The sequence below is a fragment of the Hyaena hyaena genome, unplaced genomic scaffold (genome assembly GCF_003009895.1).
Source record: "Hyaena hyaena isolate Hyena2069 unplaced genomic scaffold, ASM300989v1 scaffold_281, whole genome shotgun sequence".
NCBI lineage: Eukaryota > Metazoa > Chordata > Mammalia > Carnivora > Hyaenidae > Hyaena > Hyaena hyaena.
This window is the reverse complement of record NW_024080914.1, coordinates 897,358-1,035,596: the sequence shown is the minus strand read 5'-3', so window position 1 is coordinate 1,035,596 and position 138,239 is coordinate 897,358. Positions and strand designations below refer to the sequence as shown.

Genomic DNA, 138,239 nt, shown 5'->3' with positions numbered 1-138,239 from the left:
ACACACATTCGTGAATGAGACAGCCCCTCCCTGCCCTTCACACTTACATGGGCTTCTCTGCATCCCTGGAGAAGCCTAGTCCTGGGAACTCCCCATGATTTCCCCCACCCCTTCCCTTTCCCAGGACACTGGAGGCGGGGGGGTTGGGAAGAAGGTCTTCTGCCATTCCCACACCCAGTCACAAAGGTGGCACCGAGGGCCCACCTGAAGGGCAGCTGGCCCTCCCAGGCTGGGAGAGGGGCAGGCCCCTCAAAGCTTTCTCCTTCCCAGCTCTACCTGGGTGTGGTGCTGGCGGCCGTGGTCATCGTCACTGGCTGCTTCTCCTACTACCAGGAGGCCAAGAGCTCCAAGATCATGGACTCCTTCAAGAACATGGTGCCTCAGGTGGGCAGCCGGATGGGGCTCCGAGCCAGGCAGCGATGTTTCTGGGAGCCTCCAGCTCCCCCCGCTCAGCTCCCTGTGCTCTGAGACGGAGCCTTGGGCAGAAACATCCCTCCCGCTCTCCAAGCCAGGACCTAGTTTTACTGCTAAGGGTGCAGGTGCCTTCTAGAGGGGTGGAGGGGAGGGGGAGGCCAGCAGCAGAGGAAGGTGCTTCGTGAGATGTCTGGGGTCTCCCCCTCGCCCCCTGCAGCAAGCCCTGGTGGTGCGGGAAGGAGAGAAGATGCAGATCAACGCGGAGGAGGTGGTGGTAGGAGACCTGGTGGAGGTGAAGGGCGGAGACCGCGTGCCCGCGGACCTCAGGATTATCTCTTCTCACGGCTGCAAGGTGCGGAGGCTGTGCCAGAGCGGCTGGCCGGCCCAAAGGAGCAGGCTGTGCAGAGCTGGGGAGACTATACAGTTCTGGGGGGGCTATACAGAGCTGGGGAAGCTGTACAGAGCTGGGGGTGTGCTGTACAGAGCTAGGGGGGGCTGTACAGAGCTGGGGGGACTGTACAGATCTAGGGGGCTGTATAGAGCTGGGGGTGTNTAGGGGGGGCTGTACAGAGCTGGGGGGACTGTACAGATCTAGGGGGCTGTATAGAGCTGGGGGTGTGCTATACAGAGTGGGGGGGCTTCTGTACAGAGCTGGGGAGACTGTACAGAGCTGGGGGGCACCCAGTTAGAAGCTGCAAGTTTGGGAGACCCAAGTCCAGTGTCAACACCTGCTCCTGCCACCCAGCTGAGCCCTGTCTCCCACAGAGTGTTTGTGAATTATCTCCTCCTGTCTGTGTGCCTCGCATTGGCGCCCAAGGCGTTTTTCTGATACCCACTTTATAGCAACTGTGTTGTGGGCATTATTATGTGTCAGATGTTTTACATGCATCCACATATGCTATTTTAAATATTTTTAAGTTTTATTTATTTATCTTGAGAGAGAGAGAGAACATGAGCAAGGGAGGGGCAGAGAGAGAGGGAGAGAGATACAGAGAGAGAGAGAGAGAGAATCCCAAGCAGGTTCCACATAGTCAGTGCAGAGCCCGATGTGATGCGTGGCTCGAACTCACAAAAGGTGAGATCATGACCTGAGCTGAAATCCAGAGTCAGACGCTCAACCGGCTGAGCCATGCAGGTGCCCCACCGCATCTGCTACTTTAACTCTGCAAGGAGAGTGAAATCATGCAGGGCTGTCGCATGTGGCCACGAATGCAGCCCTGCGTGACCCTAGGCGGCTCCGTTTTCCTAGACTGTGATGTTCGAGGCGCCCCCTGTAGTTATATAATGTGAAGACTCTGGTTACATCCCCATATTACAGATGGGTAAATGGAGGAGGTTTTGTTGGTTAGGTACCCAGCCCAAGGTCACTTAAGAAGTGAGAGCCAGGATTTCAAAGCGGAGCAGGGACAGATACATACATGATGAGGGTAGTTTGCCCGTGACGTCCCAGAGGTCGGTGTGGTTGGAGTCAGGAGACCGCTGCGTGTGCACACGTGTGTCCGCCTGCCTCTGGACCACACTCCTGCTTCCTCCTCAGGTGGACAACTCCTCTCTGACGGGCGAGTCAGAGCCCCAGACCCGCTCCCCGGAGTTCACCCATGAGAACCCCCTGGAGACTCGAAATATCTGTTTCTTCTCTACCAACTGCGTGGAAGGTGAGGAGTTGGCCCGCGGGAGCTCCCCCTCCCAGCACCGACGGACAGGAGGGTCCAAACCCTGAACCCCCGGGCCGGCCTGGGGGCTGTGGTCTTACTTAGTTCTCGAAAGTCCTGTCTCGGGCAGGGGGAGTGGGTTGAGGGCTCAGGGAGCCTTGAATAACAGGAGTCCGTTCTAGAACAGTCCTTTCCACACACAAGACACAAAACACACCACACATATGTGCACACACACCATACATAACACACACACACAAAACAAACACACTATACACAGCACATAAAATACATACAACATACACACACAACACACAAAACACACGCAATACACCACACAGAACACACGCACAGACACAAACACACAATTCACAACACACACCACACCCCAAACCAGCCTCGACTCCTAGAAGTCTTTGGTTGGGCTGATTCGTTCCGTTTCTCCTGATTCTGGGACTAGTCACTTCCCTGTCTCACCCTTGCTTAGCACCCAGGCTGGGGAGGCTCAGGCCAGGTGAACACGGGACCCCCCCCTCAGCCTGCCCAGAGCACCCCATCTCCGTTCTGGGTTCTGGACATGAATCAGGGCCAACAGGATCTTCCCGAGCTGCTGCCATGTAAAGGCAGGAGACCACGCCCACTGGAACCCCCTGTCCTCTGCGACCATGCCCCCTCGGAGAGAGGCCGATGGCCCAAGCTGGTGGGGACAAAGGCCTGGCTAGACCTGGGCCTGGGACAAGGGCCGGAGGAGGCCTCCCTTCCTGATCCTCATTTCTCCTCAGGGTATTATGTCTCTCTGAGCTTCTCCTCTCCTTTAGCAAACTGGAATGATAATGAACACCACCACACATTAAATGTCTTAAATTTTTAATGTACTGAGATTCTGAAATTTGCTCCACATTGGCCACAATTGGTAAAAATGCCTGGTAAAATATTCTCATTGCTTACTCTGAAATGGGCTTTAGAGAGAGGGCAAGAAATGAATGAAGCTGACATTTGTTGAAGGCCTACTATGTGCCAGCGCCTGGTCAGGTGCGACGCGGCACAGCCCCATTTCATGATTAAGGCAACCACAGGGCCGGAATTCAAACAAGAGTGCAAACCCGGGCTTGGCTGGCTCCTACCCGCGTGCACTTTTCTCATACCACACTTGCTCCCCTGAAGCCCCCGTGGGGTCTACATAAAGGTCAGGGACCGCCTGGCCCCTCCTGGGCAGTCTCAGCCCCGACGCTGAGAAAGAAAATCTTAAGACCACACGGAAAACCCACAACAAGTGCTTTACTCTGTGTTCATTGTACACTTTCGGATCATAACAAGTCGGAGATTGATTTTACTGAGATCCCTCTGGCTGTATTTTTATTTCATTTAGTACATCTCCTCCATGTGAATTCTGAGTTTACTTGCCAGGTCTCTCCTCAGGCCCAAGTGTAAAAGGAAATGAGTTATGGTTGGTGGAGGCTGGGACTGGCAGTCGGTGTGGCGGGGTGGGGGTGGGGGGGAGGCGGCCACGGTGGGGGAGGGGTGGGTACAGTCTCCCCAGGGTGACTTGCAGGACCAGAGTCTGAGGCTCGTTCCTTCTCCAGCCCCGGGCATCCCTCTCTGTTGCAGGCACCGCCAGGGGCATCGTGATCGCCACAGGCGACCGGACAGTGATGGGCCGCATAGCCACACTGGCCTCTGGCCTGGAGGTGGGGCGGACGCCCATAGCCATGGAGATTGAGCACTTCATCCAGCTGATCACAGGGGTGGCTGTGTTCCTGGGGGTCTCCTTCTTCGTGCTGTCCCTTATCCTGGGCTACAGCTGGCTGGAGGCTGTCATCTTCCTCATCGGCATCATCGTGGCCAATGTGCCTGAGGGGCTGCTGGCCACCGTCACTGTGAGTGCGCCAAGCTGAGTACCCCATGGGGAGGGACTTGCTACCCCTTTTCCTCAAGAGGCTTATTGTTTCTCAGCAACTTTTTCACTTCCAGCCCCTAAAATCACTTATGAGATTCTCGTTTAATGGATGGCTTGGAGTTTGAGCCTGAAAAATCTCAGGTGGGGCTGCGCCTCGGCTCGCGGTCTCTCTCTGGGGGTGCGTCATGACCACTGTGCTCACCCCCGATGCACCATCCGCTGCGGTCTGTAGCTCACCCCGGCCAACTGTGCTGCGAAGCTCCCTCAAAGGTCACCAATGACTGACTGGCAAGCCCAGTGACCTTTCCTCAGCTCCCTTCCTTGACTGCTGCGGAAACAGACACTGCTGTCCATCCCCTAGAAATCTGGTTCTCCTCTGTCCCCTGCACGGTCTCCTCTTCGTCCCCGCACCCTGATTCTCAGGCCTCAGGCTCTGCTCTCCACCCCCATCCTCCGGGAGTGAGCCTACCTCCACACCCCATTCTGTGTGAGCAGCTCACACACCCCTTTGCCCAGCTCTACACTCGCCTTCTCTGGACTCCGGCCATGTACCCTCAATACACCACATGATCTCAGTCCGACATGTCCAAAATCGAACCCATTCACCACCCACATGTAGACCCCAGCTGGTGGTTGCGGAGTGGGACCCCCGGTCCGTCCGGGGTGAAGTCACAACATTCCCAGTTCCAGGCTCAGCCCTTCTTACTCTCCTCCCTCTCGCAGGTGTGTCTGACCCTGACGGCCAAACGCATGGCGCGCAAGAACTGCCTGGTGAAGAATCTGGAGGCGGTGGAGACGCTGGGCTCCACCTCCACCATCTGCTCGGACAAGACGGGCACACTCACCCAGAACCGCATGACCGTCGCCCACATGTGGTTCGACAACCAGATCCACGAGGCGGACACCACCGAGGACCAGTCTGGTGATTGGGCGCTCCGAGGGGAGAGGGGCTGGAGGGCACCAGGGCTCCGGTGGCACAGGATCAGGGGCAGTGTAGACAAGGGCTCTGAGGGGGCCCGTGCTCCTGCTTCTCCCTCACTGCCTCCCAGGGGCCACGTTTGACAAGCGATCGCCCACATGGACAGCCCTTTCCCGGATTGCTGGTCTTTGCAACCGTGCTGTCTTCAAGGCTGGGCAGGAGAACATCTCTGTGTCGAAGGTAGGGCACCCCCTCCCCCACCGGCCCGCCCACCTTGCTGACGCCCAGCTCCCCCTCTCGCACCCTCTGGCAGCCTCGGGGGCATGGCTCGTGTGACCTCCTCCCTCGGGCCCCTGTGACCCTGAATTCTCCCCCTGCAGCGGGACACGGCCGGTGATGCCTCCGAGTCAGCTCTGCTCAAGTGCATCGAGCTGTCCTGCGGCTCTGTGAGGAAGATGAGGGATAGAAACCCCAAGGTGGCCGAGATTCCCTTCAATTCCACCAACAAGTACCAGGTCTGGTTGGGCGCCAGGACACGGGCGGGGGGCGTGCGCACAAAACCTAGGAAGAGTGGGAGCATCTGAGGGTCACGTCCTTCATGCCGGCCTCGTCCCCCACGAAAACTGGGGTGACTACATGCCTGATTGCAATGACCTCCCTAACTTCCAAACTTCCATTCCTTGCTACAGCCCGTCACCCTCCCAGCTCTAGCCCTAGCCTCCCAACCCCCCTAGCCACACCCCTGAAATTGTCTAAGGGTACCCCTCGGGCCGCAGGCAACTGTTAAATGCCAAGAACCCCTGTGTGAGCACACCGAGGCCAGCATGGGGGTGGTGCTGGCCAGAGGGCCGCCCCCCACCCTAGCACAGTGCCTGTGTTAACTGGTCTTGGCAAATATTTGTTAAGTGAATGAATGTTCTATGGGACCGTGATGCTCAGGCTACAGGGCTGGGACTATGAGGCCCAAACTCCCCTTCACACGCAGAGGGTCTCCTTCTGTTGACAATGGTTGATGGATCAAGGGTTATCTTATTGGGAGAGGTGTCCTTAGCAGCCTCTGCTGTCCCCGGCCCCAGGACAAGTACGGCCCCCTCTGTAACTGCCTGTCCTCCACCCAGCTATCCATCCACGAGCGGGAAGACAGCCCCCAGAGCCACGTGCTGGTGATGAAGGGGGCCCCGGAGCGCATCCTGGACCGGTGCTCCACCATCCTGGTGCAGGGCAAGGAAATTCCGCTAGACAAGGAGATGCAAGACGCCTTCCAGAACGCCTACATGGAGCTAGGCGGGCTGGGGGAACGCGTGCTGGGTGAGAGGCTGGCACAGGGAGCGGGGCCCCCTGGGGCTGGGGGGCTTTGGGGACACCCAGCAGCCACCTCGCTGCACTCACTTTTCCCTCCTGCCCCACTTCAGGGTTTTGTCAACTGAACCTGCCCTCTGGGAAGTTCCCTCGCGGCTTCAAATTTGACACAGATGAGCTGAACTTTCCCACGGAGAAGCTCTGCTTTGTGGGGCTCATGTCCATGATCGACCCTCCCCGGGCTGCTGTGCCGGACGCCGTGGGCAAGTGCCGCAGTGCGGGCATCAAGGTACGGCCTCCCTTCCCTCCCATCCTCCAACGCCAAAGGTCAAAGGACCTTGCAGACACCCAGGCCATGGGTGGCTGCCTTCCTACTGACCCAGAGGAGAAGTTGTCCTTCTGCCTGGAGCTCTCGCTCTGGTCCCTTTCAGTCAAGGTGACTTTGCACATCCTCTCCCCCCTCATCTATTCTGATTTTGATCCCATCTCATGTCTTTGAGAACTGGCTATCCAACTTCCCAACTAATGTTCACTCTCTCTAGCATTTGGCGTGGGATTCGCAGGCTCTCAGGGGCGCCCATTCCCTCCCCACACCCCCATCGACTGGCTCTGGTCCTCGTCCCCCAAACACACCTCTCCTGGGCTCTTGTGTCCAGCTGCAAGTGCTTCCCAGGGGCCACTCCTTCCTCTGTGCCTCGTTTATTCTTTATTCTCCAAATATTTATGGTTTACCCCCTGCGAGCCAGGCACTGTTCAAGGTGCCCAGGTTCAACAAACAAACGTAAATCCTTCCCAACTTGGAGCCTACTTTTCTGTCTCCAAGACATTGTCCTCACCATCCCCGTGACCCATCTCTTTCACCAGTCCCGCTGCCATGGCTTGTTATTCTCTGTCCAGCATCCCCACTAACACCAGAGCCGTTCAAGCTGCCCGTGCACTGAGGGAGATGAAGGAGACATGGAGCCTGGCCTCTGGCACTCATGGGCCCTCGGGGGAAATAAATGCCCCTACAATTAATCACAGAACAATCTGAAAGCTTGGGTCAAGAGCACCTACCATGGGCCAGGTACTCTTATAATACAAACAGCCAGTCGTGTGAATCAGGCACTATTCTCAGCGCTTAACCTGTATGATCTCATTTCAATTCCACAAGAACCTGATGAGTAAGCACTGGTATTTTTCTTTCTTTAAAAAAAAATTTTTTTTTAATGTTTGTGTATTTTTGAGAGAGACAGAGAAAGTACTAGCAGGGGTGGGAGGGGGTGGGCAGAGAGAGATGGACACAGAATCCGAAGCTTGCTCCAGGCTCTGAGCTGTCAGCACAGAGCCCGACGCGGGGCTTGAACCCACGAGCCCCCACGAGCTATGAGATCATAACCTGAGCTGAAGTCGAATGTTCAACCAACTAAGTCACCCAGGCGCCCCTGGTATTTTCCTTTCTAACCGAAGAGCGAAGCCGAGGCACAAAGGAACGTGCTCATAAGTGGTAGAGCCAGGATTTGAACTAAGGCAGCCCACCATTTCCTAATGATCACACTTACGCACTTGTATGTATATGTGTGTATAGAAGGGACTTCTCAGCCCCGGAACTGCTCTGTCTCTGAGGCAGGCGTCATTATCCCCATTTAAAAATAAAACAAGCTGAGGCCCAGAGTGGGTAAGTCGCCTTCCCAAAATAAATCTGCCTGTAAGGGGCGGATCAGGTATGTGAAGCATGGTCCATGGTCTGGAAAGCCACTCTCCTGCTGGTGAGGCTTCCTCTGGCCACGATCAGAGCCATCACGGAGGCCTGGGGACAGATCCCCCAGGGAGCTCAGAGCAGGGAGCAGTTAATTCTGCTTCAGAGAATTGGACAATGTTTCACAGAGCGTACGACATTTGATCGGGGCCTCGAAGGCTGGAGTGTTTTGTAAGGCAGGGAGAGGAAGACTGTCAAGGTCAGGGACAGTGCGTGCCCCGACGCTGTGAGCCTGCACGTGGGGTGCAGGTGTGGGGGGGGTGGCGAGCAGCACAGGAGACTGGGAGGTTGGGCCAAGGCCAGTTGGAAGGACTTTGCCTAAATGCCCGACTTGGGCTTCGTCCCGCGGTCCCCAGAGTCACAGGTGTCCCAGCAGATCAAGCTGTCAGGAGGCTCCCGGGTGGAGGAGGGCCTCATCTGGGGGAGGACGGGAGGCAAGGAAGCAGGGAGAGAGGCCGCTGCCATCGTACAGGCCTAGAGTGATGACCTGCACCAGGGTGGTGACAAAGGGCTGGAGACGAGAAGCCACGTGAGAGACATGCTTTGAGAACACGGTGACCAAGCTGGACACAGTCAGGGAGGACGATGTAGGGACAAAGGGCCAGAATGCACAGACAGGACCGTATCCAGACAGGGGCAGAGAGCAGCCGTGGTGCGCTGCGGGGAGTGCGCCATGAGCTCACTTTCAACCTTCAGTCGGAAGCGTCCGTTAGACACCCAGGGAGAGACATCCCGTGGGGCGGTGGGTAGGGCTGGAGCCCAGGACAGAGGGTCAGGCCCGGAGAGCGAGGCTCACCAGCACACGGGCGCAGCTGAAGACCGGCCAGTTCCCTGCATCCCTCTGGCCGGGAAGAGCACGGGGTCCGGGGAGGGACAAGGATGGAACCGGGACCACCTGTCTCGAGGCAGGTAGAGAGAGAGGAGCCAGCGAAGGAGGGAAGAGGGGGACGTCCCAGCTCACACGTGCTGAGTGCCCACCTCTCGCCATTTATTCTTCACGACAACTTTGGAAGGTGGGACTCTTCCCCTCCTTGGGCAGAGACTCAGTGAAAAGACTGGGCCCAGGTGCGACCATGGGGGCGGGGCCAGCGTTCTAAGCTCAGTGTGCCATCTGCCTCCTCAGCCGCTTCCACCCCAGTTGGCGGCTGCCCCGAGGAGGCAGGGAAGAGGGGAAGAGAAGCGGGGAGGGCGACCGGGAACAACGGAGTCCGTGCAGAGGAGCAGGTCTCAGGGACGTGGTGGCCAGTGCCACACGCTTGTTGGAGTCACACAGGTTAAGGACCGGAAAGATGTCTTCAACTGGGAGGCCCACGTGGCCTTCAGGGAAGTTCAAGGGCTAGCGGAGGCACAAGAGAAGGCAGGGGCTTCCTCCTCGGGGCCTGCGACGTTTGTCCACAGACCCACAGGTGCAAATGCTTGTTCATCCGGCTCCAATCCGCTCATGCTCATGACTGAGAGCCTTGTCATCGGCCTCTCAGATGCCAGCCCCTCTCCCCAGTGATGCCATCCATTCTGCAAGCATCCCCTCCTCCCCGTGGAGAAGGGGTGTCAGCGGCAGGTGTACAGGGGACGAGGGCCGGGAGGAGGGGGGCTGTGTCCCCTCCACCTCTCCTCTGCCCTGCTGGATGGCCTGCAGCAACTGAGTGGACACTAAGAAAACCATCTCTGACTCCTGGCTCGCAGGAACCTTGAGTCACAGGCCCTTTGTCCCTCACTGGTAGATGAGGGGACTTCCAGCTCTGACAGCCTCGTACTCCATGAAATCCAAACTCCTAAACAGTCTCTGAGGCTTCTCTTCCGAAAGACCCTGCACCCTGGCAAAGTATTTGGGACCTCTTACGTACAACTTGTCACCCCCCCAAACACACACACACACACACACACACACACACACACAGTTGCACCGTTTGGGCTGGGATCTACCTGTCCCACCATCTAGTGGTCTGGCCTTTTTTGACTTTGGAGAGGAATGAGTTGGGAGGGGGTCTGAACATTACTTTTATTTTCTCTTTTCTACTTCCTCCCAGGTGATCATGGTGACCGGGGACCACCCGATCACAGCCAAGGCCATTGCCAAAGGTGTGGGCATTATATCAGAGGGCAATGAGACCGTGGAGGACATCGCAGCCCGGCTCAACATTCCCGTCAGCCAGGTCAACCCCAGGTGAGGCGTTCCCAGGGCCCCATCCCCCATCAACCCATCCTGTCCCACAGAACCCTCGAGTGTCCCCGAGGGCATTTGGATAGCTTCTCGGGGACTTTGCAGGCCTTACCTGTGACACCTCAGTGAGCGCTCCTCAGTCCTGAATGTGTCCAGGCTGTGCCACTGACTGTGTAACGTCGGAGGTGTCACTCTACTGTCCTGAGCCTCCATTCCCTCAACTACAAAGTTAGGGTGCTGTCTACACTGTAGGGTGGCCACGGGGGTGAGACAGTAAGAAAACCAGCGTTGCCTAGCAACGACTGTGCTTGGTGAGGATGCCGCCTCACTTCCTCAAAGAGATGGGACAAGGAGGCCATGCGTGGAGACGGGGGAGGAGGACCACAGCCCTGGGCGGGGGTGGGTGGGGGGAAGGGAGGGGGACTCAGCGGGGACCCTGTGGCCCTGCGGTGGGGGCGGGGGCGGAGGCAGAGGGCTGGCGGGGATGCAGGGCCTCAGGGGAGTCAGCCGCCTCCACCCCCACCGTCCAGAGAAGCCAAGGCGTGCGTGGTGCATGGCTCGGACCTGAAGGACATGACATCGGAGCAGCTGGACGAGATCCTCAAGAACCACACAGAGATCGTGTTCGCGCGGACGTCCCCACAGCAGAAGCTCATCATTGTGGAGGGCTGTCAGAGACAGGTGAGCAGGGCGCGCGCGCAGGGACAGGCCGGGAAGGGGCCAGGCCAGATGGGCTTGCTGCTCAGCTATGGCTGTGCTTTGCCCAGGGGGCCATCGTGGCGGTGACGGGGGACGGCGTGAATGACTCCCCCGCGCTGAAGAAGGCTGACATCGGCATCGCCATGGGCATCTCGGGCTCCGATGTGTCGAAGCAGGCCGCCGACATGATCCTGCTGGACGACAACTTCGCCTCCATCGTCACGGGCGTGGAGGAAGGTGAGGGCCCACGCGGGCTGGGGTGGCATCAGGGACGCTAAGCCAGCACTCGCTTCCCAGGCCTTTACCCCAACGCAAAGCCAACTTGGGATCCCAGGCACCCGCATGCCACCTTGCCCTCCCTCAAACACACATTCCCCTTCTCCGAGGAAAACAGGCAGCCACGCTTTAGGGCCCTGGACTGGGGAGGGGGCCCTCCTATACCCCTGACGCCCTCAGAACCCCCCCAGGCCGCCTCATCTTTGACAACCTGAAGAAATCCATCGCGTATACCCTGACCAGCAACATCCCCGAGATCACCCCCTTCCTGCTCTTCATCATTGCCAACATCCCCCTGCCTCTGGGCACCGTGACCATCCTCTGCATCGACCTGGGCACAGACATGGTGAGGCCGGGGGTCGGAGTGGCCACGGGCGAGGCGAATGCGGACACAGGGGGTGGAGGTGGGGCGGCCAGGGCACGTGGCCAGGCTCTGATGGTTCAGGGAACAGAAGCCAGAGACCTGGACCATAACAGCGTCTTAATAATGCTTGCTGAACTGGATCCAAGATTCTTCCTCACTGACGGTCCCGCGCTCCTGTCGGCTCCCTTCCGCTGCCCCCCTCCCCCCGCTGGCCCCTCACACAGGTCCCGGCCATCTCTTTGGCCTACGAGGCAGCTGAGAGTGACATCATGAAGCGGCAGCCCAGGAACCCTCAGACCGACAAGCTGGTGAACGAGAGGCTCATCAGCATGGCATATGGACAGATTGGTGCGGAGGGGCCCTGGGGTCTCGGTGGGGGAGGTAGGGAAATGACGCCCAAGACAAGTCTCTGCCCAGTCGTTGGAGGGATGAGCCCCCATGGAATCCCAGGTCAGGGGCCAGCACCCCCCCCCGGGGGCCCAGGATGTCCATCTCTGGCCTGAGCGGCTGGTCCCACCCTGCTTCCTCCCCTGACCCTGGGCCTGTCTTTGCCCACTCCCCACAGGGATGATCCAGGCACTGGGTGGCTTCTTCACCTACTTCGTCATCCTGGCCGAGAACGGCTTCCTGCCGTCACGGCTGCTGGGAATCCGTCTGGACTGGGATGACCGGTCCATGAATGACCTGGAGGACAGCTACGGGCAGGAGTGGGTGAGTGGGGCCACAAGTGTGGACGCCCTGGCCCGAGAGGGTGACTCCATGCCCACGGGAGTGGTCCACGTGGCCAGTGGGGGCTGGGGGCTAAGGGCGCCTGGTGCCCAGGGCTGACGGAACGCCACAAGCACACTGCCCTGGGCACCTGCCCTCGCCTCTCACGCCTCTCTGTCTGCTCGCCCCCACCCCCAGACCTACGAGCAGCGGAAGGTGGTGGAGTTCACGTGCCACACGGCCTTTTTTGCCAGCATCGTGGTCGTGCAGTGGGCTGACCTCATCATCTGCAAGACCCGGCGTAACTCCGTCTTCCAGCAGGGCATGAAGTAAGCACCCCCGGACCCCCACACCCCGCCCCACCCAGGGCAGAATGTGCTCTCTTCCATCCCTCCCTCTCCTCCTTCCTTCCCATCACTCCTCCCTTCCTCCCTCTCTGGGGTGCTTCCTCCCTCCTTCCCTCCTTCATCTCACACTCCAGCGACACCCACCTCCCCCCGCCCAGCCCTGTGCTCCCCTAAATGCAGGTGCCTGTGCTCCCCCGCCATGTCCGGGTAGCTTTAGTTTATAGCACCCGCCCTGTGGAGGTGTGTTATCCTCACGGGGGCTCGGAGCTGCTCAGAGTCAGGTTCTTAGAGTGTGAGTTATCATGTGCCCACCATCGTGCTGTGATTCAAACACATTGTTTAACCTCACAATAGCTCAGTGAGATAGGTGCTATTTTCATTTGATGGACCAGAGAACCCAAAAGGTTGCATGACGTGCCTGAGGTCACCCAGGCAGTAAGGGTTCACCCAGGTCTGCTTCTAATGCCCAAGCTCTTGGCTACTGCACTGGGTGGCCTGTCTGTCAGTCTAGCACCTGTTCGGTTCTCAGTAATTACTCTGTGACTTTAGCGTGAATGGTGGTTCGTTGTGAAGGCATCGTTGCCGTTCTCTTCTGTGAAGAGTGGACACAATTCCCCAACTGAGTGTTGACATAATTTGTTAGCGTGGGGGGAATAAAAGCAAGATGCCAAAAGCCTCATGAGGTTAATAGCACTTAAGATCCCAGGGAGAGGAAAGTGGAAAGTCCATTAGCTAAAGCAAGGTCACATGACGAAAGGAGAGTCTACTGGCTGGACGGTGCAGTCAGGGGAGACCAGGAGCAGAAAGTCCAAGACACAGGGTCCCGCCATGGGGCTCACATGCCGTGCTGCACACAGGTGACACACAGGAAGATGGGAACACACCGCCCGGCTGACTCCAGCCCCCGAGAGCAAATGGAAAGGTGGAGAGGGGCTGATGATATAAACAGCCACTGTCCAGGGGCTGCCCCACCTGGGGTTCAGCGCCCTGGGGTCCTCAGTGATGCTGATTGCAAGATTTCAAAGCTTTGTGGAAACCATCCACCTACGAGAGGGCTGCTGGGCTGACTAAAGTTTCACTCTTCAGCAGAATCATAGGTGTGAAGGACCATCCATGATCTCGCGCTAACACACAGCTCTGTTTGGAAAGCGTGTGTGTTTCTGATTTTAAACGGGGAAGTGGTATTCATTACTTATTAACACATGTGGCTTGAGAGACAACAGTCCGTTAAAATGTGGTCAAAGAAGAATGGGAAGGATCCTTTAGTGAGTGGAAAGTTTGGGAAGCACAGGCATCAGTGGTAAAGACGTGCGGTGCATGAGGCTTTAACAGGTTGGCTAATATCGTGACCGTGCGCCGTGCACTTTCCGGAGCTTTCGACTGCGTCTCCTGACTATTCCCAGCAACTCCATGACACCCAGGTAATATCCCATTTCCCAGGGAAGGAACAGGAGGCACAAGACTCTGCCTGTCTGACTCCAGAAACTGCTCTCAGAACCTTACTGTCCCCTGCTTTTCGGTTCCCAGACAGCTGACATATTTCCAGCACTTGCTTTCCAGCGATCGGATAGTTTCCTCTTTGCTTAGTGCTTTACAGACCTTCTTCTCTGTATGAAATATCGACAACCAACAACTCCCAGGGCCGGGGAGGCACTGAGAATATGTAAGACATACACGGGCCCTGGAGCAAAGGAGCTTTCAAAGCACCGTGCTGGGCAGACGCATGACGCAGGCGTGTGCTTGTCTGGTCCTGATAAGGCCATGCACCACGTGACGGCAGGAGGAAGCTTGTATTGACCACAGCATCTCGAGCATAGAGCACATCAGCCGACACACTGGAAACGTTTATTTAATGGATGAATATATGTGTTAAGCGCAAAAATCGGAGGCGAGATCAGAAGGCAGAAAATGTAAAGGAAACGTAAAGGAAAACTACTTTGGTTTTGTGCAGCATGAGAAGGGGGTGCTTGAAGACAGAGGGCATAGGGTGACGTCTCTGATGGGTCCCAGGCAGTTCTCAGTGCCTCTGCGCCGTCACCACCAAGGGTCTCCCTGGGTCTTGGCCCACATCCCCCCACCTTCCACCACTACCTCCTCTCTTTGCCTTGCCAGGAACAAGATTCTGATTTTTGGGCTCCTGGAGGAGACGGCGCTGGCGGCCTTCCTGTCCTACTGCCCGGGCATGGGTGTGGCCCTCCGCATGTACCCGCTCAAGTGAGTGTGTCGGCAGCAGGGCCCCGCGAGGTTCTGGTCTCCGAATCCTACTTTCCGTGACCACCAGGGATGCCCCCTGACACCCCCCCTCCCCCGCCTCTGTTTTCCTGCAGGGTCACTTGGTGGTTCTGCGCCTTCCCCTACAGCCTCCTCATCTTCATCTACGATGAGGTCCGGAAGCTCATCTTGCGGCGGTATCCTGGCGGTAAGCCCCTCCCCCTCCTGGCCCCCGCACCCCGCCAGGGCACCCCAGTGCTAGCCACCCCACCCCGGGCTCCACGCCCAGGCCATTCCTACTGCGGATGCTTGCACCCTTTCCTCATGTCCCCCAGACCCTGCTGAGCCCCTTCCTCCCAGACCTGGGCCCACCAGACACACAGGGGTCCTCAGGCCACTCCTCCCACACCGACCACAGAGCAAGGAGTTAGGAGGGCCCCTCCAGGTCACCTCGGATGGGCTACAAGACAAATATGACCCACGGATATTGTCTGATTTGGTCTGCCCTTTACTTGGGTGGGTGTGTTTTTTAATCGGCCCAATGATGAAAATGTAGGGGCTTTTACATAAAATCCAAATTTCTGACTTCTGGAAAACCATGAGCAGGCAGCCCCAGGCCACATCCCTGCACAGCCTCAATGGGCGCTTGCCCCCTTCGAAACTCATTTGTCACCCCCATAGCCCCTAAATCTTTACCCCCAGCCCACCCTGTGTCCACCCTGCACTGTGCTAAAAACAGGTGTCTCCTCTTCCCCTAACCCGGGGTCCCAGCTCCCTGATTTCTTCCCCTCCCTTTTCACTCTCCTCGAGACTTCCCTGGGCCCCTGCACCTGGCCTGTGCTGCACGTGGCCGCAAGTCCCTGAGCCCGTGGAGACAGACCTCTCTGCCCCCCACCCCTCACACCGCGCCCTCCATCTCTCTCACAGGCTGGGTGGAGAAGGAGACATACTACTGAGCCGTCTGGAGGAGGACCAGGGTCGGGGGGCACCTGGAGGTGGTTGGGGGGGGTGCAGAGAAGACTGGGGAGCGCTGGGGGAGGATCCGGGAGGGAGAATGGGGCCACTCAGCAGGCTACACTGGGGGGAATGGGCAAATAAGCTCAGGGTGATGGCCTTGCAGACCTACGAACAGCCGGTTAGACACCACACATTAGGGTCCCTCCCAGATCCTGCTCCACACGCTCTGCTCTGTTGCCCACTTTTTCCGAGGAATTAACGGTCACCCACTAGCCCCGTTCTGTCCCTGCACACCCACTTCCCACTAGAACAGATCAACACCCAAAGGCAGGGATCTGTCTGAGCCGGGGGAGGGGACTGTCTCAGATCACCAATGTCTCTCCGGCCCACCCACTGTCCACCCCACCGGCCCTCTGCTTCCTGCCAGACGCTGCCTCCTTGCGCCCCCTTGGGATCAGACACAGTTCCTCCTGGTGAGTGCCAGGTGCAGGGCTGGAAAAGGAAGCTGGTTGCAGAAGCCACCCATCCCCAGGCCAGGCTGGTTAGGAACCTGTAGGGGAGAGCTGGGCAGGGGTGGGGGGTGGGACACGGATGGAGACACAGTAAAGGGAGCCGGGGAAGAGAGTGCCAAGGACCGGACAGCCGATGTGTGGCACCTCCAGCCCCGTGTCCTGACCTTTTATAGCTTCCCGCCGGCAAAGCAGACTCAGAGGTCATCAGAGTAGTGGCAAAGGCAGGCCAGCGAGGCCCGTGAGCTCCCCTGGGATCCCACACCCAAGCACCACGCAGTCCCCGCCGACGCTGGCTTGTGTCGTCTGGGCCTCGGGGCCTGGCTGTGCCAGATGCTCCAGCGCTATCAGTCCCTTGCGCCTCTGACGCCCTGCCCTCCGTGCTGTTCCCAGAGGGACAGCCACCAGCTCATTCCCTGCCCCAGCCGCCCCCTTCCCCTTTGTACCCATCCTCATGACCCAGCTTCATTCCAGGAATTCCCTGGCCATCAGCGGGAACCAGGGTGGAGAAGTTCCCAGAACTTTCCTGTCTTCCGGGGACATGCAGAATCAGCTTAGGGGGTGAGCATGGTCAGAAGCTCTGGACAGCACGGGAACACACGTTAGGAGGGCCGCTCCTCCCAGGCAGGCAAACGCCCTCCCGCTAGCGATCCTTTCGCCCACTTTCCAAGATGGGGAGTTAGTTTCAGGTCCCTACGGGAGGTCCTTTTCCTTCCCTTACCGCCCCCCAACTCCCCACCGAACAGATTTGCTCTGCAGGCAGTTCTACACCTTCTCTAAGCCTGGCCTAGTAGGCACTGGGAGGTTCCTGTAGACAGACACGCATATGAACCGAGCAAGAGACACCCCAGGGGAATGGAAGACCTAAGGCAGAAACGAAGGAGGCCCAGAGTCAGTCTCCCCAGGGGTGCTCACTTCACAACACTGGAATTTCACTTGTTCAGAAGAATCTTGGAATAAGTGAGTCACTGCTTCGGGCTCGGAAAACCAAGCGGGAAGCCATATTCATCTGGGTCTGATTAACCCGAGATTTGTTGACGGTGCACAAACCTTCTCTTTGCACAGTCAACAACGATGGCACTTGCCTAGCAAAGTAAGAGTGTAAACCACATTGCGAGGGGTGGCTTGCTTAGTCTACCTAAGACAATGCCTTTGAAGCACTTTAGGAATATCTGCGTAGAGGTAGCGTGTGCATATGGGCTAACGATCATCATTTCTCATGCGTTTGTTAAAAAAACGTTTGCAAGACCCTTACCTGGTGACCTTTTGTAAGACATTAGTTTGAGGTACTACATGTGTACTTGAAAAGAATAAAGTTGCATTTCTTTATGAGAAAGAAATCCCTTCCATAATTCAGATTTCTGGACTGAGGACTTGCCTCCCCCCACGCTGTGGTATTGAAAGGTGCACAGGACGCGGTCTGTGCCACGTGGAAGTGGTAGAGAGCGGGTAGGAGGTGGAGACAGGAAGGGAAAACAGTCTGGGGGCAGACGGTGTCAGCTGAGAGGGCCAGAGAGGAAGAAGCCAGCCTGCGAAATGATCTAGAAGAAAACACAGTAGGGGCCTCCTTCCTCGTGGCTGAACGTACTCTGAGGGCCACAAAGATTTGTCCAGAACAGGGAAGGACCTATGAGTCTATGTGGATTCAGATCCTCAAGGCCACTTCTGCTTCCTCTGTTCTAGACCAAAAGAGGCCACTGTCAAGCTGAGGGGTGGGGGAAGGAGACGCCGGGCTGAGCTCCCCACCCTTGAAGGTCAACATCAATGAAGAGTATATACTATAGGCAGAGGCCTGGTATGGGTGATGTTTAGGGGACGGAGGGAAAAGTAGCTGCAATCTTTGAAATTCACCTAAGTAGCAGACTCTGGAAGCCTCCATGGGCAGTGCGATGGGCAGTCGGGAGGGGCACCTGTGTGCTGCACACGCAACCGTGGTTGGGTGCTGTGCATCCCTCCCCCGGGGTCCCCGGGGAATGGGACGGGGAAGGACACCAGCACTTACAACTTTATGCCGGGATCTGGGACTCGGAGTCGGAAGTCCGTGCCTGTCACCTTCAGCTCTGCCGGTGTGGTGACGGTGACAGTGATCATAGCAGTAGCTGTAGGAGTATTACCCACAGCTCACTCTGTCCCCTCTATCTTTGTTTGTAGAGTCTTGTTTAATTCTCCCTCCGGTTCCCCCCTCCTGATAGTCCCGCTGCCAGGAACGCGCTTCCAGCCATTCAACGCCTGGCTTCCTCACCCCTTTCAGGCGGCCCCCAAAACATTCCCTCCTCAGAACCCCTGCACGGAGCACCCCAATAAAATAACACGTCCGGCAGCCCTTTCCCCATTCTCTTTGCTTTATTCATACCTGCTTACTACCTCCGATTTAGGGAGCTGACGCATAGAAATGCACACGTACAATTCCAATATACGTACACTTGGTTTGTTTGCCCGACTCCTTCTGCACGCACTCGGGGATTTTTTCTCTTTTGTCCACCACCTTGATCTTCAGCACCGAAACCCATCCCTGGAACATATTGGGCAATGAATAAAGGTTGGCCGGATGACTCAAAGAGTCCTTAGAATCCAGTACTGTGGACACTGCTGTTATCTTTAATTTACAGATGAGAACATTGGAAGCCCTGGAAAGGTTAAATTGTGTCTTCAAAGTTTCCAGGACCGCGTTTCGGAATCAGGATCTGACTCTCCATCAGCCTGGCCCCCGGGGCCAGCCCTGTGAGCCGCCACACCCACCCGCTGCAGCCCGGAGGGGGCCTGCTCAGCCCAGTGGTTTAGGAAACCTTGGAGGCTTTGGAAGGAGCCAGGGATTTGTGGGACATGCACAGTAGGGGCTGGGCAGAGAGAGCCAGGCAAAGGGAGAGGGAAGACTCGGTCAAGATGCCCTAAGGGGTTGAGAAAAAAAGATGCCGAGATTCCACCCTCCGCTAGAGGATTTAGCCCAAGGTGAGCAAATCCACTGGAGGTACTTAGTGCCAGAGGTTAATGCCAACTCCGATCCAGGCAGAAAAGCTTTCCACGGTATTTCCTTTCTATCTACAGAAAAGGAAATGTGATGACTCACGCAGCAGAGACAGACGACAAGCTACATATTCATACTGCTAAGAATGCAGCAGAAAAAAAAAAAGGAAAAAATGAGTAGATCAATATCAAAGGAAGACACCTAATACAAAATGAGTCTTTCAAAAACATCCTCCGCTCCAGTGTGAGTTAGTGGAGAATTTTTTTCCAAATTCCTCAGAGAACATCCTTACATTATTTCAACTGAACTAGGATATAGGAACAAAATGGGTATTGCCAAGACTATTTTATGAGAAAAATACAGTTTTGACAGATTTTAATAAAATGTATCTTTGTTGAGTACCAGCAAATCACAGAATGCAAGCATGTTATATGTTAAACTAATAACTAACATACACTAACCAAAATGATTAAATAATCAGCTCAAAAAATGTTGAGAAAGTTATCAGATTCACCATCTATTCTGGATTAAAGTGTTGGAGGGACAAGCATGTAGACTAGTCACGGGGCACCTCGGTGGCTGTCTGTTAAGCATCCGACTTCAGCTCAGGTCATGATCTTGCAGTTTGTGGGTTTGAGCCCCGTGTCAGGCTCTGTGCTGATAGCTAGCTCGGAGCCTGGAGCCTGCTTCGGAGTCTGTGTCTCCCTCTCTCTCTGACCCTCCCCTGCTCATGCTGTCTCCATCTCTCTCAAAAAAAAAAAAAAAAAAAAAGAATAGCCACACTCAGAGCTAAGACAGGAAGGGACACAGTAAAAGTCTGGAAAACTCTAATCATAGCAACTATAACAAAAGCAATAGTAACATTTGAAATCCTGAATTAGGAGTTTATATTGAAGTTGTCTAAATATAGAGACCAACTAGATGAAATAAAAACTTATTTCAACACAAAGCAGCAGCAGCAAAAATCACAAAAATCTTAGAAGCAATGAGTTCAAAGTTACAGGGTACTAGATATCGATTTTTTTAAAAATCGCACGTATCCCTAAAATTAGTGAGATAGAAAATACAGTACAAACAGATTCCATTTACAACAGACTCAAAGCCAGTTACCCTATAGATCCCATGTGTGGGGGGCACCTGGGTGGCTCAGCTGGTTAAGCGTCTTTGACTTGGGCTCAGGTCATGATCTCCCAGTTCATGAGTTTGAGTCCCAATTCGGGCTCTATGCTGACAGCTCAGAGCCTGGAGCCTGCTTCAGATTCTGTGTCTCCCTCTCTCTCTGCTCCTCCCCTGCTTGGGCTCAGTCTCTCCCTGTCTCTTAAAAATAAGTAAACATTAAAAAAAAAAAAAGATTCCACATGGGTGACATATGGCACTTATTAAAGAAACTTTAAAAGCACAATGAAAGTAACAAAGACAGACATGAACACGGCTTGCTAATCCTCACTGCTGTCTGGGAGACAGAACGCAGTAAAGAGAAACAGAAGTTGCTATGAAGAATCAATCCAATATCAAAATCCTGTCTGTATTTTTACAAAACATGACAAATTGGTTGTGACATTCAGCGCAAACGAGGTCAAGCAAGAACGTCAGAGGTTTTTTTATAAGTAATTACGAAGCCAAGAAGCTGACAGCTGTGATGACCCGAGTAGACCGAAGTGACGATTATCAAAACCTTGTAACATCGAGATCAAACCTCAAAGTCCATCGTTCATTCAACATATTTTAGGAACTATTTGTGGAGCAGCCTCTCTGTGCTATTCTGGGAACTGGGTATACAACCAGACTAGGGAAAGGTCACGGTCATGGTCACAGAGAAACAGACAATCAACAAGTCAGCAGATAAGAGGGCAGGATGGTCTCAAGGGTGGAAAGGGTGGTGAAGGCCACAGGGAAGGACTGTGGGCTGCACGTGTGGTGCCCCAGCTCTTTTGGATTTGACAACCAGAAGGCCTCTCTGAAGACGTAGCCTTTTGAGCTAAGATGTGTGGAACAGAATGGGCTTCCAAAAATAATTTCAATTGATTATATGTCAATCAAGTTGCTTTGGTGGGGGTTACCCTCCCATGTGCAAGGCTGGACTGGGGGCTGTGCTCACATAGAGGGTGCATAGGTGACCCTGGCAATTTTAACTAATTCGATCCTTGCTCTCAAATGTCTTATGATCCACATGACACACACAGACTGGGCTAGACTATTTGTAACAAGTATTCCAAAGGGCTCCTACAAATCCATAAGAAAGAAGAAACCGTGGAAAATGGGGAGAAGTCCAGAATAGTTCACAAAAAGACACAGGAAATCCAGAAAGCCAATAACTATAGGGGAAAAAATGCTCACAATAACGCAATGCAAATTAAACTATAAGATACCAAATTGCACCAATTATAATGGTGAAGAGGAAAAGGATGGAGGCCACCCAGTGTCATCCCATACCTGCCCGTCATTGCTGGGACATAGAGAGGAAGAGCCCTTTTCGAGAGCAATCTGGCAGAGCTTCTAAGATTTTAGATGAGAGGATCTGATCCTGTGACTCAGCAACAAAAATCGATGCTACAGAAATTGAAGCTTGGGGGCCTACAGGTAACTATATATAAGGATGATACAGCAGCCATGTTTCTAATGATGAAGAAGAAAAGGAAATTGTCTTATAAATCCACAAGTAGTGGGAATGATCGGATAGACCATGGTCAATACAGAACACGAAATGCACCATCAGCATTAAAGACGGAGTTCCAGGGGCACCTGGGTGGCTCAGTCGGTTAAACGTCCGACTTTGGCTCAGGTCATGATCTCGCAGTTCATGGGTTCGAGCCCTACATCAGGCTCTGTGCTGACAGCTCAGAGCCTGGAGCCTGTTTCAGATTCTGTGGCTTCTTCTCTCTCTCTCCCTGCTCCTCCCCTGCTCATGCTCTGTCTCCCTGTCTCAAAAATAAATAAACTATTAAAAATAAAAAATAAAAAAAGACAGAGTTCCCATACACAACAGATGAGCAACCACAGGGGACTTGAAGGGCTCCATAAAAACTGAGAATGCAACTCCTTCGAGATTCTATTTGTATAAACAGAAAAGACTGGAAGGGTTGCACACACTGTCAGCAGCAGTAACACCACCAGTGGGCAATCTAAGTTTGGAGGCAGGGCAAGGGGAGGGCGTGTGGGTTTTATTTGGTCCATTTTTACCAGAGGACACAAACCCAATCCAATCTAGTAAAGAAGCCGACCATCACTGTCCCAGTGGGAAGGGGAAATCTCTCTGAATCTTGAAGGAGGACTGTGTCAGCACCAAGACGATGTTTTCTGACGCAGTCATGCTTTTACAAAGGATGCCAAACGAAAATGCAGTGCAATAAATATCAGACAATAGAAAGGGGAAATGTTTGTGGCATGCATCCCCGAGAAAATCTATAAGTGATAGAAATATACAGCCGCTCCAGACCCTTTTGGGAAGGAGGTATTTACACATAAAACATAGATAAGATTAATGTAGTCAGAGCACTTACCGAGATGTCAAAGAAGAAGGGAAAAGCCTGTTAAAATGAAGAAGTACAGTGTTGCCGTGTGGAAAAGCTTAGTTTTACTCTAAGAAGAACTGCACACTGAGCCACAAATAAAACTAATAGTAGTTCATTGAAGGTATTTCTTCAGCACATACTACGTATGTCAGACAGGGTGGTTTAAACAGAGCACCTCACTTTAATCCTTACTTTTGCCACCTTAGATGATATCTCCCTTACAGATGAGGAAAGAGAGGTGCAGAGTGGTTAGGTAACCTGCCCAAAGCCACACAGCTGGTAAGCAGAGAAGCCAGAATTCAAACCCAGGACTGATTCAAAAAGCCCAAGATCTGACCTATTCTGCTTTGACCTCCTAAAACTAAAAGCTCAAGGTCAAGGGTGGTGGAGAAGGGGGCCTCAGTAAGTGCAGGCTCACAAGCAGGGCCTGCTTTGGTTTTCTGTCAGCTGCCTGCTGAGGGTCCCCAGGGCCGCGGAAGCCCATAGGCCCTGAGGGGGTCCCCCAGTCTTGCCCTCACATGGAAACTCTCACTGTGGCCACATCTGCTCTCGTCACCCTCAAGCCTGGAGACAAGACTTCTGGGCTCTGGGACAGAACTTTGCTGAGGCCGTTGTGACCACAGACCTGGGTGTTGCCACGGCGCCCACAAGGCCTGGGCGGTGGGGGAGCCTCCCCAACCTGACCCACCTGCTGGGCACCCTCAGGGCCTGCACCCCCTCACTGAGGCACGGGGCTGCCCCCACCCTTGTCTCTGGCCCCGCTGACCGGCCTGGCCTGTCACCTGCTGGGCCTCCCCCTCCCTGGTGCCAAACCTCTGGCCTCTGTACCCCCACCCCCACCCCCGCAGGGTTTCTGCCTCGTGCTCTCCCCTCACTCCCCTGGCCCTTCCTGTCCTTGCTGGCTGAACTTCTCTCTGCGCCCCCCAATTTCTTCTCCTCCCTCTGGGCTTCCTTCCCACGAGTTGGGCTGGGTCAGCCAGATCCAAGGAGGACTATGGGGCGCAGAAGGAAAAAAGGGACTGTGACCCCTCAAGAGCAGAACCCAAGCCCAAGACTTAAAAGGAGGCCTAAATCGAGGAAGAGAAGAAAAATGAAGAGGAAAAAAAAGAACGCAGATATAGAGGATCTGAAGAAGGAAGTGGTCATGGTGAGCTGAGAAGGAAGAGCTCCCCCAGCTCTCAGATCTCAGCTCCCAGCCCCCAACCCTCAGCCCCCAGCCCTCAACCCTCAGATCTCAGCCCCAGCCCCCAACCCTCAGCCCTCAGTCTCCAGTCCCCAACCCTCAGATCTCAGCCCCCAGCCCCATAGCCTCTAGCCTCCAGTCCTCAGCCCCCAAACCCCAGACCTCAACTCAGTCTCCAGCCCCCAGACCTCAGCCTTCAGCCCTCAGCCTATTAACTTCCTGCCCTGAGACCACCTCCCAGCAGGCCAGGACCACCCGTCTTCCTCAAGTGCCTCTCCCCCTCCCCTGGAAATGATCCAGGTCACCACCTGTCCCCAGTAACTCCACTGTCCCTTCAGGATGATCACAAATTAACCTTGGAAGAGCTGAGCAGCAAGTACTCTGTGGACCTGACGATGGTGAGCGAAGGAAGCCCCTGAGGGAGGCCCCCCCCCTGCCCTGCCCCGCCCCTCAGGACAGTGGAGCTGGGGGTTGGGGCCCTAACTTCCAGGTCAATGTTCCTAACCCTCCCCTCCACCCAGCGAGTTCGGGGGGAAAGGGCGAGCAGAGCACATCGATGCTCTAAGGAGTTCAGGGTCAGATGAGAGGAAGGAGGAAGGGGTGGGCAACGTCTCTCCAAACTGTGTCCCGGGTCCCCTCCCCTCTTACAAACTGTCAAGACCTCAACGAACTTTTGTGTGCATGACTTACATCTAGCGATATGAAAACTTCTTAATTCGTTGAAAAACAAGAGTAAGTCCATTATATATTAGTACAAACAATATTTTTATGACAAATCAGCTTCCCAAACAAACAGCGTTTTACATTTTTGCAAACATCTTTAATATCTAGCTTTTTCACCGAAGGCAGCTGGATGCCCCTATATTTTCGGCATTAAATCTGTTGTGATACGTGCCGTGTAGCCTTTGGGAAAGTACACTCGAGAACAGGAGTGGAAACGGTGAACCATGACTTAGCATTATTGTGAAAATCATTTGACCTTGTGGACCCCCTAAAAGGGTCTCGGGCCCCCAGGGGTCCCCAGACCACCCTTTGAGAACGAATAGTTCAACAGTAAAACCATATATTCTGACTATTCCCATTACATTCACTGTTGCTGTTACCACTAATATGAGGGCCACAAATAAAACCCTAAAAGCCCTCAAGACAGAAGCCCTTCTCCGTTCTAGAATGTCTTCACCGAAGGGATTTCATCTGGTAACCAGGGTGGAGTGCGGGAGATTTGTCCTGTTTTCATTCAAGTTGTCTGTTTTTCCGGAGAAGTTGGGGAGTGGCCGGTGGGGATTAAGGAGAGTTTGTTTTTTAATCCTCTGGTGGGTTCTACTATTGTTTTCAGTTAGAGGAAAAGCCACACCAGCTCACGCCCAGCCTCCAGCGAGAACCGATTCTTTCATGTGTTTGCTATCTTTTCCCCATTTCTAAGTTAGAGAGTCAAAGCGTGAATGTCCAAGCCTTATGGACATACAATGTTGTACCTCATCGTTGCATTAGCCTTGCATGTTCTATCATGAACAGTGAATAGTTACCTCCTCCTGGAGATGGCGTTTCATAAGGTGGGGACCCTTCTGACTTCTATCGCTGTGCCAGCCCAGGATAGGAGTTCAAAAGTTTTGTGAATCAACCCATCAACTGAAAGTCCTCCCTATGTAAACGTGCTGATGGGAGAGCGGGGTGGGGGTGGGGGTATCAGTTGTTTAAGCATCTGAGGTCATGATCTCAGATTTCATGAGTTTGAGCCCCACATCAGGCTCTGCGCTGACAGCCTGGAGCCTGCTTGGTATTCTCTCTCTTTTCCCCTTCTCTCTCTCTGCCCCTCCTCTTCATGCTGTCTCTGTCTCTCTCAAAATAAAGTTAAAAAAAAAAAAAAGAGCAAAACCCTGTGAGACTTTAAACATGCTAGAGGGGATCCTTTCTACCATGCAAATTTCAAAATCCCACCTTATCTAGAAGAGATTCCAGGGTGGCCTTCAGGGAGCTTCTTCTAGACCCACCGTGGGGCTACACATGGCACATCTGAGCCTTGCCCTAGCTGCTTCTCTGTTCATGGCCCTCCATCTTTTCCTCTTCCCCTCTCTCCACAGGGCCTTAGCCCTGAGAAGGCGCAGGAAATCTTGAACCGAGATGGACCCAATGTGCTTACCCCGCCCCCCACCAGTCCGGAATGGATCAAGTTCTGTAAACAACTGTTCGGTGGCTTCTCTATCTTACTGTGGATTGGTGCCATTCTCTGCTTCGTGGCCTATGGCATCCAGATTCATTTCAAGGAGGATGTTACCAAAGATAATGTGAGTCTGTCCACCAGCAACCCGCCAGCCCCGCTGCTCAGCCCTAACGCTCCCCTGCTCAGCAGCCTTGCATTCCTGAAGGCTTCAGTCCCGAATTCCTGGTACTGCCAGGATTTTCTGAGGGAGCCCTTGGTCCCCCCAGTTTCCTTTGGCTTTTATCTAGAAAGCTACCCACACCGCTCCCTGAGAGGCCTGGTTTCACCCAGAAACTTGCTCTCCTTTGATTATCTTCCTCAGTCATCATCGAAGCACTCTGCAGCCCCTTTCTCTTCGCCAGAGAATCTCTTCATCCCCTTCCTCCTGGTCTCCCTCCCTTACCTGCCCTCTAGGCCAAGCATAGCCCTCCTGGGTTTCTCCTGGGTCCTGTTGGCCTTCACTGTAGCTCAGGGTGAGCTACCTGCCTCAGGTTCTCCCTTAGCCCCTCCCTGGCCATTACGCTTGATTTTCTGAGGACAAAGAAGAGAAAGAAGAGCTACTGATATGCCCTGTGGTTCCCCATCCCCAGCTGTACTTGGGCATCGTACTCGCTGTCGTGGTCATCATCACCGGCTGCTTCTCCTACTACCAGGAGGCCAAGAGCTCCAAGATCATGGAGTCCTTCAAGAACATGGTGCCTCAGGTAGGATTGGTGTGGGCGGATCTAGTGAGAACGGCGTAGAATGTGACCAAACACGCAATTTTTAAGTCCCCGGAAAGTTATATCCTATGACGCGTGAGCTGAGTGAGGCTGGTGATAGGGATGCAGGTCACTCAGATTTTATTCTATCAGGCCTTACAAGTACCCTGAGAAAGACACAGCATCACCTGCGAAGCAGCTGGGTCTAGAAGGCATGACCTGCATACAATGAGCATAATCTGAAACCCTGACATTCTGTTAAAAGGGGGAGGGGGAGGTGCAAAGGAGGTTGGAGAGGCTGGATTCTTCAAATGTCGATGATCTTAAAGATAAAGAACAGCTTGGGAGTGTTCCAGATTACAGACACGACAACTGAATGCAATACCTGACCGAGACCAAGTCCTGAGCAGAAGGAGAAAATGACGCGGCTGATGTACTGGGTCATGACAAATACCGACAGTAGATTAAAGTATGGTGTCAAAGTGAAACTTACTGAAATCGCCAACCGTATCGTGGTTATTTAACATACGAATTCTTGAGCTGTGCCCACTGAAAGGTGTAGGATAGAAGATCATGATGTATGTAACTTAATCTCAGATGGTTCCGGAAAAGAAGTGCTCACACCCACACCTCGGTAGACACAGTGACCAAATACCAAGCAAGTGAGGTAAAATGTTAGCAGGTGAATCTGGGTAAATGTTTTGCAGGCATTCTTGGTACCATTTGTAGGCTTGCCACTTTTCTGATAGTTTACATAATTAAAAAAATATTTGTAAGCATCTGGAAATACTGTCACAGCAGAAAGAGGTTTCTAGGCATAGAGGTGGAAACTTGGAAAGGAACAGGGGCCAGAACTTCCCAATAGCACCAGCACGTTCTGGTGCCCTAGTGCAGGATTGCTTCCCTTTGGTGTCTATGTAAATTAATTCCTCCCTCAGGTAAGACTGCAGGGAACTATGTTTTGGTAGAACAAAGTAGGAGTTTGGAGACCATCAGTTTGCTTCTGCTGCCTAACAAGTCACCCCGAACTTAGAGGCTCAAAACAAGAAACACGGCACTTCCCACCCTCCTGTGGCGGGGCTGTTGTGATCTGGGGCGAGCCGAGCAGGGCTGGACAGTCTCAGATGACCTCATCCCCATGTCTGGGGATGGCTGATGGCGGTGACAGCTGGGACCTTTCTCCTCTGACCTCTCTTTCTCCAGGAGGCTAGTGCAGGCTTGTTCAATATGGTGACAGAGGGGTTCCTAGCAGCAGAAGGTCAAGCGCCCACGTGCAAGCACTCTTTTAAGCCTCTGCTTGCATTATGTTTCTAATGTCTTAGGAGCCGAAGCCAGCCGTATAGGCAAGCCTAAGTGTAGGGCTGGAGAAATAGACTCTATCTCTTAGGGACAGGGTCGTCAAAGTCACGTGGCAAAGGACAGACAGAGATGGTAAGAATTTGGAATCTGCCAGAGACCTTCAAGGGTGATGTGGCGAGTGATAGTGTAAGAAAGGGAGTCAGGAGGAAGGAGCCCAGGGCCAGGAGCAAGATGAGGGAAGCAGAAAGTTTTGGAAATGACCCAGCGCCACCCTCCCACAGCAAGCTATGGTGATTCGAAATGGAGAGAAGATACAGATCAGTGTAGAGAACGTGGTGGTAGGAGACCTGGTGGAGGTGAAGGGCGGAGACCGAATCCCTGCGGACCTCCGGCTCATCTCTTCACACGGATGTAAGGTGAGGAGACGGGGGAAGCTAAGGGAGGGTGCCCTGCATGGTCTTAGGGTGACCTTAGGTAGTGGCCTGGACTCGGTTAAAGAAAGCATGATCTTATCATTCAGAACCTCGAGAAGTTACAGGTGCAAATTTGAGGTTGAAGACAATAGGTGCTGGTGCGTAAATTTGTTTCTCTCTGCAAGCCAATAATGATGGTGTGGGTGGCAGATAAAGACATGTCATCTTTACAAGGGAATCTGTCTTGTCACTTTATGACCCTCCTCCCTCCCATCCCAGGTGGACAACTCCTCCTTGACTGGAGAGTCAGAGCCCCAGTCTCGCTCCCCTGACTTCACCCACGAGGACCCTCTGGAGACTCGTAACATCTGCTTCTTCTCCACCAACTGCGTGGAAGGTGAGCATCACATCATAAATTGCTTAGACTCAAATTGCTTAAACTGAAATAAAGATTTCAAGAGCCCTCTATCTTCTAAAGGCAGGCAGTAGGGTAGGTAAGAGCTGGTAAACAGGCAAGGTTCTCCATCACTCATGAGCTGTATGACCTTGGGGAAAGGTCAAAGCCATCGTCTCCACATTTTGCACCACGATGATACTGAGTCGCTATCTCATAGATGTGTATGTGAATTCAATGCAATAATGCCCAGAAAATGTTTAGCATGAAGCCTAATACGTTGGAAGTGCCCTGCAGTCATCAGCTAGTGCTATCGTAGCTGGTGAATGGACTGTGCTCTCTAAGCCGAAAATAGCATCGAAGGGCAGAAAACTGTTCAGCTCTGCAAGGTCAGTCTTCTCATGAGTTGAGTTAGCTAACATGTCACTATTCCAGCAAGGAATGGACATTGGAGATCTGAGTTACCAGATGTGCCGCTCACACTTTGTCTCTGCTCCGAGAATCTAAGACACCTTGCGCTGGGAGGCAGTTCTGGCCAAGGGTGGTAACAACAGACTCAGTATCACTGTGTCAACCTCCCCCTTCAGGGAGGCCTATGAGACTCTCAGGAACACATATGAAAGCCATTATTCGTGCTCAAGAATAAATGTTTGGGTATCTGAGAAATAGCTATTTTTTAATTGAACGCCTCAGATGTGCCAAGCGCTGCAGATGCCTCTGACTCTCACAATACTTGCACGACGGATACTATCTCTATTTTACACCTGAGAAGCTCAGGGAAATTAAATGCAGTTGCCAACAGCACAAGTCAATAGGAAAGAGGAAAATCAAGGATCTGCTATAGGTCTGTCTCCCAAAGCCCATGCTCTTTTCACAGACCCTTTTCTGGGACAAAGCTGGCTAATGACCTCTCTGTTAGGAAATTATTTATTTCAAAAATAGTTTGGGGGCATCTGGCTGGCTCAGTCAGTGGAGCATGCAACTCTTAATCTTTAGGTCGTGAGTTCAAGCCCCACATGGGGCATGGAGCCTACAAAATAAAATAAAATAAAAAGATTACAATACAATACAATAAGGGGTGCCTAGAGGGCTCAGACGGTTAAGCATCCGACTCTTGATTTTGGCTCAGGTCATGATCTCACGGTTTTGTGAGTTTGAACCGCACGTCGGACTCTGCACGGACAGTGCGGAGCCTGCTTGGGATTCTCTGTCTCTCTCTCTCTCTGCCCCTACCACACTCACGCTGTCTCTGTTTCTCTTAAATAAACTTAAAAAATATTTTTAGATTTAATTTAATTTAATTTAAATGTAAACAGAGAAAATACTATAACAGATGAGAGTAATAATAAAACTAAATAAGAATCCAACCAGAAAATAAAATCGAACGATTTTTAAATTTGGATTGGACAGAAAGAGGCAGGTGAGCAAGCTTCCTTCAAAAACACTGGATTTCTATTATTAAATTTTAGGAAAAACTTTTGCTCAGATTCGTCTTTCCAAAGTAGGTGTTTCATCAGCAAAGTGTGTGCCTCGGATGAGGGCAAAAGTGGGTGGTGGCATTCCACCCAGGAAAGAAAGTTCCAGCCGGAATGGAATAAACCACAGGGACCCAAGTTGTAGCCAAGACGGTGGAGCTAGGTCTCAGAAGCTCCTGACCGTTAAGCTGAGGGATGTCCATGCAGTTTGCAAACTAGTAGCATACCTTCAACCTTGATCCCAGACCCTCACCTCCCTACATTCACGGCCATGGCCCTGACGGGGCTGCAGGTACAGACATTTGACTCTGGGCTCTCACGCGTCTCCAAGGGGCCTGAGCTGTCTCCCTGGCAATGTGCGGGGATACGGAGGAGTTGGTCTGGCCTGGGATACAGGGGCTTGCCCATGGTCAGCCTTCACTAGGTTGGCATCAACCCATCCTGTCTCCAGACACGTGGGGTTCATTACTAAATCCTGCCTCTACATATAGAGAAACCCATAAAGGAAGAAGTGCAAAAGGAGAATGAGACCAAACTCTGGCACAAAACAGATGTAGGTAGTACCAAAGTCTACCCCTGCCCTCAAACGCAAGACCCTCTCAGTGCCCCTCAGTCATATTAGTGTCTTCTTTGACAAGGCTCAGTGGGTGCCGCTTGTGGGCAGCCAGCCAGTGTGGAGCCCGTGTGCAGAGAGCCTTGGACTGAGCCAGCCTTCCCGAGAACATGGCCCCACCAGCAGCCCTCAGGGCTGGAACCTGCTCTCTCGCCCACTCAGCTGAGGGTGACCTTGAAAATGGGCCAGCCGCTCTGAGCCACAGTGTTCATGGAGCTGTCAGAGTAGACCCACCTCTACTAAGTCACATGTGTGATTTTACATCGGTCCTTCTTAAGACCAAATTCGTCTCGATGAAGAAAAGACGGAGGCGAATATCTGTGCGCTGACTGCACCCGATCCTGTTGTAGGCCCTTTTAGTAACATCTCATCCTCACGGCCTTGTAGATGCTCTTGGCCCATTTTAAGGCCGAGAAAACCTGAGCCTCAGAAAGTGTAAGGAGCTAACTCTCCGGGTAAACAGCTACCGCGTTGCAAAGTTGAACTTCTGGCCTGAGCCCTTCGGGTTCTAAAATAAGTGCTATTTCTAGAACATGCTGCTTTTCTGGGTGATTCTGTAACTTTAGTGGTGGGGATTCCAGCCATTCTGGAAACAATTCAGGAAAAATTGTTTTGAGCAATGAACAGGGCCTTCATTTCGAGCCATGTAGGCGAGGGGCCCGCATCCCATGTGATGTCCAGGTAGGTCCCCCTTCTGAGTCATGGAGAGAAAAGCGCGGAAGCCCCTCTGTTATGACACCTCCTCTCCAGCAGAGGTCAGGCTGGCTCCAGCCAGCAGATCAGGGAGGGGCTCCGCAGAGCTCAGTTTCTCAACCTCCACACTATGGTCACTGGGGCAGGATAATTCTTCCTTGTAGGCGGAGAGGGGGATCTCCCGTCCATTGCAGGATGTAGCAGCATCCCTCCCCTCCATGCAGCAACCCCAGATGTGACAGCCAAGATGCCTCCAGACATTGCCCAACGTCTCCTGGGGGCCAACTGCCACCAACAGAGAAGCCACTAGTTTAGGGGAGAGCCAATGTCAGAGGGTAGGGCTCTAGGAGAAAGGGACCACTATTCCTGGGGATCTAGAAACTCTTCAGCTGCGGAGGGCAAGAGAAGAAACATACGGGGAACAGAAGATATTCAGATGCAGCGTTACAAAGACCCTCTTGACGCGGAAGGCAATGAAGCGATGAAATTGAAGGACTGTGAAGTCCGAGATTTTTCGGGCAAGGAGACCCTTCCTTGTATAAACAAACTGTGAGGAGAATACAACACAGCAGCCTCTCAGAGGGTCTTGAGAGTCCACCTTGCTCCTGACCACTCAGCTTTCTCCTTGTGAGAACCAAAGGCAGCAGCTTTCCCGCCTCAGACTTCCCCGTTTCTCTGCAGGAACAGCGCGGGGCATTGTGATAGCAACGGGAGACTCCACGGTGATGGGCCGCATCGCCTCTCTGACGACGGGCCTGGTGATGGGCAAGACACCCATCGCCGCGGAGATCGAACACTTCATCCACCTGATCACGGCACTGGCCATCTTCCTCGGTGTCTCTTTCTTCGGGCTCTCGCTTGGCCTGGGCTACGGCTGGCTGGAGGCTGTCATCTTTCTTATTGGCATCATTGTGGCCAATGTGCCTGAGGGGCTGCTGGCCACTGTCACTGTGAGTAGCCAAGGTGGAGGGTGGCCTCTGGGCAGACAAACCACCCCAGGGGATGAAATCGTTAGTATCTCTTTTGCTGTTGAATCTCTCAAGGGCAGGGTTCCCCTGGTGTGTATAAAGGTACCAAGCACTTTGCTCTCAAATGGCATTCACTTCCTCCGCCCACGTTTGCTGGTGCCTTCTTTTTTCTCCGTGAGTTGTGATGCAGAAGACATTAGATTCTAAGTTGTCAGCAGTGAGTTCCAATCTTGGATGTACCGGGTGGTGAACTTGGCCAAATCACTGAACATCCCCAGGCCTCAATTTAATCATCAGTTTCTAGAGGAAGGTGAACGTGGATGTAGAATCTTGTTGGAAGGGACTTCAAAGCCCATAGAGATCCAACCTTTCAACCGATGCTCAATATCCGGTGTATACCATCATCCATGAGAGATGATGAGGTGATTTCTAGTCGTGGGAAGCCCGCCCCATTTGGTCTCTGCTCATTTCAAGCCTGGGATACTGTGGCTGGATTTCATTGTGTTGAGCAGAAATATGATTTCCTGTTTGGTCCCAGTTTTCCCATCTGAAGAAACACAAAACAAGTCAATTCTCTCCCTCCTACAAACTACGCTTTCAATTGATGGTACCCACTGTGTCTCCTCAAACTCTCCGGTGGTAGGTGGAATAATCCCTTTTCCCTTAGCTGTTCTTTGCATAACATGGTCTTCAGGCCCCTGGCTTGCTGATCACCCATTTGGGAAATGCCCTAGTTTATCAATATCCTTCTTAATGTAGAAATGAGAATAAAACTCAGGGTGTGGTTGGTAGCACAAAACCTCAGGACTAGGTTTTGTCCTAGCTCATAACCCCATGATGAGAATTCTGTACTGATATAGCCATGGCCTAAGAACATATTCGGGGTTTTTTAATTTTTTTTTAATTTTTTAAATGTTTTTTATTTATATCTGAGAGAGAGAGAGAGAGAGAGAGAGAGAGAAAGACAGCATGAGCAGGGGAGGATCAGAGAGAGAGACGGAGACCCAGAATCTGAAACAGCCTCCAGGCTCTGAGCTGTCAGCACAGAGCCCGACATGGGGCTCGAACCCATGAACCTTGAGATCATGACCCGAGCCAAAGTCGGACGCGTAACTCAGCCACTCAGGCACCCCGAACATATTCGTTTTTAAAACAACCTCGATACATGCCCAACTTTCATTGAATTTGTGGTCCACATAATTAATGTCAACAAAAACCTGGTTTGGATGATTTCTCAAGTCCTTCCCAAGATGGCAATATTCCTTTTCAGTTTCATGATTCGCTCCTTGTTCTTTTTTTCTAACTACTGATCCAACCCCCTGCACATACAGCATCTCATACCACAGTGAACCATTAGCTCTTGAGGTGGTCCCCGGGACGACCGGACTTGAGAGAGCCAGGGGTGCCTCAAGTCGATTTGGAGCAGGGGCTGCTGAATAGAAAAGACAAAAGGATCCTGGGAGAGGAGAATATTCCGGGGGATAAGGTCATCTTCTATGTTACCCTGGTAAAGGAAGACACTCTTTTTCCAAAGCACTGCCAACAAAATCACTTTCCTGGTTTCCTTTATCATGGCCCCAGATGGAAATCCTGAAGACTGGGTGGGAACGAAAGGGAAAGAAGTACAAAGAATCTACAACAGCATACAAACCACCAGATTTCCCAGACACACACCCAGACAAGTAGCCGATCGCTTGTCTCCATTTATCCTCTGCCCTCCCTGTGGCCTTAGGTGTGTCTGACCCTGACCGCCAAGCGCATGGCACGCAAGAACTGCCTGGTGAAGAATCTGGAGGCGGTGGAGACGCTGGGCTCCACCTCCACCATCTGCTCGGACAAGACGGGCACGCTCACCCAGAACCGCATGACCGTCGCCCACATGTGGTTCGACAAGACCATCTACGAGGCGGACACCACCGAGGACCAGTCGGGTGATGAGTGGCCCACGGATGTGGGCCAGGAGTGCGGGACAGGGGGAGGCGAGTGGGCTGCGGGAATCTGACACAGAGAAGGTGGCTGGGCCCCAAGTGGAAAGAAGAAGCAGGCGAGGAGGAAAGGGGTGTCTCCGCTAAGTACTGGGGCGCAGAGCAGGATGGGGCTAAATCCCTGCTTTACACCCCCGCCCGCTGCTCACGAACCTCTCCCTCCTCCCCGTTCTCCCCAGGGAAAACATTTGCCAAGGGCTCAGCTACTTGGTTCATCCTGGCCCGAATCGCTGGCCTCTGCAACCGAGCTGACTTCAAGGCTAACCAGGAGACTGTTCCCATTGTCAAGGTATCGGGCCTGTGGGGAGAGGGGATGCCTCCGTGTCCAGGGCGTGCCCCGTGCCCTCCCCAGAAATCCCTTATCAGTGCTTCCCCCCAGGGTCTCCCCATCGCAGCCCTGTCCCTGTGCCACACCCTTCGGGCTTACAAACACACCCCATCCCAACAGCGGGCAACAACAGGGGATGCTTCCGAGTCAGCCCTCCTCAAGTTCATCGAGCAGTCATACAGCTCCGTGAAGGAGATGAGAGAGAAAAACCCCAAGGTGGCCGAGATTCCCTTTAATTCCACCAACAAGTACCAGGTACGCAACCCACGAAGGTAGAAGGCAGTGGGGGTGGGCTCATCGTTTAGGGAATGTCTTCGTCTTCAACCTCGTCTCTGAACAGTAGAATGGAGAGCTTGGATAACCTGCACCCTCATTCAGAGGAAGGCTGGGGGCGCCTGGTGGCTCAGTCCGTTAAGCGTCTGACTCGGGTCATGATTGTGAGGTTTGTGAGTTCGAGCCCTGCATCAGGCTCTGCATTGCCTGCATGGAGCCTGCTTGGGATTCTCTCACTCCCTCTCTCTGTCTCTGCCCCTCCCTGCCTTGCTCTCTCTCTCAAAAAATATAAATATAAAAAAATTAAAATTAAAAAAAAAAAGGAGATGGCTCACCGCAAGAGAAAATGACAAACAGGTAAAGGAAGAAGCAGGTGGTAAAGGAAGAGGTACACTGGGTCCCAAGCAGAGCAGGAGACTTAGGCGCTTGTGGAGAGAGCAGGTCGCACGTGTCCCACAGGTAGGAAAGCTGGCGGGTGACAGTCCCGGCCCAGCCTCGTGCAGCTCGCGGAGGCGTCTCCGTGGCTCCCGCCGGGCTTGCCACTATAGAATAAGGCTGGTTTGCAAGGCGCCCCCAGAAGAGCCTATTTCATTCCCGGCCTGTGGCGAGGAGGACGGGCAGACTCGGCAAGGGTGATATTTGAAAGTTACTGGGAAGGCAGATCCTAAAAGTTTTCCTCACAAGGGAAAAAAAATATGACTAAAAAAATAATAATAAAATAACCAAAGCCATATGGAGTCTGGACTTCTTAAAAACCCAATTCCCCGTCTTTTCACGTTGAACATTGAGCACGTGGGCGTTCAAGAAAGAGACCCAGAGGGTTTTGTCTCAACGGGCTTTCAGTCAGCGTAGTGAGATAGGCCTCCTGAGCCCAAACTGCAGCCTTATTTCTACTTTATCTGACGTTCAGTGGCCTCACCACCCAGACAAGAGTTGTGGGCTTGTCAGGGCCGGATTCAAGCCTCTCACTGCAGAGGTAGACCCCTTCCCCCGCACGAGTCAAAATCAAGGCAAAACAGGGGAGTCTGGGAAGCTCAGTCAGTTAAGCATCCCACTTTGGCTCGGGTCGTGATCTCACGGTTCGTGGGTTCGAGCTGAACCCTTCAGCATCGGGCTCGGTGCTGAACCCTTGCTCAGAGCCTGGAGCCTGCTTCGGATTCTGTGTCTCCTTCTCTCTCTGCCCCTCCCCTGCTCACGTTCTGTCTCTCAAAAATAAATGACTGTAAAAAATAATTTTTTAAGAAATTGAAGCAAAACACACCCATGATGTTTGTTGGGACGCCCCACAAAATAGCGACTTTCCCCAAAACCACCAGGTTAGCGCCTGTTCCGAGCTATCACGGGCAAACAGCACACTCTTCCTCAGTGGTTCCCAAGCTGGGGGTGGCCCGGCCAGCCAAGCGGCCGCCCCAACTGGGGTGCCCCGACTCCAGCTCTGAGAGCTCCGTTTCTTCCTCGCTCTCGGATTAAAAGGGAAGGAAGCTTCTCGGTTCTGATATTTCCAGAATTCTTCCACCTTTTGATCGTCATTTTCTATCAAGATGTGACTTTTTCATGACCAAGGGATGAGTTTATAAGTAGGTCATGCCATCACCTCCAATAATCTCCATAAATACTGAACAAATGCGTATTAAGCCTTCAGAAAACCAAGCTTTTTAAACCGCTTACAGCTTTCTGTTTAGACAAGTTAAGGTTTTCCCTCTTAACTGCTTAAGCAGACTTTGACTATAACTGAAAGCAATATGAAATATTTGAACGTTTCTAATGGGATGGTTTTTTTTTCTTTAATGTTTTATTTATTTCTAGGAGAGAGAGAGAGAGACAGCGTGAGCAGGGGAGGGTCAGAGAGAGAGGGAGTCACAGACTGAAACAGGCTCCAGGCTCTGAGCTGGCAGTCAGCACAGAGCCCGACGCGGGGCTCGAACCCACCAACCGCAAGATCATGACCTAAGCGGAAGTCGGACGCTTAACCGACTAAGCCACCCAGGCGCCCCTCTAATGGGATGGGTTTTTTAAGAATTTATAGTTATTTATTTTTTTAAATGCTTATTTTTGAGAGAGCAAGAAAGAGAGCACAAGCAGAGGAGGGACAGAGAGGTTGGGGGGTGACGAGGGACAGAGGATCTGAAGCAGGCCTCGCGCTGACAGCAGCGAGCCCAACACAGGGCTCGGACCCACGAACTGCGAGATCATGACCTGAGCCAAAGTCACTCACTCAACCGACTGAGCCACCCAGGCGCCCTCTAATGGGATGGTTTTAGTGGCATTTTACACACAGGCTTCCCACCGCTTGTCCTCTGGAGGGTGTAGTCCGGCTTCCTCCACACCAGTTCCAAATCCTGCTTTGTGACCTGACAGGCCACTAATAGGGACCTCCTGGCTCGTAAGAGGGGATCCATCACAGTTCTCGCTCACAGATCAGAGATCAAGGGCAAATCCAAAACCAACATGCATCTTATTTCTTTCTCCTCCTGACATGCTGTCTCCCCAGAGTCACTCCCGAATACGCCCTTGCCTGCCCCGAGCCCACCTCACTGTCCCCGACCCCAAGCTTCCTCTAGGCCCTGGGGCTTCTCAGCTACAGGGAGAGCCGCAAGGCCATTACAGTGAGCAACCTACTTCTGGGTGGTGCGTCGTGAATTTCAAAGTGCTTTGTACAAATAATTTGACCCTCGGGGGCACCTGGGTGGCGCAGTCAGTTAAGCATCCGACTCTTGATCTCGGTTCAGGCAGGTCATGATCCCACAGTTTGTGAGTTCGAGTCCCGCATCGGGCTCTGCCTTGATGGTGGGCACGGATCCTGCTTGGGATTCTCTCTCTCCTTCTCTCAGCCCCTCCCTGGCTTATGCTTTCCCTCTCTCTCTCTCAGATAAGTAAACTTAAAAAAAATAAAAACGATCTGACCTTCGAACAGCAGGTGTGAACTGCGTGGATCCACTTAAACATCGACGGTTTTCGATAATCACAGCACAGTATTGTCAGTGCATTTTCACTTGTGATTTTGTTAACACTGTCTTTTCTCACGCTCACTCTTCTGTAGGAATACAGTGTGTCGTACGTATAACAGAGAATATGTGCCAATTGACTGTTTATGTTATTGGTGAGGTTCTGGGTCAACAGCAGCCCATATTAGTAGCTAAGTTTTGGGGGAGTCCAAAGTTATATGTGGATTTTTGACGGTATGGTCTCTCCTAAAAACCCAATGAAGTCGGCAACACAGAATTGTTTTGCTTTTTAGCAAAGGAACTAAGGTTAGAGAGGTTGAATGGACTGACCTGAGGTCATAAAGCACCCCCACCGACCCCGGGACCCAGGGCTGCGGACCCTACATTTTCTTTTCCTGTCCACTCTGCTGCCTCTGCCCTGAGTGCAGAGCAGAAGCAGAGAAAGTGAGAGTCCCGGTCCAGCCCTCAGCCCCTAGTGACTAAGAAGACGGCAGATTTGTTCTAGGCTAGATTCCTGGAAAGGACGCGGGGCGGGCTCAGAAGTGGGGAGAGGGAGGGTCCGAAACAGGCTGCCTGTCGCCCTAACCTCAGAAGCTTTTCTCCCCATCCCTTGCTCCCGCCTCCTGTTGCAAGGATTCTCTCTCTCTCCTCCCCAGATGTCCATTCACCTCTGGGAGGAGGACTCCCAGACCCACGTACTCATGATGAAGGGGGCCCCTGAGAGGATCCTAGACTTTTGCTCCACTTACCTTCTGAATGGCAAGGAGTACCCCATGGATGAGAAGATGAAGAGTGACTTCCAGGACGCCTATCTGGAGCTGGGGGGCCTGGGGGAGCGCGTGCTTGGTGAGGGGCTGGGGATGAAGCCGGGAAGGGATGGCCCCACCTGGTTGAGATCTGTGGGGTGGAAAACTGAAGGTGCTGGGGTGAGCGCCGGCCAGAGACGTGGGGGCCGCTGAAGGACTGCTGTTCCCTCTGTCTCTCTCCAGGCTTCTGCTTCTTGAAACTGCCCCCCACTTTCCCCAAGGGATTCAAGTTTGATACAGAAGAAATCAACTTCCCCATGGAGGACCTTTGTTTTGTGGGGCTCATATCCATGATTGACCCTCCCCGGGCCGCAGTGCCTGACGCCGTGGGCAAGTGTCGTAGTGCAGGAATTAAGGTAAACCTCTGTCACAACTGGGAGCAACACTAGAAAGCTCTGCAGACACTAGGTTGTTCATATTCTTGCTTTAATTGAATTGATTTGTTTCCTTGAGCTTATGCTTTTTAGTCTTAAGAGATAACCTAGTAGTAAGTAAACAGGAAGTTTCTTCCGTAGTTATAACCCTATCTTGCATTGAACATTAGAATCACCAGGGCAGCTTTAAAACTGTGATGCCTGGGGGCACCTGGCTGGCTCAGTCGGTAGAGCATGTGACCCTTGATCTTGGGGTTGTGAGTTCAAGCTGCACGTTGGGTATAGAGATTACTTAAATAAATAAATAAATAAAAATCTGATAACTAGGCCATACCTTGGACCCACTAAATTGGAAACTCTCAGGGTGGGGCTCAGGCAGGCAACTGTATTTCTTTTTTAATATTTATTGTTTTTGAGAGAGAGAGAGACAGGTGTGAGTGGGGGAGGGGCAGCGAGAGGGGGAGACAGAAGCCAAAGCAGGCTCCAGGCTCTGAGCTGTCAGCACAGAGCCTGACGTGGGGCTCGAACCCAGGGACCATGAGAACATGACCGAGCCAAAGTCAGACGCTCACCTGACCAAGCCACCCAGGCACCCCTAGGCATCTGTATTTTTTAAAATATTCATGGGGATTTCCGAATGCAGGTAAGTTTGAGGACCAGCATCCTGGGACACTATGGTTCACGTGACCATCTGGGGCTTTTGTTGGAACCTGAGTCTTGGTTCAGTAGGTCTAAGTCACCCTGCCGCGAGGGGGCTGGGGGCTGGAGCAGGTGACAGCGAGAATGAGGTCAGGAGAGCCGGGCCCTCGATGTCCCTGACTCGGGGGAACGGCCGCACTAACAGGTACACAGCTGGAGTGCAAAAGCTAGAAACCAAAATGAATCGGTCGGAGAGTGAGACACGGCCCGCCAGGCAGTGGGGAGTGTGGAGGTGGGGAGTGCTCGCTGGTCAGGGGGTGCTCGGGCTTCAGCGGGGAGCTACAGAGTTACTCTGTCCTGAGACGTTCTATACCCCGCCTCCACGCCAAATTCTAAGACTGACCTACGTCCTTGGAGATTAGAGATTGACACCTTTCCCGCTCATACCTGATATTCTGGATCCCAGACTTGGGAGAGGGCAGGTGAGAGGGCGAGGTGGGGTGGGGGGGTCTCTAGGGAGGACGAGATGCTATCTGTAGAGCTGGCTTCATCTTAGACCTTTGGCTGCGGGCAGTCTGTCAGAGAGCAGCTGGGCCATGCCAAGTTCAATGATTCGTCGCCGAGAACCCAAGGATGGATGTAGGAACTATTTTGAGTGAGTTCCCTAATGACTACACGCTGCTTGCACAGGACAGTTCTCTGTAGCCACAGCTTCCTGGCAGCGCATCTGTGGCAGACGGCCGCACTGTCCTGAGCTCCCCCTGCCCTCTGAGCTCCCGCACCGCGCAGGGGGAGGCATGCGGAGAAGGGCCCGTTAGACGTTCCTGAGCTTTGAGGGGAATCACATGCGATGTTAAATGCATCTGGGAATCTGTGGGTCCCTTTAGCAAGAAGTCACAATTGCACCGGCAGGTGGGGGAGGCCTGAATAGGGGAGGGGTGGCGACAAGGGGCTGATGGCGCCTGGGTGTGTCACAGCCTGAGGCAGGTGAGCCTGAGCATGGGGAGGCTGGGGCCTTGCCGCTTTCTGGGCCAGCCAGTGTTCCGGGCACAGGTTTGCACTTCTCATCATCATTTCTCACTTCTTCTGGACCCTAAGCTGCCGGAATTTTGGCAGACTTGGTGAGAAACGTTGAGTCATCCCTTTCCCCATCGGGAAGTGTAAGACGCGCACACGATGCCACCCTCCAAGCAGGACAAAATGTAAAACGGACAAGAGGTTCCCCGAAGGTGGACCCTTTGAGGGTCAATTCCAACACGGCGCTGATGCCGAGCGGATCGATGTGACCCGGCGGCTAACAGGGATCGGATGGCGGTCCCAGGGGCCTGCGAAGTTCTCAGGAGGAAATGATGGCAAGATGGAAACTTCCCCGGGCAGAGCCATGTGCTCAGGCCTTGGGACTAAACGTGATTTAAAACACTAAAATATCCCCATCATAGCTGCCACTCGCTGAGGCTCTTGGTGCGCCGGGCTGGCCTCCTGCAAGAACATGGGGCAGGTAGAAAGGCCTTCTGTCACCAACACCGGACGACGTCACTCAGATGGCCCGGTGCGGGGGGAGGAGGGACGAGAGGCCAGTCTGCAGGAAGGAGGGACGTGGGAGCCTCGGAGGATCAGTTGGCATCAGCAAGTGGGACATGAAATGCCTCAGTCCTTGACGACACAGAAAGCGTACGTACCGTGAAGGGCGCCGTGCCCCACAGGTCCGCATCTGTCCCCCGTGTGACTTGGCGCTCTGGCAAGTTGCGTCCCAGGAACTCGCTCCAGGGACACCTGACGCTGTGCTTCTATTCCTGCGGCCTGGTGTGGAGGTGGGGCCGCCGGGCGCTACCGCAGAACAGCCCCTTGAGCAGCCAGATGGGGCCAGGAGCTGAGGGCGTCAGGATGGCCGCACACCTGTCCTACAGGGTCACCACAGGGGGCCCCTGGGAAGCCACGGGGGCCCTGTGAGCCTGAACGGTGGCCATGATGGTTTCCACGTCACCACCTGCCCCCAGGAAGCCGGGTGTGGAGACGTGCCACTCTCATGCCTACCTGCAACGAGGAGGCTCTGGAAGGCTTACAGGCTGACCTTTCCGGGGCCTCTGCTCCCGCCAGCGGCTGCATCACTCAGCCTTCTCCCTCCAGCGGAGCCTGGAAGATCGTGCGCCTGGAGGGCACCCGGGAGCCGTGGTTCCCAGGACGTGGTCTTCTTCCCCCTCATCTGATGGCTGTTTGTGGAATGATGGCTGTGTGCCAGGCTTTGCGCAAGGACAAAACTTCACAAGGGGTCACGGACACGGCCCTCCCCCGCAGAGCTCTCGGTCCCACGCAGAGAGGCGGGCACTCCCCCTGGGGAGGAGGCTAAGTGCTGACATACAGAAGGAACAGAATGCCAGACAGCTCAGGCGCCAGACCTTTGGGGAGGGAAGGGGACAGGGCTGGGGCTGGTCCCAGGCGCCCGTGAAGGGCTGGACCCGGTGAGGGGGCGTGCTATGAAGAAAGAGGCAGAGAGAGGAAGAGTGGGGATCAGCGTGCACCTGGGCCTATGTGGTGTTTTGCTGGGGCAGACGGATCATTCCAGACGTTCCTTTATTACCATTTGTTCTCTGTGTAGGTGTTTGTCTTTTGAGCTTAAAGAAGCCGGCTAGCTTCTGGAGCAAATCCAGTGAAATTCTGAATAGAGTAATGTGCCCAAATCCCCAGTTTATTCCTGAGAAACCCTGAGCCCAAACTGTTCGGAGTTTTCTGGTCCAGTGCTCCTGACCCAGTCCCAGGGGGTGAAGGCACAGCACCGCAAGTCCTTGGGGCTGAGCTACTAACTCGCCTGTGGGATGAAGGCGGTGACCTGTTAGGTCGTGGGGAGAAAGGCAAAGCATCCAGAACTCTCTGAGGATGATTCTGCTCCTCTTCCTTCCCTCCCCAACACAGGTGATTATGGTAACAGGGGACCATCCCATTACAGCCAAGGCCATAGCCAAAGGTGTGGGCATCATCTCTGAAGGCACCGAAACAGCAGAGGACATGGCCACCCAGTTCAAGGTCCCCATCAACAGCAGTATCAACCCCAGGTGGGGCCCCTAAAGAACTCAGATCTGCCGTTTTTTTCCCTCCATCCTCGGTCTGCCCCACTCTCTAAGGTTCTTGAAGGCTCGTGCGGTAGGTAGGATGTACGGGGTTTACTGATTGCAAAGTAAAAGGTAGTAGGACAATGACCACATGACTGCAGCAGTGAGTTTGCAGAAGAAGAGGGCAGAGGGACGCAGAGCAAAGGGAGGGGCGAGCGGGAAGCGGGGAAGGGCGCGGCGTGTCCACCTGGGGATGGCGGGCAGCTGGGGACACGCGAACCCTGGGCACTCTGAACTGGCTTTTGGACCCCTCTCCCTCAGGGGAGCTGAGGCCATCGTGGTGCACGGCTCAGACCTGAAGGACATGACATCGGAGCAGCTGGACGAGATCCTCAAGAACCACACGGAGATCGTGTTCGCGCGGACGTCCCCGCAGCAGAAGCTCATCATCGTGGAGGGCTGTCAGAGGCTGGTGAGGGTGACAGGGGGCCGGGGTCGCCAGCCCAGCCCAGCTCCAAACTCCTCGGGCTAGGGAGAGACTCTGAAGGGCACCCTGTCTTGAGCCCTGAGACGGGCATCCACTGGGGCCCCCTGAGAGTTTTCACGTCTCCAGAGCAGGATAGTGAAGGGCCAGGCTCCAGGACCTTTAGAAACAAGGGATGATAGGGGCGCCTGGGTGGCTTAGTCGGTTAAGCGACCGACTTTCGCTTAGGTCATGATCTCACGGTTCGTGGGTTCGAGCCCCGCGTCGGGCTCTGTGCTGACTGCCAGCTCAGAGCCTGGAACCTGTTTCAGAGTCTGCATCTCCCTCTCTCTCTGACCCTCCTCTGCTCACGCTGTCTCTCTCTCTCTCTCCTAGAAATAAATAAGAAAATTAAAAAAAAAAAAAGAAACAAGGGATGATGGGATCAGAGTGACCTTTGGGGCGGGTCCAGATGTGTGCCAGTGATGATTTCAGTCCCGCTGTGCTTCGTCCAGGGGGCCATTGTGGCGGTGACGGGGGACGGCGTGAACGACTCCCCCGCGCTGAAGAAGGCTGACATCGGCATTGCCATGGGCATCTCGGGCTCCGACGTGTCGAAGCAGGCTGCCGACATGATCCTGCTGGATGACAACTTCGCCTCCATCGTCACGGGCGTGGAGGAGGGTGAGTGGAGAGGGTGCCCGTCCACTCGGGTGACCTTGGGTGGGAGCTGGCATATGCATTGCTCTCATCCCCTTAGCCCATCATTCAACCCCCACGAGCCTGTACAGATGGGGAAAAATCAACGTAAGACAGAACTCTGTTGGATTTGGCTGCACTTAGAGCATCACTATCAGGAGCCCTTTTTCATGAGATTGAAGGGAAGTGCGGGCTTGCTAAGGAGCCCGGGCTCTGCTCTAGCATAGTACCATCTCTGCTCTCTCAAGCATGTTCAAGTGGGTCTGCAGCAGGTTCCAGAATGTGGCCAGACCTGGGACCACTCCATACGCCACAATCTCGGGGGCTCCCCAGGAACCTGTTGCCTGAATGATGCTCACGCATGGAGATCAGCTGGGGCCTGATCTAGGAACTGATGGCAAGAGCCAAATAAGTGCCCTCTTTCCCGAGGATTCTGAAGACCACTCCCACCAGTTAGCAGGAAAGCCCCAGAATTCTGCTTCCCAGGCTCCCTGCTTTCTGCCTCCAGCCATCGTACTGACACCTGTGACAGTCCACATAATAATAACAGTCCCCGCTTTACTGAGACCTACTATGGTCCGGACGCTTTGCTCAGTATTTGGTATCCATTCAACTTAATACATTTCTTGAGCCCCAACTATGTGCCAGGCTCCATTCTAGATTCTGGGACACAACAGTGGGAAACAAAAAGACACAAATTCCTTAATTTCTAGTGGAGCAAGACAGATAGTAAATAAATTGCATAAATTGCATCATATATTACAAGGAGAGAAGTGCGGTGGGGCTGGGGAAATAAAGCAGGGGGTGCAGAGAGGGGTTACAGCTTTTGAAAGGGTCATCAGGGGAGGACTCAAGCCACCCCACAAGGCAGCAGCTACTGTGGCAGAAAATGGGATTGGATCCCAAGTCCTGGCTCTTTCCACATGAGCCTTAAACTTCTAACGGCTTCCACACTGGCGTTCTCAGATGCCGCTAAGTATCTGCCAGGCCCAGCCCTCCTTCACCCTCAGAGATCAGGTGCCGTTAGCTCTGCTGGATCCGAGAACAAGGAACACCCCGGCATGGCTCACCGGTCAAGCTCGGCTCTAAGGAAGGGTGACGTAATTCAGGAGCAAGGCTGGGAGTGAGGACTGGGCTGAGGTCTAGGACCCCCGGACCCTTTCCTGGGCTGTTGCGCTGCTTTGCAGTGTTCTCCACCCAGGAGCTGGCCTGTGGGCGGTGTCCTCTCTGCGCTTCTCACGGAAAGGTGGTCATCCCCCCACCAGGCCGCCTCATCTTTGACAACCTGAAGAAATCCATCGCATACACCCTGACCAGCAACATCCCCGAAATCACCCCCTTCCTGCTCTTCATCATCCTCAGCATCCCCCTGCCTCTGGGCACCATAACCATCCTCTGCATCGACCTGGGCACAGACATGGTGAGGCGCAGCTGGGAACCTGGCTCGCGGAATTCCTGTGAGATGGACTGGGGGCAGGAAAAGCCTGTGTTCAGGGGGAGGGACAGAGCTCGCTCGAGTGACTTGTGAGTTTCCTCCTGAACTTTGTGTCCTTTGTCTTTCCTGCCCTCCAGGTCCCGGCCATCTCCTTGGCTTACGAGTCAGCTGAAAGTGACATCATGAAGAGGGTCCCGCGGAACCCAAAGACTGATAACCTGGTGAACCACCGTCTCATCAGCATGGCCTACGGACAGATTGGTGCGGCCAGAGGAATGGGGGAGGGGGGAGACTGGGGAGTGGCTGCACCCACCGGGCCGTTAGAGTTCGCTCCATTTGGAAGTCAAGGAGATGCTTTCCTGACAACAGACTGTGCTGGGCCCTGGGAACACAAAGAGCCACTGATCTCTGATCTGCCCTTGACTTCAGAGTCTAGCTGAGAAGGGACATACATAAAATGATGGCACCTTTCCAAGTGCTGAACAGTGAACATGAACATGCTAAGGAGAACAGAGCAGGGGGCTCATGAGTCAGGAGGACAGTCAGTTGGATCTTGTGTAGGAAACAGGACCCATACCTGCTATTTGAAGATGGCAGGTGTACAGTCAGCTGAGGGGGTCAGGGTCGGGGAATCGCACATGTCTGCCAGCTGAAGAGTGATTAACCAGTTTGGGGGAGCACTTACTCCTGAGAAAGAAGTGATAGAGACAATAGGGCTGTAGACACAGGTAGCATGAATCCTGGAGCCAGCCTTGAAGGATGTTTGAGAGCCGTTAGAAGTCTTTGCTGTGGACTTGCCTGTGCAGTTTTTCAGGGAGCAGGCGAGGGATGAGCAGGGAAGAGACAGGGGACGTGGGAGATCGAGAGGAGGAAACACAGAAGAAGCACAGATTCAGGAGCTAAACTTAGGTTTGAGTCCCAATTTCACCACTTAGTTCCCGTGTGACCCTAGATAAGGTTGGAAAAATCTTTTTTGTGCCTGTTTTCCCCAATGGAAGGTAAATAATGGTTTATCATTGTGGTGAGGATCCATGTCCACAGGGACTCCGTGGGCAGCCCTAAGGCCGGTAGGCAAACACTGACATCCTCTATGCCATGGCCAGGCTTGGGGAATGGAGGTGTTGACTCAGGGACAGGCAAGGGGCAGACAGGAGAGGCATGAAGAGAGCATAGGACCTGATGAGGGTCCACACGTGAGGGGAAGTGGAGAGTGAGGAGTCCAGGGCTCACTCAGTGGAAAGAGGGAGTAAATCTCCTCCAAGTTCCTTCCTGTTTTAAGATTATATGACTCAGGGGTGCCTGGGTGGCTCAGTCAGTTAGGTGTCTGACTTTGGCTCAGGTCATGATCTCCCGGTTTGTGGGTTCGAGCCCCACGTTGGGCTCTGTGCTGACAGCCATCTCAGAGCCTGGAGGCTGTTTTGGATTCTGTGTCTCCCTCTCTCTCTGACCCTCCCCTGCTCACGCTGTCTCTCTCCCTCTCGCAGAAATAAAAAGTTAAAAAAAAAAAAAAAAGATTAAACAACTCAAAGATGGCTCTGGGTTAGAGCCTAAAGACAAATGTCAGGGCTTGGACACAGGCCCTAGGTAGATGATGGGATCAGGTCACCGATGGCAAGCATCTTCAGCGTTAGAAGCTCAGACACACACCGACCCTGCTAGGAGTCAGTCCCGGCCACCACCCTTTCCATGGTCTGCCTCTTGAAGTCCTTCTCTGAAGCAGATTCTCCTGTCCTGTGATTCTGTCATTCATAGGGATGATCCAGGCTCTGGCTGGATTCTTCACCTACTTCGTGATCCTGGCTGAGAATGGTTTCAGACCTACTGATCTGCTGGGAATCCGTATCAACTGGGAAAACCAATTCTTCAATGATCTGGAGGACAGCTACGGACAGCAGTGGGTGAGTTGAGGGGTTCGGCCCTCGATGCTGACCAGTGAGAGTAGAGAAGGGAGGCACCAGACAGATAGAGGTGATGCCTCATCTCCAGTCCTACTTGACCTCCATCTCCAGTCACAAGGGCAAATGTCCTTCAAGTGAAGACTTGACATTATGGCTTCATTTCCATTCGTTCCTGCTGGCTGTCATCTGTCTGTGCCTTCCTGGATCTTTTAGCTTCCTCGGTCCTGGAGTTCTTCTTCATCAGATCAACTTTTGGAGGCTGATTTCTGTTTTTCCAGGTTCTAACCATCATTGGCCCAGACATAAATTCTGGCTCTTCTCTCCCTGTTCGCTCCCTCCCTCTGAGGGAGTTCAAACAATAGGATTTCAAGTCTGAAAACCTATTTGCTTTGTCTCCCCCTTTCTCACCTTTCTAAGCTTTTAAACCCAGAGGATGCCTCTGTGTAGTAGGCTTTCCTAAAACCCAAGACGAATGAGGTCCCAGCTGCAGCCCTCTAGCCAACACGATGTGTTTGAGAATTTTAGTGAGTATGCTTTTTTTCTGCCCGTGAACACTCCTGTCCCAATTTCTAAGACAGTAGGAGATGTGACACCAATTATTGCTGGAATCATAGGACCACAGAGGACACAAAGTCGATAGAGGACATATAGTCTATTATCATCCCTCGGTAAGTGAGGAAGCAGAGTCTGGAAGGATTCTCCGCCTTGCACAACGTCCCGCAGCATGCCCCTAGAAGAGCTAAGCGGGAGCTCCACCTGGACCCCTATCCAGCACCTTCCTCCTTCACCATGATGCCTCCAGACCACCGCTAATTGTAGGTTTCTCGAAAGTGTACTAGAATCGTGGTCATTGGCAAGGTGCCCACTGAACGCACTTGGCTTCCTCTAGCTAAGTCCCACAAGGCCATCAGATGTCAGTGTTCCCAGCAGCCAACATCACTCTGGGGGGGGGGCAATGATGCCCAAAGTCATGGTCAGCGTCCCCTCAACCCTCAACTCCAGCCTTTGTTCGTTTTATATCTTGATACCATCTCCTCGCTGCCAAGATGCAGCTTAACATACATTTATTTATAAATTAAAGGTAATTAAAATTAATTTGAGGTAACATCACATTACACCAAAGACGTCTTGAGGCATTGCACAAGGGGTTGAGAACAACTGCCCCGAGGAATAAACTTCATAAAGGAGAGTCCATGCCTCTTCCACTGCTGTGATCTTCTGATAATCACACACTGAGCAGCCCACCCAGGAAGGGTTGCACAGGCCGCTAGAAGCAAGAGTTCCTTACCTTCTAAATGCCTCTCACCTAATGGTCACCATTCATTAAGCATCTCCTATGCACCAGAACCTGTATTGGCTCTGAGGGTAGGGTAGTGAACAAATACAGTCAAGTTATTGCTCTTGGGGAGCTTATGTTCTAGTTAGGGGCAGGAGGGGAGACAGATAATAACAGAATATGTAACATACTGGGTCAATGGATTTTAAGACCGAGTAGAATCCAGGAAGTGTTGGGATTGAGACACTGGAGTGGGGGAGATGGAAAGATCAGAGTGGCAGTCAGAACAAAAGAGATGCTGGAAATTGAAATCACAGAGAAACAAGCTGTTGGGAAGGACAGGATCTGGAGTCTGCTCCTGGGGGCCCAGGGCCCAGGTGGGGAGTGGAGGGCAAACCCTGCTGGAGATGGAGTTGGGGGGCGGGGGGAGGTGTTGAGACCGTGGCAGTGGAATGATCATCCACACAGATATTTGAATCCCCAGAAACCAGGATGGGAGCGGTGTTAGGCAGTGAGTCAGAGCTAAGATCTGCTGGCGGCCACAGAGCCCGGGGGTGGTGGCAGATGACCGCCTACAAGATGAGGCCATGTGCCCTGACGTCACAAGTGTGCCCGCTGGACACATTCCTGGTGCAGCGCTTGGCTCATCAATTTCCAATCATTTCCATACAATGTTTTCTGATCATTTCAGGCTCGATCTCTCCCTCCAGGTACCACTCTGACCACATCCCCCGAGGTTTGGCACGTAGCACCTCGCTGTTGTTCAGTCCTACGTATTTGCAAATTCTTGATATCATCTACAAGTTCATTATAAACATGCTGTTTTCATCTTTCAGGCACAAGCTTCTTCTCCAGTCTAACTTAGATACCCCTCTTCCATGTTCTCATGGTCCTCAATGACCCCTCTTATAACGCACTATGAGGCTGACACGGCCAGCCTGTTTGTCTTCCCTGCTAGATTTACGTTCTTTATGTGGGAAATATGAGGGCGAGAAAGAACGACTGGAGGAGTGATCGCCTCCTCCCTGGGGCCACCCATTCGGGCATTCCCGTCTCTGCAGTCAGATGCCCTCGGCCCCACCTTCCTTTCTGAGCCATTTCCTCTAACTCCGCTATGGGGGTCTGCCTCCCCCTCACAGCACCCCTCTCATTCTAATGTGGAGATTCCCGATCCGCACCACGTGCCACTCACGGAACTAAGCTTGGGAGGGTGCTTGGAGCTCAGTGAGACAGCTGCTTGCCCTTGAGTTGTTCTCAGTGGGTCAGGAAAGCATGTGAACAACTAACTCACAACCCAGCATGAACAGTTGTGATGAGATGGTGTAAAGCGTGGGGTCCTGAAGGCCTGACCCGGCCTTGGGGTCCAGGACGGCAGGAGAGGCCCTGAGGTGCACCCACGTCCCTTCTGACAATGCCCGCCCCCCACTCTGTCCGCCCCCAGACCTACGAGCAGCGGAAGGTGTTGGAGTACACGTGCCACACAGCCTTCTTCGTCAGCATCGTGGTCGTGCAGTGGGCCGACCTCATCATCTGCAAGACCCGCCGTAACTCGGTCTTCCAGCAGGGCATGAAGTGAGTGTCCCCTGACCCCCACCCTGTCACAGCTGCACACAGGGAGCTGGCTCCCCCTACCCCTCCCTCCCTTTTCTCCGGCACACCCTCCGACCTCTCTTCCCAGAAACAAAATCCTAATATTTGGTATCATGGAGGAGACATTCCTGGCTGCGTTTCTGTCCTACACTCCAGGCATGGACATGGCCCTGAGGATGTACCCACTCAAGTGAGTAAAGGAAGGGACGCAAGCTGGCGGGGGGGGGGGGTGTGGAGGGGCAGTCCCCAACACAGGGAGAGCCTGGGACGGAAAGTGGTGTGTTGGAAAGGGAAGCACGGAGCTGGGGGCCGCCTGGATGGACGGGGCTACCCTCCGTGATGTGAGGGTCAGGGACAGTGTCAAGTGACAGCAACCCAGGAGACATGCAAATTGAGCAGACTTACTGGCAATCAACAGAGGGGCGTCTTTTTTATGGTGATGTGTGGTATAGCTGCTCAAGGATACAAATTGCTCAGAGGGGAAGTAAGCATAAAAATAGCCTAATCTAGGTGTGGCTAATTCGTGGCAAGCACCGTTTGTGAGCATACTGAAGTTCTTACTGTCCGGTACCTTGTTTTGTTCCAAACAGGCCCATGCCTTTGTGTCTTGGTTTATTTTGTTTTTCATATTAGTATGTGCTTGTTACAAAAACATTCTATTTTGAATTTTATAGGGAAAGAAAGCCAACCTGCGCCACCACCCACTCCCATTGCCCCGCCTGCAGGGGCTGCTGTTAATGATGTAGGGTGTGTTCTTCCCACTCATCTGCTACGAATTCACACACTCTGCTCACCTTTCTGTCCTTTGCAGTGTTTTACACACTGCTTTGTACACTGTAGGTGCTCCATTAATGTTTAATAAAAGACATTGGCACTGCCCTTAAATACAGATGGGCACGGGTTCGAATTCCAATTCTACTGTGCGTTGTGCTGGATGGTATGTAGCCAGTCTGAGGCTCAGCTTTACCTGTAGAGTCTCAGTAATACATACCTGGCAGAGTATTGTGAGGATTACATGAAGAAATGAGTATTATGCACCGAGCATGGCTGCTTGGGCCGTGGCGGGAGCTTTGTCCTCAGTAGCTTTGTTCTCTATTATTGTTGCCATTAACGTCAACACGCAAGTCATAGTAGGTGCAGTTGAGCATTAACCATGATCCCAAACATTCTATGCCTTCCCCGACCATAAAACACATCACCTACCACTGTATTTACATTGTACATCTTTCTATCTTCTTTCCCCTGATCACCTGAGCGCCTGGAGATCAAGGGCCATCTTGTCATCGTTTTTATTCCCCCAGTACCTGCACGGACACAGAGCAGACACGTGGCAGTTGCTGTTGAGTGAGTGGCTGGCTGGTGTGTGTGACTGCGTGTGCACGTGTGCAGTGAGCCCTGGCCAATGCCTGCGGTGGCCAATATGGCAGCCGTCATGCTTTCTTCACTCGCTAGAAGGCTCTTGAGGTATGGCTAGTGAGAGACTGACAAACCGAACCCGCCATTTTATCTAGCTGATGTAGAGTTAAAAACTCAAGTGCTGTCAGAGATTGTTCTACTCAATACACCTTTCCTGTTTGGGTTGGGCTACATTTTGAAAATCGTCAGATGACGAGCGATGTGCTGTCAGTGTAAAGTGCTCCTGGTACCCCAAAGACTTAGGATAAAAAAGAAGAAAAATAGCTCCTTAATAATGTTTATGTTGGTTCCATGTTGAAATGATGATACTTTGGATATACTGGGTGAAATAAAACCTACCGTTAGAATTACTTGTCCTCGTTTCTTTTTACTTATTTTCCTGTGGCTACTGGAAAACATGACCTCTCAAGGTGGCTCGCAGTATATTTCTATGAGACGGCACTGGTCGAGGCCACCTACCTGTCACCCAAGGGAACAAACGTGGTTCTGATCTGACTACTCCCCAGAGTCTCTCTCCCTGGCCTCTCATTACAGAAGAGGGTCAACAGGCAGAAAAGCTTTCCCATGTTTGCGATATGGACACGTATATCCATCCCTTGGTGAAATACCCCCACAGGTCTAGTCTCAGGCAGGCCCATCCTGCTCGGACAACCTGCCCTGTGTGGGTGCAAGGCTCAGACTGCCTGCGAGGCGACAGGGATCTTCCTGAGGGACCCACAGAAGCCAGGGGCATGCACGTTAGAGCGTGCACCTCTAACATGGCATGTATCGTGTTGCGTTATCAGTGGCTTCTTGTGTTTCTGTCTCCTCCCTCCCCCACTAGACTCTGGGGGGTAGGGCTCCACTACTCAACCCTGCACACAACGGGACACTTGGTTCTGCGCGCTGTCCCCTGCACCTGCTTCCGCTGGCCCCTCTCTCATTGCCCCACTGACAGGATAGCCTGGTGGCTCTGCGCCACTCCCTACAGCATCATTATATTTATCTACGATGAAATCCGAAAGCTCACCATCCGACACCATCCTGGCGGTGAGGCTCCCCGTGCCCCGCTCTCAGTGGCCACCGGCCTCCTCACCGGCTCTCCCATCCTGCCCTGTTCCTGCGGGGCCCCTTGCCTTCCTCCCCAGCCCCCCACTGCCCCGGGGCAAGTGCTGCCTGCCTCCCACCTTGACCTTGCTCCCTTCTGCCTCACGCCCCCCCCCCCCCCCCCCCCCCCCCCCGCCTGGGACCTCCCCTCCACCGTCCCCAGTTCACTCTGGTCTCCTGTCTTCCACAGGCTGGCTGGAGAGAGAGACCTACTACTGAACTCGGCAGAGGGAGAGAAGAGCTTCGCATGACGGGTGTCCCGGGGCCGGGTGGGGGTTTGGGGTGACGAGCTCGGCACATCTGAGAGGGCGCGAGTGGGGCAAAGATGGTATGGGCAGGCTGGCCTGGGCTGGACCGAGGACCCGGGGCTGGGAGACCAGGTGGGGGAAGGGAGGCCCAGCGGAAAGGCTCTGTCCTGTGAGCCAGCAGCCAGTCTAGAGAGTAAATGTTTGCAATGGCCCTCACCTGGCTGGATGTGTCCCCTGGCTTCCGGAGAGAGGGGGTCTCCCAACGTCTCCCCGGGAGCCCCGAAGGGCAGTCTCTCAGGGACCAAGTAGAGGTGGGAAGGGGTTTAACTCAAGCACCCCTGCGCCTGGAGGGCTAGCCCCCAACTCCAAGTCTGAACACCTGAAGCGAAACAAGGCCGGGACAAGTGAAGGATCAGAGACACAGGTGCAGGTGAGGGAGAAACAGCAGAGCCACGGCCTAGAGTGGGGCCCACGGCAGCCACGGCCCGGCTGGCTGGTGGACCCATCATGGAGTTTTCGTGCTAGGAAAGACCTTACTAAGTCAATGAAGAGCCTGAGGTGCAGACAGGACGTGGGGAGCATCACACGAGGAGGGTGCGTGCCTTTCCCTGGGGAAGGGCTGACGGTCCACCCTCCGCGCCCAGCTCTCCCGCCATTCTGGATCCCCGGAGCCTTGACTTTAGGTGAGGCACCCTTGCCCCTCGCACCCCAGACTCTGCACAGGGTGATAGACATTCCCCAAACCCTGGTCTACCACAGGCTACTCCTCGCTGGTCGCAGGGTCTCCTTCGGACGCGGCTCCGCCTCCCTCTTCACCCCCTTGCTGGCTGTTGCTCCCTGAGCTTCACCCTGTAGGGTCAGCCCATTGTCACACGTCTTCACAGGCTGTGCCCCTAAAGCCCGCAGGGCTGAGAAAAATGCTGAGGAAAGCTGGGGGAAATCGTAGACTGTCACCAGAAACAAAGCTTATGTGTTAAGTGACGGCGCACGTGCCGGGCAGTGGGACACTCCCCATCCATGAGTTCACACAACAAACAGATTCTTATCGGCCACCCCGTTTCTTAGATGTGGAAACCAAGGTCTGTCTGATTCCAAACCCAGTGGTCTTAGCCACTCACAGACTTAGTGCCCCAGTGCGGGCTGGGCCAAAAATATACAAGGACCAAAAAAAAAAAAAAAAAAAAAAAGAGTGAGGGAGGAAGGTCCGAGGATGGTTCTAGAGAATGAGAGGCTGTGGGCTGGCCAAGAGAGAGCCACTGTAAGGGGTCACCAGCCACTCGTCCCCTAAGAGGTCTCTCCCACTGTCAGCCTCCCCCCTCCAGGACCAGGTCCCCTAGGGACAGGGCCACACCAGCCTGGGGTCCTTCCCTGCTGCTGACGGGGCTGAACCAGACCTGGAGAATGGAGGGGCCAGGGCGTGGGGGCTGAGGGAGGACGGGGAGCACCGAGGGGCCAGCTCCTCGAGTTTCAGTAGCAGGAGCCTCGGGTGTCTGGTGGGTTAAAAATACAGAGGCCCCAACTCAGGGTCATTTGATACCAGCGGCTGAGGCTTACAAGTCCAAGGGCCTGAAGGCAGGGGCTCAGAGGAGCAGAAAGTAGGGAACCGCAGCAGGGAGAGTGTGCAGGGAGTAGGAGGGGAGGGTGCAGCTGTTGGGAAGGACTCGGTGGGCCTGGAGAGCCAAGGGCTGGGAATGGGAATGCGGTGAGAGAAGGTCTGGGAGCTGCAAGGCCAAGGTCACTTTTCACCCCATCTCACATCCTTGGGGGAGGCCACGGGTCAGCGTCCTGGGGGACAGGGCCAGGTTGCTGGGTCTCCCCTCCCCCAACATGCAGGGGAGAGTCCCGGCCCTCCCTCTGGCTGTGGGGCTGTCCGTGGCCCTCCTGTGAGGCCAGGAGAAACGTGCTGAGGCCCCTTATCCAACCGGCCCTGCTCAGGTTAGCTCTGGCCTCTCCTGTCCAGGGACAGCTGTCCCTCTTGGACCCACTCCCGCCACATTCTTGAGATTTTCTGTGGCCTTCCTTGCTTAGCAGTGCAAGGTCCACCCCACGGGAGGGGGAAAAGTTATTCGTCTAACATCATTTCATGCCCCTGCCTGAGTGCAAAATAAACCCTGTCTCTCCAGAGTCAGAGATAGCTCAGGGTGGGGGTGGAGGGCTTCCGACTTTGATCGAGCCTCTTCCATGGGCTCTCTCGTGCCTCAGTTTACCTGTGCATGGTAAGAGCCCTGGCGGGCCCGAGTAGAGGGTCCTTCCTTCTTAGCAGCCCAGAGCCCAGCTCCTGTATCGCCCCCAGGCTGGGGTGCAGGAAGTTAGAGTCCCTCCTCCCACCAGCTCTCAGGTGCGCAGAATAAATCCGCGTCCTTGGCTGGGGGTGGAGCTGAGCTCTCACCTCTTCAGGTTTCCCCGGAGTTAACCTTTCCCTTGGTGTTTACACCTAGTCCTGTTTGTAAGAATGCAGAGTCCTCCAGCCTGGGGAAGCCTCCCTCCCCACCGTGCCCCAAAGAACCCTTTGATGGGAGGGCAGAGCTTCAGCAAGATCAGAGAGAACCCCCTCCATTGCACCTCTGCAGGGAAGCCCTGAGCCAGAGCTCCTTGCCCCTCCTTCCCCTGCGCCCCGACTTGCGAGTGTTGAGTGAAGCACAGGAAACTGGCTGGGGCCGAGCCAGGTGGCCAGTCCTGAGCGAGGCTCCATCTTTTATTCAGAGAATGACCTCATCCCTGGGCCCGGCTCTTTAAAGGGAAGTGCAAGGGGTCTCTTCCTGCAGCCCAGCTTGCTTTTTACGGCCCCCTCCTCCCTCCTCTGCAGGATCGAGGAAACAGACCTCGCCCAGAGGGGCTTCCCAGGTTTTCAGACGGGAGGCGATCCAGCATTTGTGCCCCTTTTGTTCTGTATCCGTGAATTTACTCTCTGCCCCAGAATCCCACCTCTCCACCCGTTTCTCCCAGTCTGAGTACCCTTGCCCTCCCCGGGCGCTCCCTAGTTACCCCGCACCTCCCTTCCCCCAGGCCAGCATCATTTACCTCCAACTCATCTGGTCTTATTTTTAGCTCAGGCTTTTTTCCTTTCTTAATATGGCGATGAGCTTCTAGGCCGGAGAGGGGACCTTGCTGAGGAGCCCTGGACGGCGGGGAAGGGGGCGGGGGAGGGGCTCTGGGAGCCTGGGGGGCGGGGTGAGGTGTAGGAAGTGGGAGGGCCTGGGCTCTCATGGAGCTGCCCTGGCCTCAGAAGGTTATCCTCTCTCCTGCCAATCCGGGAGACATATTTAGACGGGACCAGGTGGGGGCTGAGGGTTGCCAACTAAAGGCCCCGGCTCCGGTTCCCTCCCCGCCCCCTGCGCCTATCCCTCCTCCTGACCCTTTCACTCTTGGCTCTGTCGGCAGTTTGTCCAGGACCCAGCAGTGTCCTCTGTCCGCCGCTCTGGGCCCTTCCCCTCCCCGCCCCCACCGGGAGCCCCTAACTCGGGATTCGGCACCCAGGGCCCCTCCCTGCCCCGACCGTCCTCTGCTGGACCAGGAAAGCCCTCCCGACCCAGGCCCCACTCCGTCCATGCGCGCCGCAGACAGGATGCGGGCCCGAGCCGTGCCCGGGCTGCGGCTGGCCTTGCTGCTGCTGCTGCTGGTGCTAGGGACCCCCAGGCTGGGGGTGCAGGGGGAGGATGGGCTGGAGTTCCCTGAATACGACGGTGTGGACCGTGTGGTCAATGTCAACGCCAAGAATTACAAGAACGTGTTCAAGAAGTACGAGGTGCTGGCGCTGCTCTACCATGAGCCCCCCGAGGATGACAAGGCCTCACAGAGACAGTTTGAGATGGAAGAGCTGATCCTGGAGGTGAGTGGGGGGCGGCTCTGCAAGCCCTGGCCGGCGAGTGCACACACCCACTGAGGGGGACGCAGGGGGCGAGGGGCAGTGCAGCCACAGACACTAGGAGCATGTGGCCTTAGCCGCATGCGAAGGGAGGCTTGGAACCCAAAGTTCCACCCAGTCAGGCCATCGTGGGACGGAGGGGCTGCAGGGAGACCTCACCTCCGCGCTGCCAGAGGCTGGTGGCACTGGGTTTGGCCAGGACCGGGTGTCCTTGGAAGGGGAGCTCAAAAAGAGAACGGGACACTTTTCAGAGGCAAGGGGAAGAGCCACACTGTGGGGCACCGTGGCCCCAATCTAGTTTCCCAGCTGGACCGTGCCCCTCTGCACACTGTGGGGACCGCACCCCAAGGAGACCCACTCGGCATGAATTTTAAATGCTGTTCACATCTTATTTGCACAGCATCTACTTCATGGCCCGGGGTGAGGGGGGCTCATAGAGACCACTGTGGCCTCAGTCCCTCTCCCTCGCTCCCTCTCCTAAGTCTCCTCCCCTGCCCTGACTGGGCCAGGCTGGACGCCCTGGTTGGGAAGTTCTTGCAGAACACCTTCCCCGGCTTCTCCTCGTGGGACCATTCCTCTCACCCCCAAGGGGACTCCAGAACCAGAGAAGAAGCCTGTGTTTGGGGACATGGGGACATGAGGGTCACACACACTCCCCATCCTTGCACAAGCATGGCTTCTTACCCAAGCTTCTGCGGCCCCTGCCCTAGCCTGGCAGCACGGACCAGCCTCAGCCCACCCGGAGCTAGGACCGCAGGCTCCTGCGTGTGTGTGTGTGTGTGTGTGTGTGTGTGTGTGTGTATGTGTGTGTGTCCCTGTGGCTGCTAGAACCTGCCGTCTGACGAACGCCCTGAGTATTTTTATCCTGAGTGCTCAGCGTCTCTGACCATCCGCCTGCCAGCAGCCTCCCTCCCCGTCCTCCTGAGCATCCGGGCGCCAGGGTCCGTTAGCATCAGGGCCGTTAGGGTCTAGCCAGGAGGCCGAGCGGGCAGGGTCCTGTGGGAGCCAAGGGCCGGAGTAAAGAGGGGGAGGAGCACCCCACCTGTGTCCCCTCTAGTGCCTGCTCGAGTCTCTGCCTCTGAAGGTGACAAGCGGTGGCCACCAGGACTCTCTGGCTTCTCCCCCACTCCTCGTGACATGACCAGACCCCCCACACACACCTCCTGCCTTCCACAGCTCTCCCCGGTGGGGGTGACTCAGGGACTTCTAATGTCGCCCCACACTGAGCCCGGCCTTAAATCAGGATGGAGGGCAGGGCTCAGCCCCAAAGGGGGCAGGAAGGACCCCGCACATGCCCTAAAGTGCAGTATCGGAAGCGCACCTACTCGAGCAATCAGTGTCCAGGGGTCAGTGCTGGACCACAGGCCAAAGGGGCGGGCTTGCAGGGCACATGGGAGACCCTGGAGCCCCGCGCAGCACCAAGGGCAACTCTTCCATTCCCCGCACCCCAAAGGCCGCCCCCGGGGAAGCGTGAGATGGGAACGGGAGCCTGGAACTGACTTTAACCCTACGTTCCCTCCAGTTAGCGGCTCAAGTCCTGGAGGACAAGGGCGTCGGCTTCGGGCTTGTGGACTCTGAGAAGGATGCCGCAGTGGCCAAGAAACTAGGTAAGGGATCTGCAGGGGCGAGGCAGCGTGTGGGACAGGGGAGGCCTGGAGTGTGGGACGGGGAGGGGAGGCCCAGGCCAGGGACTTCGAGGGCAGCCCTTGCCTAGGCCAAGGGCCCCATGGTGCCTACTCAGAACAGGGTAGGGGGTGGGAGGGGAGAAAAGACTGAAATTGGGACGATTATCGCTGGGGTTCTAGCATCTCCTTTATTCCTTATGGAGACTCAGGCTGCAATCACAGGAAGACGTGGGGGTGGCCTTTATACTCACCTAAAAATCAGGGCTGGGTGCTGGGGGAAAGGGATGTCAGGGAACACCACCAGTGAGGCTGGAGACGCCCAGTCACACCCCTGTGTCCAGAGTGGGTCCCCCCCAGGGTTATACGCCAGCCACCAGGGAGCAGCACAGGCCTGAACTGGGCTCCGGGTGTGGCTGGGGAGGGCGGTTAGTAATGAAGTCATCTGGTCAGTAATAGCAGTGGGTTAGAGGGCTGGACCGGGAGCGAGCGGCCAGAGGCCTCCGAGGAGGTGAAGGGGCATCTGTCTCTAGTTATGGCAGCCAGAAAAGGGGAGACACCTTGCTAGACTCCATGTCTCCCTGTGTCCCCTTAACACCCCCCCACCCCCCCGCTGATCCCACTTTCTCCCGGAGAGCCCCTGGGAGCCCTGGAGATGCCTGGGCTAGAGTCACAGACACAGATCCCAGGGCTGTGGGGTGTGAAAGGGGGGCCATGGGGCGGGGGAAGGGAGAATGGAGGATGTGGGCTCCAGGGGCGCCGGGGCGGGCCCTGGACCTGTGGGCAGCCCGGCGGCCCGGCTCTGCTCTGGCTCTGGCTCACTAGGACTCACGGAAGAGGACAGCATCTACGTGTTCAAGGGAGATGAAGTCATCGAGTACGACGGCGAGTTGTCTGCTGACACCCTGGTGGAGTTTCTACTTGATGTGAGGATTCACCTTGACCTAATGGCCTTCACACCCATCCTGACCGAGGCCAGCTGAGGTCTGGCTCCTTCCAGCGAGGAGAGAACTCACTCTCTCCTTCCCTGGCCCCGCCCCCCCAGGTCCTAGAGGACCCCGTGGAACTGATTGAGGGCGAACGAGAGCTGCAGGCATTTGAGAACATCGAAGACGAGATCAAGCTCATTGGCTACTTCAAGAACAAAGATTCAGAGCGTGGGTAACTCCCAGACGCCGCTGTGCCTCCTTGGACCCCCATTTTGCCCGTCCCCCTCACCCCCACTCAGCCTGCTCTTTCCACATCTCTACGCCCTCCTCTCTCTGACCCACCTGCCCTGGGGGTGCCCAGATGGGCACCCCCAGCACCCCACCTTCCCCACTAAAGTTCAGCTGCTCTCAGGGGACTTAAGGGGTGGGTCTCAGAATGAACCCCTCTGGCCAAAGGAGCCTTGGGGAGAAACAGAGGGAACATGGGTCCCTGGCAGACCCTTGCCCCCACAGAGACTGACTCCGAGTTACTCCCGCAGATTACAAGGCCTACGAGGATGCTGCGGAGGAGTTTCACCCCTACATCCCCTTCTTCGCCACCTTCGACAGCAAGGTCCTCCTCCTCCCCCCATATGGGGTACCCCCTCACTCTCCACAGCTGCCCTTCAGACCTCTCTCCCAGAGCCTATGGTCCCTCCCTACACAGGACACTCCTCACCCCACCCCCACCTCAGGCCTCTCTCACGAGTGGGCCCCAAAGATTTGAGATTCTCTAAGCCACCCCTCTAGCACTCAGCCAAAGCCCAGAGCAGTTGAGACGCTTGTCCCTTGTCACGGTGGCAGTGACAAGGACCCAGGCTGTCTAACTCCCTTCCTAAGATACGGTCCCCGGGATACCGTGACACCACCTCTCCCCGTGACCCACATCCCCTGCTCCACTCCCCTCCGCCCCCTCCCCCAAAGGTGGCAAAGAAGCTGACCCTGAAGCTGAACGAGATCGATTTCTATGAGGCCTTCATGGAAGAGCCCGTGACCATCCCAGACAAGCCCAACAGCGAAGAGGAGATTGTCAGCTTCGTGGAGGAGCACAGGAGGTGGGGAGCGGGGAGCGGCACACCCCTCTGTGAGGTGGGCTGGGGGGGTCTCAGCCAGCCAGGAAGCTGGTCTCGCTCGCTGGGGGATGAATGCCCTCTGAGTACCAGTGCCCACCCACACACCGGCTGGGTTCCACAGTATTTCACACCCTCTCTAGCCCGGAGCCCTACACACTGATGCTGCACAGCCGCGTTCCGTTCACTGTGATGTTGACTGTGACTGGTGCTCACGGTCTGTGGTCTGCCAGGGCCCCCGAGGGGCTTTCTGTCCCTATTATTAGAGTTAATCCTTTCAACAACCTCAGGCAAACACACTCAACAGGTAGTGGGTGTCAGAATGGGATTCTAACCCAGATCCAGCCTCCGTGCTTCCTCATCGTTACTGGGTCCCTGTGTCTCTGGACAGGGGTGGGGGGACTGGCCAAGCGGGGAGGATTCCACCCTCCAGGGGACAGCTGGCGATGTGGGAGACATTTTCGGCTGAGGAGAGTGCCACTGCTGACATCTCCAATGTCCCCAGGACGGCCCCCCCCCCCACAACAGAATTGTCCAGCCCCAAAGGTCAGCAGTGCTGAGGTGGGGAGACCCTGCCTGCACCCCACAACTGGAAATACCCACACGTCAGTGTAAACACCACCAACTCTCACTCTCCCCACTAGACCCTGGTCCCCTCCATCGGGGCCGGGCCGGTCAGCTTCTCCCAGCCCCATCTATGTGGCACCCAGCACGGTGCTGAAACTTCTGAGGCCCTCGGCTCTCAGTGAACGAGTGATGCCCAGATGCCCAGGCCCTACTGTGCTCCCAGAGGCTCTCTTCAGGCCGCTGGCCTGCTCTCGGCTCTCCCACCTGCTTTAAGCGGGCAATGATCAGATCCGGGCCTGGTGCCCAGAGCTCAGATTTGGCCAGATGGCTTTGTTCCGGGCTACAAGCTGCCTGTGCCCTAGGCTTGACCCAGAGGCAGCCTCCGCGGCAAGGGCCATCGGGGAGGGCATCCTTCTCGCCCACTGAGTAGTGACTGTCTCTTCTAGATCCACCCTGAGGAAGCTGAAGCCCGAGAGCATGTATGAAACCTGGGTGAGTGTCCCCTGGATGGGGCTGGGCCCCTGGGGGAGCACTCAATCCTAGGAGCATCCCCAGCCTATTGTGTCCCGTGCTTGCTCTTGCTGGCAGGAAATCGATGCCCCGGCAGAGTTTGGAGGGTTTTGTTCTGAAGAGTGTGCCATGAATTGGGAGACCCACAAAAGCTGTTAAAGAAAACAGGGGAGGAGCCCCGAGATCTGGGGCTAAAAAAGGTTTGCTAGCAGGGGTGTGGGGGCCCTGGAGCTGAAGCCAGCCATGTCACTTGGGACAGGGCCACCACCACAAGGACGTACCTGATCCAGAAGCTGGATTTCCATAAAACTCAGGTTCAAGGAAGATGTAGGGTGTGTCTGGCTCCCTAACTTCGGGGAGTACAGCTAAGCCCCCCTCCCCCTAACAGGAAGACGATATGGACGGAATTCACATTGTGGCCTTCGCAGAGGAAGCTGATCCTGGTGAGGGAGGAACGCAGGGTTGGATGGGGGGGCACCGGTGAGAGGGGGACATGGGCGGTATTCCTGGGGATCCATGTGCAGGGGCAGGCGGTGGGGGGCCATCAGGACACCTGCCGCCTCTGTGTCCCCGTCTCCTCTGCCCCACCTAACACTTTGTGCCTATGTTCCCCGCAAGATGGCTACGAGTTCTTGGAGACGCTCAAGGCTGTGGCTCAAGATAACACGGACAACCCTGACCTTAGCATCATCTGGATCGACCCCGATGACTTCCCGCTGGTAAGGGGCTTGACTCTCCGGAGGCAGGGACCAGCCCACAGCGGCACTTTCTGAGAGGAGCTTCCTTCAGGGTCCCGGCCCCAACTCCTGCCCCGAGGACCTGGGGAGGTTATGTCTGGTGCAGGCTCAAGGGCACTGCAGACGCCCTGAAAAGCAGGATGGGAAGCGAATCGCACAGAACATAGCACCCGACTCCCAGAGCAGAGGCGAGGCGGGTAGCTCGTGTGCCCAGGGCTGACTCCTCCTACAAACACCCAGAGTTTTGGGGGGGCACCCTAATCCTGCAGATGAGTCTACACAACCACAGAGTCAAAGCACAGGGATCCCAGCTTTGTGCCCAGCCGGATCCCCCACACCTAGCTCTCACCGTTTGTTTGTTTTGTAAACATATTTAAAAAAATTTTTAATGTTTATTTACTTATTTTTTATTTTGACATTATTTATTTTTGAGAGACAGATTGCGAGCAAGGGAGGGGCAGAGAGAGAGAGGGAGACACAGAATCTGAAGCGGGCTCAAGGCTCTGAGCTGTCAGCACAGAGCCTGACGCGGGGCTCAAACTCATGAACCATGAGATCATGACCTGAGCTGAAGTCAGATGCTTAGGCAACTGAGCCACCCAGGCACCCCAATGTTTGTTTATTTTTGAGAGGGGCAGGGGAGGGGCAGAGAGAAAGGGAGACACAGAATCTGAAGCAGGCTCCAGGCTCTGAACTGTCAGCACAGAGCCCAAGCAGAGCTCAAACCCACGAACCGTGAGATCATGACCTGAGCCAAAGCCCGACACTTAACCGACAGAGCCACGCAGGCGTGCCCCTAGTACTACTCATTGTTGAAAGAGCGAATGAATGGAAATGTGAGGAACGTTGGCAATTACCAGGGATAATGACCTCAGTTTAGAGATATAGAAGCTGAGGGTCATTGAGAAGTGACTTGCCCAAAGTCACAGGTCACGCAGTAGCGGATCCAGGATCAGGAAGCAGGGGTTTCCTATGCAGTTTTCCTCAGAAAGGAAAGGCCAATCTTCAGCCCACCCTCCTGACACTTTCTTTCCCTTTGGGATTTTTACCTGTCGCTGCTTACCACCACTCCTTCCCTTTAACCCTACAGCTGGACCTGTCCCCCATCCACATGGGTTCACAGGGACCTTCCTCTTCCCCTGGGCAGACCCCCGCACCCACCCTCCTGGCCTCATGCATCCCTAGACTCTGCTAAGTGGCCACACGTGCTCTCTTCACAGCTGGTGCCATACTGGGAGAAGACATTTGACATTGACTTGTCGGCCCCGCAAATAGGAGTCGTCAATGTTACTGATGTGAGTCTGCTCCCCTCCCCGACTCTGCCTCCCAGCCCAGCTCGCACCCCCTGCTCTGCTGACTGGGCATTGAACCCTGCCCAGAGGAATGAGATGCCACTGGGTTCATGGCTGGGGGAAATGGGGGAGGCTCTGGCCCTGAACACGCTGCTGTTAGAACTGGCTTGGCACCCCCAGGGCCCGGGTCACATCCTGTCTTCTCCATGAAGTATGCTCAGACCCCCCATTGGAGTCCCTCCCCTCCTCCGCACTCCCAGAGCCCACTTGGCGTTGAGAACGTGACTTCTCTGTGGCTCTTTGTGTATTACGTCTGCCCCTCCCAGCCGGCTCCAGGCTCTTTGAGGGCAGCAATCTTCTCGTTCCTCGTGGCAGGTGCCTCAGTCGTGTCTGCAGAGGTGAACTGAGTAAAGCCACAGTCTTTGCGTTAATACAATCGTTAGTCTGACCGGAGACACAGGTGTTCTGTTAACTACGCTGCCGGATCTTGTAAACTCTAGCATAAAGAGCCCATAAAATGCTAGGGAGGCACAGAAATCAAAGCTAGCTCTGCTGGAGAGAATCCGAGAGAAGGCTTTCAAAGGAGTGGCATTTAAAGTGGAGCCTGGACAACCTATATGAGTCCCCCACACGGAGGTTATGTGGAGTCAGCCCCAGACCGATGCAAAAGTTAGTGCTAAAGGTCAGACGTAGGAAAATGAATATCAGGTTCTGGAAAGGGAGGTCTTTTTTTTTCTTTTTCTTTCTTTTTAATGGCTTGAGAGTCAGGAGGTTTCTGCAGATGGTGCTGGAAAAGCAGGTTAGGAAAGCCTTGATCTGAAGGGCTGCTGGCTCTGCTCTCTGGCCACAAGGAGCCACCAGTGGCCCCACATCAAGGGCAGGACAGGCGTGTTAGAGAGGCTGAGGGAGAAGCTCTCCCAGCCAAGCCACCTTCTCCGTCACCGTCCCAGCCCAGACCTTCACCTGGACAGCTCCCCTCGGCCATCACAGGTGCAGGGAAAGGGCAGAGGATGCAGGGGCGCAGGGAGCCTGGTGAGTGGGCGGACGGGTCTGAAGGCCTGAGTGGGGCTTAGCTCGAGGGCCCTGTGTGTGCCTCGCCCGCAGGCGGACAGCGTGTGGATGGAGATGGACGATGAGGAGGACCTGCCTTCCGCTGAGGAGCTGGAGGACTGGCTGGAGGACGTGCTGGAAGGCGAGATCAACACAGAGGACGACGACGAAGAGGACGATGATGACGACGACTAGTCCCAGCCCGCCCGCTCTCCTCCTTGTGATCTCCCTCTGCCTCCCCCGTCCTCTCCCCGCCCCCCCGGGCACCTCCAGGGACACCGGGTCACTCTCTGCCCTGGGGCGCGCCGGGGTCCGCCGGCTGAGTGCCAAGCCCCTCTTCCCCCACGCGCCAGCCCGGTCACCTCAGCTGACCCGTTTCCCGTCCCACGGTGGCCCTGTGGCCACCATTCGTTTCTTCCCTCATTCGGTACATCCTCCCCGTGATTCTTTCCTCCTCGGTTCCCTCCGTCTGCACACACTCTTCCCCACACTCTCAAACCCTACATCCTCCTGACTGGCCCGTCCCGGCCAGGAGGAAGGGCGGGCCCTGTGTTTGGGGCTGGCTCTCAGCGACCTCTTCTTAACGTATTTGGGTCAAATGAGAGGCCTCAATAAAGGATCTGGGGCAGCATGAGCCGGTGTCTGCTGAGGCCTCCCCCCGCGGCAGGAGGGGGAAGCCGGAGGATGGGGCACATGGGTGGGGGGGGGGGTTAGGTGTGAGGGCCCTGTGATAGAAGGGGGGGCTCCCTCCAGGCAGTCATCCCAGACAAGAGTGGATTATCTATCTGCTACAAGTCCACAGGCTTTGCCTCCGCGCGGCTCGCAGGCTCCCGGAGAACACAGAGTGCCGGGCCTGCCCCTGCTCGTGAGCTGATTAGCCTCCTTGGGAAGTCGAGAGGAGCAACTAAACAACTGAAGAGAAATACAAAGCAATAAGTAATTAAGTGATTACGTGCTGCTTGATAGCGCCCTCCCTGCAGCCCTTATTTGAATGTCAGGACTGAGCCCAAATAACACCTCCCTGGTGAGGCCTTCCCGGAGGCGGCCCCTCCTGCGCTTCTCTCCTCTGGGGGTCATACTGCGCACTCTCCACGCTCCTCCAGTCCTCACTCAGTTCCACGTAGCTTAGATCTTTACTTACATGTCTGTCTTCCCCACTGGACTGGGGGCTCCTTTTCCCCCGTGCCCACAGGGCCTGGCGCCCAAAACGTGGTCCTTAACAAATGTCGGTTGAAAGAAGGAACAAATGAACAGGAGGGCTCAGAAGAGAGAGGTCACAGGGGGCTCTGATGTCTTCATAGAGTGAGCATTTTCTAGACCTTCGATAAAGAGTGGGGTTGGACGGGGCCAAGGACGCTGCAGTCAGAGGGAAACCTGAAAAGCACTGGCAGAACGTGGTTATCATGTGGGGGGCACAGAACAGACCAGAGACACAGCAGAGGTGGACGTTCAAGCGGTGGCCGTGAGGATGCGTGGGCATGGCCGGTTGTGGAGGCAGTTTGAATTCAACCCTGTGGCAGTGCCCAGAGGGATGGGCAGGGGGAGGGGAGGGGGCGGAGACAGGGCAGTGCCCAGAGGGATGGGCAGGGGGAAGGGAAGGGGTGGAGAAGATGCAGGGGCCCGACTCTCACACTCAGAGGCCACCAGAAGAGTCAAGGTGGAATTGGGGAAGCGTGGCCCATGAGTGGCGGCCCCAAATAGAGAGGAGACATTGAGCTTCATACACCAGGGATCCTCCCTCCCCTGAATCTGGGCTGTTGGGGCTCCTGCCAGGAGGGGCCCGCACTCTGTCCAGCACGGCCCAGGCCGGCACAGGGAGCTTACAATCTAGTGCAGGTCACTGGAAGGCCCCCGCACAAACTAGTAGCTTCTAGGTTTCAAGTGCCCATCTGTGCCAGTCCTCAGAGACGATTTCTGACTCAGAAGAACTCTGTCAGACAGGCGTCAGCATCCCCATCTCACAGGTGAGGACACAGAGTCTCAGAGCCAGCTTGGAGCCCAAGTCCCCTCCCGAGGCCTGCTGCCTCGGGAAGGCCTGAGCCTGTCACTGACTGTAGACCCTCCACTGAGTCTGAGTCTTAACGACAGGTCAGTGAGATGATTTTTGGTCCCACAACACAGAACAAACGAGACATCCTCACAGGCAGATTAGAGGCGGTCTTACTAGGCACCCGCAGTGCCAGGAGACGGCCATGAGGAGGAGAGAGAAGGGCCATGGAAAATCCAAAGCGGCAGGAGCATGAGCCTCTTTCGGGCAGTGTAGACCAAGAAAGCAGGGGCTCACGGAGGCCTGAACTGCCAGGCCAGAACTGAGGGAGGCCAGGGGACGCTTCCCGAGGTGGCCCGGGCACTGGTGGGGCTCAGACCCCTTCCCAGGGCCAGACTCTGCCAGAGTTGAGGCAAGAGACCCCAGGCTGGAGAGATGGGGTGCAGACAGATGCTTCCCCCCTTCTTCCTTCCCTCTTTCAGTCTGGCTGAGAATCTGGGGGAGGAAAGTCCCGAGGGGTGGAGAGGAAGTTGAGAGCCTGCGGGTGCTGGGCCTGGGCAGAGAGGCAGAGCTAGGAGACAGAGCTAAGTGTGGCTTTGCAAGATGTCTATATTTGCATGCTGAGCTCACTGCTGCTCTTTTTCTCCCCAGAAAATAAAATTACATCATGGTGGGGGGGAAGGCAGGAGGGCGGTATATTCGGGAAAGGTGAGAGGAACACAACCGGGCATCACCCGAGGAGAGAAAAGATCCGGGCTCCAGGTCAAGGCGACGAGGCCTCGTGTGGCTTCCCGCCTGCATCCCTACCTACCCCTGCGCCCCCAGCGTGGAGAAGCCCGGGCCGTCCTTCGGTCCCTGGCTAGCGGCCCCCTGACCTAGAAGGGGAGGAGAGAGGTTTTCCAAGCACAAGTCGGCCAGCTAAGAGGATCGGAGGCCCGAGGCCCTCCGAACGCCTAAGCCCTAACTCACCCTGTGTCCCCAGGGTCCCACCCGCCGCGGCCACCGAAAGGGGACGAGGGTGTCCCGCTGCGAAGGAACGAAACCCGAGAGCGGGGGTCCCGCAGTGCCGGGGAGGGCGCGGGCAGCGGCCCTCGGCAGCCCACCCGCGAGCCCTCCCCAAGCCCCGCCCCCGCCCCGCCCCGGCGTGACGTCACCGGCCGGCCGGGCGGGGCGCGCGGGGCTCGGACTCGGGCTCGGCGGGCGGAAGCTGCGGCGGCGGCGGCGGCGGCGGCGGCAGGAGCGGCGGGAGCCGAGGAGGAGGCTCCGGACGCTGCCCAGGAACCGGGACGCCGGAGAGCCGCGCCCTGAGCGCTCAGCCCGAGGCGGTGAGAGGCGGGCTGGGGGCGGGGGCTCGCGGGGAGGGGGCGGCTCGGGGTCGGGCGCGCAGGGGCGGCGACCCGGGGCCGCGGGGGGGGGGGCGTCCGCGACCGGGGTGCGGGGCCAGGCCCGGGGACACTCGGCGGGGAGCCCGCTTCCCGCGCGGGTCGGCTCGGCCAGGAACCCCGCCGCGGCCCGCGGGCCACGGTGGGACCGGCGGGCGCGTGTCCGGGGCAGGGGGGCGGGAGCCGGGGGGGCGGGGAGGAGCCGCTAACGCGAAAAGCCCTAATTTCCTACAGTCCGTGTCGGAAGCGACAGGGACACGCACACCTACGAGAGACACGCCAGCACACACGGTGACACACACCCATGTGACTCTTCCACACATCGCTTCGCACACAGCAAATCACAAACGTCCCTGCACTACACATCCATCCCCTCCCCCCACGGCCTCCATGTGCACGTCCCCTGGAAGAACATCTGTCTGTGGGACAGCTGAGTGGGGGCCCCTGTCCCCAGGCCACCCTGATTGTCTGGGCACATTCTCCGAGCCCCGGGCTTCAGGTTGCCCCTCTTTAAAACAGGGGCAAGATGGGAGAAAATCGTGGGCTCGCGCCCGGGACAGGGAGACGGGATCTGGAGTGAGTGAGCCCGCCTGGCGTCCGCCCGACGCTGGGGGAGCGGGGAAGGTCAGGGGCTGCTGGTGGCCTCTCCCCCTGGGCCCACTGGAGCCTAGGGTGCTGGGGGCGGCTGCTTCCTGCGCCCCGGTATGGCCCAGGGATGGAGGAGGGGGTGGGAGAAAAGGAGAGGGAGAAAAAGAATGAGTATGAGTCAGCCAAGGATGGAGCCCAAGTCTGAGAGAGAGAGAGAGAGAATGAGGAGAATGTGTGCGAGGGACAGGGACACAGTCGGGTCGGGAGGGGAGGAAGCGAGGCCGAGATGGTCAGAGGAATGGGAAGAGGGCTGGGGGCTGGGCTGCCCGGCCTCCGGGAGCCAGGACCCAGCGTAAGCAGGATGGGGTGAGGCCACGGGGAGTTCGAGAAACGTGCTGAATGTGTGGGTTTTGTTTCTCGACGAGTCTGGCCCCCAGGCTGTCAGAGCGATTAGCTTTAATTGCTCTCCCCTTTGTAGCTAAACACTCCGTTGGGGAAATTGCCAGAGACGCCCTAGGCTGCCCACTGCCCTGGTTGCTTACTTCCTCACTGCCCCCCACCCCACACCTGTGCCCGGCATGTGTGCATGTCGTCATGCGTGAAGAGGGCCACGGAGTCACACCCGCCCTGCCCGGCCGCCCCCTTCCCTATGGACCCTCATGAGCCACCTGGATGCAGCCAACCGATTCAAGCCCCTCCCCCCACCCCAAGCTGATGCTCTTCTGTGCAGCAAGGAAGCTCCCTGCTTCCTAAGAGTGTAGTGGCCCTGAGTGTTCAGAGGGGGACACTGAGTCACAGACCCCAGTGGTCCTCAGTACTCAAGGCCACCACCCAGTGAGACGGGCTGGAAGCCCACTGATAGAACAGGAGGGAGAGAGCGAGAGACTGGAGGGAGGAGTTCGATGAGCTGGAGAGAAGGGAAGGAAACAAATAGGAGTGGGAGGGACCCCACCAGCACAGTGGCCAGCACTCGGCCCCCCTCACCGGCAGGCAGCCCTCTCTGCCCGGCCCTCCCCGATGCCAGAGATCTCCTGATGCCCCCATCTTGGGGGCATCTGTCTTCTCTTAGACTGAGAGCCGAAGGCTCAGCGCCGGCTCCGTGCCCAGGGCTGGCGCATTTGGCTTCTCAGCCTGAGGCCCAGGTATCCTCTCCCCACTCATTCCCAGGCTGGCATTCCCAGGGCCCCCTTCTTCCTTTGTTACAGGAATAAAGACACTCCCCGCCCCCCAAAGCTGAATGGAAGCCAAGGGAAGAAGTCCACTGAGTGGGATATTAAAGGAACCATTGGGACTAGGACTGCTTGAACTTGGGGCCCAGGTAGAATGGGCTCCCTGCCCTCCCTCCCCGCCCGTCCCCATCCCCAACCCAGAATACGGGTGGCAAGAGGGAGGCAGAGAGACCTCTGCCACCCCCCACTCTGGCAGCTGCCACCGATGTGGGTGTGGGGTGGGGGAGGGCAGGCTTTCTTCTGAAGTTTACTGGGAGTTTGGAACCACACGGGAGAGGGGATGGTCATGAAGTATTGTCCCAAGGCACCAGCGGTTACCCCATCTGCTAGGCTTCTCAGGGTGCCCTGGGGCCTGCTCCTTCGGCCCCCCGGTGCCCCAGGGCACCCACCTGTCCTGCTCTAGGCCCCTACCCCAAGGCCAGCATGTAACTTCCCTCCTGCCCCTCTTCCGCCAGCATCCTCAGTGGGTTCCACCTTTGTCAGGGCTCCGCCTGGGGCCAGCTTGGAGGGACGGGGAGGGAGGAAGGAAAGAAGGAAGGAAGGAAGGAAGGTGTGAGGAAGCAGTGAGCAGAGCCCAGAATGATCTGGGAGGGAAGGGGACTGACTTCCTGGCAGCCTCAGCTCCGGTCCTGGTTCCTGCCCTGGTATCCTGTCTCAGGAATGGCCTCCGCCCAGGCAGCCTCCCAGGCAGCTCCACGCTGCTCCGGGGACCCGGAAGCCTTTTCAGGGCTGGGAGGGGAGCCCTGAGGAGTCCTGAGTCTTGGTGGGGAGAGTGACAGGGAGGGCAAAGGGGCCCAGTGTCTGCCAAGCCCCACCACGGCCACACCGCCCCGGGGACAGTGGTTATCCGTGAGACTTGAGAGCCGCGTTAAGGAGGTTCCACTTCCTTGCACCCCAAAAATTCCCCAAGGGGCTGCCCCGCCCAGGCCTGGCTGGACTGAGCTCTCCTGGGAGGCAGCTACCAGGCCGCCTTTCCCACTCCCTCAGGGGGCCTTACTGCCTGCCTCTGTCCCTCCTTGCCGCTTCCACACCCCTCCCATCCAGTGGTGTCATTGTCCCCACCGCTGGGGGGGGGGCAGAACTGAGGTCACCATGGTAACCGCAGAGTCCCTGCACCCTCCCCTAGGATCCCTCCTTTGCAGTCTCCTTCCCTCTCCCAGCCCCTGCTCTTCCTCCGTTCTGTGGCCCTCCTCACCCTTCCCTTCTCTCTGTGATTATAGAGCTTACACATGCGTGCAGCGTTCACACACACACACCTCGTACGCTCACCGCCACACATCCAGCCCTAGCACGTACACATCCATTCCCAGAACACGCACGCACCCCCACACCCCGCCACTGCCTCCTCCTGGTACCTGCGCCCACGCCCCTCAACATCCCCCCCCCACCTCCGCGCCTCTCTCTGGCCTCCTTGTGTCTGCTTGGCGCTCTTAGAAAGCTCCTACCCACCGCCCCCTCCTTCGTGGGTGGCTCACTCACACACATTAATCCCTCCCCGCCCGCCTCCCCTGGAAGTCTGGGCTTTAGATTCAGAGCCCTAAACCCGAATTCCTTCCAGGAGATACACACACACTCTCCTTCCACAGGATCTAGTTACGTCTCTTCTTCTGTGTGAAATTGGACAGGAGGACCCTGAATGCCGTCCCATTTTCCAGCTGGGGGCTTGGTCCCAGGGTCTCCCCCACGGGGGCGGGGTCTTCTTAGGGACACCCTGCCTCCTTCCTATGCTGCTCCTTCCTTTTGAGCTTCCTCCACCCCCACCCCATTACTATTCTCATGCCTGGACCCCCTGCCCATCACTCCCCTCTCCTGTCCCGGGATTATCAGAGGGGTGGGGGGCTGGGCTCCGGAGCCTGCTGCTGTGACCTAGATTTCAAGGCAGAGACGGCTCCTGGTGCTGACAGTCAGAGAGCATTGTTCCCGGCTCGGCCTGGCGGGCCGCTGCTGGGCCCCCGCTGGGCCCCCTGATGTCTGCTTGCACCTGGGTGTGCAAGTGAGCGTGCCTGTGAGTTCCTGTTCCTTGTGGGGGTCTTGCTGGCCCTGTCGCCTGGGCTCATTGTGTGTGTGTGTCACGGTGCCTGCCACCAAGGGAGGCTTGTTTGTTCTTGTCCAAGTAGGGGGCTGGGAATGTGGACTTCTGGGGCCACGCCTCTTACTGTGCCATGCCTCTCTGCCTCAGTTTCTCTGCATCTAGACCAGAAATAAGAAAAATGGGCCAAAGCCAGCCCCTCGCCCTCTGCTACATTCCCAGCCCAGTATTGGAGTGGTTTGTGGTCCGTCCCTGTCAAGTACAAGGTCGTCTAGCTCCTTGCCCCAACCCTTGGTTCATCCAGAGTTTATGATAGAGCTTACTTTTTAAAATCCTTCACTTTTCTGATTATAAAAGAAATATATATTCATGGCGGGGGGTGGGGAGGGGAAGGGGAGCCCTTTTTAAACTCACCCTTGGAGCTCCACATCTTAGCATATCCAGAAAGTTCATTCTAAGGTCTGACCTTCCTCCCGTCTTAGTCATGCTTCCTACCTAGTGGGGAGGGCCTTGAATGTTCTCTACCTTTCCACTTAAAGATCTTCATGAAAGAGGGGTGGGGTGAAGGCCGAGATGAGCCCCAGCCTCGCCCAGCCCACTCCAGGAGCCCATCCTGAAGGTGGTGGCAGCCCCTTTCCTGCCAGACTCTCCCAGAGCTGCCTCAAAACCCCTTCCCCTGCCACCCAGCCAGCCTGGGAACTGGGCAGGGGGCCAGAGCCAGCCGCTTGGTATTCTGGGGCGCGGGGGCTGCGGGCGTAGCACAAAGGCTAGGAGAGAGGGCTGTGCGGAGGCCCGGCAGCCATCAAGGGAGAAGCGGGCTCCACAAAGGTGGGGGTGGCCTGTTGCTTCCCCCTCCCTGCCCACCCGGGCCCTAAGGACTGAATACACTGGGGCAGAGGGGCCAGGGGACCGTTAGAGCAGGCACCTAGGCATCCATCCAAAATGACTCATTAGTGGGGTGGTGGGGAATTGAAGTGAGGGACCCCTTTGCTTCTGGGGAAGAATGGGAGCAAGAACACATGAGCTCTAACCAGACACCCCCCTCCTACCCCTCCTCAGCTTCTCCCTGCCACAGCCTGCCTGCCTGCCTCTCCCTGATGGCTGTTTTGGAGTGTTGTGGAGTTTTGTTTTTTTTTTGACAAGGGGAGGGGTTGCAGGTGGGTGGGGCGATTCTGGGGGGGGCCTTGGAGGCAGTGGGTGAGAAAGTCTGGAGCAAGTTGCCATGGTAACCGCCTCCTCAGTCAGGGGAGCTGTTGCCAGGGTTACTGCTGGTGGGGGGAGAAATGAGAAAAGATGGGGGGGAAGGAGGTGTGACTTGTCACTCTAGGCTGAAGCTTGGCCCCTAGCTTCTCCGTGTCTCTTCCTGACTACTCCCACCGCCCTTTGGTCTTCATTTTCTCCCTCCAGCCCGGCCCTCCCCAGCCTCCCAGCCTCCGCCCGGCAGCCAGGCAGGGAGGGAGCTGGTGGAGGGAGTTGCCGGTAAGGAGACCTGACGGGCACCTGTCCCTTTGTTCCTCCCAACCCCAGTCATGGCCGAGTACGGGACCCTCCTCCAGGACCTGACCAACAACATCACCCTTGAAGACCTGGAACAGCTCAAGTCGGCCTGCAAGGAGGACATCCCCAGCGAGAAGAGCGAGGAGATCACCACTGGCAGTGCCTGGTTCAGCTTCCTGGAGAGCCACAACAAGCTGGACAAAGGTGGGCGGGGGCGCCGGCCGCTCAGTCCCGGGTCAGGGCCCCCTGGCCAGGCGCGCTCCTCTCTGGCAGGATGGGAGGGGGGGAGAGGAGGGGGGGTCCGTACGTGCTCACGGTGGCGCTCAGACACCACCACTGCGCTATTATCAGATATGTAACCACACATTGAAACACAAGTTAAAAGCGATAAAATTAGAAGTAAAACCCCAAGTTCTGATGATTTCATATCCACTTTTTGAGACCACTGCTCCGGGAGTGGCTTTAGGGGGGAGTTGGGATGTTAAGATAGCCCTGAAAGGCAAGTGGATTTCGAAGGCAGGGTCCAAAGCAGGGCATGCTTGGCCAAGGACCACAGTCACAGAGGCGGGAGTGTCTGGTGTGGATGAGCAAGGGGATCCTGTTTAGCTTGGCGGCGCCTAGGGACACTTAGCAGTGGCTGGAAGGGTAAGTTAAGGCTGCGCCCTTGAGGGACGGGGTGTTGGGTTGGCGGGTGAGTGTCTGCCTGTAGCGTGGTGAGCAGTTGGGAGGTGGCTGCAGGGTCAGGGGGAAGGAGCCAGGGAGGAAGGACCAAGGGTGTCTGCCGTCTAGAACTGGCCCAGCCACGCAGAGCATCCTTCTGGCCACGTCTGTGCCTGGTCTCACTGGGCCCAGAAACCTCTCCTGGCTTGTCTAGGGCCTGCACCCCCACACGTGCTGTGGGGAAATTCTTTCTGATGCTGACGTGGAGTGGAAGGGATTCAGGGTGGGGGTGGGGTGTCGGGAAGGCCAGTTAATTTTGCTGTCCTCCTCCCCCCGCCACGTGGAACCTGGTATTCAGCCCGAATCCCTCCTTCTAAATCCCTAATTTTTAAACTTCACTGACCAGCCACCTGCTCTTCCCGGGAAGTCCCTGTACTTACAGTTGGTTCTTTAGCTCTCTTGCCCTGCTCGGTAGCCCCGCCCCTCCCAGGGGCGTGCCCTCTGGCAGCCAGTGGGAGCGACTCCGCCCTGGTGCCTTGGTTCAGGGAGCCGGGTCTGGTGGGGCAGGGGGCGGGGCCTCTCCCGCCTGGCTGACCGCGGCCCGCCTTCCTTCAGACAACCTGTCCTACATCGAGCACATCTTCGAGATCTCTCGCCGCCCGGACCTGCTCACCATGGTGGTGGACTACAGAACCCGTGTTCTGAAGATCTCCGAGGAGGACGAGCTGGACACCAAGCTCACCCGCATCCCCAGTGCCAAGAAGTACAAAGGTAGGAGGCCATGCCTTTGACGTGCACCTCTGCCCCTCCCGTGGGTGATCCTTGGAGCACTGGACTTTGGGGCGAATGGAGGCGGATGCGGTGGGCCTGCCTGGTGGCTCCCACGCCTCCCGACCCTGGACTCCTCCCGACCCTGGACTCCTCCCTTTTTGCCCCCAGACATTATCCGGCAGCCCTCTGAGGAAGAGATCATCAAATTGGCCCCGCCACCGAAGAAAGCCTGAGCGAGGGGAAGAGGAGGAAGGTTGGACCTTCACTGGACCACTCCCTTCCCCCCAGCCTCCAGGGGAGGGGCGAGGGCAACCCCTCCAGTCTAACCACTTACTAACCTGGTCCTAACCCCCTTACTGTGCGCGTGTGTGTGCGTGTGCGCACGCTCTGGCTGTCCGTCTGTATGTCTAGCTCATCTAGTTCCTCCTCCTTGTGAGGGGATGGGGGGGGTCGGGCTGAGGGGGCAGGGCTTCGTTTCCCCACTTTAGGGGGAGGTGGGGGCTATTTCTATGCAAATAGAAATGGGCACATTCCTCCTACTGCCCTCTCCTCCACTCTTCCCCCACACGGCTGAAATGTGGGAGCAGAAAGGACCTGTGTTTTCCTACACTGAGGAGCCGAGCTGGGGGTGAGGTATGGGGAGAGGTGGGCGGATCCAACGACAAGCATGGGAGGGAAAGCAGTTCTCCAACCCCCACCTGGAAGGGGCGAAGAACTGCCAGAGTTGCAAGTTTGTCCTCCCACGCCGGAGCGGCCAGCGAGTTCCCCAGCGGTTCCTCAGGTTGAAGGGCCTGGGCCCCAGCAGGTCCCACTTTGCTCCCCTCCCGTGGGCCTAGGATGGGTATGAGCCAGGGATCTAAGGAGAGAGGACCACTGGACCCTTTCCTGGCCCCAAAGTTCACACCCCATGGAGCACCCAGCATTAGATCCCCCTGCCTCCCCCAGAGCCCGTGCTGGGTGCAGGTCCCCCTAAAAGATCTGGGGAGAGAGGGGGCCCTCTTTTCCACTCCTTTATTCCTACTCAGACTGTTGCACACACGGACTCCAAACCTAGGGAGACTGAGGAATGAGCTCCTTAGGTCCTAACCCTAACCCTGTCCCACCCACAGGGTCCCAGCGTGGTCCCTACAGGCGACCCTCCCTGTCTTGGGTCTAGAACACCCCCCAGCTGGAACGAAGGGAAGAAGCTAGTGTCTTCCTTTGCACTGACCCCCCCCCCCCGCTCCCCGCCCCAGTTCAGTCCAGGAGGGGACTCGTTAACCCATCTTCCCCAGTATCCTGGCGTGTTGGGCTCGTGAATGCCTCGTAGCCAAATCACTAGAGTGCAGTGACCCCAGCCTCCTTCCTGTGCCAAGATGCGCCCCCCTCCCTGACCGTGCTAACTGTGTGTACATATATATCTACATATATGTATATTAAACCCGCACTGCCATGTCCGCCCTTTCTTGTGGTGTCTAGCGTTAACTTATTGTCTAGGCCAGGGCGGGGGTGGGAGGGGTGCCGCAGCGAAGGGAGTGCCAGTCAAGTGGCTACGGAGTCAAAATGAGAAAACTTTTTTTTTTTCATTTAAATTCACATGCGATCTCAAGAGACTAGAGAGAGTGGAAGTTCAGAGCTTTTAAGATGTCGGAGCAAAACTTCGGGGGGGGGGGGGCTGGCTGTCAGAAGAGGGAAGAAAGCCAGACTGGCAGAGAGAGCAGCCTCTATGCCCAGCCCAGCCGTCCCCTCTGGCCACCGCTGCGGACACCTGCCTTAACGCCTACACCTTGAGTACTCCACAGTTTTGCCTTAAGGACCTTCCCAAGTTTCCCTGGCCCTGGCTGGCTTCTCCCTCGAGGACAGAGAGATACTTGCAGAATTGGGAGGGGGGAACTGAGCATGAATTGTCCTTCCAGTCAGGATTTGTGAGGTGAGAGTGTGTGTGTGTAACAGACAGCGAGAGCGAGAGCGAGATAGAAGGAATAAGGAGCTTTCTCTGAAGAGAAGAGGGTGAGATGGGAGAAGGGAGACAGGGTCATTTTCAGCAGAGTCCAGTAGTATCTCTGTGAGGCAAAAATAATCTAAACAGACTAACCTGCCCTCCCGCCCCTGTGCTGCTGTGAGACCGTCCCTACCCCGTCCTCCCGTCTGCAGTGTGCACGGCCTCATTCTAACCCTGGAATAAAGGTGATTGTACTGTACCTGATTCTAGGATTTCTGTGAATGACCAGGATTCTGGAGTCTTTGCATGACTGGGAAAGGAGGGGGAGCCATACCCCAAATCCCTCACTGCAGCCTGGAACAGAGGCCAGGAAAACACCCCTAAGGGTACCCTTCCCCTCCCCTGGCTCCTGAGTAGCCCTGAGCTTTGGGGCCTGCTCCACCCACAGCACCGGAACCCGGGGCCCAGGAACATGGTGTCCGGACGGGACCTCCTCAAACCGCGAGGAGGACAGGGCCAGGCCCCCGTAGAAGGAACCAACGAGTCCATCACGAACGAGTGGGCCACATGTCACACACACAGCAGTCAGAAAGGAGAGGGGGGCTGAGAAAAAGCTTTACTGAGAGAAAATACACAACCATGTCCAGAACACATGGTTTTCAGGCCACTCCGTCACCCCGCTGCCAACAGGAACACACATGACCCCACCTCCGGGAGGAAGTGCAGCAACTCACACCTGCTCTGAGAGTTGCTAAGAAAAGGGGCAGGAGGGAGTGTCTGGGAATTCCTTCCCTTCACTCTTCCCTTCCTTCCTGGCCTGTCCTAGGAGAACTGGACTGCCCCAGGATGCAGAATTCCTGCTTGGGGGCAAAGAAACAGCAGCACAAGCAGTAAGGGCAAGAATTCAACTAGCACTTTCATGTTCAGTGACCAGTGACGAGACAGGTGCCTGAGCCCCAGCCACCTGCATCCTTGATTAACGATCTGTCCCTCGTTGGCAAGATGTCAAGAGGCGGACAAACTACAGAGGCCACCCCAGGAGGGCTTTCTCTGCTCTACTCTCCCACGAGGAAGGGGGGGGCTGCTGGGGGGCGGGGAGGTGGCTTAGGGAACCAAGCAGCTACAGGTAAGAGCGAGCGTGTCCTCTGTCACATACAGTATGAGACACAGTCTGCAGTGGCAGAACCTTTCTGAAGTCACAGTGGAGTCAAGTTTTAAAGACGGGCCAGCCTCTGGCTGAGAGCACATCCTGGGAGCACCCACAAGACCCAAGGAGAGGTAGGAGATCTGAGGCAAAGAACTGAAAGGAGCTCCGTGTTTCCCCAGCCCCGCAGCCGCAGCAGGAGGCAGGGAAGGGCACAGCCGGGGTTCCTTCGTTCTTGAGCCTCCAGAATCCCAGGGGGTCTGCAGCCATCCCCGATGATGCCGCGTGCGGAGGGCGGCCGAGCCCCGTGCCGCAGCCAGGGCAGGACTCCCGCCCTCCGTCAGTCCCTTCCCTGCAGTCACGGAGGACATCCAGGTATCCAAACTGACAAGAATTTTAACGTGATACATCCAAGTTTCACTTGCTTTTTAATATATTTATAGATATAAAATTAGGCCTCTAACAGTGACAGGGCAAGGAGACTGCTGCCACCAAACAACTTTGTTTTTAAAGTAACAGAAGAGGTAACATCCTTCCTATTCTTCCTCCACTTCTGCCCCTCCTCCTGCCGCCCCAGTCCCCCTTACCAGACCTAGTTAGGGGTGACAGGATGAAGGGAAGAGCATGAGGGACACGTAATCAAGTGTGAAACACCGCGAGAAGGACAGAAGATGAACAGGTGGGAAGGAAAGTGAAGAGTGTGGGGCGGTTAGGGGCTCTGAGAACTCCCTGGACAAACAGGATCCTGGGATGGGGTTGTTTGGGGCGGGGAGGGGGGGGGAGGGGGGTGTGCGGGGAAACAATGCAACTGTCACAGACTTAAAAAATAAAGAAGAAAAAGGTCAACAACCTAAACCAAAGAGAGAGCGGCACTTCCACCGCCCCCGCCCTGGCCCATTGGTACTGAACAGCCAGTTATCCCCACCCCCCGCCCAAGAAACAAGGGAGATTAAAGAAAAGGAAACCCCATTCCCTACCCCAAACCAGTTAACAAAATAGGCTCCCCCCTCCCAAAAAACAAGGCTTTGGGGAGAGGCCATTTCTGCTGAGCCCTCTGCACCTCTCCGCGGAGCCCACGCCCGGGCCTGGCCCCTACTCCTGGCTCCTCCGCAGGTCCACGCCCCCTCTGCTCTGTCCTTCTCCTGGGAGGTCTTTCTTTTATCTAAAGCAAAAAGTCCAAAGTGCGTTTCTGCTGAAGGTAAGGGCCTGGGACAGGAAAGGGCTGTCCAGGCAGGATCGGGGGTGGCAGCTCCGGCCTGCCCCTCCTGGGTCCGAGGCCTCAGGACGGCATGCACTGCACCCGGTCGGGGCCCTCCTCCTCGTCCGACGTGTCTGAGGAGCTGGGAGACTCATCGGAGTCTGCATCCGTGGCCCCAACCCCAGGTTCTCGCCAGCGCTGTAGAATGGGAAAGGCCTGTTAGAAGTTTCTCCAAACAAGGACAAGCCTGTTAGGTCTTAACTAGAATTCAAGTGTTCTAGGCCAGGGGTCAGCAGACCTTTTTCTTAAAGGGCCAGATAATAACTATTACAGAGTCATGGGCCATATCTCTGTTGCAGCTATTCAACTCTGCTGCTGTAGCATGAAAGCAGCCACAGACAGCATGTACAAATGGGTATGGCTGTATTCCAGTAAAACTTTATTTGCAAAAAACAGGCAGCATGCCAACTGCCAGAGAGTGCTAACCCCTGCCCTAGGCCTCTTCTGGCATAAGGAACAAGAGAAGGCCACCCTGACACTTAGTATTTCTTCCCAACTCCTTCCCCACCCTCACGCCTCTGCCGCTATGAAGATGGAAAGCAGATACCACCCGTTTCACCTGGTGGCTCTTCCAAGGCTCCATAAGGGCTCTGATGGGGATGGAGGAAAGGGGATAGGAAACCCAACCCAAACGCCCCGATCTCTCTTTAAAGTAGTGAGGAAGTGTGCACCGGAACATGGGACCCTCACGGGGGGGCCCACGGGCCCTCACCCCCCATGCCAGCTTACCCGGTGGTGGCGTCTCTGTCTCAGGTGATGCATGAGGAACCAGAGCATGTGGCTGTCAAACAGGTCAGTGTGGTGCAAGCTATCTTCATCCCGCTCCCGCTTGTTCTTCTTAATCACCTGAACCAGAAAGGCGGGGGTGGGTGGGGACCCTGGGCCCTGATCAGGAAGGACTGGCGCCTCAGCCCCATGAAATCGTCCTGTAGGAACTGCTAAGCTGAAGGGGAGCTAGATTAGATCACGAAAGGGTGCCCCAGGGTTTATCCGCTGAGAAGGTCAGGCAGCTCTAAGACAATGATTCTTCCTAAAGACACCCCTTCGCCACTCTGCCGTGAACCACGGGCCCTCCACAGCTGCCCCGGGATCCCTGCGCGGGGAATGCTCCCGGAGGCCCAATCACAACAGTGTGGGGGAGGGTGTCAGACTCAAAATGCAACGTGGACACCCGCAGTCAGCCACTTACATCCTTCAGCCCTGTCAGCTCAGTGGAAGTTTCAGCTGTGGGTGCCCAGATCTTGACATCGTGGTCCAGGCCGCTGGTTGCCAGCACAGGCAGGTGAGGGTGGGGCTCGAGACAGTTTACCTGGTCAGGAGGAAAGGAAACCACAGGCTCAGGGGTATATGGGAATAGGACTTAAAAACCGCTACTCACCTTGAGCCAAACATATTCCTCAATGAGAGCTGAGGGAGCTGCTGGGAAGGCAGGCCCAACCATCATGAGCACAGGCCAAGGGCCCTGGGGGTGGAAGAAACACTGGACACAGCCTGGGCAGGTACAAGAGCAGGCCCGTCGCTCATCTCCCAAGTTTAGGCAGGGGTGGCCTCGCCCTGGACACAGCCCTAGGGGTGGGCGGGTGACTGGCCAAGCTCACTGCTGGCTTCACAAAAAGACAATGAGGTCCAGATGACCTCATCCACTCTGGATTCCACAGTTCCAACTTGCCCAAGGCTGGAAAAAAAAACATCTCAGTGCCTTTCACCAAATGGCAAATAAATTTTTAAAAATGAAGAAAGCAGCAGCTGCCGCTGAGCCCCCAGAAGAACGAGAACAATCACATTCACTTGGCACAGTTTACTCGGACTGGAGAGGGGAACAGGTTGGGGCGGGGGGGGGGGGGGGGGGGGGGGGGGGGGGGGGGGGGGGGGGGGGGGGGGGGGGGGGGGGGGGGGGGGGGGGGGGGGGGGTGAGGCAGTGGAGAGCCCTGCAGGTCCTAGGGGCAGCATGGTGCTGTGCACCCAGAGAGCCCAACAGGCTTAGCTCCAGGGCAGCCCGGTATAGGAGCACAGCTTCCTGGGGCAACCATGGCGTCAATCTAGGCCAGCTCTGAGCACAGGGACTGCGCAGGAGAAATGGACTATGGCAGACAGCAGGCCTTCTGGCTTCAGCGGCTTCCTTCTGTCTGGAGGCACCCATGCCCCCTGCTGTCTGACTTAGAAACATCAGCCTTCTGAACAGGGCAGGGCTGGGCAGGGCAGGGCAGGGCAGGGCACACAGCTCCCAGGGCCACTGGAAGAGCTGGTCCCAGATCTAGCTGCTAAAGCAGTTTTGGGCTTAGTCAGATGAGGAATAGATAGGAAAGGCACCCGGAAGGAAGAGGGTGTGGTCCTAGCTGGTCCTCACCACCACCCCCATCCCATTCCGCCTTGCAGCTGCCCCCAGGCTGCCCCCATAGGCCAAAAAAACAACCCCTGGCAAAAAGCCTCTTTTATCTTTTCCTTCTCTCTGGACCAACCTCCTCTGCCTGGCCTGCACATGCAGAGAGCGCAGCTGAGGGGAAACTGGGGCCAGCATGGAAAATAATACTGACCCGGACATCCAATTGTCTTTGTTCTTCCATTTTACAAGTAAATAAATGCTCAGAGAAGACTGAAGCGAAGCCTGAGCCTAAGAGTAAAGCAGAAACCCCATTTCCCTTCTCCTCCTCTCATGCCCCGTATCATCAGCTCACTGCGAAGTTTCTACTGGGGCTCTTTTCGGGTAGTACGGAGACTTCTCAGCATCTGCGGCAGGAGGAGGCCCTGGACAGGAGTGCCACTGCCGGAGATTATTATCCAAAGATATGTGACAACTTACATGTGCAAACCCGAGCTCATTCCACTGCCTCCTGATAAGCCCTCCGCCCTGACTAAGCTTTCACGGAGCAAAGCAGTAAAATTAAAAAAAAAAAAAAAAAAAATTCCTTGGAACTTCAAACTAAGGACAAAGCCAAGGGCAAGAGGGATAGCAGAGTCAAAACCTACAATGCCTGGGCTGGAGCCTGCAGGGGGAGATAACAGACAGCTTCTGGGCCAGGCCCATCTGAACGCCAGCACTTACCTGTCAGTAACACCTGAGCGGAGCAAAGAGCTCCAGCCTCAAGAGACCTGGGCTGGGGGATACGCGGATGGGAAGGAGCAGCGAAGTGCTCAGGGGGACAAAGGACTGTCCTTTAACATCAACCACCACCACCCTTGTCCTTAAATGGGAACAAAGAAAGGACTAGAGATTGAAGCAAAACCAGAGTCGAGAGACCTGGGCATGGCGGGTGGTAATTTCGAAGATCCCTTCTGGTTTTAGCATTCTAATTTATGATGGGCTGCTATGCATCTCATACAGACTGGTGCCTGGCGAGCGGCTGCAGAGAAATTAGGACCAAAACAACGGAGAGGGACAGGTGAGGACACACAGATCATCCAGCTCACGTGGGGACAAGAACTAGGTGGGAAGCCCACTTCGGGGTGCATCTCTAGATCTCCTGTTCCAGGGTCTCACTCCTGGGACCGCTAGATCCAGGCGTGGGGCCCGCCTATCCCAAGCAGCTGCCCTCTCCACCCGAGAATCGAGGTTACCCATCAAACCCTGATACTGGCGGAGCTGAAAGCAAACTGGCCTGCAGAGAGGTTTGGGAGCGGGCATTCAGCCCTGTGCCTCTCTGGAACAGAATGCAAGACCGTTTATGATCTAGAAAGGAGTTACTGTCCTCTTCTGACTTCCTTCTGACTACATGTCTACCGCAGAATTCTCACGAAGACTCCCATGTTTTAGTCTGTTCACTGCAGATGACAGAGGAGGACCTATGGAAGAGCAGGACAGGAGGCAGGCAAGAATGAGACATGCCTTCAAGCTCTACACCCTCTCCACGTACATCCGGGCCAGAACAGCCTTGATCTATAATGGCCCCAGGTTCCAAAAACTTAGGCAAAACCAGAAAAAAATCTGAAAGAGCTTCACATGAGGGCAAGAAACACACAAGGAAAGGGAGTCTGATTGCAAAGAACCACTTTAAATTCTAACACCATCATCTGCAAACCTCATGAAGAGATGGACTCTTCACAGCTCCTGGGAGCTTGGACAGGACGGAAAGGAAGAGACCAAGCTGTCTCAGCCACTCCGTAAAGGCTCTTAACCAGACTACCTTGGGTAAGCAGTAGAAGGCAGTCTCCTAAACTGCCCCTTTCAGATCTTCTGTAGTCCAGGAACCTTACAATAGGAGCCACTAAACTCCTTTTGGGAGTCTGGGTCTCAAAAAAGAAGAAAAAACATGACTAGCTAGATACAGCTTAAGAGCTAACCACACTTCACTCCCCCACTGAGGACCCCTCAAGCTTCCTGTTCTTGACCCCCCCTTCCTCCCCCCCTGTGATGGGCCTCTAGAATTCAAAGGACAGGCAGACTGATCATGAACTGATCATGGGCTTCACAGCAGGCGGCTCGGACATTATTTAAACAACAAATCACCACACTTGCTCTCTCCATCTACATGTATACATTAAGAGTTTATATTCACTTATATGTAAATATGACATTTCACCTTTAAATATTTAATATGTATCTCCCAAGTACAAGGATTCTCCTACATAAATAAAACACTATCGTCACATGACATGAACTTAACAGCGAAGGCCCTTGCAAGGATGTGTGGACCATACTCTGACTCTCCCAACTGTCTGAGAAATGCTCCCTCTCCCTTGTGTCCACTGACCCAGGATCTAGTCAAGATCACCACTCAGCTACCCTTAAGGGATGAGGCATGTGGCATGGAGAGCCCGTTGGCATGCCATCGGGCATGACAGAGCACCCTCAATTCCAACGCTCTTCTAGAGGAGGTGCATGCCGGGAGACCCCTCATTCAGGCCTCAGAGGCTCTTCCCTACGGTTCCTTTCTCTCCTGAGCAAACCAGGCCTCAGAGGGGCAGAAGACAGAAAACGGGAGAAAAGATTCCATCAGAACCTCAGCAGCCTGACACCACTGCCAGCCAGACCTCCAGGATCCAGCATCATGCCGCCACAGTGAGAACTCGGGGGCACTGCTGATACCTACCTCAACGGCAAGAAGAGCAGGGAGCCGCCCAGCCTGGCACGGAGTACTCACCACGCCTCCCTTGTCCCCCTCCATGAACTGCACGATCTGGCAGGAGGACTTCTCCCAGAGGAAGATGTGCCCGCAGTCACTGCCGCTCACCACAAACTCACTCTTGGGGCCGTAGAAGTTGACGCCTTTTACTGAAATGATGAATGAGGGAAGAAACCACATGAAAGTTGGCATCAGGCCTGTATATATTTACCTCACAGGGAATTTAGTTATTCACAAACTCCGAGTCAGCTAAGAGCCACAGAATCCCTTTAATTTTCACAAACCAAATCAAGGGCTTGCGCATATGCGACAGACAGAGCAAGAGGCATGCCAGTCCCAGAGACTGCTTCTCGTCCCTTGAGGAGCTCTGTGGGGCAGAGGGGCTACAGTCCCTCACCGGCAGCCTCAGTCATTGTGGCCTACAATCTGTGGGGCACCCCCGGCTCCACGAACGCCTCACTTGTCCCAGCCTGAATCACCCCACTAGGCAGCCCTGTGCCACACCCCCCGCCCATCCTTGGTTTGCGTACTTCCTTAGTTCCTGTCAGTGCTTCCTGGGCGTCATTGGGGCTGGGGATGATGGAGGATTATGCCACAACTGCCCCTAAGAAGCACTGTACCCAAGGCTGGACAACAGGACTCTACTCTCTGATGTGACTAAGAGGGGAGCTGGGGGCCTGCCTGAAAAGTCCTGCCCAATTAGGGACACCTTCCCCCCACCAAGTCCTTCAGGCAGCTCTTCTCTGTACGACCCGAACAAAACACGCAGTTCTCTAAGCCAGTGAGCAGAAACTATGAGACAGCCTCACCTGTGGCATTATTTCTGTGGCCCTTGTATCTCTTCACGTACTGGGCCCCATCGCTGTGAGAGGAGTTGAAGAGGTAAATGTCTTCATCATTGTAACTGGCCAGGAGCTCTGCCAAGAACAAGCACACAGTAGTGAAGGCAAAGGCTGAAAAACAGCTGGGACCAGGAGTCGGGGGCTGGGGTGCAGCTTCTGGCCAGTAGTGCCCCCTCCTAACACCCAGGTTTGGCGCCCACATCACTCGGTGGAACAGCAGGCAGCTCAGGTGTCCAGGGCGGACTCAGAAAGCACCGCGAGCCTGGGGGCAGCAGAATGCTCAGGAAGATCACACCCACCAGCTCCAGGACGAGCTGGAGGCGTCAGCACCTACTCAGGCCAGGAGCCTGGGCTTCAGGGAGGGCGCTGCCGGATCTGAGCTGCGGCATTCTGCAGGTGGCGCCCGGCACCTCCAAGGGTCGCCTGCTGCGTCCTCCCGCGTGTGCTCACCAGCAGCAACTACTCCCTGGCTGCTCGGCTCGGAGCCGGCACACAGCGGGGAGCGCCGGAGGGCAGGCGCCTCACTGGCTCAGCAGCTCCCTGGACAGAGGGGGCGCGCCAGCCTCGGAGCCGGGCCCTGCGCACGTACCTGTGCCGTCGTGGCTGTACACAAGACAGGTGATGTTTGCTTTGGACTCACTGTTCACCTGCAATAAGGAGCAGATACTGACTGATGCCCCACCCCCCCACTTGTTACACCACCTTCAGGAAACGGGTTTTCCTTCAAACTCCCCTAGATCTTCTCCCAGAGAGTGAGAGAGACAAAGAGACAGAGACAGGAGGACAGCCAGGGCAAGGTGGCCGCCTCGGGGGGAGGGCTTTCTGCCGGCTGTCGTGTGCGTGCCAGCCATCCTACGTCCGCACCGCCTCACTCGGCCCCACCGTCACGGGGCGAGGCAGCGCTCTCCGCCTCCGCACTTAGTCGGTAGGAAAACCTGGCTCAGAGGTGAAGCTACTGCCGGACGCCACAAAGCCAGTAAGTGGTAGAGCCAGGACTCAAACCCAGGGGTCTGACTCAAAAGTCCAAGCTCCTCCCGCCATGCCGACAAGTCTGGGGACAGCCTTGGGGTGCAGTGAGGAAAGCCTGGAACCACCGGCCCTTCGTGAATCTTACCAGGTGGTGAGGACAGAATTTCTTGAGAACTCCGTTGTTCTCGTTCTCATCAATTTTCCTCTGGTCGTAAATCCTGTAGCGGCAGAAAAGACAGAAATGTTAAAACTTACGAACTGATCCTCTGAAGAGCTGTGACGGAGTAGTGGCGGCCACAGCAGTCAGCAGGAGGTCAGGGCAGATAAAAGGCATTTCCCAACCCTGCTTCTGGCGCCTGCTCTTCCCTGAAGAACCTCCTCTCCTACCCGCTTTCCAAACCCTAGCTCTTCTCCAAGGGTAATCCTGAATCACTCTGATCCAAAGTGGCTTCTCTCCCCTCCCAGCTTGTAATCGCTGTTTATTTTCACCGAAAGCTCCAAACAGGGTTTACTGCTGCCGGGGCCGGGCTCGCCCAGGCCGTGGCTCTTCAATCCCGTCTCGGCCCCTTACTTGGCTGGTTCTCCCTCTCATTCCCCACGGTGACCGTCACAAACACCCACAACCAGGGTCTCCTCCCGACTCCTCTCTCCTGCCTTCATTCCCAACCCACCCCGGTCCCCTTCCCTCACCTCTGCAGCTCAAACTCTGACCACCCACTCGAGCATCTGGGGCAGATACCACACGTGCATCCTGCCCAGGCGCTGGGCATCCAGGAGGAACGACACACGGCGCTGTGCTTCCTCCGAGCTCGGCGCCTCCCCTCCACAGCTGCTCTTACCTTCATGCCCGCAGGACCTGCTTTCATTAGTCCACTCTTCCGCCTCCTCCTCGTCCCTGTCTGCCCACTTCCTAAAAACCCTCCCTCCACTGACTGTTCCCACTACTGCCTTTTCTGTCCTTCCCCCTGGTAGTCAAATTACTAAGAAGAGCAACCTGCATCAATGTTTTCACTTCCTCACTCCCTACTCACATCTCAGTCCACTCCTTGAGGGCCTTGGCCCTCAACCCTCTACTGACAACACAGGAAGTAGAACACTTTCTATGTGTTCACTTGCTATCCACAGGCCTTCTTCAGTGGGGTGTGTGTTAAGGTCTCTGACCCATTTTTTAAATCAAGCTGTTTTCTTACCGTTGAGTTTTAGAAGTTCTTTATATATTTAAAAAAAAATTTTTTTTATTATTAAAAAAAAATTTTTTTTAATGTTTTATTTATTTCTAGAAGAGAGAGAGACAGCGTGAGCAGGGGAGGGTCAGAGAGAGAGGGAGTCACAGACTCTCAAACAGGCTCCAGGCTCTGAGCTGGCAGTCAGGACAGAGCCCGACGTGGGGCTCGAACCCACGAACTGCGAGATCATGACCTGAGCGAAAGTCGGACGCTTGACCGACTAAGCCACCCAGGCGCCCCTAAAAAAAATGTTTTTAAAACACTTTTATTTATTATTGGGAGACAGAGAAAGAGCACGACCAGGGGAGGGGCAGAGAGAGAGAGGGAGACAAAGAATCTAAAGGAGGCTCCCGGCTCTGAGCTGTCAGCACAGAGCCTGATGTGGGGCTCGAACTCACAAACCGCAAGATCATGACCTGAGGCAAAGTCAGACGCTTAACTGACTGAGCCACCCAGGCGCCCCTACAAGTTCTTTATATATTTTATTTATTTTTTTAATATTTTTATTTATTTCTAGGAGAGAGAGAAACAGCGTGAGCAGCGGAGGGTCAGAGAGAGAGGGAGTCACAGACTGAAGCAGGCTCCAGGCTCTGAGCTGGCAGTCAGCACAGAGCCTGACGCGGGGCCCGAACCCACGAACCGCGAGATCATGACCCAAGTGAAAGTCGGACGCCCAACCGACCAAGCCACCCAGGCGCCCCAAGTTCTTTATATATTTTAAAGACTCTTCTATCAGACAGGTCTCCTACAAATATTTAATCCTAATCTGTGGTTTGTTTCCTAATTCTCTTGGATAGTGTCTTTTACAGAGCAGAAGTTTTTCATTTTAATAAAGTCTACCTTATCAACTATTTCTTTTACAAATCACGTCTCTGATATTGTATCCAAAAAGGCACCACCACTTTTTGTCTAACATCTCGGCGAAGCCACAGGTTTGCCCGCTACTCTCCGAGCTTCACAGCGCCACCCATGACGCCAAGAAGAAAGATGCCAGAAAGTCGGCCAAAAGACACAAAGCCCCCGTGAACAAATCTGGAGGCAAGGCCAAGAAGAATGTCCACAGGCAAAGTTTGGGACAAGCTCGATAACCTGGTCTTGTCTGACAAAGCAACTTATGACAAACTCTGGAAGGAAGTTCCCAACTATAAGCTTAAAGCTCTAGCTGTTGAACCTCTAGCTGTTGTCCTTCCCTGAGAGACAGGATTTGAGGTCTCCTGGCCAAGGCAGCCCCCATGAGGAGCTCCTTAGTGAAAGACTTATAAAACTGTTTTCATAGCACAGAGCTCAAGTAATTTACACCAGAAACACCAAGGATGGAGATGCCCCAGCTGCTGGTGAAGATGCATGAATAGATCCCACCAACTGTACATTTTAGAAAATAAGAAAATTATTAAATCAAAAATGAAATGAAAAGGCATCAACATGCCACCAAGGAAGGTCATCTAGGTTTTCTCCTATGTGATCTTCTAGGAGTGTGTCAGTGTGGGGTTTTACTGATAGGTCTGCGACCCATCGGAGGTAGTTTTCGTGAAGGGTATAAGGTCTGTCTAGATTCCCTTTTGCCCCACATGTGGATGCCCAGCCGCCTCCGTACCATTTGTGGTACCAGCTGCTACACTGGACCGCCTCGATTCCTTTGTCTGAGATAAGGGGACTGCATTTACACAGGTCTACTTCTGGGCTCGCTATTCTACTCCACTGATCTAGCGGTCTATTATTTTTCCAGCACTACAGCATCTCCATTTCTGCAGCTTTACAGGAAGCCTTGACATTGGCAGTGTCAGTCCTCCACCCTCGTTCTTCCCCTTCAACACCGTGTTGGCTACTATGGGTCCTTTGCCTTTCTATACAAACCTCAGAATGACTCTGTCAATATCCGTAAAATAACTTGCTGGGAGGCTGATCAGAACTGCGTGGAATCAGCAGATCCGGAAGGGGAGAAGTGGCAGCTCCACCATACTGAGTCTCTCTATGCCCTTCACGTTTTAAATTAAATAAAGAGGGGTTGCAGCACTACCTCGACACCCTTATATCATCTGTCTCCACAGTCCTTCAGGTACCCACTAACTTGTTACTTTAAAGCCTCTCTCTTCCCTCCTCACCTCCTCTTCCCTGCCACCTGCCGGTAGTCTAGTGTTCTCTCAGTGCTGCGGATATCAGCCCAAGGACAGGGAAGCAAAGGGACCATTACGCATTCCAAGTCCTCTACCGGTACATGCACCTGTCCACCGACCACCACAGGGTTCATTCATCTGATACATTCTCCTTTTTCCACTCCTTTCAGTTCGTAGAGCAACCCAAACAGGATTTAGCAGTAGGCACCCACACCTCCTCCACCTCCATTTGCCTACTCTTTCCTTTCTTTCCCCCTCTTCCCACCACCTTTCTGGGGTCACTGACCAAAAAGCAGATCTCTCTAGACTTCCTTTCAATGCTTCCTCACAATACTAAACCAAAATTTTGTATTTCTGATGCAAAGGCCTTAAGGATGAGTAAGCTATTTCTCTGTATTTCCCTTGAAGGAATTCCTTCAGGCTAGGAATGAAAACTAATGGTGTATGATATAAAATATTCAGTAAAAATATTTTCAAATCTGTACTGGAAGGTGAGCTCTGGATGGGGAAATCCCAAAACATTCAACTGGCTGAGCTCAAGAGGTGCCAGAGAAACTGGGGACGACCCTGACGTCAGGAAGAGCTGGGGCGCTGGAAGGGCCATCTGCTTGCATAGCATCAGGGGGCCTCAAAATCCAACAGGCTTCTGCCAAGGAAAGAGCCTATATCTGCTCAGAATCTGGGATGTACAAAGGGACAGAAGATACCAAAGCTGAGAAGAAACAGAAAATCTAAGTATTTCTTCTTGTGCAAAAATGCTAACACTAATTTCTGGCTTGACTCTAACTGTAGCCAAGTATTAGCTTTGGATTAAGGCATTATCAGCTGCAGTTCTCGATAAAGCCAACTGCTTCGGTCTCCTCCAAACATCAAGGACCAGTGGCTGAATTATCTACAGACATGGGCTTTTCAAGCAATCCAGAGCGCTAAGCAGGAAATCCAAACGGGGAATTTCAGTAAATGCCCCATTTGGAGGAGACACCACCCGTAGTTCTCACTACTACAACCCCTGTTGATCAACTGCTTCTTATCTTAAAACAAAAACCAAAAAACAAAAAAGCCTACTATCTATCTGTTATTGATGAATAAAGGACAGGAATTTGGAAAGCAAGGGAAACAGGAAGTAGAGTATAACAAAGTTGTCCAATTCTCTTGTGGCAGGACTCTTGAGCAAGGGAAGGTCATCTCTCACGCATTTCTAAAAACTGAGTGTATCCCCATGACACTTATCAATGAAATTAATTTCAGAAAAGTTATAAAAATGTGCTCTCATTTAAAGATGAAGATAATGCATTCCACCCACCACCAGGAAAGCAAAAAGTCATTTATTTTTCCAGTGATCCTCTCTCTCCTCCCTTTCAAACTAATGATCACTCAGCAAAGGGGGATGGTATAGCCACAGAAATACAGTTCGCACAGGCCACCTGGGTAGGGATTTTGTGACGTGACTACATTTGTGAACAAGGGCTTGAAGGAAGCTGGTGGCACACATGAGGACTGAATCTATGAACTCTAGTTTTCCTCAGGGTGTGCCTCAATGGCCAGCGTAACGCAGTATTCCCAGGAACAAAGGTATCACTGTAGAAAAAGAAAACCACTTCATGACGGTGGGAGTCAAAAACCTGGAGTTCACAGTGAGTACTCCCACCCAGATCATTTCTGTATCTGAAACCAGCATTCAAAAATTTTAGTACACATTAATTTATATATGAAAAATGGTGGAAAATATTTACTGATACAGCACTTGCTAGTAAACCTGGGTTTATGTCTCAGCTGCTATGTGGGGACCTTGGTCAATTTACCAAACTTCTTTCAAACCTGATCATCTCTATGTTAAGCTATCCACCCCCACCCCCAACCCCACCCCAGGGACTGTTATATTAGGAAACAGAATGCCTCAGAAGGAGCTTAAACTCTTTGGAAGATGATAAAAAATTCAAGATGGTGGTTAATGGATTCCTAGCCCACTCACACATTTCCACAAGGGATACCTGGTGGTAGCCAATGCATCAGCCTCAACTCTCAAAGACACAAAAGAGCCAGACTCACCTTACAAACTGATCTCGTCCACCCACTGCAAACTGGTGGGTATTGGCAGGATTCACATAGATTGTATACAGCCCCACTTTCTTCTCCTTCTCTTTTGTCACCACCAGTTTCCTTTAAGAGTAGAAAAATATAAAAGTTATATTCTCGAAAACACGCTCTCTGGGTATGGCAAGAGAGAGCAGAGACAGTAATGAAGACACAGCTCGTAAGAAACCAGATTCCAATTGAGAAAGAAAGAAAAAAGTGGTCTGGGGGCACCGGGAGGCTCAGTCGGTTAAGTGTCTGACTCTTGATTTCTGCCCAGGTCATGATCTCACAGTTTGTCAGTTCGAGCCCCACGACAGACTCTGAGCTGATAATACGGAATACGGAGCCTGCTTGGGATTCCCTCCCTCTCCTCTCCTCTCTCTCTCTCTGCCCCTCCCCCATTCACACACTTGTGTGTGCTCTCTCTCAAAATAAATAAATAAATAAATAATAAATAGATATAATCTTAGAAAAGGAAAAAATGGTTTTGTTGGTTAGTTTTGGAACAAGACAAAATCATCTACACGGATATTTAATATGGGGTACTTTGGGGGTGGAAAAACAAACGCATAGTGAAGTCATTTTCTGGTGTGCCCCGACACATGAGGTAAACGTCCGCAGAAGCACTGCCCCCAGGTAGCGTCAGGTTAGCTGGAGCCCAACATGATGACCGCGACCACACCTTCCGGCCCTAGATAAAAATCTCTCTGCATCACCTGGGAGCAGCAAGCAAGAGGACCAATCATAAAAACAGCGGCCAGAAGAGACCTTAGGGTTAAAATCTGTCTCCCGGATTCCACAGAAGCGTCACTTAAACCCAGCTCTAAACACGCACACTGAAGACTGACAAGCCACAGTTTCTTGGCGTGGGGACCGCTGGGAGGAAAGCAGCATTCTTCCTTTGCCAGAAGTGAGCTAGGAGAGGGGATTCCTACGAAGACAGCGGTCTACAAGGCTGGCTAATCCTCTCTACATCACTCCTCTGGTCGTACCACAAAAGGCAGTCCTTAGGAGGGCACTGGGGTCGTGAGGAAAGCCTGTAAAATTTTGAAGTTTCAGCCAGAAGACTCTAAATAATCCTAATTTGTCCCAGTTGAAGGGTGGCACTATGACTTCCCAGATCTAAGTGTCTAGCCAGCCAAACATGGTATCATAGAGATTAGTAAATTTATAGGAAATGAAAGATTGGGAAGGAAAAGGCTGGGTTCTAGCTTTCGTTTTTAATTCTAAAGTTTTGCTCATCCTGTTGTCATGGAAACTGAAATATAACCATGACAACGAGTTTCTTGGTAAAGAAATGATTTTAGCATCCTCTCTGCCTGGTCAAAGTCACTCCAGCCTAGAATTGCTCTAAGCAAAGTGGAGAGATTTTACTTGATCTTAAAATCTCTGTAATGTTTCATTAAAACAGTCGATAGAGATCCTTAAAAATGAATGTCATTAGGGAAAACACACACATACACAACCTTCAAAAACACAAGGCAGAAAAATATATCCAAAAAGAGTTTAAGGAATAAAACCAGCAGTGGAGAAGAGACAGCTCTAATCGTTTGTTTTTGTTTGGTTTTGTATTTTTGAGAGAGAGCACGCAAGCGAGGGAGAAGCAGGAGGAGAGGGAATCCCACGCAGGCTATGCACTGTCAGCTCAGAGCCCATTGCAGGGCTTGAACTCATGAACCATGAGATCATGACCTGAGCCAAGATCAAGAGTTGGACACTTAACCGACTGAGCCACCCACATGCCCTGTCTAATTGGGCTATAAACAGGGAAAAAGAACAGATGCTGCTTTTCACAGGACGATTCCATTTTCTCGGCAGTTTGGATTTTCAGGAGAGAGTCAAATAAATATAAAGGTGACCATGGAAGCAGAAGGAAGAAACGTGGGGGCAACTGGGTGGCTCAGTTGGTTAAACATTTGACTTTTGACTTCGGCTCAGGTCCTGGTCTCACGGTTTGGGAGTTTGAGCCCCACATGGGGCTCTGGATGCGAGCTGGATTCTCTCCCTCTCTCTCTGCCCTTCCCTGCCTCAAAATAATAAACTTCAAATAAAAAGGAAGAAACTGAAGGAACAGATTATGAAATAGGGCTTCACTGTCCTGTGATACTGACAAAGAACTTAATCTTTCTAATGCCTCATTTTATTTACCTGAAACAAAGAATTCTCTCTCCCGATGGATAAATGCAGAGTACCACTGGCCCTCTGGGGAACTAGCAGAAGTGCTGTAAAAATGATTAATCTTATATCCAGTTGGCTCAGCTGAAAGAGCATGCAGCTCTTGATCCTGGGTTCGTGAGTTCAAGCCCCATGTGGGGTGTAGAGATTATTTAAATTAAATAAAAATTTTTTAACTATTTTAATGATTGATCGTGGCAGTAGAGGTAAAAATGTTTTCACATTAGGAGGAGGCAGCACACAAAAACATAGGAAACAAATTTCCCAAGTTTTGCTTTAAAATTTTTTAGTAAGCAGGTATGGTCTAGCAAAAAAAGGAAAAATAATTACAAATCAGACCAAAGAATTCCTTTGAAGATCTCAAACTGGCTTCCACTGGCTAAAGGAATATCCCATCCACAGCTCCAAATCCAACTCTTAGGAATTCCTAAGGTCGGCCAGTACCACCAGCTTCCAGGGACCTAGCTGTCATAAACACACAAAAGTTCCCCTTAAGCCAGCTTCACACAAAAATGCCTCTGAGGGAAGTCAATGCTCACGCACCAGCTTAACACTTAAGAACAGCTTGGATTTTCCAGCCATTCAGCCCCCCACCTCAGTCAAGCTTTCCACTACTATTTCAACCCTTAAAGCAAGAACTTTTTGAAAACTCACAAACCCCAATTCCTCAAATCCAGAATCTGGGCCTGCCTACTTGAAGTTTCTTCTTCATTCCCCATCTACCACTGCTCGCACCCAAAGCCGCTGTGTACATCATTTCATTCCAAATCCAATAATGTAACACAGTCATCTGTTCTGCCCCGTCCTAGGTTCCCAGCTCCATGTGGCCTCACAGTGGTTTTCCTGGGACCTGACGCACTGGATAAGCTCTCTCCCACTCTGCCTCACAGCCTGCTACCAGAGCAGATGGAACAAACTCAGCCCATGTGCTTCACCTCTGCACCTCCCCCCACCACCACCCGGAACTTTAGAATGAAAATCGCAAACATGCAGATCAAGAAATTAATTTATTTCCTCACAACTACAAAATTGCAAGCTTGTCCCCCAGGCCTGTTCACCTTCCAGTAAAAACCATAATCTCCCAATCTTCATCCTCTTGAAGATTTATATAAGTAACCAGTACATCCTTTCCACAAGCCTAACACATTTTAAAAATTCTTCCACTTTCTAGACAACCTTTTCTATAGTGACCTTTCTAAAAATAAAAGTCTGGAGTGCCTGACTGGCTCAGTGGGGAGAGCATATGACTTGATCTTGGGGTTGTGAGTTCAAGCTTCATGGTGGGCATAGAGGTTACTTAAAAAAAAAAAAAAGGAAAAATAAAATAAAAATAAGTCTAATAATACTCAGCCTTAAGATTATATTCACTAGGGGCACCTAGGTGGCTCAGTCAGTTTAGGTGTATAACTCTTGGTTTTGGCTCAGGTCATGACCTCATCGTTTGTGAGTTCGGCTCACGTGCTGACACAGAGTTGGGCTCTGTGCTGACTATGGACTCTGCTTGGCATTCTCTCTTCTGCTCCCTCTCTGCCCCTCCCCCGCTCATGTGTGTATACACTCTTTCTCTGTCTCTCACACAAAAATAAACATTAAAAAAAAAAAAAAAGTCCCGTGCTCTACCGACTGAGCCAGCCAGACACCCCAAGATTTGTTATGATATTTAAGACTAACAAGACAATAAATAATCTAGATAATCCATCAACAAGGTAGCAATTAAATAAACTGTATTACACCAATGCTGTAAAGTATAACACGGTTAAGTAGATCTTTATGGTCTGATGTAGAAAGAATTCCAAAAACATACCATAATGTGAAAAACAGCAAATTGCAGAATCCTACGTGTATGCATGTTTTATATATATACACACATACATACATATGTGTATATATACACACATTTATACATAGGTTTATATATATTTATTTATCTCATTAATGGGGGAAACATATATATATATATATAAAGATACATGAAAGTATAAAAAAGGATTGGAAAGGTATTTCAAAATTTTTAACAATGGTTACCAACAGCTAGAAAAGTGGGGGTGGGGGTGATGTGCACGAGGGGAGCATTATAGATTTTGTCCACGTACTTTGTTATTTTAAACTTTAAACAACACATACTTGTTTATTATGTGTCTATTATGTGTCTATTATGTGTTTATTAATTATGTGTTTATTATTTATGTCTAATAAAATAATTAGAAGCCATAATATAATCAGTTCCAAACATGGTGCCAGACACTATGCTGGGGCTTCAAGCACATTTACCAATAACCTCAGAGACAAGAGAGTAAGATATATTGATTATGCCCAAAGTCAGGCTGAAGAAACGGAGGTTCAGAAAAGTTAGATAGGTTGTAACTAGTAGTGCCCGAGTTGCAATTTGACCCAGGTCTGTCCAGATCCAAACAAGATGGTATGTTCTTTCTATGAGACCACATAGCTGGTAAGGGTTAAATCATTAACCATGAGTCTCAAATTCACACATAAGTGAGCTGTGAGAAGATAGAACTCTATTATAGCTACAAATATTTTTGTTCAAGATTTATCATTTGTTTACGTGTTTCTATAAATAATTGCAAGTAACTACACAGGACTGTATCTCTAAGCTGCCTTGCAGAGTAACGTGCCACCTGTGAGTGAGCTGAGTGGCACCCAACTGAATGGAGAGGAGATCAACAAGTTATTCAAGCTCACTTGTAAGATGACTGAATCCTGTTCTGGAAAAGAAGTACACTGAACAGTGAGTGCTATACTGCTGAGAAACAGACAAACAACCAGAAAGAGTGAGGCACCGCCCTAAACCTCAGTCTGCTTCTTAGCACAAGCACAGAGGGCCTCTTGGGACTGACCCGAGAGGTGGGTATTACCTACGACACGTAGGGTACTTTCAAGGCCAAGATGTCCAGTGCTGTAAGAATATTTACTGCTACACTTACGAAGCTGGCCGGTCTTGTCTGAGGTCAATGGTGAAAACAACGGCGTCTTCACCTGCAGACAGGAACGTACAGGGAGAGTCCGGTTCCAGAGCCAACTGAAGGAGGAAAAAAGAAAGGATGAGGTTTCCACAGATTAGAATTAAGACCATCTAGTTTATTCCTTTATCTTTAGGAAGAACTGCATTTTATTTATTATTTATTTTTTGACGTGTTTATTTGAGAGAGAGAGAGAGAGAGAGAGCATGCGCGCATGAGAGTGGGGGAGGGACAGAGAGAGAGGGAGACAGGGGGCTGAAGTTGGCTCCATGCTGACAACAGAGAGCCTGATGGGGGACGCAAACTCGTGAACTGTGAGATCATGATCCTTGAGTCAAAGTCGGATGCTTAACTGACTGAGCCACCCTGGTGCCCCAGGAAGGACTACATTTTCAGTATCTCAGCGAGAGGGCACCTGGGTGGCCCAGCTGTTAAGCCTCCGGCTTTGGTTCAGGTCATGATCTCACAGTTCATGAGTTCGAGTTCCACATCTGATGAGCTCGAGCCCCATTTTGGGTGAGCATGAGCCCTGCTTTGGGTAGAACATGAGCCCCAGATGAGCCCCACTTTTCTCTCTCTCTCTCTCTCTCTGCCCCTCACTCACTTGCGCCCTGTCTCACACATACATACATATCTACGTACATACATATCTAAGTGAGAAAGTGGTCTAGCTTTTTTGTTCTAAAACTACCCATTCTCTCTTGTTGTGTGTGAATTAGCTACAGCTTGTTTATTCCATAAAGTCAAAAGGATGGGAGTTTTGTTATTTCAATGAAGTCCTCAAGGGATCTGAATAGCAATACCAAAGAAAAACATCAGCTGTTAAAGGTTCATTTTCAAATAAAATCAATTCCACTCTCGGGTGGGGAGAAAAATGATGTCCAAATTTCACTCCCTACATCTTAGTTCTAAAAATGAGTTAACTAATGGGTTTGGGGTAGGCTTCAGAATTAAAGAAATAGATAATTTTCATATTTTCTGAGCCATCTGGGCTAGAAAACAATATTCCAGGTCCACATATATATTAGCTTAGGGTTTGTAAGCACGGGCCACTCGTCTTCCACAGTATGACCACTCAGACTAGGCAGCTAGCAGCTCCTCACTGGCTTCCCCCATGACAGTCTGTCCTAATTCCCAGTTCTAAATAGGGCTTCCAGAAATAGTGATGTCTGTGCCCTGAGAACTGGGAGAAAAGTTGGCACTCTCACACACGAGGAGCCGACCACTAGGGCTTTGGTGCTGTTAAGATGTTCTAGATACAATCAAAGTAGAATTAAGAAGTTTGGAAGTCACAAGAGACCTCAAGGATTTCCAAAGCAACCGTGGGTCAGCTTAGGCTTCATCAGCTGAATGCCACACGTGCAAGATCCAGAGAGTTCTCAAATACTTGCCTTCCAACAAGTTTAGGGTGGCTGCTTTTTCTCCCTTTCCAGCTACAGATTTTAGGACTGAGAGAAGTGAGGCAGGTGACCACAACAGAGGGGACACAATGGGCAGAGATGTGTGAAGGTCTTGGCTGAGATCTGGGGCTGAGGAGCTGCACCACACATCCGTGGGGGCAAGAGCTTACTTACCTTGTGGGACGCTCCCTTGTGCTGGGCCACACGCTTCGTGTTCTTGCAACACTGTGTGGCAGACAGCTCTGCTACCCGCACCTGCCCGTCACGGGCACACATGGCCAGGGTGGAATCACCTCTGTTAGGAAGGAACTTGGCCTGGAATGTTAATGAAAAAAGGGATACACAAAAGAAAATAAGGAGGTGAATCCAAGAGGGAAAAACTGGATACCGACCCCAACCCTCCCTTCTGTTGGACAACAGCTGGAAACTTGGCTTTCTTAGTCTTATACTATTGGCTCAAGTCCTATTTCTTCCAAGAGTTATTAAAGAAGAGGGAGGAAAACCTTCTGACAGAAAAGAGCATTTCAGGTGACTCTGGAAGGCTGAACTGGCACAGGGTTAGTGCTCAGGGGAACGAGGGCTACACTTACGAGGGGAGAAACATTAAGGAAAAGAGTAGGAAAGTCTATCTTGATTCAGGAAGCTAAAGGAAATTTGTTAAAGGCAACCAGCAGGGCCCAAGGAAGAGCTCACGCCCAGGAATCAATGCTAGTACCAGGATGATGGAGGGGTTGAGGAGTAAACGAGAAGAGCAATACTAACAAATACTCATCAAACGTTTATTAACTACAAGACATGGTTCTAGACTGCTTAGCTTCCATATTAATTCTCATAATCCTGTTATTAGCTCCCCGTTACCAAGGACACAAACTGAAGCCGGAGATCACAAAATTTGCCCAAGATCACAGAGCTAGTAAGGGGGCAGGGCCAGGATCTGAACCCCATCTGGCTCAAGAGCCTCTGCTCTTATATGGACGCCTTCTATCAGGGCCCACCAAGTACCCTCCTAATGACTTCCAAGCACCCTACCTACAGTGAGGGCTTCCCACCGCTGCTGGGCTCGGGACAAAGGAAAGGCTGCCATGGCTTGCTCCACGTATCTCACTCCTCTAAGTCGTCACGGGAGCCCTGGCAGCACTGAGCCCTGAGGCCTAATTCCTACCACAACTCACTGTCTGCTCCCACTCCAGGCACCTCAGGCTTGTCCAACTCCTGCCTGACTTTCCCAATTGCTGTTCTGCTTCCTTGCCTCACCTGGAAGACATTGCTTTTGTGGCCGCTCTCAAAGTCCAGCACTGGCTGCCGCCGCACCCAGTCCCAAACCACCACTTTCAGGTCATCGCTGCCACTGGCCAGCCAGGTGCCGCGCTGGTTAAAGTGCAGGGTGTTGACACAACCAGTATGGCCCTCGAGCCCGTGCTGCAGGCGGAAACGCTGCACAAAGACTCTTGCTCCACAAGCCTCATAGACAAAGCGGGCGCTGGAGCCCAGCTCCCGTTCCCGAAGGGCAGGAAGGGCTTGCCAGCGAGGTCGAGGCAGGGCGGACGTCTCTGAAGACACCCAGTCCTCCAGCGCCCGCTCATCGTCCGAGGAGTCCTGGTCACGGTTGGCCCGCTTCCGCTGGACACGGCGCCGAGGATGCTCTTCCTCCTCCTCCTCTTCCTCCTCTTCTTCCTCTGAGCGGTCATGGACTTGGTTTTCATCATTGATGGAGTAATGGCCTGTGTCCTCCATGCTGTCAGAGTCCTTGTCTTCACCTGAGCTCTCTGTATCTGTACCCCGGCTTCCTGTGCTGGCACGGTTGGGGCCGCCATCATCCCCAGTCAGGCTCAAGCTCAGGTCTGAGGCCTCCACTTCAATGCCTGAGGACGTCTCCCTCCCCTCTTCAGCAGCAGACATCTCCTCTGGACTGCTGGACAGGCTTCCTGCACAGCCGTGAGGAAGGGGCGGGGACGGGGGAAAATAAGGAAATGGGAGAGTGATCAGAAGGATGCCCTGTCCTTAGTCCAAGAAATCATCACATCAAAAGATACAGAAACCAACTTTGGTCAAAGTGCTTTTGTTCAAATGCGTACTATAAAGACTACCTTCTGAGGGAGAGTCTTGTGCAGGACAAGCAACTGAAAAGATGAAGACCAAAGGTACTTCAACACAAGTGAAGAACTGCAGGACAGCCCGAGAGTCTGGGAACTCCTCTCTCTCTTGCAAGGCACAGCCAGGCTGAGTCCAAGCACAATCGATATAACTACCTTAAGCTCTGTTCTGCCGGACGCACATCAATTAGGCACAGCAAACAACTGAGCCAAAGAGAAGAAAAAAGAATGGCTGTCCCCAGCGACAGCCAGCACAACCATCTTCTTAGAGGCAGACAGACAATAATGGATTAAAATCATTTTGACAGTGGGTGCAGAGATGAACGACTTCCTACTTCAAGAAAGTACCACCGCCTTCTGCCTCCTAACTCCCAGTTTCTTCCCTTGAGGTCTTAAAGTCCACTATGAATCCAGAAAGAGGTGGGAAAGACACATGGTAACTGCAGTCATGTGAATGGGTTCTTGTCTCTCTGTTTGCTAATAACTATATTCTAACCACTTCCATTAATTTAATAATGTTACCACTACATCTAGTTACAGGAACTCAATCCTGAGGTAGTTTTACCAGGAAGCACACACAAAACTGATAACGAGCAAGGCTACTCGAGTGGAACCGGGAAGGGAAGTTCACCATGTCGTGAGGTCTGCCATGCTGGTGATCATAAAAGAACTGGGTCACTTTGAGCAACCTAACCCCAGACAACGAGACACTGCTTTCTCCTATCTAACGGCAGCCGGATCTTATTTCGGTGAGCACTCTGGCAACGTGCTAGAGCAATACGACCACAACTTCCACACTAAAGCCATGGTGTGAAGAAAGGAAGGAGGGAATGAGGATTTTAAATACTGTTCACGGCCTCCTTTCCTAATGATTACAAATTTTACTTTGCCAGGAGTACAGGCTGCTAGGAAAAGCAGACCAGCTATGGGCGACTCTGGTATGAGCTATCCAACCCCACGATGACGTGTAAAGGATTCAAAGCAGTGCCTGACTGCTTAGTCACCTGGAGGAGAGCAGCAATTTCTGAAAATCTTTGCAGCAATGGAACCCCTTCACGACGAACTCACAGGTAAAACCCCACACAGAAAACTGATGAACAATACAAGTGCTTTGGTTCAAGCAGTGACAGAAGGCTGGAGACACATAAACAGCTCTTTTCAAAAAAGCACCCCAACTAAGATCCCAGCATGAAAACAACTGGTGCAGGAACTGGAAGAAAAAGGGGAAAAGTGCAGCAATTTTCTCCTAGGAACTGCATTTGCTGAGACTGCTATGGCTGCTGAGAAAGATTAGGAGTTGTGATTTCTGACATACAATTGGCTTTGAAACTGAGTGTGGTGAGAAAGGATGAAATACCACACTTTTCGCTTCTATGGCGAAGGAAAACAAAAACACCGAAACTCCTAGTGTTTGTTGTTAAAATTATGATTAACAAATCAAGACGACTTGGGGGCTCTATCAGATTAACTTAAGGGCCAGAGCAAATCACGAGCTCGGCAAGATGACCCTAACAGCCAACGACCAAGATCTAGCCCAGAGGCTAGTGACTTTTTTCTATGAAGGGCCTTGTCCCAAGTACTCAACGCAGCCACAGCCGCCACCGCCACCGTTATGGCAGGAAAGCACCCATAAGCACCATGGGAATGAAGGGGCGTGACTGTGCTCCAACTCTACAAAAACAGTGGCAGGCTGGACCTGGCCGGCAGACCACAGCCCGCTGCTCCCTGATCTAGCCGACGGCCAAATTCCAAACCACTCTAGAACCTGAGCTTTTCAATTAAGCCCAGTGGAAAATCTGAACCACTTTCTTTTATAGAAGATGAATGAACAGCAACAGTAAGAAGAAAGGGACAATAAACAGCATGTTGAAAAACCTCACTTTTCCTTACTCCATTTCACTGCTCTACCAATCACGTCAACTAGAATTTAGCCTATAACCCTAACCTGCAACGTGCTAAGGAATGCTGAACTCTGCGCTGCCCGATTATATCCATTTGAAGGACATTTCTCTAGTCTAGAAGCTGGCTCAGGGCTGAAAAACCCTTTATCAAAATCCTGACATTCTACCTTCAAACCTGCCCTAGACCCAGTGATTTAACACTTGCCAAGACCCTATAAAGCCAGCCAGCCAGCCCTGACTCCAGTCGGTTCCAGCTATAATTCCATCTCTTGTCCGCTAGCTCTATGGAACTATAAGCTACCGTGTAGGAGACCTCTCATCACAAATGGGGAACCATGCCTTCCCACAACTCCCTTGTTTCCTACACACAAAACAACGCAGGAAAGGTCCACTCTTAGGAAAGCTTTCCTGCCCTCCAGGAAACTCCAGGCCTCCACTTTCCCTGGGGGGAGGAGGAGACCCTCAGGCAGCCCCTTACCATTGGCTAAGTCTGTTTTGCCATCTGCGCCGTTCCCCTTGCTGGACATCTTGACTGATGTTTATTGTAGCCAGCCTGCATTTAGGAAAGGAAGGAAAAGAAACAATTAGGAAATAATCTGGGAGAGAAGAGAAAAGGGACAGGAGATTTAACAACGCAGAGCCTTTATCATTTTCATAAAAATTGGCTGACTCACTCAGTGGAGCATGCGACTCTTGCTTGATACAGGGGTTGTTAAGTTCAAACCCCACACTAGGTGTAGAGATTACTTTAAGAAACAATTATGGGAGGGGCGCCTCGGTGGCTCAGTCGGTTAAGCGTCCGACTCTTGATTTTGGCTCAGGTCACGATCTCATGTTTTGTGAGATGGAACCTCACACTGGGCTCTGTGCTGGCAGCACGGGGCCTGCTTGGGATTCTCTCTCTCCTCCTATCCCTCCCCGACCCGTGCTTTCTCTCTCAAAATAAACAAACTTTTTGTTAAAACGCTTTAAAAAAAAGACTTTTTGAGTGTGTGCTCAACAGGGCTTCTCAGCTGCTGGATATCCTATCAGACTCCCCTCCCCCCATGTCTAAATTCCATAAAGAGACAGTATCTTTGGGAGGTCAACTGCTATCTCTTTACCTGAGTAACTGGCAGCGATTTTTCAGATGGAGAGGAGGAACTGAAATAAAACCTGAACCAGCAGGCATATATCCAGTGACAGGTACTACAAGCAGGGAGCCTGAACACAAGAAGCTGGCTTCGGCCTTGCCCTCTAGGCAAGGAACTTCTGTTGTAAACTCGTCAAATACATCCATGAAGTTTAAGAAACACTTGTCTTCATAACATGAAATAGTGGGCCAGACTCTGAGTATTGTCTTACATACAAGTCAACAGAGACAGAAGAGACCAAGCTCTTGGGGCAAGAGCTTGGGCTCTGTTTACTCAGATACCTAGCTTCAGACTTTCAAGCACAGATATTAACTAAGGACTACAGGTAGCAAAGCCAAACTAGGAGCACCCTACCCTCAAGAACAAACCTAAGGTTTCTTTCTTCCTCTTACAACTAAGTCACCAAGTACAAAGCTAGGGAAGAAAAGGGTGACATTTCCATTAAACCATCTCAATCCGTTTCATAGACAGCCAACATTATCTCCTCTAACTCCACCAACTTTCACCAGATTCATCTTTTTGGCAGAGCCCCATCTGGGAATCGGGGTACCTAGCTTTTTTTCCTTTGATGCCACTATAACACATTCGTTATTTTTACAGGGCCTCACTCCCACCTCGAGCAAATTCCAAAGAGCAAAGAATAATATTATTCAGACCAGAATTTTGTGAAGCCCTTTCAGTGCCTGGACAAAAGGCACTGGCAAAAGACAAAGTATGATTATGACTCCAGTCCTCGTACACAGGCACACTGGCTTCTAATCTTTCAACAGCCCTTTCATTCCCGTAACAATTATCCCAGAAGCAGCCCCATCCCCATCCTTACCCCCTACTCTCCTCTACAGAAATCGGAGATGCTTCAGAAAGTGTCCCCTGCCAAGAGACAGCTGCCCAAAGCTCACCCTGCAGGCCAGGGCGGGGGAGTGGAAATAATGCACAGGCAGGACCAAGGCCAAGTCTGAGAAGGACCTGGAAGGGTGCTGGGAGACAATGCCAACAAAGCACAGACTTGTGAAGCCGCGCAGAAAACGACAGCGAAGGGCGCTCTGCGGAGCCGGCTGGCCGCCTCCTCCTGCTCCAAGGAGGCGTTTTGTGAGCGCCCCACACACAGCACCGGTCTCTCCCTGGCGCCGGTCCGTTTATATTCTTCAGCATCTCGGCACTATCTGCTTCCCCACCCAGGGCTGAAATTAATTCTTTTAACTACAGAAGTCCTGCAGGGTAAGGGAAACAAGTGTCCTACTTTGTTAAGATTAAAAACTTAAGGTCATAAGCACCCGTTATGATGGTCAATTGAGGAGAGATCCGAGGTTTCTCACCTCCAGGAGCAAACCTCTCAGCCTCTCCATACTTTCTGCCTCGCCATCATTCACCTCCAAAGAAGAAAGTGGCTCCAGAGACCCTTTCTCAAACCTGAACTGCATCACCTCCTCCAGAGGCCCAGACTGCCTGCGCTGCAGACTCACCGCGGCACTAGGAAACACATCTGCTCTCACGGCCTCCGGGCCTGGGAGGAGCCAGAGCCCCAGGTTGGAGAGGGGCAAAAGCAGGGCCATGCAGTTCAGCCCGTTCTGACAGGTTGCAGAGCTGCTCTTTTGGGGAAAACAGTTTAAGGTTATTGCAAAAAGAGATCTGCTTTGTGAGGAAGAAAGCTGACAGAATGTACTGCTAAATTCACAAACAGGGATGACCCTGCGAATGCTTATGCCAACTCTGTTTAACCACAGAGCTGGAAGGCAGATTGCTTCTGAAGGTCACATTTTAGGGGCCACGGAGTTTAGCAAAATTAGATGTAGACTGAAAATTAGTCCAGGGTCGCAGTGTGAGCTAAGCCATTAGCATCCTTTCTGACCTTGGATGAGCTACTTAACCTTCCCTAGGCTTCATTTTTCTCTTTTTGTAAAACAGCAGTGGTATTTCCAAAGACAGTAGAGATTAGCAGAATTCTATGTTAAAAGTTCTGCAGAAGGAGGTTCTGGAGCAGTGGTCTCAAAACGGATTCCAAATCCCTATCAGGGAAAATGTTTACCATGGACCCTGAATATGTGTGTGTGCATGTACCTACACACATCTAACCAATTCACATTAAATATAACATTTATAACATTTAATGTTTCTAGGAGAAAAAAACAAATTCCAACATTCTGTGTCTACACACCACCAGACCACACGCCACACCCCTCCGGGTGCACACGCTCCCCCCCTCAGAAAGACCACTATTTTAAAAAGCCAAGAAATGATGACAATAAAATACAATCACCTTGGAAAGGAGTTGTCATTCTTATTGTATAAATTTCTGTCAGATGGAAGAAGTTTAATACCACCTCAACTCTGGGGCAGGAATTAAAGCGTCCAGATGAAAACAGGCTAAGAAGCTACGACAGTGCCCTAGGCCTCAACTACAGGAGCCACTCTGGAATCTCCAGAGTACAACCCCATTTTATATCAGAGGTTAGAGACCATACTTAATCCAAACATAAATGACTTTCCTCTTTTTCTAAGACACTACATTCCCAACAAATCCATTGCTTTTACCTTGATCAATTTCCATGTAAAATTCAGTTCAGAGCAAACCAATCTGAGCTGGGAAGAGCTGATGAGCTCACTGTCCCAGGTAGCTGGGGGGAGTTTAATTAGATTGGCCCTACTGCCTACGCTCTAAAAATAACCACAACCCCTGCCAAACTGAAGGTTAAAGAGTGGACTATTGGGGGATGGGGAAAAAAGATCCAGATGTCATTTTAATTCCCACCCAAGAAATTCCAGTGACCTATATCTCTCCTGTCTTTGCCTTTTTTTTTTTTAATTTTTAAAAATGTTTTATTTATTTCTGACAGAGAGAAAGAGACAGCGTGAGCAGGGAAGGGTAAGAGAGAGAGGGAGATACAGAATCTGAAACAGGCTCCAGGCTCTGAGCTAGCTGTCAGCACAGAGCCTGACTCGGGGCTCGAACCCACCAACCATGAGATCATGACCTGAGCTGAAATCGGATGCATAACTGACTGAGCCACCCAGGCACCCCTATATCTCTCCTGTCTTAAGAAAAAGGCCTTAAATTTTTAACCAAATATGATAAAATATTAGCTAAAAACCAAGCAAAGGGGCAGTTAACACAGTGTATGAAAGTACTTTGTGGGGGTGCCTGGGTGGCTCGGTTGATTAAGCATCCCACTTTGGCTCAGTTCATGATCTCACAGTTCGTGGGTTTGAACCCTGCATTGGGCTCTGTGCTGACAGGGCAGAGCCTGCTTGGGATTCTGTCTCTCTGCCCCTCCCCACTCGTGTTTTCTCTCTCTCAAAATAAATGAACTACTACAGAGCAATAAGAAGGAGTGAATTACTGACACACATAGCTACAAGGATGGGTCACAAATATGTCATGCTAAGTCAAAACAGCAAGACTCAAGTACCTACGTAATAGGATTCCACTCATGCGACATTCTAGAAAAGATAAACCTAGGGACAGACGGCTGATCAGTGGTTGCTGGATGGGGTGCGGGGGGAGAATGGGCCACGACCAAGTACAAGAAGACTTCTAAAAGCAACAGAAATGTTGTCTACCCAGACCATGGGTGGTGGTGGTATGTGACTATGCGTTTGTCAGCACCCACAGAAAGGGTCACTGAAAAAAGGCATAGATTTTACTCTATATGAATGATCCCTCAATAAATTTGGCCGAAAAAAAGAGAATGAGAGAAGGGAAGCAGGGGGAAGAAGTTGGGCAAAATGTTACAGGACAAATCCTGACAATTAAAAATACTAAATTCTCAAGCATGTGATAGTAACAGAAATCGGCTAAGGCGGCCAATATGCCACAGTAAATGAAGGCAAAACATCAGGTCTTCTTGTTTGAAAAAGAAAGTGTGGGAGGGGTTTTACTGTGACCAAAGACGCCTGTTACTTACCAGCAGCACCAGTAAAGGGAAGCGAGGGGTGCCCGGGTGGCTCAGTCCGGTAAGCGTCTGACTCTAGTCACGATCTCACAGTTTGTGAGTTCGAGCCCCATGTCCCCTGCTTGGAATGCTCTCTCTCCCCCTGCCTCTCTCTCAAAAAAAATAAACACTTAAAAAAAAAAAAAAAAAAAAAGACAAGATGAATCCTAAACTTATAAAACAACCCCAACTTTACTGTCTTGGTGACACCTAAGAGTATCAAGAACTGAAAGCAGTTCAAAATAGTTTCAGTGGTTGTACTGTTATTCTGAATTCTTAATGCTTTTAATTTTTTAAATTTCTCTCAAATTAAATTTCATTTTAACTCCTTTGGAGTCTAGGACCTAGGAAAATAGGTCTGATAATTCTCCCTCACCTCAGGCCCAACAGGAGCATCAACTCCTCCACACATTACCGCCACTGCTTCCTTCCCTAAGACCCGAGCTCACTGGCACTTACACAGGCCCGGTGCACTCCGGCCTGCCCGCTGGCCCGCTCTCCTACACCAACACCCATAGTTGAAGCAAAGATTTAGAATCTCCTCTGAAACTGAAAAACGGTGGTAGAAAATACTTCAATTATTAGTAAAACAGATACCGGAGAGCCACATAGTCTGATGCTGTTGGGAGGACAGACGTCCCAATGCACCCATAATGGGACAGCTGTTCAGGGCCAATCTCCATCCACGGGACTAATTTGCCTTGTTGCCCTGGGCTCTGTGGTCCATCTGGAATCGACCAGTCCTACTTTCCCGATCCCCAATTGTGGAGTTCAAGCTGAAATGACTCATTTTAAATCCATTCTCCTCACCTTACTATTTCTCTACTTCACAATAAACACTTCTAGCCAACCTTCCAGCCACCAGCCACACTCCGACGGTATGGTGTTTATTAATCAGAGAACCTCACTCACTGAAATTCAAAGGGTAACCCCAAGGAAACTAAAACTCACTATAAACCATGTTTCCAGGGGGACAGGTTCTGGGCCACACTCTTTTAAGCACCCAGAGAGGCTAACTACAGGCCCGGTACCCCCCTGCTAAATTGGATGGAGGAGCAGAAAAAAACTGGACATGTTTCCGGATCAGGGAAGTTCATCTCTATTAGCGATGTGCAGTCTTGACAGCACAGGGTTCAACCTAACTGTACAGCTGCCCTAGCTTAGCCCAATTGTGGGGCTCTGGCACCACCTAGAGGCCCATCTACACACAGACAAGCTACTAACACAAGGTATAAGGCAATACAGGAGCTACAAATCCAGACAAGGCAGACATAATCCCCTCTGGAGCCAATCATCAGTTAGGAAAAGTGAGTATACAGCTATGATACAAGCAGTACAAGTACCGGTATCATTTAAATTAAAAAAAAAAAAAAAAAAAAGATAAGCTGGGTTTTGAAGGAAGGACAGGATTTCAGCAGGTTGAGGAAGACCAGGACAAGGATGAGAAAATACATGGAGGATGAAAAACATATTCCAGTCTGGTTTGGCTAGATGGTGGGGTACAGCTGATTAGCTAAGGAGTGCAGTAGGTGTGCGCGTGTGTATTAGGCATCAGGAAGGTTGTTTTGTCAAGGATAATAAAGACGGACTGAAATGGATAGAAAAGGAAGGACAACCAAGTTTAAAAGCTACCATGGTTGTTGAGGTAAAAAGCAATGAGCACCTTGGGCTGATGGCATTAAAAGAAGGGAACTGATGTGAGAACCCTGTAGAGGTAAAACTGGTGGTTCAATGGTAGTTATGAAGCTCAAAAAGTAAAAGACAAGTTGGGGTCTGGGTGCCCAGGGGAAATCAATCCCATAAATGAGAAGCTGGCATGTGGGAGATGAGATAAAATTTTGTTTAAAATCCACGTTGACATGTCAGGAAAGTAGTAGAAAACAACTGTAGGTCTGAAATTTGAGAAATCAGGGTTAGATATACAGACTTCAGAATGACTTGTATGGAGAAGCTTCAAAATCAACCACCTCCTACCTCACTAAAAAATCAAAAATGTATGTAACCAAGAATGGTGACAGAGTCCAAGGAAAGAATCCTGGGTTAACATCCACCCTTAGAGAAAGAAGTAAGACGGAGGCAGGAAAATGCTCAGGAGGGCAGAAGGAATGAGTGCTAAGCAGAGTCTTGAAGTCAAGAGATAAAAAGGTTTCAAGAAGGTGGGGATGGTCCATGTAGAGAGAGAGGGAAAAAGAGACAATTCCAATTTCAAATGCTACAGAGAAGTCCAAGAAGATGCATACGGAGGCAAGGCTCTAAGAGTCAGAGAAGTTTTCCATGGAATTACCTCAGGTATAAAGGGAGAATGTCGTTTCCTCCCTCTTCAAGGATCATGAAAGGACTCAACTATCTCTTCAGCTGAGACCATTAAAATTACTTCCTTAAGACACTCATCAGCCTACCAATTAATCATAACCTGAGACCCATGCTTAAACAATTCAGAATTTTTTAAAAATTTTAATGTTTATTTGGGGGGGAGGGACAGCAGGACGTGAGCAGGGGAGGGGCAGAGAGAAAGGGAGACACAGAATCCGAGCTGTCAGCACAGAGCCTGACGCAGGGTTCGAACTTACAAACCGTAAGATCATGACCTCAGCCGAAATCAGACGCTTAACCGATTAAGCCATCCAGGCGTCCCAGAAATGTTTTTATTCGCACAGTCATGTGGACAGGCCTTTTATTCTTTATATACACTTTATAAAGTGTAGATACTGAATTCTTCCCTTCAGCTCATTGGCTTCATCACTCAGCACTGAAGATGAGTTTTTAAAGACAGCATCTGGTACAACAGAAGGGTTTCTGGTGTCGGTCAGACCCGGGTCTGAATTCTGCTTCTACCACTCACTTTTGTTTCTCCTCCTATAAGATGGGATAATACCATTACCCTGCAGAAGCTGGTTTAGAGAATTAAAGACGTTTTTGCAAAGAGCTTGTCTGTACCTGGGAGGTATGTGTATTATTTTTCTAGCTTCTCATTTCTGGTTCCAGATCGCACTTCGTAGAGAAGCCTGGGCTTCTTCACCACTCAGCAATGATGCTCCAAACGCTGTACACAAATGAGGACATGGTTCTAAGTCTATGAAATCTGTTTACCTGTTCTCAATGGCCTTTTAAAGAATCAGAGAGGTCTGTCAATATCTCTTGAGTGCAGCCATGCTCTATGAACTAAGGTAAAGCACTATACCCAGGTGCCCAAAATATAAGCCTCTCTCTGGGTTCTTTTCCCTTTTGAAGGTTCACTGGATGGCCAAGATGAGGACCTCAAAGCAATCCTCACAGGTGACGAAGAAGAGAGAGTTCCTGCATCAACTACACTATGAACAAGGAACTTCATTCCTCCTTTGAATCAATGCCTCCTCTCCCTAATGATAATACCAGCGTCCTGTGTTTATGGTTTATTGGCTTTAATTCCAGTAATAGTATTTCAGAGTACGTTAGGAATCCGCTTTAAACTTTAAGTGCTGTCTGCAGCAACAGACCTAAGGGACCTTTTATGACAACATTTAAGCCCATTTACCTCAATTTAAATGATTCTAAAGAAAATCCATTTCTAAGGAAACTCCACTGTGTTTCCACGATGAAATGATTTACCTTCACATGAGAATCCAGCCCCCATTACCAGTTTTTACACTCACACTGCAAACTATTCTTTAATCACTGGAAAGGGTATGGAAGTGTGGTGCTCCAAAGACCTAACTTATAACGAAACAGTAAAAAACAGAAAGGCTAAAGACATCAAGAAGTGCCCTCCTACCTGCACTAGGTGAGAGGAAAGAGTCTTACCTCTGGGTCCGAAATAAGGTTAAAAACATGTCTGATAATGTGGCAGTGCTTAAAGTACACCAGTGGAATACAGCCTCCTGGCTACCACTAGAGGTAAATCCTATGGCAGGTTTCCAGATGTCTGAGAAAAACCAGACCAACAACAAGATGACATGAGAGGCAAGCATGGATGCCTGGTTAGAAACAGGACAGACCTCCTTAAACAGCATCAGTATCAAACAACAAGAGCAAATATCTAACCTCTCACATGCAATACCAAAAATGTCCGCAATAACCCAATCCATTACACATACTACATTTCATTACTAAGATGCCTTCTTTGTCATATTAATCACTCCCCATGCGTTATGTGCAAGCTCAGGGCAGACTCAGTTCATTAATTTATCTTTTTTTTTTTTTTTTAATTTTTTTTTTAAATGTTTTATTTATTCCTGAGAAGGAGAGAAAGTATGAGCAGGGGAGGGTCAGAGGGAGAGGGAGACACAGAATCTGAAACAGGCTCCAGGCTCTGAGCTAGCTGTCAGCACAGAGCCCGACGTGGGGCTCGAACCCACAAACTGAGATCATGACCTGAGCCAAAGTCGGACACTTAACCAACTGAGCCACCCAGGCGCCCCTCATTAATTTATCTTCAGCATGCACATTCCAGAGGTTAAGGTAGTCCTTGACAAAGTGGGCTTCTGGCCCAGAAACTATGTCCTACACAGACAGGGATAAGAGCCTGCTCTAAAGAAGTGTGACCGAGTCACAAAATTCGTCACACACTAACTTCCAAAGACCTTGCAAGGACTTTCTTCTCCAAGAAAATAACTGAATCAGTAAACAAGAATTTCTGAAGAATCTTAACCATGACAAAGTTCCTCTCTTATACTCACAAAAACATTAAGATGAACAGTTTCCATTATTACTGTAAAGCTAACCTAAAATCATTGACCCGTAGCTCTGACATTAAGATATACACATATCACTACCTCTATGTCTGTTGCTGATTCAATTCTTCCAGTTAGCTGCCTGGGGTTCCAAACTGGTTGAGTGTAAGCAGATTATCTTGGCTTACTGATAATCCGTTTTTTTTAATTTGATTTAAAAAAAAAAAAAAGCTAATTCAATCTTAAAAGCTAACTTTAACACCAATATTATGCAATGAAAACCTCTTAACTCTGTCTTTTATAATCCAGACAATTCCTAGACATGTTTAGAATAACTTTTCTACAGTAGGAACAGTCCAGAAACAAATCTATCTCCTGAAAACAAAGGTTAATTAGTCACTGTAACCCACCTGATAGAACACAGGCCTGAGAGCGTGAAACTCGGAAGGTCTCAGTCTCCCACAGCAGGGCGCACTTCTGCAGAATGTCTTCTCCTACAGCCCTTTTGCTTTTGAAATGTCAGTATTGTTTTAAGCAGGCAACAAAAAGGCTGCTTTCTTTTACTCTCTCTGCAGACAAGCTTCTGTCTTAGGTTGAGCCTAGTGAACACTAAGGATCACAGCACTGGTACTGGTTCCTGTACATTTCACAGACTGCTGTATACGATGCCCTGTCAGGCTGGTGGTGGGAACGAAGGTCACAAGCATACCTACCCTCCCACTCAGCCATGCTAAGAAATACTTTCTAATAAGAGGCGACAATTCTTTTTTTTTTTTTTAATATTTTTATTTATTTCTAGGAGAGAGAGAGAGAGACAGTGTGAGCAGGGGAGGGTCAGAGAGAGGGAGTCACAGACTGAAACAGGCTCCAGGCTCTGAGCTGGCAGTCAGCACAGAGCCCGACGCGGGGCTCGAACCCACGAACCGCGAGATCATGACCTAAGCGAAAGTCGGACGCTTAACCGACTAAGCCACCCAGGCGCCCCAAGAGGTGACAATTCTTATGCAACACCCTGAAATATAAATTAACTTCAGAAAGGTAAGAATTTTAGAGCTGTGGTCCACAGACTAAGAATACTGGTTCCCTGGAGCACAGAATGCGAACGAAACCCCGTGGGGAGAAAAGATTCTTCCCCAGCACACAGAGTAATAAGGAACAAAGTTATGCCTCTTTCAACACCTCTCCTTTTCTCCTCCCACCCCCTCCCTCCCAGTACAGAGCTCCAGATCTCATAAAAACATAAATAGTAAATTGGGGGCGCCTGGGTGGCTCATTCAGTTAAGCATCTGACTTTGGCTCAGGTCATGATCTCAGGACTCGTGGGTTTGAACCCCGTGTTAGGCTCTATGCTCACGGCTCAGAGCCTGGGCCTGCTCTAGATTCTGTGTCTTGGTCTCTCTCTGCCCCTCCCCCGCTCATGCTTGCTCTCTCTCTCCATCTCAAAAATAAATAAAAACATTAAAAAAAAACATAAATAATAAAAATGCAGTCTGAGCCCACCTCAAAACCATCCACCCAGAAGTCTACTTAGTGGTGGTGGTAACGAAAGCTGACCGAGTCTAATTTGATCATTGGCCTGAATGAATACAGTTGATTTCACTGCAACGTTATCAACACTTTAATTTTGCTGTGCCCTTACCTCCCCCAAAAAATGTAGAAGAAAAGCCAACAAGAGAAGGTTAGACACTTTCATCTATGCCATCATGCTGTTAAGACGGGTCAGCTGGGGAGATGAAATAAAACGCTCCACACTCCTAGCTCCCAAGCCCAGACTCACTTCGGAGAACAAGGAGACCTTTTCATGGTCTAAGCCTCTGATGATCTATTGACGAGGGTCACTGCAGAGCCCAATGGGTTGGAAAAAAATGTATTCTCGTCAAGGCAAAAAAAGGAAAAGGCATAAGGGGTAGCTGGAGCAGAGGCAGTGAACGCTGAAGCAGCGAGGGAAGGAATTACAATCCTGTGTCAACGCTGACCAGGTGCACGAACAGAGACCAAGAGAAGGAGGCGATGAGCTAAGGAGATGCACTGATGTTCAGTCTAAGAATGCATTCAGAGACACTGACAGCTACTTTTCCCACTGTCCTCTGGTCTTGAAGCCCCACCGCACTGACCTGCGGAAGATAACTGTAGATGTGTACCTACAAAGCATATATCTAAGCAGACTAATTAAAAATGATTTACAAAAAAAAATATGTTGGAAAGCAGAATGCAAAGTAGACACCAGTGCACGCCTTACTCAAAGCCATAGCAACAAGTTAAGAAAACAGAAAACATTTTTTTAGTGTCTATTGTGTGTTAGGCATAATAGAAGAGCTTCACATAGGTTCCCTCATAGAATACTAACAATGACGGTAGGAGGTAAGTGGCACTATCCCACTTTTAGAGATGTGGAAACTAAGAGTCAGAGTAAGTTTAAGTAGCTTGCCCAAGGTCACGTGACCAATAAATCTTAGTACAGTACTGAAACTTTGATCCATCCAGCTCTAACGGCCATACGTACCTTTCTTACTGACACACACACACACACACACACACACGCCCAGTTCGTTTCCCAACCAGGACATGACACAGAACAAAACTCACCAGGGTACCACTCAACCTTTACCTACTACCTATCATAAAAGTATTAAGAATCAGCCAGGCCTCCCTTCCAGAGCCACTCAGCTCTTCTGTCACATCCCATGGACTTCAACCACAGCACTATTCTCCGCTACCAGAAACCCACGAGTCTTACAAAAATTACCTTTACAAGTATGCTCTGACTCCCTCTCGAACCATGGCCTATGCTGCTGAATGCACTGATGATTCTTCTGCTGACCCAGAATTCTTCAGACCAGCTATTAAAGAGCAGCTGGTATCTTCTTTAACCCTGACCTTACAACTATGTCCTGAAAAACTGGAATTCTGAAGCCGACTGAACTCGGACACCAACTAATGGCGGCACCATTTCCCAGCTTTCGGTGACCAGCAGGCGAAGATTCTCCTCTAAACAGAAATAACAGCGCAAAGCCCTGAGAAGGGAAGAGACCTGATTTGACAAAGGGCTGAAGAACAGAACTCAGACAAACTAATTCCCAGCTTTTAACAATGTAAGAAACATGATCCACAGAAAAGCAATGACACACGGGGCAAATGAATAAAGGAAGCGGGAGACACATTCCCTTCTAGGCTTAACGGGGGTTATTTGAAGATACACAGCAACAGTTCAGGACAGAAAATCAAGACGCCCACAGCCCATAAAACTTGTCAGAGTGATTTAACCCAAGCTGGAACACAGCCAAGAACAATACCCCAACTCTTTGGGATACTGAGGTAGGAATTTTATGACTGGAGTGGTCAGCACTTGGGCATCAGGGTAGGGTCTGTCTTGGACTCAGGAATTTAAATGCCTTCAACTCCTACTCACCTTTCCTTCTTTATCACTGAAGGAGGGCCAGGCTGAGCTCCTGAGAAAATAGGTCTGTTGATTCACTGAAGGGCTGAGAAAAGTTAAAGTTTAAATGGCAAAAGTATCTCCACTGAACATAGTACAAAATACTTGTGAAGACATTTTGGTATCTTTTTCGACCTCCTCGGCCCTGTTTAAAACCAGATGAATTATAACTACTGAATAAATACAATAACCCAGGTAGTTACAGAAATAACACGAGCCAGGCAAGTAGTCTCCCAGCGCCACTAAAACGTAAAAGCCATTTCAAAGGAAAAGCTGAATCCTGTCAACGCTAACCCATGACCAAACCTCTCAACGAGAAGCCACAGAGCAGGGGGGGGAAATCCCGGAGAGAATGTGATAGCGCTTCTGCCGGTTTGTTTACAGAGACTCCAGCAACAATCATATGAGTCAGAAATTCAAGCCACCAGATGCTTTCCAACTAACAGAGAGCAAATGGTGCGGTTCTGCGGTGCCCTGAAAGATCTGGGGGTGAGGGGAAGTAAGCTGCGAGAATTGTATTACAAAGGGAACGAGACCGGACGGCAACAACTGACTTGGACCTCGGCCTTCCGTACAAGGTGCTGGGCCCGAGAACTCGGGATGGGGGAGGGGGCACACTGCGCGGTGGCCCCGAGGTGACGGGGAAGACGCAGGGCGACCGCTTCCCCCAACCTCAGGGGCAAACACGCGCACCCAAACGGGTCACCCGAGGGGCGAAGGCGTCCCTGTGGACTGTGGGGGCAAGCTCTCGGGGGCAACCCCAGGGCTGACCTGAGGCAAGGGCAGCCAGTCCTCCCGGCGGAGACTCGGGCCAAGGCCAGGAAAAGACCTGGGCCCTGGGAGCTTGGGAAAGGAGTCCTCCGATCTAGCCTGACGGGGAGCGGGCCAGGGGCGAGGGGGTCAGGCCAAGCCGGAACGAGACACGGACCGGGTAGGTCAAGGGGGGGGTGTCCGGCTGGGGCAGTTACAAGCACGGGAGCCGGCGAGGCTCAGCGGCCCGCTTCCCGCCTCGGGTCATCCTTCTGCCAGCGGCTGCTCCGACTGTTCCAGGCCCAGCCGCCCCGTCCACTGCCGCCACCAACGCCGCCGCCATCTTACACTGGCCAGCGGCCGCCACCACCACCGCCTCCGCTCTCGGCGCTTGCGCCTGCGCCGCCACGCTTTCCGGCCCCGTTTGCGACGAGGTGCTGGAGGAGACTGAAGGAAGAGCGGTCGCGCGAGCTCTCGGCTCCCAACCCTCCTCGGAGGACGCATAAGGGGCGGGGCTTAGGGCCAACGGAAAACAGAGCGAGGGGTGCGTGCGCACTCCCGTGAGGCGAAGCTGTTTTGGCGGCGTGCTTGGAAGGGCTCGCTCCCCTCGCCCTGCTCCGCACAAACGCGGGCTGGGGGCCCCTCCAGAGTCGTGGCGGTGGGGTGGAACTAAATTTCATGTCTAGCGCACTGGAGGGCAACCTCCTGGGCAGCCTCCATTTCCGCCCTGGTTTTGAATCCTGAGAACAAGCAGTTCTTGCCAGGTTCCCTGTGGAAACTCCCATTTCCTTTGAGGACCTTGTTTTCTTAAGTGGTTTCAATCCCTTTGAGACCCGCTTCCCCGCGAGAGCTTCCATTTACCCAGTTTTAAATTAAAAAGAAGGGATTCGGGAGCTTCAGATGCAGCTGAGCTTTTCAAGAGGCTGTTTCTCCGAAGGGAGGTGGGGAGATGTTGCAAGTTCCCCAGGATGGCCTTGGCGGTGGACACTGCTTCGTTCTGACCCCTGAAGGAGGCTTGCAGGAGGTCCCTGGGAAGGCTGCTGCCCGGCGCAGGGGCTTCTGACCAGGCCAGGGTGCAAGAACCTGACCCCGTTCACCTCTACCGCTACCGTCCTGTTACAATTCATTGTATGCTACTTAGAGTATCGCAATGAACGCCTAGCTGGTTTGTCTACTTCCATTATTGACTTCCTAGTTAAACAGAAGGCAGCGAGTGACCTTTTAAAATGTAAGTCAGGTCATATTATTACCCCCAAAGCTTCCCCATCACACAGTCAGTAAAAAAGACAATAGCTTCCAAAGAAGGCCTTACAGGATTTAGCACCTATTTCTCGGATTTCATCTCCCATACTGTCTACCTCTGCTCTAGCGTTATGGGCCTTGTCCACTCTTAACTCCAGCCAAAGCATCATCCATCCCTAAAGGGCTTCTGCATTTGTTCCTTCTTGGGATTTTAATCCATCAGATCTTTACTAGACTTGCTCTCTCCACTCAGATCTCTACCGAAACCCTCCAGAGAGGCAGCTCTTGACTGTTCCAACTAGAATGATACCCTACACCACCATCCTCCTCTGCCTTCTCACTCCACGTTTTTTTTTTTCATGACAATTTCTACCTGTGACATTTAACCTATAATTATGTATTTGTAACTGTAAAATACCACTAGAATATAAGCTCTATAAGGGTAGGGACTATGTCTTTGTCACCCCAACATCTAGAAGAGGACCAGAGCACAAGGCAGCTATCTGATGATGCCTTACCATTCTACCCATTCTTTCATTCACTCCATCAACCTACGCTGAATTCCTATAATGTGTGTAAGCTCCTGTTCTAGGTACTGGGGCTGAAGCAGTGAATAAAACACCAAGATTCTTGCATTGACAGAACATATTTATCAGAGCAGGGGGTTGGGAGGGTAGAAGGAGGGAGAGGTCACAAAGAAAATAATACTAAGTTATGAAGACTAGTGGAAAATAAAGCAAGGTAAAAGTGGGTTATCTGAGTAGGTGTGCTCTTTTACAGAGGCGGTTCAGGGAAGGCCCTCTGCTGAGGTGACATTTGAAGAAAGATTTGAAGTGAGAGAGTGAATCATATACACCGGGGGGAGAACCTTCTAGGCAGAGGAAGTAACAAGGTAAAAAGACCTGAAGTTTGAGTGTGCTTGGTGTATTCAAAGAACAGCGGGGAAGCCAGTGTGGCAAAAGAGCAGATTAGTTTAGAGAAACGTGATCAGAGCCAGATTACTCCCAGATTTATAGACCAAGAAGAGGACTTTGGATTTTATCTCCTATGAGTGTTAGGAAGGCATGGAGGATTCTGAGTAAAAGGGTAATGTGATCAGATTTATAAACGAATAGATTTACTCTGGTTGATTCTTTGAAAACTGCCTCAGGGAGGCAAAATAGAAGCTGAAAGACCAGTTAGGAAGCTATTGCAAAAGATCTGCAAGACTAGTGTTGCAGTGGAAGTGGCAGGAAGTGACTGGATTCAGGAAATACTTTGAGGGTGGCAGAGTTGCTCTGCTAATAGATTGAGTATGGAGTGCAAGATAAAGAGTCAAGCTGTCTCAGGCTTTTTGACTTGGGCAACAGGATAAACAGTAATGCCATTTGCCGAGATAGAACTCGAGGCAGGAGGGGTGGCCAGGAGGAGGGTTTTGGTTGGAAAAATGTCCAGTTCTATTTTAGACATGTTAAACTGGAGGTGCCTATTAGATTTCCAAATGGAGCTACTGAGTAAACAATTGAAATATGAATCTGAGGCTCACAGGAGAAGACAATTGCTGGTATAAACCGGCGAGTTATTAAGGTATAAATGGCATCTATAACCATGGGTGGTGGGGAATGCTTGCTTAGTTAGCATGGAAGGTAAGAAAGGCAGTCTATATATAAGCTGAGCTCTCTAATCCCAAGGCACTTCAACTAGTAAAGGTCAGGGAGAAAAAATATCCAGCAAAATTTATTTAAAAGGAGCAGCCAGGAAATAGAATTTAAAAACCAAGAGAGCAAGGAGTCTTACAAAACAAATTTTTAAAAATGTTTCAAGAAGGGCACTATCAACTGTCATTCCTGTTTAAGAGTCTGAGGTTAAGAGAACTAAAAATTGATCACTGGATTTGGAAACATGGAGGTTAAGACCTCAACAAAAGTCACTTTTGTGGAGCTATGGGGATGAAGACCTTCCACTCTGTGACCTGGTTTCTGTGCTCACTGCTTTGGACACCATTGCTGTTGCCACCAAATCTTATTTGGGGCTCTCCTGTTGCATTTGAGGTTGTGGTGATTGTTACCCCTTCTAAATATCCAATCTCACGGATTTCTGTGACACTGTATGTCAAAGTTCTGTTTATATCACTTGACCATTTATTTCATGAGCTTCTCTCGCTCTTCATTCTAAGTGTTCTTCCAAAAGGATCTTATCCATTCTCACAGTTTGAACTACCATCTATGTCCCAGTCTTTATTGCCAACCCAGGCTTCTTCAAGCTTTAGACTCACATACCTGATAGCCAATGGCACTTAAAAAAAAAAAAAAAGCTTTATTGAAATGAAATTCACATACCATACAATTCACGCATTTAAAGCGTGCGATTGGATGGCTTTTAGTACATTCACAGATATGTGCAACCATCACCACAGTTAACTTTCAACATTTTTTGTCACCTCAAAAAGAAACCAGATACCCTTTAGCTACCACCCTCTATCTTCCCATCCCCCTCTAACCCTAAAAAAACATTAACTCCTTTGTCTCTATAGATTTCCCTATTCTGGACTTCCATATGAATGGAATCATACATTTTTTTGTGTGTTTTTGGTTTATTTCACTTAGCATGTCTTCAAGGCTCACCCATGTTGCATCATGCATCAGTACTCCATTATTTTTTATAGTCAAATATTGTTCCATTGTATGAATACACATCTTGTGTATCCAATTATCTGCTGACAGTTTGGTTGTTTCTTTTGGTTATTATGAATAATGCTACTATAAACATTCATGCACAAGTTTCTGTGTGTGGATATATATTTTACTTCATTTCTCTTGGGTATATACCTAGGAGTGGAATTTCTGGGTCACACAGTTAACTGTATGCTTAATTGTTTGAGAAACTAACAGACTGTTTTTCAAAGCAGTGGTGCCATTTCACATTCACACCAGCAGTGTATGAGGGTTCCAATTTCTCCTCATCCTAGCCAACATTTGTTATCTTTTTAACTTTAGACTTCCTATTGGATATGAAGTGGTATCTCATCATGGTTTTGGTTTGCACTTCCCTGATGACTAACAATGTTAAGCATCTTTTCACCAATACAGGTGTTTATTGGACCTTTCTGTTTTCTTTGAAGAACTGCCTATTCTGATCCTTTGCCCATTTTTAAATTGTCTTCCTATTACTGAATTGTAAGAATATATATTCTAGATACAAGTCCCTTGTCAGGTATTTGACTTACAAGTACTTTCTCCCGTTCTGTGGGTTGTCTTTTCAGTTTTGATGGTCTCCTTTGAAGCACAAAGCTTTCTAATTTTGATGAATTTGTCTTTTTTTTTCTTATGCTGCTCATGCTTTTGGTGGCATATCTAAGGACCCTAGCTAAGTCCAAAGTTATGACAGTTTCACCCCCCTATTTTTAGTTATTACTTTTAGGTCTTTGACTATTTTGAGTTAATTTTGTATACAGTGTGAAGGATTGAAGCCCATTCTTTTGCAGGTGGCTATCTAGTTGTCCCAGCACCACTGTTGAAAAGACTGTTCTTTCCCCCTGGATGGTTTTGGCACCCTTGTGAAAAATCAGTTGACCAAAGATGTAGTTTATTTCTGGACTCTTAATTCTATCCCATTGGTATCAATGTCTATTCTTGTGCCAGTGCCAGACTGTTTTGATTACCATTGCTTTGTAGGGAGTTCTGAAACTGGGAAGTGTGAGTCTTCCTTCTTTTTCAGTATTGTTTTCTTATTCTGAGTCCACTGCAATTCCATGTGAATTTCAGAATTAGTCAATTTCCACAAAGAAGTCAGCTGGGATTCTGATAGGGAGAACAATGAATCTTGAGATCATTTGGGGACTCCTGCCATCTTAATGATGTTGAATGTCCTGCTCTATGAAAATGAGATGTTTTTCCATTTATTTAGATCTCCCTTCTGTCAACAATGTTTTACAGTTTTTCACAGTAGAGTTTTGCACTTCTTTTGTTAAATTTATTCCTAAGTATTTTTCCCCAAATCTTTTTTTTTTTTTTTTTTTTGAGAGAGAGAGCAAGCAAGTGAGCTGGGGTGGGCAGAGGAAGAGAAGGACAGAGGATCTGAAGCAGGTTCTGAGCTGACAGCAGTGACCCCAATGCAGGGCTCAAACCAGTGAACTGTGAGATCATGACCTGAGCTGAAGTCAGACGCTTAACTGACTGAGCCACCCAGGTGTCCCTCCCCAAGTATTCTTTTTGATGTTACTTTGAACAGGACTATTTTCTTAACTTCACTTTTGGATTGTTCATTGCAAATATATAGAACTACAATGGATTTTTGTAAATTGACCTTATGTCCTGAGAATTTCCTATATACAAGATCATGCCATCTGCAAACACAGTTTTATTTCCTCCTTTCCAATGTCAGTGCCTTTTATTTCTTTCTCTTGCCTAACTTTCTTGGCCAGAACCTTATATAAGTAGTGAGAACTGATATCCTTGTGTTATTCTTGATCTTAGGGGGAAAAGCAACCAGTCTTTCACCATTAAGTATAATGTAAGCTGTAGGGACTTCACAGATGCACTGTATCAAGTTAAGGATATTCCTTTCTCTTCCAGCCAATGGTACTTTAACATTTCCAAAATGAACTCACCTTTGCTCTACCTCTGTCAAACTCAAACTGCTCCTATTCTTATCTCTTGGCTGACACCACTGTTCTTCTGTCTTAGGCTAGATTCCCTAGAAGCAGAGCCCAAAAAAGGATTCCATGCAAATGGTTTGCAGAAGGAGTGCTCTCAAGTAAAACCTGTAAATGGAGTGAGGCAAGCAAGATAAGACAGGGGGAAAAGTTAAGTAAAGATATGGGTTCCTACATTTAGCCTCCACTGGGAACTGCTGGCACATACATGGCATATTTGTCCCACCTTGAGGAAAGGGGGGGGGGGAGATTAGTTACTATCTATTATCATTTACTGGTAACACAATTAATGATTATATGTCATCACTGATAATGCAATCTCTATCAGAATCCCATCTGATTTCCTTGCAGAAACTGGCATACCATCGGCTGTGATGCTGACCCCAGGAGGGAATACCCTTCCACAAGTTTCCAGAATTGGTTCCTCTTGGTACAGAGGACAATTCTCAAGATGCAGCTGTAAGCTATTAGTAGTCAAAATTTACACTTTCTGGTAAAGAGGATCTGGACAGAGCACCCACAATGTTTACTACAGTCCACTTCTAGCATTCCTCAGATCCATATGCCTTGTACATAAGTTCGTTCTATCCACGCATTCTGGTTGATTTCTAGGGACACTTACAAGAGGAGTCCCTAAACTGTAAATGATATCATCTCCCTTCTCTGGCACCCAGTCTAGAGTCATCTCTCCCTTGACTAGCACTTATTAGTCAAGAGGGCTCACCCAGTGAAGTAAACCAGACCCTCATTCCTGAGGGTTTTGAGCCCCAAGAGACCATGCCCTTATCAGGCTGTTATTCTTTACTTATTTATGGTTAAAACTGAGTATAGGAGGACCAAGAGATATTCCCAGGATCATATGCGCATCAAACACCTTCCTCTGTCCATATAAGCAGCAGACCGACCTTCTCATAACAGAGTCAGTTATCCCAAATAGTACGATAACTTCTTTGCTTGATAGTCTGCAGGCATTAGGAACTCAAAGTGACCAGATGACAGCCATATCTTTACGTTTATTGAGATTCTTATGTTGTGCCTGATAGAAGCATCTTCCCCCCACCCCTCACCCCCTGATCCTCAAGTCGATCACTGGGAGTGATGCTGAATAGGGTCATTTCTATTTCCAACCCTTGGTTCCAGAGCCCTGGATTCCTCCTAAGGGATGAGGATAAAGCACCCTATTATGGTCACGTAGGTTGACACTGTATTGTAAAGGACAGCACCCCATTCTTGCTGGCACCACCAATGCACCTTCAAAAGGCCATCTCAATGCTCTACCAGATCAGAAGCTTCTGGATGGGAAGGTATTTGGTAACAATAGTGGATCCCATTGTCATGGGCTCATTGCTGCATCTGCTTTGTCATGAAATGGGTCCCTTGTTCTAAGGCACTATTATGTAGGATCCTATCTATACCAGTAGATTAAACGCGTCTGAGTCCTCGGGTAGTAGTACTAGCTAAGGCACTTTAGGCAGGATAAGCAAAGCAAAGTGTATGATCAGAATAAGTGGTTGACATTTTCACAAAGGAATTGTTGCCACCCAGTGGCTTGAGCAGTGGTACTGAACTGGGGGATCAGCATTGCTCTTTGTGGCTGACAGGTTAGACATTTAGAAATAGCTGGGTCAGCCTCTGGTAAGAGAGGAGTCCATGCTAACAGGCCAATAACTAGCCTCCATCTTTGTCATCAGGATGATTCTATTCACAAGCACACTGGAAGAACTGGGCCAGGTGAGGTTCCTGATCAAATTGCTCTGTCCATTTGGTTATTAGCCAACACTTTTCTGGTGAATTCTGTAACAGGCCCACTCTCACAGACCCACCCAAATGCTCTTCACCAGACTGTCTCTTGCATTTTCCCATCTTGCACCTTCTAGGCCCCTGACCAACCAGCCCACTGACTTTGCGTTCACATATACCCTTGCCTCAGGCCACTTCTCACTCTCCAACATGGATGATCACCTATGCTGCCTAAAGACCTACTGGTTGAGAATCTGCCCTCATCACAGACTTTCAGGACCACTCCAATGGGGCTATTGAGAAGCAAGTGTCCATATTTGACTTGCCCTAAAACATCAAACCAATTCCTCATGAACCAGACTTGGATTTTTTTCATCGTCGTCGAATCAAATGGTTGCAGGGGTTCTCATGTTGCCACAGGCAGAGCTTGGACAAAGCTATCAGGGTAACAGATGTATGGAGTACAGAGGACCGGGGACCCTTGTTCAACTTAACTGATTTGTGCCCACCAAGCCTGCTTGGGCTTCTTCCCAAAGGTACTGTCTCCATTGTAAGACAAATTGCTACTGTATCCACCCAACATTATGACTTGGCAGGTCTCACAATAACCAGCTGGTTATATGGGCAACTGGTCACACAGTCACTTGATATTTTGTGGTCAAGCACCGAGTCTCTATCAGGGCCTAATCATATGCCAGGGGATGCTTTTCAAGTGATGAAACTTTCTTTGCTGCAGATGGCATAACCTTACTCCAGAACCCGAGAGATCTATCCTGGGACTCTCCTATTGTGGAGAGCCCAAGTATCCACACGTCATCTTTTCCTACCAAAGATATCTCTAGCACCACAGAATTTTCCAGGCCATTCAGCCCCAGCTGTGGGGCTGCTGGTATCATAGCCCAGATCTGCTGCAGAGGCCTTTCCTGCATTCCCCAGGACAGAATACGGTGCCTCCAAAATAGAACAGGCCTACCAAGGCACCGTGCTTCTTTCTTGGGGTAAAATACACAAGATGCAACAACTTATCCTTTACTTTTGAGAGAATTCCCAGAACGCTCCTAAAAACTTAACCAATGTGGCAGGACCATGCATCTTTGCAGGATTTATTCTCCACCCTCTGGCGTGTATGTGTCTCACCAAGGAACCTAGAATACTTGACCCCATTGTTCAGCAGGTCTGATTAGCACATCCCTGATTTCAGAGTAGCTTACACTTAACAAAGCACACAAACGTGATATTCTGTAGAACAGATTACACTGTGACAATGGGGGAGAATTAACACAGCTCCAGATCAAGATTGTGCCCATCACTTGTGAATGCAAACTGCTTCTGATACTCCTTGGAAGAATGTATTCACTAGATCGGGGGTGGGCAGGCGTTCTGTAGAGGGTCAGACAGTACACGTTAATAACCGTGTACCTATGCCAGCAGCTGTGTTACTGCCTCTCATAGAGAAAACACACCCAATGCAGTACTGCTTGGACTATTACCCACTTGAGTTTGCAGTAATCCAATGCAATCCACCTCAGGCAATCCAGGTTTTGCAAGAGCCAGACAGGTGAAATTAAAGAGTAAGTCGTGGAGACCCACACCCCAGCATCCCTCTATGTTTTTAAGCATTGAACTAATCACTGCCATTTTCCCCAGAATGCAACATTTTTTCTTTTCTATCTTGGTAGAGGTGGGGGTACAGTTTCAGGGGCTTCTACCTGGGTTTTCTGCCAGCTGGCAAGTATGTCTATTCTGATTATACATTTGGAAACTGAAAAAAATGACCATAAAGTGGGTTTCTGGACCCACTGTGAGGCAGATCCAGGCAAGCACTCCATTCTGACCCCACAGTCCCCTACTGCAATGAGGACGGGGCGTAGGGAGGGAAGCACTGTGGTGGCCCTTTGGGTCCCTGGGTATCAGTCAACTCAGGCCCACTATCCCTATTTTCCAACTTAAAAGATCTGGGCAATCTTCCCCCAGTACATGGGTGACGAAGCAAATGGATCTTTCAGTTGGTAGCCTGACTCTAAGAACGGTCTCAGGCCTAGAAAACAGACAAGGAACTTTGACTTTTCATTGAAGTTACTGATCTCATTCTTCTGTTCAATCATTCTTGATCTCTCAATTAAATATAAATCAATACCTTCCTTGAATGTCCATTTCTCTGGTCCCTGGGACCACCCACATTCCATTAGCCATCTCCACTTTGAACATGCTGCCCTTACGGAAACCCAACCACCCTGACTCTGAGAGTTAAGTGTTGCCGTTTGGCTTCCGCTATGCCAGGAGCCCATCATCCCCACTGCTACAAGGGAAACCAGTTCTTACACATTCCCTTCCAGCAGCCTCCACCCACAGAGACAGCCACTTCTAAACTTCCTGAACATGCCAGTGACCCATTCATTAGTGCTTTTCCTTTACCAAAAAAAAAAAAAAAAAAAAAAAATCCCAGGCCTTCCTGAGGAACATAGTTGGCTGGTGGGTTTTCCAGTGTAATACACATTCATTCTTGCATGCCCACTTCCTGTAAGCCTTTTGATCATTTCTCGTGAAGTCTATCATCTCAACTTTATTTACTGTGGACCATCATTTTTTCCAAGCTCCTCAAGCCATCTAGACAGCGTATGATAAGCACCTCTTGACCTTGCCAGGATGGTCTGGAGTCACGGGAAAATATCCTCGTTATCAAATTCTGTATGAATTCAATTCCTACTTCATGAAACCATCCAAACAACTATAAATTTATTTTCTAACATACAGAATTTTGGAACAAAGGGGTACCTCCTTTAAAGTTTGAGAGCACCATAAGAACTCCACATACAGCTTAAATCTAAACTTCGTAATGGTTATTTTTAAGTGGGAGAAAAGGCTATAAAAATAATATAGAGGTCCTTACAGTGACATATCCTTGACAAAGTAAAAAGGTCACTGTCACATGAGAGAGAATGAGTAGAGAAGTGTACCGGAGCGGCCGAGGGAGCTATGGAGACTGGAGAGGCCCCAGGGCAGTGCTACTCAAGGTGGCTCAGAGACTCGTACTGGTCTGTGAGCAGTTTCGTGCCAGGCTGCAATGTGAGGAGTTAGGAATTCAGAGTGTTTAGAAATGTGTTAGCATTCTGCCATTGCCGTGTGATGTCCAGCTGCATGGTCGGTGGACTTACCCTGCTGAGAGGGGTGTGGCCAGCTTGGCTGTGGCCAAGCTCGCGTGGTGGGTGGCATGCTGTGTGAACTGCACACTTGTCCCTGGGCTACGGGAACACATCTGAGTGTAGGAAGGACTGGGTATTTGTCAAACAAGAACCCTGGCCTTTTAGCACAGGCAGTTTGAGAAGGATTGCTCTGTCCTTCCACAAGCCCAGAAATCATTCCAACAGCGCTTCTGGGACAGAGAGGAGCTGGGGGTCAATTTGTTCATGTTCAGTCAAAAGGAAAACGGCTTGGGAACAAAACCAGATGGGACCAGAGCACTGGTCTAGATTCCTGGAGTAAGCCCGGACCAGGAAAGTAGGAGTGAGAATCTGTAAAAGGAAATTGCCGGTACAGCAGGCACATGGTTCAGAGACAGGGCCTTTTTCTTCTTCCCTCCTCCTCTCTCTCCTCGTCCAGGGTTTGGCTGGAGCTGGGAGAGATGTCCAGCCATTCAGGCCCTGAGACCACCATCACAAGTTTGCCTCCACTTTCCCACCTCCTACAGGGCAGAGGACACTCAGATTCAGACTGAGGCTCTTCCATACTCTGATAAGAGGCAGTAACTAGACCTTCCCGGATACCTTGAGGCTCCATCCTCAAACCACAGAATGTGTGGGATCACCTTAAGGGTGAAAAGCTTACCCCCAGGAAAGTGGCATGTCCGGAGCGCAAAGTGACTCAGAAGCTGAATGTCACCTGCCCTGTGCATTGTCTTCTGAGTATTGAAACAGGACAGCCAGTTGGTCTGACCAGAGTATCTGCCAACACAGGCAACCAGGGTCCAGAGATGCACTGGCTCCCAAAGAGAAGTGCAAGATCAACTCAATAATAATAATTTTGAAAACATGTTAATAATATATTACTAACAATAATAAAAATGTGAAACTTTAGAATCCAACACCAACTGAAGGGCTTCCCAGATTGAAAGAGCCAGAGGAAATGAGGCAAGATGGCCACTCGGTAACCTTGGCCAGCTGAGGGGCAGCCTGAGCTGGGGAAGGGTGGTGGCCGAATCCGGCACTGCAGTGTTATGAACAGGTCTGTAAACATTCCTCACGCTGCAGCTTACAGAAATTGAGGAAGATCAGAGAAAGACCTGAATGAAAAACAGGCCACGCTCCTCAATCAGATTATTTATTAGTCAAGAGAAAGGACCGAAGCTGCACCCCATGCCCGGTCCCAGGTCACCTGCTTAGTCAAGGGACAGGATTCAGAGAAATCAGAGGTCTCGAGTAAGCCAGAACACGTCTGGGGAAGAACAGTCTTTCATTTCCTAGACCTGACACTGTAATTATGTATGTTTTCCAGGGAGGGGGCCAATCAGAGTCACGGATGGCCCAGATGAGGGGAAACAGGATGGCCCTTCCTTACAACAGCTTGGGTGCAGAGAAGGGCTGCAATAAACAGGTATTTAAAGAGAGAGAAGAGAAGGAGAGGCAGGCGGCACAGGAAGGTCAAGGGCTGGGTTCACCCAGATCACACAGCATCATACAAAGACCCAAGGTGGTGACTTGAGCTCTCAAGCTACGACAGGGACCTGGAGGCTCAGACCCGGTGAGAGGAGAATCCCAGGGCTTCTCTTTCAGCCCTACTGTGATCAGATGCAAAAACCCCTACTTCCTTTTCGTCCATAGAATTCCCAACGGTCTGTCTGAAGGCAAGAGGACCTGGTGACAGACCTGCAGCCCCAGAGCCCGGGCCAAATGTCTCCCCATTCATTCCCAAAGGCCCTGCCCAAAAAACCAGAGAAATACGGAGTCCCAGGACTCTGTCTCTGCTCCCCACGTCCGAGAGAGGGAGTAGAGACAAGGCACGAAGACCCAGAATATAAAAGTGAACATCAGTGTGGCCATATATAACATTATTTGGGAGGGGGAGGAAGTGCATGCCCCCAAAGGGACGCTTTCCTTCAGCTGGTAGGTAGCTGGACCTTTGCCAGCAGTCGAAACCACGATGGAAGGGGCTCACAGACCGGGCCTGCCCGAGAGTCCTTATTACTAGAAAGACAGAGTAAAAGCGTCAGCTGGTATGGCACGATCTCAGCTGGGAGGGCGGAGGGCGGCGCGCAGACTGCTCCCGCAGACGATACTGCTGCCCCAGCTCCCAGTGGCTCTGCTGACTCCAGGTGTTCCTCACGGCTGGGATCAGCGACAAACACGTGCTGTGTTTCACATGATCAGACACTGTTCGCCATTGGCACCTGGTGGGCCCGATAGATTGAGGGCATCCAGGTCAAAGTTGAGGCCAGGAGGCTGGAGAAGAGACGAAGGGACTGAGGTTACTGCTCTTACCTCAAGTGACAGCTTCTGAAGTTGCTCCCCCTGTGGCCACCGTGATCGCCTCAGGTGGAATCTATCGAGACTACAGAATTCCAGCACCTTGGGCTCAGGCTCAAATCTGGGAGAAGGTATACTCACCATCTCCCCCGCCAGCTCTTTGGGAGGATGGCCCAAATCCTGTAGCTGGAAAAGAAGACGAACTTGAGTGGCAGAAAACAGCAGTCCAAAAGAAGAGAATCTGAGCCAGGGTCTCTCTCCTTTGTCCTGGGGACCAGGCTACGTGGCCTCTCTTGCGCTCCCTCCTCCAGCGGGGCTTGGCAGCGTGGCCTCCTTCCCAGGCCCCCGCTCCACTGAACGCACACGCAGCAGCACCGGGGTGGAGGGGCGGGGGGAGGGGGACACAGGCGGCATGAGGAGGACGGCTCACCTGCTGCATGAGATCCAGCACCACCTCAAAACGAGCCTTCTGAGTGGCCTCGCTGTCAGCGGGGGTCTCCGCCTCAAACTGCTCACATATCTTGCCCATGACACTATGCTGTTCCTGATATTTTTCAAACTGCTCTGGAGGAAGAGACTCCCGGTGAGTCTGCAGCCATTCTGGATACTGAGGAAACGGAGAACAGGTGGGGAAGAATTAATGGACAGTGGATACGAAGGGCAATAAACTCTGAAAAATATAATACGAAGGGGAAGGGGTCACAGGCGAAGGAAAAACTAAAGACGTGGGTAGCACGGACTCCAACAACGTCACCTGGCGGTGCTAGCATTTATGGTCACCAGAGGATGGCACACTTCTTCTGTGAAGAGCTAGACAGTAGATATTTTAGCCTTGATGGGCCGTATGTGATCTCTGTCACATATTTATTCCTTTTTCTGTTTTGAATTTACAACCTTTAAAAATGTTAAGAACCACTCTTAGCTTGACAGTTGGATTTGGGGCACCCAGACCCCGGTCTCCGCTGTCCACTTGACTCTTGACCACACATTGCACCCTGTCGTGGAAAAGCTTCTAGTCCAGTATTTTGTTTCTTTGGTGAAACTGTAAGCTCTCTGACAGCAGGGACCATCTTTTACACTATCTTAAATTGCTCATAACATAAAGCCAGTAAATCCTCAGTGAAACCTCATCAGAGAAATGATTGAAGTTAGAAATGCAAGAAAGGGGTACAGCCCCTCTGGACAACAGTGTGGAGGTTCCTCAAAAAATTAACAACAGAACTCCCCTATGACCCAGCAATAGCACCGCTAAGAATTTACCCAAGGGATACAGAAATGCTGATGCATAGGGGCACATGTACCCCAATGTTCATAGCAGCACTCTCAACAATAGCCAAAACATGGAAAGAGCCTAAGTGTCCATCAACGGATGAATGGATCAAGAAGATGTGGTTTATCTATATGATGGAATACTACATGGCAATGAGAAAGAATGAAATCTGGCCATGTGTAGCAACATCGATGGACCTTGAGGGTGTTATGCTTAGCGAAATAAGTCAGGCAGAGAAGGACAAATATCATATGTTTGCACGTATAGGTGGATTAGGAGGAACTTAATGGAGGACCATGGGGGAGAAGAAGGGGGGAAATGGTGGGGAAAGGGAGAGAGGCAAACCATGAGAGACTCTTGAATGCTGAGAACAAACTGAGGACTCATGGGTTTGGGGGGGAGATAGGGGAGATGGGCATGGAGGAGGGCACCTGTGGGGATGAGCACTGGGTGTTATATGGAAACCAACCTGATAATAAACTATTTGTAAAAAAAAAAAAAAAAAAAAGGAAAGAAAAGAAAAGAAAAAGAAATGCAAGAAAGGGTTGATCAGACAACAGTCTGGAACCAGTTTACTGAAAACCAGAGCTGAAGAACCTCCCCTTCTACCTTAAACATGTTCAGTGTGGTACCTTCATTCCCAGAAAATAGCTCCTTCCCAGCTCTCCTGCTCCAAATAAACAAAGGAGAAAAGAGTGGATGGACTGTGCATTCCAGTTACCCTAGCGCTGTAGATTCTAGGCAGACAAAGTAGCCTGCCAGCGCCGATGCAATAGAAAACGAGGAGGAAAGGCGGAAACAGAAGTCCCCAGACCTTTTCTGTGATCTCCTTCAGTGACGGGTACAGCACGTCCTTGGACAGTAGGTTCTGCATGATGCTCTGCATGATGGGGAGGATGTTCCCTTCGCCGTCCCCTTCTTCCATGCCCAGCCCTTCCATGGCCTTGGTCAGCTCCTCCTCTGACATGCCTGAGTTCTATAAAGGACAGGAGAGAGGAGAGCAAATACAGACAGTCTCTGACTTAGGACCACTTTTCAATTTTAGATGGTGTGAAAGGGACGCACATTCAGTACAAACTGTACTTCAAATTTCAATGTGGATCCTTTCCCGGGCTAGCGATCTGTAGATGATACTCCCTCGTGATGCTGGGCTGTGGCCGTGGCTCCCATGATCACCAGGGTCAACAACCGATACACTGACAACCATTCTGTCCCCATGTAACCACTCTGTTTATCACTTTCAGTACAGCAGTCACTAAACTACATGAGATACTCAACACTATTAAAAAATAGGCTTGGAGGGGCGCCTGGGGGGCTTAGTCGGTTAAGTGTCCGACTTTCGCTTAGGTCATGATCTCGCGGTTCATGGGTTCGAGCCCCGCATTGGGCTCTGTGCTGACTGCCAGCTCAGAGCCTGGAGCCTGTTTCAGTCTGTGACTCCCTCTCTCTCTGACCCTCCCCTGCTCACGCTGTCTCTCTCTCTCTCTCCTAGAAATAAATAAAACATTTAAAAAAATAAAAAATAGGCTTGGTGTTGGATGACTTTGCATGCCTGTAGGCTAATGTAAGTGTTCTAAACACACTTAAGGTAGGCACGGCTAAGCTGTGATGTTCGGGAGAGTAGGTGTATTAAATGCATCTTCAGCTTATGGTATTTCCAACTTATAATGGATTTTTTCGGGATGTTACCCCCTCGTAAGTTGAGGAAAATTGCTTCTTGGGATGCTTAGCACCCTTTCAATTGGAAAGAACTATTTAAACTTGCCTGCAGCAAAACAGCATGGCAGGGACAGACTTCAGAGGCTACCCAAAAGAGTCTGTCTTTTTGCTGATGTGGCTGAGGGGCTCTCGTGGCCCCTACCCCTTTCCCTCACCTGAAGATCAGTGGCATTTTTGGCGAGTCCACTTAGTGTCTCCTTCAGGCAAGACGTAAATTCTTGTTGGGAGGTTGCATCACTGCCTAGGAAAGATCGAGAAAGCCCAAGTCTTTTGGATTTTTACTGTCTGCTTACCCAGACTGAGCTGGTTATCAGCTTGAATATGCAGCATTTACTGGTGAGTCACTAGCACTCCGAATCTCTGAATCCTCCATGGTCCTCTTCACAGTCACCTTCACAAATCTACTTGAACTGGGTGTCACTTTGTTCTCGGCGATGACACCCACAACACTGTGACCTTTAAAACGGTCAGTTTTCAGTAATCTTCTCTGTGACTTTTCAGCCTCCCCCCTTTCAGGAGGCAGTGTCCCCGGTCCCCGTCCCTCCTCCCATCTCCTGGCCCCACCCAACGGCAGTGATACGAGGAGTGCTATCAGCTTTATGAAGATAAGCGTGCCCTCTGCATGCAACAAAGATGGTAGAGGTAAGCTCAGGTACTTCCAGCCCCCCAGGGCCACCGCCTCACCCACTCTCCCCGCAGCCTCAGAGAGCTTTTGGAACTGCTCCACCAGGTGGGGCTCTTCCTCTGCCAGCTCCTTCATGGCCTTCTCGAACTCCGCAGTGGCTTGGGAAGCAAGCTCGCTGTCGAACAGTTCTTGGAAAAACTTCTCTTGGGAGGCGAAGAGGGCATCCTGCAGGGAAGGGGTGGCCAAAGTGCATCTCTTACTTGGCACCCCTCTGACAGGGACCACGGGCAGAGCCTCTGGGAAATGCATTGCTTCCCTCCTGCCCAGATTTTCTAACTACCTCTCTTAAGGAGGACAAAAGGCACCTGGCCACTGAGGAAAGGGTATAGGGTGGCATTCCCAAACCAACCATTTAAATCTGCTTTCTTTTCAAAGCACTTCCTCAAGATCCCATCGGTGTGAGGCCAGGCCCCCTCCCCCCAATCCATTCCAGCCCACAGGGACCTGCCCCACCTCTGCTCAGCTGCATGCTCATCCCCTCCCCCTCCCTTAAGAGGGTGGAATTTATACTTTGGCAGTGTCTCCTGGCGATCTCTTCTGGGGCCCTGAAGCATCAGGGGCCATGGTGGTAGGAGGGGGTGCTGGGGAGGGTTTGGCCTTATCGAAATCATCAAGAGCACCTTCAGAGACAAGAGACATAGTGTGTGTGTTGGGGATGGATGCGGATGCAAGGCTTGGGGAGGGGGGCAGGTAAGTTCTGGGCAAAGCATCCTGAGAACGATCGTTCAAAGTGCCAACTTTCCTAAATTTTTCTCCCCCTTTTTTTAAGTGTCCCTCTTCTGGCCCACCCCTCAATAAGCTTCCCACTCCCCTCTTCATTAGCCAATTTATTGTGATCAAAGAGAAAGAAATCGCTTAAGGTGTAAGAGGCGTCTCTCTCATAGCAGGGAAGAGAGAGTTAAAAGTTCTGCAAAGACCTCTCTCTACATAGTGACTTTCCTGCCACATTCTAAAGATTCCCCAGAAGTTCCACACAAATATCCAACAAGAGCAGAGAGCACAGGTTCTTAAACTCCTGAAGTCACTCTGGAGCCCTCGAGGGCATAATTTTTGGCAAGAAAGCAAAAGCCACAAACTTTTGTTCCATCCAGCTTCCCATGGGTCCTGGTACTAGCACAAACGAGGGAGAGCAGGGTACAGTCCCTAGGGGAAACGGAACTCTCAGAATTCTCTTATCCTCCGATTTAGCCCTCTGGCCTCCTGTCTGCAGATAACTGTGTGCCAATCCACAGAGTCACTTGGCACTCCTCACCGTTTCTGTTCATCTTTCTGCCTGCCCACATCTCTGTGACTGGGCAAGAGACAAAACATATACACCTCTGCCCTAAAAACCGGAGTCCTCGCCCCCAATCTGCTTGCCGGGCTTGGAGGGAGGACACTGGCCCCACTGTGGGCGAGAAACCAACAGAAGAGTGGAGGACAGGGAAGAAAAGAACACCCAGCCTCTTTCAGGAGGGTGAGCTGTCTCCCCCTCAAGCCGTCTCACCCTCAGTTTTTCAGAGTAATGGAAGGCAGTCGGCTTGGGCTGTCTGACCTGGTAAAAGTACTGGAATGGGGCCTGGTGAGGGAAAGGTGAAAGGCCTGGCGAAAGGCAAAAAAGGGGGAGAGGACAGTGTACAGAAGGCCGCGCCATGGGCTTGTCTCCACTTAACGCGAGCAGTCGGGTTCGCTGCCCACCAAGCTGCAGCTGGCGGGAAGGAAGTTAGGTAACAAGAACCTGCTCACCTAAACCTACGAGAGTTCGGTGCCAGATCGTGAAACACCGTCCGGTGGGCCACTGCTTCCCCTCCGGCAGGGAGATCAACGGTCTGAGACCCTCAGGGGCCCAAGGTGGGCTCCCTAGCTCCCGTCGCGGAGGAAGGAGAGGGTGACCCAGAGATTTTCTTCGGAGTCACAGGCAGACCCTCTGCCCCCGGCCAACCTTTGGAGGGCCTCACCCGCTCCGCCCCCAGTACCTAGGGTTCAGTTTACCCCAGAATGAGCCCTTACAACCGCCCCGCGTCGGGCCCTCCCCTTCATGAGCTCTTACTTTCCAGAAGCTCTTCCAATTCCCGATCCGCGTCGGCCCCAGCCCCACAGTGCTCTTCAGCAGCGGCCATCTTGCTATCTCCGGCTTGCCGTAGGAGGCGGGTCTTAGCAGCGCCTGTGTCTCGGTCCCGCCCCTGAGCCCCGCCCCTTGTCATCGTGTAACCAATAGCAATGCAGGCCGGTCCGGAGCCGCCATTTTTAAAGGGACAGGAAGCTCTGTGGGTTGGGTTTGTGGTTTTTTCTTTCCTTCTTTCTCGCTGGGAACCGTTGAACTAACGGAGTAGAACTCACTGTCAACTTCTACCGGGTTACTGACTAGCCCGGCTTCCTTTATCTCAACTTTTCGTGTTATCCAGAGAAGAAGCTCTTTCATCATGCTTCTCAACACTTAGCACTTTGACATTCTATTGATTTTACTTCCCTTGTTTACACTGGGCCCCCAGGCACTGAATGGACTTTGAACACCCAGCGGGCAAAGATTGCCATCCGTAGTCTTCACTGCTGTACGCTCAGCTCCAAGGCGAGGGCCTACAACCCCGCGGGCGCTCACTGACCAGCCCTCCCAGAGCCTGGTGAGGCCCACCTCTCTGTGGGATCCAGCGGCTCACTTTCTACTCTCCGTCAGGACTACCAGAATGAAGGACACGGGGCTAGGAGCTCAGTTGGAGCACAGTGTGAGTTGGAGCAATTCAGGCAGAAAAAGCAAGTCTGGAACCTTGGACTGAAACAGAGGACCCTTAGTCGTGGTAGCGATAGACCTGCCTTCCCTAAACCATCCCGTTTTCTCCGTATAGAACCCAACCTCCAATCCAGTGAAGCTGGGTAAAGAAAATCCCAGACACCCCCGCCCTCCTCTGGGATGGTCCTCCTCTTCAGACGGGTCAGAACTGCCTCCCACGCAAATCTGTGTTAGCGTTTAGAGGGCATCCACTGTTGTGCAGCATCCTGTGCGGGGCACAGCCCAGAAGAGAGAGGCAAGTGGGACCAGCCCCTGCTGTAAAATAGCTGCCTGAGGATTAGGCTGGAGGTAGGAGGAGACGTACACACAGGAAGTATGGCACAAGGCAAATGTCTTTTTTTTTTTTTTTTTTTTATTTTTTTTTATTTTTTAAATATTTTTATTTATTTCTAGGAGAGAGAGAGACAGCATGAGCAGGGGAGGGTCAGAGAGAGAGGGAGTCACAGACTGAAACAGGCTCCAGGCTCTGAGCTGGCAGTCAGCACAGAGCCCGACGCGGGGCTTGAACCCACGAACCGCGAGATCATGACCTAAGCGAAAGTCGGACGCTTAACCGACTAAGCCACCCAGGCGCCCCAGCAAATGTCTTAAAAGTATCAAGTGCTATAAAGTTTAAAAGGGAGAAGTCACATCTAAATGAAGTCACTTAGGGGCACCTGGATGGGCTCAGTCAGTTGAGCATCTGACTTCCACTCAGGTCATGATCTCACAGTTCCTGAGTTGGGGCCCGCATTGGGCTCCCCTGCTGTCAGCTCAGCATCCCCTCTTTTTGCCCCTCCCCCACCCACACTCTCTTTCTCTCAAAAATAAACTTTTTTTAAAATTTAAAAAAACAAACCAACTAAATGAAGTCACCTCATGGCTTTCATCCTTAGCTTCCTAAATGCACACTTGAGTACTGTGTCAAGCACCAGATTAGGGACTCTTTCCTTCACAGACAAGGCACAGGATTTTCAAGTCGTATCTGTGCAAAACGTACTGTATTCTTGCAGACACAAGTGATGTGACTCGGGAGATAACATTCTGACCTGAAAGTCAGAAGCCTTAAGTCCCAGTCCCAATTCTGTAACGAAGTATTTTGTTCAAAACCCTTTATCACTCTAGGCCTCAGATTACAACTATGTAACATTAAAGTTCTTTTCAGTTCTAAACTTCTGTAACCTAATCCTCCTCTGATTAGCCTCTTTCTCCCCAATACCTGTTATTCCAGGCTTTCTCATTTAACTCCAACCCACTTGCATGTGTATCTCTAATAGGACTGTAGTTTTATCAAGCACATATTACAGGCATTTTTCTCTTGGCCTTATATTATTATGTTAATATAAACGTAAGAAAAACACTGGAGGTTACTGGAGAGGAGGATGGGAGTTGAAACATGAATTTCCCTTTGCAGCATCTCTTAAACTTGCTTCTCCTTTTCTATTCTTACCAGTGTGATTCTAACACCTCATCTCCATAGTTACTCACCTCCTGCCTAATGTAGAGTGAACGTGGTTGCAGAAACCTTATTTTATATTTTCTTTCTGTCACTCTCTTGCTTAAGAACTTAATGGCTCTCGGGGCGCCTGGGTGGCTTAGTTGGTTAAGCGGCCGACTTTCGCTTAGGTCATGATCTCGCGGTTCGTGGGTTCGAGCCCCGCATCGGGCTCTGTGCTGACTGCCAGCTCAGAGCCTGGAGCCTGTTTCAGTCTGTGACTCCCTCTCTCTCTGACCCTCCCCTGCTCACGCTGTCTCTCTCTCTCTCCTAGAAATAAATAAAACATTTAAAAAAAATAATAATAAATGAGAAAACCATAATCCTTTAAAAAAAAAAAAAAAAAAGAACTTAATGGCTCTCCACTGTTTACTGACCAACTTCAAATTCTCGCCAGGTATTCACCATTGTTTTACATATGTCCATGTTGTGTCCACAACTGCATAAGCTTCAGAAAGCGCGGATTGTCCTTTTTTTTATATCCCTCAGTTCAGAATAAAGTTTATGCTTGTGTGCAAAGTTAGTCTTGTTAACTTTTAAACTTACAAAAAGATTTTTGCCAAGATTTATCACCAACTTGCCTATGTTTACAGAAGAAAATGTTTATAACTTGAGAAAGTGTCATCAAAGAATGCAAGTTTTTGAGAAGGCAGACTTTGTTTAGGATACTAAGTTTAAGAAAGCAACTCTTGGAGCTAAACAAATATAAAGACCTGTGCTCTTTGATGCAGGAATTCCATTTCCAGGAGTTTGCCCTCCAGACACACTTCCCCAAACTGTACAACGCATGTTAAAGTTATTCATTGTAGCACTGTTTAGAATAGCCAAAGATTGAGAACAATCCAAATACCCACCAACAAATAAGGTATCTTACAGAAATTATAGGAAATTGTACAATGGCATGCTATGCAGAAGTTAAAAAAGGGAAGCTGATATATGATATAGAAAAAATCTCTTCAATACGTTACATGATAAAACAAGTTGGGGGGGGGGAACCTGGGTGGCTCAGTCCGTTAAACGCCCGACTTCGGCTCAGGTCATGATCTCACAATTCGTGAGTTTGAGCCCCACATTGGGCTCTGGGCTGACAGCTCAGAGCCTGGGGCCTGCTTTGGATTCTGTGTCTTGCTTTCTTTCTATGCCCCTCCCCCACTCATGCTCACACACTCTCTCTCTCAAAAATAAATAACTTAAAAAATTTTTTTTTCTTAAGTGTGGGGGGTGTGTGTGCCTGGGTGGCTTCAGTTGGTTAAACGTGTGACTCTTGATTTCAGCTCAGATCATGATCTCACAGTTC

The 138,239-nt window shown here is 51.9% G+C and overlaps 6 protein-coding genes, 1 long non-coding RNA gene and 1 pseudogene across 17 annotated transcripts in view; 6 read left to right on the top strand and 2 right to left on the bottom strand.

Annotated features, from left to right (window-relative positions):
• The window catches only part of ATP1A2 (ATPase Na+/K+ transporting subunit alpha 2), a 24,503-nt gene extending 7,003 nt beyond the window's left edge, over positions 1–17,500 (top strand). Inside the window, exons 5-23 of the mRNA XM_039246431.1 lie at positions 271–384; positions 632–766; positions 1,952–2,069; positions 3,675–3,943; positions 4,687–4,885; positions 5,013–5,122; positions 5,263–5,397; positions 6,001–6,190; positions 6,295–6,470; positions 9,947–10,083; positions 10,611–10,761; positions 10,848–11,016; positions 11,247–11,401; positions 11,644–11,767; positions 11,985–12,130; positions 12,326–12,456; positions 14,587–14,688; positions 14,802–14,893; positions 15,613–17,500. Coding sequence (XP_039102362.1) covers positions 271–384; positions 632–766; positions 1,952–2,069; positions 3,675–3,943; positions 4,687–4,885; positions 5,013–5,122; positions 5,263–5,397; positions 6,001–6,190; positions 6,295–6,470; positions 9,947–10,083; positions 10,611–10,761; positions 10,848–11,016; positions 11,247–11,401; positions 11,644–11,767; positions 11,985–12,130; positions 12,326–12,456; positions 14,587–14,688; positions 14,802–14,893; positions 15,613–15,641 — 2,682 coding nt within the window. The 3' untranslated portion in view covers positions 15,642–17,500. The remainder of the gene's footprint in view (positions 1–270; positions 385–631; positions 767–1,951; positions 2,070–3,674; positions 3,944–4,686; positions 4,886–5,012; positions 5,123–5,262; positions 5,398–6,000; positions 6,191–6,294; positions 6,471–9,946; positions 10,084–10,610; positions 10,762–10,847; positions 11,017–11,246; positions 11,402–11,643; positions 11,768–11,984; positions 12,131–12,325; positions 12,457–14,586; positions 14,689–14,801; positions 14,894–15,612) is intronic.
• A 5,791-nt stretch (positions 17,501–23,291) lies between these two features.
• On the top strand, positions 23,292–53,291 carry ATP1A4 (ATPase Na+/K+ transporting subunit alpha 4). 3 transcript variants are annotated; one of them, XM_039246428.1, is made up of 22 exons: positions 23,292–23,775; positions 24,150–24,209; positions 25,893–26,096; positions 26,602–26,715; positions 28,293–28,427; positions 28,704–28,821; positions 32,281–32,549; positions 34,300–34,498; positions 34,732–34,841; positions 35,001–35,135; positions 38,755–38,944; positions 39,088–39,260; positions 42,828–42,967; positions 43,286–43,436; positions 43,943–44,111; positions 45,392–45,546; positions 45,699–45,822; positions 47,314–47,459; positions 50,177–50,307; positions 50,414–50,515; positions 52,679–52,770; positions 53,018–53,291. In XM_039246428.1, exons 1-22 carry the CDS (start codon positions 23,623–23,625, stop codon positions 53,044–53,046), a joined length of 3,099 nt encoding a protein of 1,032 aa, XP_039102359.1. In that variant the 5' UTR covers positions 23,292–23,622; the 3' UTR covers positions 53,047–53,291. The 3 variants fall into 3 exon arrangements, with proteins under 3 accessions (XP_039102359.1, XP_039102361.1, XP_039102360.1); XM_039246430.1 differs by lacking the exons at positions 52,679–52,770; positions 53,018–53,291 and adding an exon at positions 51,627–52,553; XM_039246429.1 differs by lacking the exons at positions 52,679–52,770; positions 53,018–53,291 and adding an exon at positions 51,000–52,553.
• Positions 53,292–56,305: 3,014 nt separating this feature from the next.
• Positions 56,306–65,390, top strand: CASQ1 (calsequestrin 1). The gene is made up of 11 exons (XM_039246433.1): positions 56,306–56,904; positions 58,463–58,547; positions 59,388–59,488; positions 59,608–59,719; positions 60,031–60,104; positions 60,455–60,585; positions 61,614–61,659; positions 62,066–62,120; positions 62,296–62,396; positions 63,635–63,709; positions 64,811–65,390. The coding sequence occupies exons 1-11, from the start codon at positions 56,623–56,625 to the stop codon at positions 64,949–64,951; spliced, it is 1,203 nt and encodes a 400-aa protein (XP_039102364.1). The 5' UTR covers positions 56,306–56,622; the 3' UTR covers positions 64,952–65,390.
• A 2,555-nt stretch (positions 65,391–67,945) lies between these two features.
• Positions 67,946–76,477, top strand: PEA15 (proliferation and apoptosis adaptor protein 15). 2 transcript variants are annotated; one of them, XM_039246381.1, is made up of 4 exons: positions 67,946–68,068; positions 73,499–73,672; positions 74,744–74,899; positions 75,068–76,477. In XM_039246381.1, the coding sequence occupies exons 2-4, from the start codon at positions 73,501–73,503 to the stop codon at positions 75,130–75,132; spliced, it is 393 nt and encodes a 130-aa protein (XP_039102312.1). In that variant the 5' UTR covers positions 67,946–68,068; positions 73,499–73,500; the 3' UTR covers positions 75,133–76,477. The 2 variants fall into 2 exon arrangements, with proteins under 2 accessions (XP_039102312.1, XP_039102313.1); XM_039246382.1 differs by lacking the exon at positions 67,946–68,068 and adding an exon at positions 69,933–70,031.
• Positions 76,478–77,413: 936 nt separating this feature from the next.
• On the bottom strand, positions 77,414–116,415 carry DCAF8 (DDB1 and CUL4 associated factor 8). Of its 8 annotated transcripts, none has more exons than XM_039246375.1 (15): positions 115,975–116,415; positions 115,177–115,249; positions 110,056–110,161; positions 102,535–102,609; positions 99,317–99,987; positions 98,237–98,377; positions 96,627–96,721; positions 91,483–91,593; positions 86,239–86,311; positions 85,714–85,771; positions 85,092–85,199; positions 84,301–84,431; positions 80,412–80,531; positions 79,952–80,068; positions 77,414–79,360 (listed from the first exon to the last, which is right to left on the bottom strand). In XM_039246375.1, the coding sequence occupies exons 4-15, from the start codon at positions 102,581–102,583 to the stop codon at positions 79,244–79,246; spliced, it is 1,791 nt and encodes a 596-aa protein (XP_039102306.1). In that variant the 5' UTR covers positions 102,584–102,609; positions 110,056–110,161; positions 115,177–115,249; positions 115,975–116,415; the 3' UTR covers positions 77,414–79,243. The 8 variants fall into 8 exon arrangements, with proteins under 8 accessions (XP_039102306.1, XP_039102308.1, XP_039102302.1 ...); XM_039246377.1 differs by having other exon boundaries at positions 116,132–116,415; XM_039246371.1 differs by lacking the exon at positions 110,056–110,161.
• On the top strand, positions 86,937–98,756 carry LOC120241351 (annotated as a pseudogene).
• Positions 115,686–123,790, top strand: LOC120241329. The gene is made up of 4 exons (XR_005530871.1): positions 115,686–115,781; positions 117,976–118,087; positions 122,180–122,287; positions 123,706–123,790. It is a non-coding gene; the product is annotated as an uncharacterized LOC120241329 (long non-coding RNA).
• A 4,079-nt stretch (positions 123,791–127,869) lies between these two features.
• PEX19 (peroxisomal biogenesis factor 19) lies at positions 127,870–134,808 on the bottom strand. Its single transcript, XM_039246380.1, has 8 exons — positions 134,731–134,808; positions 133,212–133,321; positions 132,701–132,866; positions 132,172–132,257; positions 131,112–131,273; positions 129,458–129,634; positions 129,169–129,213; positions 127,870–129,003 (listed from the first exon to the last, which is right to left on the bottom strand). Exons 1-8 carry the CDS (start codon positions 134,798–134,800, stop codon positions 128,920–128,922), a joined length of 900 nt encoding a protein of 299 aa, XP_039102311.1. The 5' UTR covers positions 134,801–134,808; the 3' UTR covers positions 127,870–128,919.
• Positions 134,809–138,239: the final 3,431 nt, after the last annotated feature.

What these genes read in the sequence shown, in the direction of transcription:
- ATP1A4 (XM_039246428.1), top strand. Translation starts at nt 23,623, where the DNA reads ATGGGGCGCAGAAGGAAAAAAGGGACTGTGACCCCTCAAGAGCAGAAC. An exon ending in TGAAGAAGGAAGTGGTCATG is followed by an intron (nt 23,776 to 24,149) that starts GTGAGCTGAGAA and finishes CTGTCCCTTCAG; the next exon opens with GATGATCACAAATTAACCTT. An exon ending in CATGGCCTACGGACAGATTG is followed by an intron (nt 45,823 to 47,313) that starts GTGCGGCCAGAG and finishes TGTCATTCATAG; the next exon opens with GGATGATCCAGGCTCTGGCT.
- CASQ1 (XM_039246433.1), top strand. Translation starts at nt 56,623, where the DNA reads ATGCGCGCCGCAGACAGGATGCGGGCCCGAGCCGTGCCCGGGCTGCGG. An exon ending in CAAGAACAAAGATTCAGAGC is followed by an intron (nt 59,720 to 60,030) that starts GTGGGTAACTCC and finishes TTACTCCCGCAG; the next exon opens with ATTACAAGGCCTACGAGGAT. An exon ending in GAGTCGTCAATGTTACTGAT is followed by an intron (nt 63,710 to 64,810) that starts GTGAGTCTGCTC and finishes CCTCGCCCGCAG; the next exon opens with GCGGACAGCGTGTGGATGGA.
- PEA15 (XM_039246381.1), top strand. Translation starts at nt 73,501, where the DNA reads ATGGCCGAGTACGGGACCCTCCTCCAGGACCTGACCAACAACATCACC. An exon ending in CCACAACAAGCTGGACAAAG is followed by an intron (nt 73,673 to 74,743) that starts GTGGGCGGGGGC and finishes GCCTTCCTTCAG; the next exon opens with ACAACCTGTCCTACATCGAG. An exon ending in CAGTGCCAAGAAGTACAAAG is followed by an intron (nt 74,900 to 75,067) that starts GTAGGAGGCCAT and finishes TTTTGCCCCCAG; the next exon opens with ACATTATCCGGCAGCCCTCT.
- DCAF8 (XM_039246375.1), bottom strand. Translation starts at nt 102,583, where the DNA reads ATGTCCAGCAAGGGGAACGGCGCAGATGGCAAAACAGACTTAGCCAAT. An exon ending in AGCTGACAGGGCTGAAGGAT is followed by an intron (nt 80,069 to 80,411) that starts GTAAGTGGCTGA and finishes TTTCTGGTTCAG; the next exon opens with GTGATTAAGAAGAACAAGCG. An exon ending in GACAGAGACGCCACCACCGG is followed by an intron (nt 79,361 to 79,951) that starts GTAAGCTGGCAT and finishes CCCATTCTACAG; the next exon opens with CGCTGGCGAGAACCTGGGGT.
- PEX19 (XM_039246380.1), bottom strand. Translation starts at nt 134,800, where the DNA reads ATGGCCGCTGCTGAAGAGCACTGTGGGGCTGGGGCCGACGCGGATCGG. An exon ending in TGAGGCTGCGGGGAGAGTGG is followed by an intron (nt 132,258 to 132,700) that starts GTGAGGCGGTGG and finishes GATCTTTCCTAG; the next exon opens with GCAGTGATGCAACCTCCCAA. An exon ending in AAAATGCCACTGATCTTCAG is followed by an intron (nt 131,274 to 132,171) that starts GTGAGGGAAAGG and finishes TGTCCTTTATAG; the next exon opens with AACTCAGGCATGTCAGAGGA.